This window comes from Trachurus trachurus (assembly GCF_905171665.1).
Source record: "Trachurus trachurus genome assembly, chromosome: 14".
Taxonomy (NCBI): Eukaryota; Metazoa; Chordata; class Actinopteri; order Carangiformes; family Carangidae; genus Trachurus; species Trachurus trachurus.
Genome location: NC_139903.1, coordinates 23393751 through 23517112, shown reverse-complemented (window position 1 = coordinate 23517112; position 123362 = coordinate 23393751). Strand labels below are relative to the sequence as shown.

The 123362-nt window shown below is 41.9% G+C and overlaps 5 protein-coding genes across 5 annotated transcripts; 3 read left to right on the top strand and 2 right to left on the bottom strand.

Moving 5' to 3' along the window:
- Positions 1 to 19064: 19064 nt before the first annotated feature.
- mcama (melanoma cell adhesion molecule a) lies at positions 19065 to 64026 on the top strand (the record flags this gene model as incomplete). The annotated part of the gene is made up of 15 exons (XM_083985948.1): positions 19065 to 19131; positions 49349 to 49482; positions 50197 to 50425; positions 50534 to 50604; positions 50744 to 50831; positions 51308 to 51487; positions 53182 to 53309; positions 55470 to 55614; positions 55848 to 55963; positions 56146 to 56287; positions 57105 to 57235; positions 57667 to 57808; positions 58572 to 58607; positions 62739 to 62868; positions 63885 to 64026. The coding sequence occupies 15 exons, from the start codon at positions 19065 to 19067 to the stop codon at positions 64024 to 64026; spliced, it is 1881 nt and encodes a 626-aa protein (XP_083842074.1).
- Positions 64027 to 69411: 5385 nt separating this feature from the next.
- Positions 69412 to 86737, bottom strand: LOC310997502 (E3 ubiquitin-protein ligase CBL-like). Its single transcript, XM_083987215.1, has 15 exons — positions 86181 to 86737; positions 84105 to 84352; positions 81963 to 82109; positions 81513 to 81669; positions 80880 to 81001; positions 80562 to 80699; positions 79118 to 79205; positions 78696 to 78827; positions 77645 to 77854; positions 77233 to 77349; positions 76316 to 76605; positions 76035 to 76208; positions 75199 to 75302; positions 74493 to 74678; positions 69412 to 74241 (listed from the first exon to the last, which is right to left on the bottom strand). Exons 1-15 carry the CDS (start codon positions 86322 to 86324, stop codon positions 73835 to 73837), a joined length of 2664 nt encoding a protein of 887 aa, XP_083843341.1. The 5' UTR covers positions 86325 to 86737; the 3' UTR covers positions 69412 to 73834.
- Positions 86738 to 87881: 1144 nt separating this feature from the next.
- Positions 87882 to 90509, bottom strand: alkbh4 (alkB homolog 4, lysine demthylase). Its single transcript, XM_083986236.1, has 3 exons — positions 90380 to 90509; positions 89029 to 89217; positions 87882 to 88945 (listed from the first exon to the last, which is right to left on the bottom strand). The coding sequence occupies exons 1-3, from the start codon at positions 90494 to 90496 to the stop codon at positions 88373 to 88375; spliced, it is 879 nt and encodes a 292-aa protein (XP_083842362.1). The 5' UTR covers positions 90497 to 90509; the 3' UTR covers positions 87882 to 88372.
- A 1252-nt stretch (positions 90510 to 91761) lies between these two features.
- lrwd1 (leucine-rich repeats and WD repeat domain containing 1) lies at positions 91762 to 99678 on the top strand (the record flags this gene model as incomplete). Its single annotated transcript, XM_083987292.1, has 15 exons — positions 91762 to 91841; positions 91999 to 92233; positions 93676 to 93795; positions 94044 to 94190; positions 94281 to 94373; positions 94501 to 94893; positions 95695 to 95809; positions 95976 to 96082; positions 96472 to 96682; positions 97161 to 97233; positions 97468 to 97611; positions 97711 to 97817; positions 98058 to 98219; positions 99139 to 99239; positions 99526 to 99678. The coding sequence occupies 15 exons, from the start codon at positions 91762 to 91764 to the stop codon at positions 99676 to 99678; spliced, it is 2241 nt and encodes a 746-aa protein (XP_083843418.1).
- A 2420-nt stretch (positions 99679 to 102098) lies between these two features.
- On the top strand, positions 102099 to 118373 carry bckdk (branched chain ketoacid dehydrogenase kinase). The gene is made up of 11 exons (XM_083987214.1): positions 102099 to 102452; positions 104677 to 104745; positions 104877 to 104987; positions 107402 to 107449; positions 109685 to 109804; positions 110012 to 110110; positions 110335 to 110408; positions 111527 to 111655; positions 114048 to 114137; positions 114281 to 114436; positions 116555 to 118373. The coding sequence occupies exons 1-11, from the start codon at positions 102207 to 102209 to the stop codon at positions 116697 to 116699; spliced, it is 1287 nt and encodes a 428-aa protein (XP_083843340.1). The 5' UTR covers positions 102099 to 102206; the 3' UTR covers positions 116700 to 118373.
- The last annotated feature ends 4989 nt before the right edge of the window (positions 118374 to 123362 follow it).

Here is a 123362-nt window from a genome sequence, read left to right as displayed (position 1 = left end):
GCTAAATGTTAACATAAGCAGGCTGTAAACACGCTCACAATAAAGATGTCAATACTGGGATGTGCAGCAGGTACAAGGTTTTCCATGTTCATCATTTTAGTTCAGAGCATGCTAACATTTGATTATTATAGCAGTAAACACATAGGACAGCTGAGGCTGATGGGAATTACATTAGTTACGCACCTATGTGGCTCTGCACACCAGTATTGGACAAGTGAAATCTTTGACCTCATGATGGTGCTAGAAGAAAGGTAGGAGGTTAGGATTTAGCCTTTGGGCAACATTTTCTTAGGGCAGTCATAGTTGTGGAAACATTAGTGACGCACCAGCATTGAATCTATTCAGTCATACTACAGCTATGGCCAAAAATGGATGCTTACAGTATTTTATTTGTCCATAGCATTTCATAGAACAGAAGCAATAAGTTGATGAAATGTAAAGGTTACTAAAGTATAAATGGAAATAATGAAGCTTGTAGTTCAAATTTTCCCTACTGGCCTCCTGGTTTTACAGTATTTCACATCCATGGATTAAGACATCTGTCCCTGTGCAGGATTTCTGTCCCCACAAGAATTTAGACAAAGTACTGAGGACTTTCATTTAAATTGCTTGTCTGTACATTCAGACCCACAGTCAATGTCCGTATGTGATAATGATAGCCTGTTATCTGAGTTTTAAACTACTGTATCCTGGGACATCAACAAACTGATACTGGATCTGCAACCAGCAAACAGACTGTCCTGAAACTACATTTAGGTTAATAGAAAAACTATCAGCTGTGTTTTCATTTTAGCTGGAAATGTGGGTGTTGCAACGAGGCCAGACCAGAGAGAGATGTGGTAATCTAATCGAATCTACCACCTTTACAGTAACAAATCTCTGAATGACAGCAATGATCTGATGGTGGAGATCATTTTTAGCTGAGCAAAGTATTTCTCTAGAAGTTGAAATGTGATATCACATGAAAATTCCAGGCAAACAGTTGGAAAATTGAGATTTTGGGGGGGGAAGTTTTCCACACGACTATCATTACACAGAATTCATTATGCATGTTTACTTCTTCGCTGGTGTCAAGACTATGAATCAATACTCCATGGTAAATATAGACAATTCAAAACACACTGTTTCCATATAAATCATCATTAATCATCCCACAGAGTCCTTGACCCACATATAGAAAATATTTGGCCCTCAGGTGCTAAAACGTGAACAATGAAGTAGGTCAATGGGGCCACTCCCACACACACTGTGTGTTTTTGGTAAGCCAGATGGTCAATTTGGGCTGAGCCGAGAGAAAACTGATCACAACACATTCTGTCCTCCGTCTGACTGAATACAATCAGCCTGCAAAGTGCAGGATAAACACCCTGCAGCCTCCTGCAGTGCAGAGTCAGCGTGTCAGGTGCAGCTTCATTGAACGAGGATATACACAGTGGTCCAGGGTGATTCACTGGAGGAAACACTTACTTTGTCAATGTGTTACTGTATTTTGTGATGGAGAGTGGCAATTAACTTATTACTATGTGTGTGTAGCCTATGTGTGTGTGCAAACCTTTCAATTAAAGCTTGTAACTTTGCCTCAGCCAGAAATCCAGTGTGAAATAGATGAGCTAAAAAGAAATCGTCCTGATTAAGAATGGACTCTGAGCCGGCGCAATTAGCATTTACAGGCTCAACACACGGATGAGATGCCGATGGGAGAGTCAGTTTTCCTTAGTGGAGCTTCTCAAAGTCCTTGAACTCAGTAGGAGGATGAACAAACATAGCTGTGTGAACTCATTTGGCATTTTGATGATGGTGGAATCTCCCATACGTCGTGCGTCAGTATTTTTGAGGTCACTGAAAACCTAAATTGACCCTACAGGGTGGAGGCGGCTACAGCAGCCAAACAATTTAAGAAGTGCTATAATGAGGATGGATTGGTTGCTTTCCACTGCTGCAGCGACAAATTGGAGCACAAAAGCCCCCAATGTGACAGCTTTAAAATATCACATCACTGCTTGTGTTGCCGTGTTGAAAAGCTTTTCTTTACAACATCCTGTTTATTGCCTTTGTTTCCATTTTTCAGGACAAAAAAATAAAAAGAACAAAAAGGCGTCTAAAGCCTCCGTTTGCCCCTGTTGTCATTGTTACTTTCACTAAAGCCATTGTTGGCGAACGCTGGTCACCGCTATTTCCAGTTTCCCATGGTTACCATTTCCCTTTTAAATCATCATGTGCTCCCACGCTAAGCTGAGGTGTACACAAGCAAATAAAACAAAACAAAGCTGCAATGAGAATACACACATTTAACAATGACTCTAAATGAATGCAAATGATGCTACATGTTCTTTTTACCTAGCCTACCTGCAGATGAAATGAAAACAGAAAGGAATGTTCATACAATAGCATATGAATTAAACAAAACTACAAATTACTTTTTTTAAATGCTTATTTAGTCTGTGGTTAAACTAAAACAAAAAAGAAACACGCTCAAGAAGACTTTATTTTAAACATGTGTGCACCTGATGCAACAATTCAATCAGCCAATAAAAACTCAGAACCATACTGTAGGTTCCTGTTGGGACAAGTTTAAATTACTTGGTAAAATAAAAAATATATTAAAATGACTGCAATGTGAAAAATGTCAGCAACCTGATAGTTGCTACAGTAAATAGATGCTATTAGTTTCATAGATACAGTAAGATATTTTCAAGCTATTAACTTTGGTTATGTTAGGGTGAAAACTGTCTTACTACTGTAACTGAGTTTGATATTGTGCCTTACTGATTAACAAATATAACAGAACACCATTATTTTACTGGCTGATGAAATAAAGCTGAACCATGTGTCTCTACACTGGACTACACTAACTGAATATTCTCCACTTTGAAATTACTGATCAACACTAAATATATCTCACTAACGATTGTTTTAGTTAGTAGATTGAGCACTTACACATTTTACTCATTTAAACAAGTTAATCCTGAGTGGTGTGAAACTTTTGTCTTTATGTAAGTTGTTCTGAATTGTATTTGAGCTGTTGTGTCCTGTTGAAGAATTAAGCATTAACCCCATGTTACGAAGGGTTACACATGGAGAGATAGGAGCCAGGACATACTAGAACGATTTATGTAGGCCTACCTGTTTATGCTTTCACTTTAGGTAGTAGTAAAGTTTAGTCTCATGTTTTAACCTATTGTGTCTTATATTTTTGACTAATCCATTGAGTTTAAAGACAACTGAAACTTGTAGCAAACCCCAATAGATTTATGTTGAGCTTAATTCATAATGCAATAAATACCAGTAACCTGTTTGTTCAGTCAGCGGCAAATTGAGAGCACACAGAGCCACAGTGAAAGCAAAACATCTCCAAGGCCGAAGGGAGGAGAGGATGAGAGGCCTGTGAGGCCTGCTGAATGAAGCATTGAGAGGAAGAGTTTTAATGATCTGTATTATCTGCCCTGAACCCTCAGACACCTGGGATGGAAAATTTATGTCAGAGTAGGGAGGGTTTTGTTGTGTTTCAGGTCCAGAGGTTCGTGTGCAGGGAATGGGACCAACCTGTGCCAGCCAGAGGGTACCAACGAAGGGGGGGCTAAGTCTAAACCACAGCCACTCCCCACTTGTTTTTGACCAATCAGAATTACACACACATAGTGCGAAGTATTAAGAATTAACGCCTTTGTCTTGAGCAGATGACAGAGAATTCTCGCTCTCTTGGGATGGTGATTGCAGCTAACTGCTTGCAGACTGCGATTTCTTGAAGAGGAGAGTTTTTTATTCATTTGATGATCCAATTTAATAAATAGTTAACCGGAACGTCGTTGTTTGTCTCTCTTGGAATAAACAAACACGCGTGTCAGTTTTCCTGTTTTTTCAACCTGACAGTTACATTTAGGCCTAGATAATTAAAATATAATTTGGTTGTGATCTTATAGATAAAATGAAAAACTCAGTAGGCCTAGCTGCCAGGTTTTCTCACTAAACATAGGCTACTACTGAATATTCCCTATGTACTGTAAATGTAAACTTTAGTGGCTTTAGTGTGGCTTCCAGTAATCGAATGTTCCACACTGACTGGAAAACCATTAAGATAATTGCCTATGACTTTAAAATAGCTGGTTGAATCACAGAGCCCAGTCTCAGCCGAGTCTGAGCACATCATCCCGTCTCCAACAAGAGTTTAAGAGTTTGTTTACATCCTAGAAAGATCATGAAGAAACTGTTTCCTCTGTTCTCCTGCAACTTCATTAAAATATAGGCTAATTCAAACATTGAAAGTTTAAAAAAAAGATTCACTGACCAAAAAATTTGCATTTCTTTTATCTCTTAGCACAACAGTGCAAATTTATAATTTTGTTTAAAAAAAAAACTGTTGGTCCAAATCAGACAATGACTTCAGCTTCAAACGTTTTTTATTATATAACAACCTTTTTACAGTCTATGATAACACCCCCACAGTCATGGTATAACCCTGGCATCACTGATGACATCACATCAGGAAGAGTTTAAAACAGCTAACACCTGTGAAACTATGGAGACCATAGTGTGGAGAATCAAGGTAGCTACTTGGATTTTGAACCTTAAAGAACCTCAAAATATTAACACTGATATTAGCTTCTAAGTCAAAGATTATGGTGTCAGACACTAAGCTTAATAATGTGGTGTCAAACATTAGTATAAGTAGTTTTAACATGAATAAGCAAACATTAAGCTAGCATTTGCTGCTAAAATTATTTAGCCAAAGTTTGGACAGTACAAAGCTAACATCAGATATCAGTGAGTGCACCAAGTTGAATCAGACATCATAAGGCTAGCATAAAGTTTGGTCATCAAAAGGCTAGCATTAGCTGCTTGCACAGCACAAGCTAGGCTAGGATTTACTGGTATGTTTGGACAGCATTATCCTAGCCTTAATTGCTATTTTTAAGAATAGCAGTAGCAGCTAACCTTCGATCATTTTAGGCTAGCATGAAGCTAACCCCAGTCAAGCTAATAGACTTCTCCACTTTATCAAGTGATTTGATTTTTTTTTTTTTTTACTTGCTTTGCTGATTAGATTGTTTTACTTGCTTTGCTTTTTCTGCAGCAAAACACTTTGAAAGGAGTCCTCATATGTCCAACAAGAGAGGAGCTTTCATTTAGTGCTGGAATCTGGATGTCATGACACCAGGTAGGCTAAGCCTCAGACTATTGGTTTTGCAGAAAATGAGTTAATGCACGTTAACAGTGACCTGTTGTATGTAATGGCCCCATGATTCTGATAAATTAGGGGTAAACAACAACAACATATAGCCTACCGTAGTTTAACATCATTTTTCTTGTTAAATCAAAGCAATGACACATGAATTCACCCAGCCTGTTGGTAATATGTAACCCACTGGTGGATGCAGCAATCAACAACATGGACCAGAATCTCAGAGGAAAGTTTCCAACATCTTGTGGAGTCCATGTCATGAAGGACTGGGGCTGTTTTAAGAGCAAAGTGAGGGTCTGTCCAGTATTCATGTATTAATAAAGTGCTCGGTGAGAAGGTCGTCAACTTTTATGATTGTTAGAAACAGTTCCAACTAAAAGCAGTAAAAACTGCTTAAACCTCTGTGATAATCTAATCATATAAATGACTCACATTTTTCAACTTAATGATACAACTTTACTTTTACTTAAGTACTTACTTTACTCAAGTTTTACTTTCAATGTAGGACTTTGACCTGAAACAGTAATATTACTGTAATATCGCTTTTACTTTGATATGACCTCAATACATCTTTCCACCACTCTTACCGTCAGACCAGCCAACCGTCTGCCTGAGCCTGTTGCCAGGCACAAACATCAGTATTGGATTATTCTCCAAAATCCTAAATTACATGTCAAGACCTCTTTTCTTCAACCTAAATGCCAGCCTTTTTGAATTCCCGTAATTGTGGCTTTCCACAATACCAACGCAAAATTTAAACAACAGTCCGTAGAATTAGACATTACGGCTAGGATTGCTCAGCCCCCATAAATAAACGCTAAACAAACCTAAAGTCTAATAAAACAGTAGAAACTTGAAACTGGCAGCTGCAGGATGCCTCAGACTATAAAAACCGTTCCGGACAAAGCAACCACGGGGCCACTGTGGTCTCACAGCTGTCTGTGATGCTCAGGAAGGGTAAAGAGTCAACCCTGTCTCCTAGAAATGAGGAACCGTAATTGCTGCCTGGATTATGTTCAGAGTTAACTTTCTTTAATGGGTGAAGCTGCACTGATCAATGGCAGCAGATTTGCAAGCATGTGTATAGAATATCTGCTGGCCATTAAGTCTTCCCATATATTTGCTGTATAAAAATAAAAACTGTACCAATAATAGAACAAAAGCAGCAGAAAACAATGGGCCTTGTAATAAATGTCCAGAATAACTGTTTCTTTTAGCTAACCCAATAATAAGAGGTTAAAGAGCGTGAGTGTTTTCTTACAGCAGGATGACTAATACTGAAAAAGAATGGGCTGTGTGTGATCAGGCCTGTTAAATACTGTCAGATGATCAGTGATGATAAAAAAAAAAAACCTACACATACAGTTTTAAGATGCATTTCAGGGGAAAGCTGAATAGTTAACAGCTCTGGGAATACTAAACTCTTGACTTTTTTATGTGATTGGATGATTGAATGGTTTAAGGTTAATGGTGTTAGCCACTGCACTTGGGGTTGCCACTCAAGTAACAGGGGGCCAGTTTCAAGGGGTGCAGTCTTGACCCTCTATAATGCACCATTAAATGCATAAACAAGAAACAGAATCTCACATCAGTGTGTGAGGAGGTAAAAGGTCTGTGACCGTGTCTGCTGAAGACCTTGCTTACATTTTGTAAATACACATTTTAACTGCAGGGTTTTCACCTTGTAAAAAAAAAAGGCACAGTAAAGGAGCAGTTAATCTCTTACTTCTTGTCAGTGGAGCTGTCAGCAGCTGAAAGGCTGAGGAGGGAGGGAGTCAAAAGCTGCCTTATCAGAGCTGCCTGAAGGCTCCGGCTCTATAGTTCAGACAGTTTTTTTTTTTTTTCTGAATTAAATTTCAGCAGGATTACTGAACATGTGTAAATACTCAAGAGCCCCCATCATTAAAGCTACACTGTTTGAGAAATGTCACACAAAAAAAGAACTATAACTGTCTATACTGTGTTAATGGAGGAGTTGGCTGTGGGTGCAACTCTCCCTTTATATTTATAAAGCCGAGGAAAAAAGCCTCTGGATTTACATGTTTTTTCAATGCACTTTAGAGAATTATTTGCAGTATTAACAGAAATAACCCATTGTAGCCTACACAGTTTCATCCTCTTTCAGCTTATTGTTTTCTATCCCCCATTGACTTGAACCCCTGCAGTGTAAAACCCTTCCCACAGCTCTGTCGCACTATCTTGGGGTTACACTTCATGGCCTCATTTCCACCTGGCTATTAACATGTGATCATATCTGGATATGTTATCTGGATAATGACATCTTTTAACAGGCCCTTTTCATTTGAAATTGGCATTAATAAGGTTTCCTGCTATCTGAATTGTGCAAGGATTGTGATGGTATCTGAAAACGCAAATTGAGGACACGCCAAGGCAGTCCGCAGCATGTGTAAGGCTGCTTCTCTCTAGCTCTGCTTACCAGGCTGAAGTTATTTATGCTATAAGAAATGAAGGAGATTGTACTAATTCACCATGCGATCTTCATCTCGTGCCTCAGGAGGCACAAGATTCCTGTGCCAAAGGAAGGATCTCCACCTCCAGATCTGTACACAAACCAAGATGTAAGAGAGACAACTTTGTGGTTTAGACGGGAACAGTTCTCTGCAGCCTCTCTAGCCATCATGTGGGTTGTCAGATATGGTTGGAGAGCACGGCACGGGCGTTTGGTATGTGTGTCTGTCCAGGCATGATGGTACCAGACATGACAAAACATCAGGATACACAGCCGCTGCACCTGCAGAATTAGCTCATGTCTGTGTTTGTGCACAGGTTAAGCAGCAAGTCAACACAGCAAGTTATTTAATGAGCTTTGGAAAAGTTTGTCTTTGTTTTTCTCTGGAAAGTAGGAATAAGGGGCAGATGTGATTGGCTGCTCCTTGTCAGTTGTGTAACAAAATAGAAAGGAGGGCTCAGAGAATTCTGGGTTACTTTCTCGCCTCTGCACAGCTGAGCGGTCATGGTGTGACAGGTGTGAATGAAGGATCATAGGTTTCAGAGGGTGATCGTAATGGTTTTTTGGCCAGAATGTGCTAGAGACATCCTGACTTCCCCTCAGACCTCAGGGAGGGATGGATGTTACTGTATCACAGCACAGTTGAACTCTCCCTTTAATGTGGGTTGTAATCTTTATTATTGCAAGATTGGATCCTGTTTGACGGATGGAGCATAGGACAAAATGTCTCTGCCTCATGTGGGTAGAAAATAGCACAGCCCTGATGTCTTGTTAATGCAATCAGAGAAGAATGAATGTGAAGTGTGCTGTCTGCTGGTGATTAAGAGCTGCCCTGACACAATTTTGATTCACTACATTTGGGAGCAATTGGCCACCTGGGTCCCATGGAGTGCTTTAACCAAAATGACTGTTGTGTCTATATGGAGTCGTGGCCCCGCCCCGCCCCTCCCTCCCCCTGTGCCCTCAACGAGACACTGATGTGTCTGAGCTGAGGTGTGCCAGAGTGATTCATTAGTTCATTAAGGCGTCTTGTGGCCATGGCAACAATCTTTCCGAGGGGTCAATGGTAACATGGCAGCCCCCTTCAGGGCAAACTCTGTCACAAGATCTGAACAATAGCAGGAGGTGCAATCAGTTACCCCTCCCCCCAAAAAACATCCAGAGGTCCCATAACCTATTTATGCCCTCTATCTTACAAAAACACACACTGCTGTGCACATACACACACCTCCACACAAGCACGCACAACATTACAATATAATCTAATCAGAAATTCAGGGTTGTATACCCAGTGATTGTTCCAGTAAGCCTCCGGCCCAGGAAATTTCACCACAGCTAATGTAAGGTAAAGGTACATGCTTTTATTTGTTGTGTTTTCCAGGCTCAGTTCTATACTATGTAAGACTTTTAGATTGGTCATTCTTAAAAAAAATTTAAGGAACACTGTTTTACTTCAAGAAATACATCACACATTTCATGTTCCTTCATCCGAGTTTATTTCATTATAAAGAAGTCTAAAAGAATAAAGTCAGCTGTCAGTGTTGTGATTATATCTATAGACTCTTTGCTGAGTTGCCGATTTTATACCATGAAATGTATATTTCACTCATTGCATTCTGGGATTGACTCATGTTCACACATTATGGAAAAGTGGAGGTGAAAACCCAATTTTGTCATTGACAGAACTTTGAAAAGACCCGGTTGATCCTGAGCTTGAATTCTAAACCAAACCAGATAAAAAAGAATAAGAAAAAACAAAACAAAACCTGACGTTGAATTCTTGACAACAAATACTTTGAACTTGAAACTTGGAATACTTCATAAATTCACAATACAGCCTATAGTTCCCTAAAGGGAAACTTTGGTTTTTTTCAACCTGGGCCCTGTTTTCATGTTTTTCTGTATACGTGAGTGATGGATAATACAATTATTGAGATCGCTCCAGTATTGAGCAGAGCAGGCAGCCTGCAGCCCAGCTAACGCTCTTCAACCGGGCAAGTGGACAACATACTTTAGCCCGAGGTCGCTGTTTGTTGTGATCCGTGTCCAAATCTCACCACGCTAGAAATCCCTTTCATCCACGTCGTCCACATCGGGCAAAAATTCAGCCATGACTTTTTTAAAAACCTTTTATTTAAAACTAAAGTAACAGTGTTCGGTAATCCAACAGAAAATCTCTCCGGTCGTCTCTCTTAACCCCAGTCAGGTAACAGTATTCCCCACCAGTGTTTTGCCGTGAGTTATCGCGAGATTTCTAGTGTGGTGAGATTTGGACACAGATCACAACAAACAGCGACCTCCAGCTAAAGGTAGAGACATACGTTCATTTCTCCTTTCTAGTATGTTGTCTGACACTCATTGTAACTATCTGAGCCTGTCAGTGTGAAAAAAATGCACATTTATAGGGCGAACTTTGATGGGAGCCACTTGCCCGGTTGAAGAGCGTTAGCTGGGCTGCAGGCTGCCTGCTCTGCTCAATACTGGAGTGACCTCAATAATTGTATTATCCATCACTCACGTATACAGAAAAACATATGAAAGCAGGGCCCAGGTTGAAAAAAACCAAAGTGTCCCTTTAAAGCCATGGGTTGTTGTTGCTGAATTCTTTACATTTCATAATATGTGTTGTCAAAATGTAAACGCAAATTACTTATTAATGTACACACATGTTTATTGCAGCACAAATTGAACAGTGACAGAACAACGCAATTCATGTGTAATTTCAGCCCCTCATGGACTTTCCCTTTTCTCCTCTGGCCGGTTTGCACTAGTGCTGTTCCAACAAGTAGGAGAGGATGTGGAGCAGTTGCAGCTGAAACCAACAGCTTTGCACATATGAGGTTAATTTGGAACAGTGATGAGACCACCACATCATAGGGTCTTTTCTCTTTGCCATAATCACTACAGCAGTAAACATGAATGGTGTGGTAATGCACTAATTAAAGGCCCAGCCAGGAAGATTTTAACACTTCTCTCTCCTGTTTTCTCTGGCCAAACTTTGAAAGTATTTCAGTTTGATGCACTTTGTTGCTGCACGATGAGATGCTATTTTCAGTCTGAATCGCAGCACAAGCAGTAAAAATAGTTACTGCACGCAGGAATCCTCAGTGATGTAGTGTCTGGCGCAGCAATCCTCCTCTACTCATTGAAGGCTCATTAGTGCTGATTGCTGCAATTTTCTTACAGTTATAGACATACATTTTCCTCATTCAGCACATACAAGGTTTTTAAATCAGCTTCTCCAACTGGAGAGAACACCCTTAAAGCCCCCCCTCCTTGGCATTTTATTTTGGTGAGCAGCGTCCTCTTTTGCATTCCCACCCCTTCTTCTGACAGAGTCTGCTCAAACCATCGGTCCTTGACTCCGTCTGGCACCCCCGTGGTGAAACACTCTGCCCCCAATCTGTGTGAGCAGAGCAGCCAGTGTGTGGGCTCACTCCAGGCTGCAGGGAAATGGATGATGATGATGATGAACTTGAGCAACAATCTCCTCACTACTTCAAAGACTCTTTTATGCCATTGGACAATCTTCCCTATGTTGGCCCGCACAAGTGTTCAGGTTACATTTCAATTCTACTTTGAACTCTTCAAAGACCCCACAGTTATACCTGTATGACGTCTTAGTATTCATGTGCATGACACACGTCATGTACTGTATTTAACCCTTTATTTACCATCACATCCAGTTCTGAGGAGAGACTGGTGTTAGATGTCACTCTGACATTAAGATATTGGATGATGGTAATGTTAAAGGACCTTAAAAGGCAGGCAAAAAAATGTATGATAAATACTGTATCATTGGAAATGTCAGTGCTTTTGAGTTTAAAGTCTGAATATTTCTACAGCATCAATTTCGACCATTTGACTCTTGAACCTTTTCCTGTCATACTAAACCTGTAGACTATTCCATGTATGTTTGTGTGTACCAACTTATGCGGTCTTTTGTTTCAGTTTAAGCAGAAGTTATAGTATGAAATACTTAGATTTGTTGGTACAGAGGGTTGTTATCATGTAGGAGTGAGTATCTGAAGTCATAATCCTAAAGATTTTCTGTCCTGATGTTACCAGCAGCCATGCTTTAACACCACATATTCCAAAAAGACATACAACAAAAGAACAGCAAGTGAGTTGTAAGTCAATAATTGGCCTTTCTTTTCATTATCAGTTAAAGGTTTTTGTGTGAAGTGTGGGGTTGAGCATCACTGGCAGCTGCTTTTTCTTTGTTCCATTATTTCCTGCAATATTTCAAACTGATCTGTCAAAAAATGAGGAAGTGAAAGGTCGGAGACAATGTCACTGCATTTCCTTTAGTGTCAATCTGTCAACAATAAAAACAATGAAGAACATTGAGGTAATCACAAAATGTAAATACTTTCAATGGAAATACAGTAGCATCAAAAACATGGTCTGACGTCATGATATTGGCTGATTTAAACATCAAGTTTAATGTTATCTTGTTTTGCTTCCATTGGGATGGTGTCTGTTGTTTCCAGTTAAGTTCATTGATAAGTCATGTGACTTACAAATCACCATTATTAAAACATTGTCACAACCCCAAGATTCAAGTTTCCATTAAACATTTCAGTTTACTTTTCAAAATACTAAATACCACTACTTCTATACTATACTAAACTAAATCCAACCCTCCAATAGTTGACCTTATTCATTCATTTCAAGTAAATAGTTTAAAACACACCAAACATCTGAGTGAATGTAGCTGAAAACAAAGCTGATTTGCTGATGGATCATTAAAATCCTTTGACAATAAAGTGACTGTCCCCTGACACCTGTCCCCCTTCAGGGTAGATGGACTGTGTGTACTCAACATCTGTGTGTTATAATCCAGTGTGACCATTAAATCTTCAGTTTGACACCATTATCCTATCCTCCCATGCCTTCTCTCTCCTCACAGCAGCACCAGAGATGGCCAGAATAAAGAGAACGGAGCAAAACAAAAGTGAGGGGGAGGGATATAACAAAGAGGCACTGCTGATTTAAAATACAGTAGAAGAAAGATTTGGCAGAGGGGAATCATCTTTCTTTCTGCCTCTCCTCTCCATTACAGGCGAAAAGAAATATTTCAGATGGGGTTGGGGATTACTGCCCACTTCAAAGACTTTATTCACACGAGCTTCTGACTTTCTTTCCCCTCTTATAAAACAGGCTTCGTTTCCAAAGGCCAGTGATATTCCTGTGGCCAAACCGACACATCTGTGAGCCAAGAATTAAAGAGATAAGTATCGACTTTTACTGAAGTATAACGAAACTGACAGTCAACAGTAGTCCCAAACTGGGAGGCCATCAAAACCCTACGGGAGGGATCTTCATTCTATATATCAAGTATATAATTGAACATATTTAGTTTCCTTGTCAAATTAGTTTGCATAGTTTTTGTTTCCTAGTTGCATAAATGTGAAATATTGGTGCTACACCTTCCACTAATACAATTGATTATGATCATAATTATACAACTACTTACAGTTCGACTGAATGATTTTGGTTTTATGTGAAGAAGGATGCGATAAAGGAGCAATAAAAACATTAGATCTACTGGATGGTTTGAGAAGTTGAAATCATGTCAAGAGGAAAGAAACTGATACAGTACGAGATGAATTTTTAAGAAGAGACTGACTTAAAGCCTGGGGTCTTCTGGCAAAACATTTCAAAACTGACTGAAAAAGTCCTGCCAGAGCTGACTTATGGGAGCGCCTCCACATAAAGGGGAGGGGGGGTTATTTTCTCCTGCTGAAGATCCACTCTGATGCCAGGTTAAAAGACGCGACTGGCTGTACCATCTGTCACAGGGCGCAGCTACATGCCTGTCCACACCCTCCACAGGACTGAGTTAGCAGTGAAATTACTTCAGTGGAGAGGGAATTACTGTTCTGACTGAAGAGGGGAAAAAAGATTTGAATAATGAGACAGGAGTTAGTAACAGCAGATTCTCAGTCACATGACTACAGACATACATCTGAGATACAGAGACTCTTCACCAGTTCTGGCTGCACATACATCACAAATTATATCACAATCACAACAATTAATTAGTACAAGTATTTCTGCATTCAACTGAGGCTTCTTGACAATATTAGCATTCAACCCTGCACAAAATACCCCACAGTCAGGACATGTAGTTGCCCAGTATGATGAAATCTGGGACCTAAAAGGATATCTTCAAATTCTTGGGGTTTTGGCGCAGTGCAACACGTACGGTATGTCATCATGCTAGAAAGGCTTTACTGTGCTGCCCACGTTACACCATAAGAACGATGCTTTCAAAGGCTCAGTAACAGCTGTTGTGGTCCATATTGAAATTCTTAAGTATGTTTAAAATGATAAATGAATGGTGGCATTGTTTTACAGGTCCCTAAAACTCAGTTAATATCTCCTGGAGAACTTGCTTGGAAAGAGCCATATAATTTTACACAAATAACAAGTCAGAGAGTGACTGATCAGCCCATAGCCGAGAGACTTCCAATCTTGGAGACAATAACGAGTGAATGAGTAATTGATATTCAGCTTGGTTTAAATGGAGAAACTTCTGTCATGGAAATTCATGTGGAACCAAATTAACGCAGCACCTAAACCAACCAGAGCTTTGTCTCTGTCAGTACCAGCTCCTTCCAGGAAAAATTTCCAAGACATTATATGGAAAAATTGACCTGCAAAATAAAGCCTTCACAAAGAAATCAATTAGATAGAAAGTATCTTGAGATTTTCAATAAAAATGTTGAATGGTGCAAGGCTTTATACATCAAAAGGGGCCCGAGCTTAGATTTCTTTAGGAATGTGGTATCTGGGGCATGCTTCAGGGTAAGGAGGAAAGAGCCAGAGCACTGTGAGCTACAGGCATTAACAAAGGAGAAAATGTATGGGCCAACAGTTGCATAAAAAAAAAACCTTTTCACGAGGAGCCTGCTTAGACTCATGTCTCATGAGTAAGGGCTAGATAGATTTCATATGAGAGATGGTTTCCTCCAGAGTGGAGAGAACTTGGCACAAACCCAAAACAAATATTCCCTGATATGAGGTGCAAGATAGACTTTTACACATGTGTGCAGCTGCTGCCGTCCTCTTTTCACCATGAGGCCTGTATCAGGTTTATTTTGATGTGACAAATGCTGGTTGAGTTATGATTCATATAGGTGCGAGGTTGGTCCGTCGCACAGGAATGTTCGCTAATGCTCAGGAACAGTGGTTCCCAACCTGAACTCCAGACTTCCTGCAGTGTCCTAAAATACATGGTCACATGGACCCAAAACCATTAAAGGGATTATACAGGAAAATGTAAAGTCTGTTACACAAAATTGTGTGACAAAATAATCTTAACCCAAAGGCTCTGTTATGGCTATTTCTGAGCTCTCAGCTGTGTTTCACAGTTGCTAGTAGCAAATGAGAATTAACAAAGTTTTGTGCTTTTTAAAACTTTTATCTACTATTCTGCCTTATTGTTGTGAAATAGCAGATGTTATCTACTGTTTAAGGTTGAGAGAGATTCTTTAAATGAGAATCAAAAACACATCGAGACCATGCCAGCCTGTGATAAGGGATCAGACGTAGAGATATTTCAGTTTCAGATGAGTTGATCTCTATACTGTATTACTCCACTACACCTAAAAGGGAACAAGCATTTTATTGTGTAATTTGTCATCTCACTTCATATGAATTTACCAAATAGAAGACAGACATGTTTTCAAACTCATCAACCAATGTCTATAGTGTAATTTAACGTGAAGGCATGTTTTCTTTGCCTTTACTTTCTAACCAGCAAATAGCAAAATTCTGAGAAACTTGACTCATGAAGCAACAGATCATAAATCCAGTTGTTTAGGCTTTAGACAACATAGTCATACTGAACAAGTGACAGCTGTGATGATACAATTATTTTTATTTTTGGATGCACTGTCTGGTGATGACACCAAGCACTGCTACAATATACAGCTCCATCAGGCTGTCACAACACTGCGTATGTTTGGAAGCACTCATGTTAAGCCTGTAGTGGGTTATAAGTGTTCTGTGACCACAAGATCTCCGTCTCCATGTCTAATGTCTGTGCTGTGTGCTCACGTATGACAGAGGATGGACAGCTGGCTGACCAACTCCAGGAAGCTTTTCTGCTGCAGCTGTTGGCCAAGGTGACTCCACAGTGGCACATGAAAACACCACTTTATTGGAGGAGATCCAGTGTCTCTAACCTTTGTCTCCAACCTGTATCATGTGCAACATGGCAGCTTATTTTATCCCAAATGTATTCATGAGTTGAAGGGTGTGCTAAAGTTAACATAGTCTTGATTGCTTTTGGAATGTTAATTAGAATTAGGGCTGTTTTTGTTTGTCCATACCAAACGCTTGAAAAATATTCTGATTAAATATTTTAATAATTAACAGCCCTAATGGAAATGTGTGCACATCTGGAAGTATTAGAACATTTTAAATTGAAATGGTTGGTTAAGGTGTTGGATACTGATACATCATCAATACTGGTCTTTGTTGGTGGTTTTCTGGTTAATGATTTCTAACATGGCCTTTGTGTTTCATATAATAGTAGAAGAATTTTGATTTGCATTTTAAAAGTAAATGTCACAAACTGCTTTTCAGTAGAATACAAATTGAAAGCTGTGATTAATAATTAGACATAGAAATCTAGTGAAGTGAAGTCTTTCACTGCTGCCTGAGCTACATTTCACACATGTGGAGAGCTTTAAAGTTTAGAAGTCACCGCTTCAAAGACACAGTCTCCTTTGGTTTTAAGCCTTGAGCGCATTGCAACCAAAAAGAATCAGCAGATAAGAGAGCAGCTTGTGATATACGTAGGTTCATGTCCAGCAGAAGTTGTTGCATCAGCACCAGTAAATCCACGTGGGGAGTGGTGCTGAGACTTGAACTAGTTGCTGTCTCAGCCATCAGCCCAACAAACAAACCAGCAAACAAACACCAGGCTGCTGCCTCGTTAATCACAGTCAAGTGTCAACACTGTAATCCACAAAAGTGAGGACAACTTGAGTTGTGTCTCACAGTGAAAACAGCTGGTTGTTTATGGGATATCTTGAACTTGTGCTTTATACTTGTGATGTTAATGGTGTATCAGGCAGCTCTGTGTGCGCTGGCATTATGATGTAGCTGAAGGGTAAACTTCAGAAAACGCTCTGTGCTCACCACTCTGTAAGATGTGTGGTATGAATCTTATCTAATAATAAATTATGTATGTCAAGAATCTATATTTCTTATAAAAATGTGTAGAGGTTTGGCAAAAACTTGAATAAGATATTAAAATCTATACATAAACATGCAAACATGTAGAGAAAAAGTGTAGTTGTGGAGGAAGCACTCTGAGATCTATATTTATTAAGAAAGGAGACAAATAGAAGTATGGTATTCATAATGCAGACTACCCATTTCTGAATGTTTTATTATCGCATATTGCTGTGTTATTAGAACTGATACATTTTTTTTTTTAAGTATATTTTTTGGCGCTTTTGCCTTTATTTGATAGCACAGTGAGATAGACAGGAAAGGGGGAGGCAGAGAGAGGGGGAATGACATGCAGGAAATGTCTGCCCGACGCGGGACTCGAACCTGGGACGCCTGCGTTGACGACTGAACCCTTTACATGGGGCGGCCGCCTTAACCACTGCGCCACACACCGCCCCAGAACTGATACATTTTCAATCTGTTTGTATGATTTTATAATCATGTTGTATGGTTTTACTGACTGTATGTCTCCGCATAAATCTGTAAAACATAGTGACATAATCCATATATACAGAATAAAAGAGAAGTAATCAACCTAAAAGGAATACATACTCAAAATTGTCCTTAAAAACTTTCTTGCTCAAAGTTAAATGTGGGGATCGATAGCTTTCTACTGCTGAGTCTCTATTATTGTTAGCATTAGAAGTGCTGGTACAGGTGGACTTCATTACCTTTGGACATAAAGAGCTAAGCTAACCGCCTGCTGGCTGTAGATATGAGAGTCCCATTTACAAAAGCAATAAGCATATTATTCCCCAAAATGTTGAACGATTCCTTTGAGCACAAGCCGTACAGTTTTTCCACCTCTATGAAATGAGAATACTTGTATTCCAATATCAGCGACGTAGTAGAATAATCAGGGCCCGCTACACAAGCAGCCTCAATAGGGCACCTTCCTGTTTTATACATCCATTAACTCTAAGCATTCGTATTTTGGGGGGATAATCAATATAAAGTGTTTAAGAAGAAGAAGAAGAATATTCTCTTAGTATGATATTATCACTGTGTTGTGACAGAGCCTGAATCGCACTGAGAGGATTACAGTTTTACTCACAGCTCAAGTGGAGTCATGTTTTATTTGCAGAATTATGGCGAATTGGTTTCCAACATGCACTCTCCCATTCTGTCTCAGAATAGAAGGAGCATAATAAAACTTCAAGAACTTAAAGGCATAGTTCAAATAGATACAAACTCTCTTCATACAGGGTGCAATGTTAAATAATGAATATTAAAGTTTTCTGATGATACTGGATGTTTAATTTCATTGGTTATTGCAGTAAACACAGTAGTTAACCAATTAAAGTGATGGAGCACAAAAGTGGTTTTAGATTCAAGAGAGAGTCTGTAAAATCATTTATTTAACAGTTAACACCTATTTTATAATGCTGATGGAAAAAATTACTTTCAGTGGCACTGATACAGAAGCTGTTTTAAGGGTTTTATTTCCCCAATTCTCAATGGATTGATTGGTGGATGTTTTTCTAACAAGAAACTCTAGTATAAACACTTAGCCTCCATGTATCAACAATATTGCCACACAATTTGTCCTCCACTCCCACTGGATTATGGGATATACGGTGATTTTCAGGTGAAGCAGAGTCTTAGATCTGTTATCTTACAGCTAATACAACATTTTTTTTATACCCACCAGGTGCTGAGGTGATTCTGAGGTTTTTACTTTGTTGGGGTATTTACATTTACATTGCCCCCCTCCTCCTCCTCACTATAGTACACCCCCCTTAAAATTAAATTTCTGACTCAGCCACTGTGCAGAGTGCAGATGAAGTGTCCCGGTCCTGCTGGATTCATGTGATTTAGGTTAAAAGGTGCGGAGGCCCGATAAGGTTCTTATTTAGTCATGACCTTTAGAGGGACTTTCTACCATAAGAAGTAGTGTATGCTGCGTGAGTTAGGAGAGGTTGAACACCGATAAGCTGCCACCCCACCACCACCACCACCACACACAGAAAGCCCCCCACAATAGGAGGACCCCGCCAGACTGAGGCTCTAATTGAGCTCCCTCCTCCCCCTCCCCCTCCTCTCTCCTCCTCCTCCTCCTCCTCCTCAGTCTCCTCCGGGCTGCTGCTCTAACTTCTCGTTGAAACACACACACCACTTCAGCTTCAGTTTGTTTTGGACTGGATACGACGAGCACCGAGAGACATGGCTTTCCAGCGCGGAGCATTTGTACCGCTGTTTCTTCTTCACGTCCTCCTCCTCGGCTGGAGCGGTGAGTTAACACCACATTCACCATTTTGTCTTTTTTTTTTTTTTTTTGCAGTAAAGTTTAGTAAAGGAGGAGAGCCGCTCTCAACGAGTTTGAATGACAATACAACGTGTGGCTTCTCATGGATGCTGTAATAATAATGTTTCTGACATGTTGCAATGTTTTCTCTTACTTAATTAAAACATAGTTTCCTCGAGTAAAAGTGTATTTTCCGCATTTTAGCCACTCTGCGCAATTTTAAAGAAAATGTACATAAATTAGAATAAGCGCATGATGGATTTTTTGCTTCTCTTTAACACATGTTACAGTTTTTCCTGCTTCTTTGCCTTTTTTCATGATGTTTTAAGTCGAAAGTCTCGCCGTCTGACGTTATTCAAAGGTGTAAGTAATTGCTGCGTAATTAACGCACTAATTAACAGACAAACACGCAGCAGTTAAACGGGGAGCGTCTAGAAACGCACCGGGATGTGAAGGGGGAGTTTGATTTTAAAGGGTTGTGTCAGAGAGTGTTTTGAATCTGGAGAAGTCGTTATAAGGTTTAATACGACTGCTGCCAACATCTAACAGACCGCAGCAGTTTATTTGAACCGCAGGACCAAACTTAGCAGAGTCCCACTCCTCCAGAGAGGAGGCGCGTGGTCACCTCCGAGTCCCGGTGGAGATGGTGTTCACCGGTTTACCCAGACAATGAGGACGAGGAGGCTTCTGGCATTACACACAGGACAGTACAGTGCAGTGGGGTACTGTATGTCTGTTGTGTGTGCACTGTGCACGCGCCTGAATCTCTGGCTTTTTCCCTTTTTTCTTTTTTGCAAAGGTATTTCCCCAAAATTAGGGGTTCTGCTACTGCGGATTATTTTCATTCTCAGTTAATCTGCAGATTACTTTCTCAATTAATCCACCAAATGTCAATCATAGTGTCTAAGAGTCCAAGGTCAAGCCTTCAAAGGTCTTTTGTCCAAACCTTGAAAGCGCCAGACTTGGTTTGTCTGATGTGTTTCCAACCTGCATTGTTGATATGCCGATCTTCACCCCCTTGAGATGAACCATCTTGAACTGAGAGATGCTTTGAGATGTTTATCACCCGCCGGGTAAGTTGTATGGTTAGCAGCCACACCTGTCATCATAGAGCCTGCCAGCCTGTTGGTGTTTGGGTGTGGTATCCACTTTAAAGAGATCCAACTTTGATTGAAACGTCGGCTTTTTAGGTCAATGTTGAGGCATGAAACCAGTGTGAAGAAGCACATTTTTATTCATTTATCCGTTGGCCAACCAATGGACCACAATTGGAAGATACCGGATGAGTTAAAAATGATGTAAAACTGAAAAATTCAACAAATCGTCACAGCTGAGTGACTGGAACCAGAGACTTTTTTGACGTTTTTGCTTGAAAGCCTTCTGCTAAATTATGTAGGCTAGTACTAATGTAGTTAACCATGTTAACGTTCAGAGCCATTAGTATTTAGTTAGTCATTATGACACTGTTACATAAGAACCCAGTGAACTTTACTTAATTATGCACGAGACAGTCACCTACTCAGTAGCCCACTCATGGGTCAGACCACACCTATGATCGAACTTGGCCTTCAGTTAGGCTTTCCACTGTACACCTGTGAAGCTTTATGGCTGTATATTCTTATCTAGTGAGATATAAATATATTTATTTGGTATTCTATTGTATGTACGTGCTCTGTGCAGTGACAAGAGTGACCATCCAACCTCATTGCACTTGTTTAATGACAGTAAAGGTTACTCATCTTACAGTAAATGAGCAACTGACTTAATATCGATAAAAATATTAATCATGCAGGTTATTTTTCAAGCAAGAATGTCAAACATTCAAATATTCCTAAATGACCTCAAATATTCAGTTTCTCTATCGGTTAATCTGTGGATTCTTTTAGTTACTTTAGATTTGCTGAGTGGGTAAAGCGTGTGTGTTGGGGACTCTCATCTCTCAGCGTGTGTGTTGGGGACTCTCATCAGTTGTTGCTGATCAAGCACTCTGGGTGATGCAGTTCAAAGAAATACTTGAACTTAGTCCTCCTTTGAAATACTTGAACTTAGTCTTGAAAAGCTAATTATCAAGCCAAGAGAATATACTCATCTGATTGCTGCCTTTGAAGGTGAAGTATGCCCTCTGGGTGCTGTGCTGTGCCCCACAGGTTGGTCAGATTAACATTATTGTTAATTAAATCAATTTAGAATAGTGGTAGATAAGAGTTGTCGTTTTTCTCCCACAGTAAAAGTAGACATTAGGTTAACTGATGGATTACCTGACTCAAGCAAGCTTTACTGTTTTTAAATAAATACAAACCTTCCTCCGTCTCCTTGTTGTATCTCACAACAGGACAACACTCACTCTGTCCCGACCTTATCCGTCTTTTTCGCTTAAATCCCTGTTTTTTAGTCCATCAGCCTTGTCTTAATTGGGTTACTTCTGCTTAATCCTCATCTCCCCTCTATCTCCTGCAGAGACAGAGTAAAGCTGTCTGTTTTTGGATTAGATTGTTGGCCCTTGATAGAGACCCGGCCCTCTAAAGAGCTTCTCAACCAGCCTCTGTCAAAACTGACCTCCCCCCTAATGGGCCTTGAAGGGCACTTGGCTTGAATACGATTTGTGGCTAAAAGCACTTCTGCTGTATGGAAATGGACCCATCCTGCGTATGAGAAGAAACCCAAACATGTAGCTTGGCTGATGCATTGTACACCAACCTCTATTGATTGAACAGGCTGTTCATCAGTATGATGGTCATGTTTTGTTACAGGAGCGGCCAAGTCGTCGAGCCCGTGTTGTGCAGTAAATCAGGGCAGCGGCAGGGCTTTTACGATGACATTTACAGAACACAAAGTAGACACGGAGGACAGACTTACTTGGTTCATGCCATTATGAAATACTTTTAACCAAACAAGGCTTTATCCTTCAGTGTATGTCAGCGCTCTGAGGGACCCTTAAAGCTTTTTGTTCCCTTTGCAATTTAAACAACAAAACAGGGACTTGTTAACTATGTAAACTTAAAATGACAGGGCAGCAGTTGTGAAAGTTAGGGCTGTCTGTCTATCTCTTTCCCATGATTCAGTTTCTGGATACATGGTTCATGACACGATACAGTACAGTAGTGACAGTGACAGTCACTACACATGACAGTAGTTTAATTTCAAGCACACACTTACAGGTAACATGCGCAGTGACCTTGGGCTCACTTTTTGCCAGTCTTCCCACGTTTTGTTGAAATGCTGTTAACTGACAGCAAAGGACATCATTTCATACCTTCAAAGGTTGGTGATATCCTTCATTTCCCCCTGTTAAAGTCATGAAATCCAGTGCAAAGACCCAATGTTACGTAACACTGATTCAGCTTATAAATGCTGTGTGTGCAGCCAAACTGAAAGCTCATTACTCTGCGCAATAAATCTCCACTCTCGTCGAAAAACTATTAAAAACATATCAACGAGCCACACTTTTGTACTTGGTGACGTGTGTCTTCATTATAATCATTGTGCGCTTTGTAGTTCACTGTGGTTCAATTCTGCAACTTTTAGTTGCGATTTATGGACGAGGCACCAGATGAGCCCGACACCAACACTAATAGAAATGACGGTAATTAACAATCAAACTTAAACCAAGGCTTGTATGGCATTTACCACAAATTTGTCCACTGCTTAGTCAGAATCATTAACTCTATCCTGACTCACTAGAAATGATCTTCGCTCCCTGCTGTAGAAGCCATACAAGCTAAAGTAAAACTCTACCACTACCTCTACTCAATCAATCATTGAATATCAATTAAATCAATCACTCACACAGTAAATTGGCTAATGTTACTTCCCTTGGGCTGACTGATCAGCCTGTAACGTTGTCATCAAATGCTGTGTTTTGATGGCTGTATCAATGTTCTCAAATGACAGAGATTAGTGGTGGTTTTACATATAACATGTAGCTGTATCCTGACCTTCTATTAGTGGTTAATCTTTCCACCTCCAGAGGAAATACAGTCTCCATAACCAGACATTGAGCCGACTACCTGAGGCAGTGAGTGACATAGGAACTAGGTGTGAGATGGTATAGAGCTAGATTTATGGTCTGACGTCATTTCAACACTCCTGCAACAACAAATATTTCCATTATTTAAGGACTTGAACTATTGATTTTGTTGTTTGTAGTACTTTCAGAATAAAAACCCGTCTCCTGTGTCTCTTACAGTTGTCGTATGTGACAACATCCCTGTGGTTTCTCTTAATGGACGAGCAGAAGCATTTCAGAGCCCAGGGACTTAGTGGCTAACAACTTAACCATTTTGTTCAGTGAAGCCTCTCAGTGACAACTCGTGTCCTTCTTGATGGACACACAGCTTTCTGAGTCTGACTGAAGTCATCTGAGGTTACTGGTGTCAAACATGGCGTCCAGGCTTGGTCCAGAGTAACAACATGTATAAGTTTGTTGTTGATGGAGATTTTTGATAATAGTTAGATAGATAACAGTTTAGCAGCTTGGAGGTTGTTTTTCAAAAATATGTGACTTATTGAGCAAAAAGACCAAATCGAATCTCAAATGCTCCTCTACTTTATTTCATCATATATCATCATCAGTTGAGACACAACAGACAAATCAAAAACTGGGTTCACTTCTCATTTCACACCATATTTTGACATTTGAAATTTGATTTATTCAAATGATTAATCAACTATGAAAATAAACATTGTATAAATGCTTTTTTTTTTTTTTTTTTTTTTTTTATCCCTACACTACATGGTGTGGGTGTGTTGTGTCCTTGAACACAAAGTCTTTGGGGAACCAATTAAATGTATTCATTCAATATGATTTATGTAGATTCATTGATATTCTAAAATTAAATTAAGAGCATTAAATTATAACTCAAAACTATCAATCTCATAATTGAGATATTCAAATTGTTTTTGACCACAAGGTCAAACAATAGAGAGGAAACTACATTTATTTCAGTATGTAAATAAATGTATTGACCTTCTACAATTTGCAATAAAGGTGCAGGCCAGGGTGTACATACTATTTAAATAACAGCTAAGTTACTGTCCACAACTGTCAAGCCATCAGTGTTTGATCTCATTCTCTCATTCTTTGATCAGATTATCTATCATCTGTTTTTAGGAAAAGGAAAGGAAAGTTATTGTTTGGCTGTGACATAATTTTTCATTCATTATTAGCCAGATAGAAAAAAATGTGTTTTACTTTTTGCAGCCAATAAAGTAGTAGTGAAGTATCCAGAAATGAGCCAGGAGGTATCCCAGTGAGTCAGTCTCCTCATGTAAATAATGGCTGCTGTCCCTGACCTCTTCTTCATCCGTCTGTGGCTGAACGCCTGTGAATGCCTGTGCTCCTCGGCTGCTGCTGGGCATGTCTGGATGTAGCAGGAAGTGTGCAGCTGTTGGCTGCAGTTGTTCATGTGGGATTAGTGCATTTGCCTGAGTGATAGCCCAGCATGACAGCCATATAATCTAATGTATTGGCTCATTGTTTTCATTAAAGAGAGTGCGCTGTTTGATCCCTGTGGTATTATAATAGTGCCTTGCTAAAGGCATATGTAAACTAATTCAGCTAACATGTATGTCGGCACAGTGAGCACTCAGATACCATAGATCCTATTGAATTAACTCTTTTCATTATACTCACTGAAGATTTAACCCACTTCCATGTTTCTGATGCCTGCATGCATGAAGCATCAACCAGTGTCAAGTCCCAGTGGACACAGACTTATTTTAAGACACCAGTTTTCCCTTATGATGTAGTTTGGACACCACTGAAACACCCAAAACCTGGGAAAATATTGAAAAAGCCAACACTTCAAATCTTGTGCTGTTCATTAGATGTGACTTGCTTCCCATTCTTCTTAAATTGAAAGTGATTGTTTTCCTTCTAATGCTGCAAAGTTAAATTTGCCAAGTTAGAAGTTAGCATGCTGACCAGCTAGTCCATACTTGCCACTTTCTGATACCACCTCGCTCTGGCATCCACTCTGCCCTGAGTGATGCTCAGCGGGCGTGTTATAATCTCTTGTTCTGTAAACACTATTATGGCTGTAGCACTTGGAAAGCACCTGTCCATGAAATCACATTCAACAGCAGAGAAAACATACAAAGGGCCTCTTTACCTAAACATAACTGTAAAAATACCCATCATGCTTTGGGAAAAACAAATAAAACGTTTTGCACGCACATTGTTGGCTGCAAAGTCTGCAGATTGTTTATTTTGATATAAATGCTTCTTTGTTGTAATGATAGGAAATCAACATGTATTCTTTACATATTTTTCTTCACCTTGTTGTGAAAGCCTAGTTTTTTTGTGTTTGTTGTTTTCAGTCTGTGCTTTAAAGCCTGTGCATGCTGAACATCCAAGACATGTTTTGGAAAATCAAAGCCGGAGCTGTTTAGCTGGCAGGAGCAGAGCTGACATCCACCCTTAAGCCTAAACTGAAGTGTTTTCAAGGGCCTTGTCTTGCATGTGTAGTGTATTTGCAGTCAGTGGATGCTGGATGTTTGAGTGGGATTTTTTATATCCAACAGCTGCCTCTGTAGTTTGATCTCTGGCCTTCTGGGAGGGAATTTCTCCCGTATCGACTACCTCTCCAGTGCTGAAGAACTGCCCAAAACATCCCTCACTGGGACGTTATTCAAAGCACATCATCCACCGCTGCAAAAAAATCCATACGCTGATCGGTCCACCCATAGGACCTGTTGTAGGAGCTGGAGATGGCTGAGACTCAACCGAGAGGAGGAATGTAGGAAATTACTCATGAGAGGGAGGAACATCATGGGCATTCAGGGTGTGAAGAGCCCATGAGGGAGTGGTGTCAGCCAGAGCACTAAAGTTATCACACACTGTGTCAGGAACGTGCACAATGTCTCCAGCATTTGTCGGCTGCAGTTGTTCATGTGCTCATGAGTTACATTTTTATGATATTTATTTTTCTAAAGAGCTACAGGGCTTCACACCAGAGATCTTTCTCATCATGCTGGGAAAGAGCAGAGAGGTTTGTTACTTAAAAGCCTCTTTGAATCACAAATATCGGATTGTGTTGCACCGCTAGCACCGGATTGATTATTTGTATACGGTATTGTAGGAGCAGTGTGGTGAATGTAGAGGTGTGTTTCCACCTGGTTGGATAGGTCTTAGCTTTCTGACTCGTATCCAGTTATTACAATAACACGATTCCAGTCTGTCCTGCTCAAGTGTCTCTTAAACTTTTTATTGATAGAGAAATCAATAAAACAAAATCTTTAAAATGGTTTCAGCACCAAATACTGAATATTAAAACCTTCAGAAATGCATCACTTTTGCAATGTCTACACCTGACATCAACACTAGTCCAGAGTTATAGAGCCTATAAAACACAGACTTTTGGAAACACTGCTGACCCTGTTTTGTTTTGAAAACTCTGATGACGATGATGACCCAGGCGCTCCTGATTGGCTCTTCTTAGCCACATCATATCCTTCCCTGATTTGTCGCGCTCCTATCACATGACACTTTTCCGTGTGAAAACATCTTACATTCAGTAACTTCACCCCACCTCCTCGTTGTCATCAGTTCAGAGTAGACAACCTGCTTCCTCCATAGAGGATGACTGCTCTTGTCCAGTAGTAGAGTAATCACCTGCTGTGACTGAACAAACTGCAGAAGTGCAGGAAAGAACTCCCGCAGCAGTTTGAATTATTGATATCGTCACTAAAAGCATTTAGCTGATTAATTACCACGAGGTGAAGGATGTGATCAATCAGTCATCGTCACCTCAGCTGAATCAGACAGATCCTGATGTGTCTTGTCTTCTAGTCAATTTAGTAATGAGATGATTTGTAGTGTGATATCAGAGCCTCTGCTCCGTTTCTCTGGTGATTCATGTTATAAAACCACCTCCACACACGTTCTTTTGGCTTTCAGCCGTATGTACTGATGCTGTGTTTAGTCACGATGTAAATATGTCACCACGAGGCAATATTGTTAATATGAAGACATGGTTTTTTTTTAAATCAAATTAAGAATTAGATTAGATCGTATCTTGAGCGATATGATATGGCACACCCGCAGGCTGCCTCACAATAAGTGACTTTTCGTCAGAGCAGATTAAAAGATAAATAAATGACAGGACGGAGTAGAAATGGAAGCAAAGACGCAATCTGCTGGCCCCATTATCTTTAATAAGATGAGTGTATTTATATTAAATTTGTTCCCTCTGTTGAAGCAAGAGCACTAAAAGGACATCTGTTGTCCTGCTCACTCAGGCTAAATATACTACAGTTACATGTATGCATATGTAATATCATACATGAGGATGTGTACATCTACATAGAATAAGACATGTCTGTTCTTCTCCTCCTCCCTCTGTCTTGAAATAAGAGGTTCATTTGAGTGTTTCAGTCTTTAGCAGATTTGGACGTTTTTCTCCAAACTCTACTCGGGCAAAATTGGACCATCTGTACATGACGTCCCCTTCATATTTAGAAGGCCCATCTGTGGGACACATGGCACTCTCTTGGGCCACAATCCAAGTCTTGGCATGAGTCCCATTGGTGCCAGAGGGAGAGACAAAAAAACCACCAGCATCGCCTTCATTGAGAAGCTTTTCCTTCCTCCTTTTCCCATTTCTCTCCCTCTTTGGTGTGCAAACAGAGCTTAACCAGCAGCTGCACACACCTGACGCCCCAATCCATCGGACAAGGCACATTCTGGAGAGGGGGCAACAAGCAGGGGCTCACGTTACAGAGAAATAGTACACCACAATGGACTTTGCCTACTTCCCGCTTTTTCTGAGCCTTGTCCCCCCCTCACCCCACAATCCCCTGTCTCCTCACACACCTCTCTCATGCCCCCTCCTTTGCCTTTTTGTTTTTTTTTCCTTCTCTTTTCAAGTGCAGTGGACAGAGCCTGGGAATATTTACTTTGCTCACTTCTGATTGAACACATGAAAGTGATGCATGCAGATTTAAAGGGTGAGATTAACTTAATAAATGCATGGTATGGTGCTGGAGCTCACCATCCCTAGTCTTTTTCATTTCTGACCAACTATGATCTGTGGGAGCCTGAACAAGAATCTGTGTGTTACATTTAAGTTAGTGTCACATGAGCTCTTTTGGTTGACCAAGTGCCAGCACATAAAGCTGGCACTCCATAACATACCACCCACATGGAGAGCCTATTTTTCAAGAGCAGTTTCTTAGAGGCTGGATGTGTGTAGCTCCAGACCGTCCAAGTCTGCACGGACAAAACATCCTGATGCCAAGCAAAACCAGTCTGATTTCAGGACCAGTTCAGTTTGGCTCTAAAAGCATTTCTTTTGTTTTTGGCATCATAAAGTCGGATATAACCCAGATCATTGTAGTGTGCAGCACATTTTCTTTTACCAGGGGAAACGAATGCTTAAAAACAGCTAATGACAGATGCTGCATGTTGTGTCTTGATACTGTTGATAAGAAATACTTTTGGAAAGTTTTTTTTTCTCTACGATAAATATGTAGCCACTGGCGACAGGCGTTAGCTTGCAAATAAAAACTGGAAGCAGGGGTAAAAGTTAGGCATGCTCTTTTCAAAGTTTGGCCCTTTCCTGCCATTGTGATTTTTTTACATCAATGTCTGCAGTTTGGCAATTTTCTACCCCCCTCCAGCTGAGGCCGACCTCACTTCACTGCTTTGTGCATAACACCTTGGCACATGACAAAAACACCTGAACTGCTGTTTAGTGGTAATCTCATCTGTACTTCTAGCAGCTACAACCAGCATCAAGACCCAAAGGCTAAACAACACAGCCTGCGGCACAGCACAGCAAAGTTACCCATTAATTAGAGAGGCTGTTGAGTTATAACTCGCTGTAAAAGGCTCCATAATGAGATTACTTCTGCTAGATGGAAAGCACAGATTCCCATTTAAATGCCGAGGGGTTAAGGTGTGTGTGAAATGTGACCACAGCACTATGTCAGCGGTTAGAAGTTCCACCTGTATCTTTAAGTCTTCTGTCTTGTAATGGATAGGAGATAGTGTTTCTCCTTGGAACAATGCAGAGGCCACCGACTCGTCTGCAGCATTTGCTGAAGGCATCCCCTCAGACCACGTCATTGTCTCGAGGAATGCCAAGTCCTCCTGATTCCTTTTGTTCTCAGGGTGGTAGCCTACGTCAAGCTGCCAAACCAAGCAGTGTGTATGTGTCACCCGGGGAATGCCTGAAGAGATCGAGTGTAGTGTTCAGCTCGTCACCTGGATTAAATTGCACAGTGATATCATGAGCGTGTGACGAAAGTAACAATAGCAAATACAGCAGGTAATGCCTGTTTCTCACCTGACATTTAATGGCCACAGATGCACTCCGTGGTGAAAGTGATTTATTGTGACACCGCCCAAAAATAGCATGTGTTAAGAGTTTGTGCCGTTTTCAACCAAAGACACTTGATGCAGTCTTTTAGCTTGGGATAAAAGAATTGTGAGGATTGGCCACTTTTACACTGATTCCTGGAGATTTAAAAAATAATCCGTTTTTATCCTGCATGGACTTCTTGAGTATTTTTTCCCCTAAATACAGACACAAAGCAAAACAAAAGACATATAGATAGACACAATAAAAGTGCATACAGTCCATCAGTTGATCATAATATCATATGACAGGCATTTCACCAACAGAAACAAAGTCCAACCCATTTCAGTCATGTTGTGGAATGTGCTTGCCATTGCATTATTAGACTGCACGCAGTTCTTCTCCTCCACATCCATCTAGGTGAATTGATAAAGCTCTGGGCTGTCTGGCACTGTGCCAGCCAGTTGCCTGTCACGTCACGTTGCATTCACATCTGTTGTCAAATTAAAATGAAGTCAGTTTTCAAATTCAGACCGACTTTGAGGAAAAGGCATCTCTTGTGTTTGGTGTGTACATGTGCAGATGAATATTCATGATGACCCCAGGGCTTACCAGAGCGTCTTTCATGGTGTTTGCCTCTCTCTGCTAATGGGCTGTGCCATGCCATGGATATGGCATACGTACATCTGGCACTGTTGGGTTTTTTGTCTCCCAATGAGTCAGTTCATTACAATAAACTATGCAGCCAGCTATAGGCTTAGATCTTAAATTAGCTGTCCTCAATCTAAGACTGTTTTCGAACGATGTCTAATAATTTTCTGCTCTCTAGAAATCCTTCGTACCCAGTCTTCTTTGTTTAAATGAAAAATGTGCCCATTATCTGCTTTTTAAAAATAATCTTTGTTTAAAGGAGTGGGGTTGGGGTGTCTGTGTATGATATTATGCATAGAGCAGGATTTCAGAGTCTTGTGTCAGTGCTGTCTGTAAATGTTATCCCAGCCCCCGAGGCTCAACAATCAGTGCAATGGTAGAGGGCCTGATTTAACTCACATTTCATGCTTTGTGTGGGACTTTCCCCTTCAGCTGATTCATAGTGCAGGCCTAATTATTTTTGTCTCTTTCTGTTGTTCAGTTTGTGGTTTAGGGGCAGTTGTTTGCCAAAATCCCCGGAGGGCCGATCTCTTTGTTTAAATGTCCCTCAGGAGAAGCAACAGAGGCAGAAAACGTGCTGGCAGTGGAAAACCAACAGCAACTGTTGATCGTACCGTGGAATTTGTCTGTCTTTTACTGTTCATCATTGTGGCGCAAATATTTTTCTTTTTCATTTATCTATTATTGTCACACTCCAAAACCTAAAACAGTTCAGTTTACACAAAAAATATAATATTCACATATCTGGAGCTTGCTTTAAAATCACTTCAACATTAGTTATCTATGAGTTATCAACATTTCTGTTGATTAAGATTCTGTCAATCAAAAAACCTCTAGCGTGAGTTAGTGTTTTTAGCCTCTGTCTTGTAACATACACTTTTACATTTTTTACATCTTTATATTCAAACAATATGTCCTTTCCTTAACTTTCTGTGACAAAACTATAGTTTCTCAAAGTCATCTCATCAAATTTCATGAAGAAGCTTCACTTGTGCCCTTTTTTATTACTTCAGAAGCCAACCACTCTGAAATATTACATTTGTTTGTTTGTTTTTCCGAAATAAGACAGCTTTTTACCACTGACACATTTGGCTGTTGAGGTATTATATTCATAATAAGGAGAACCTTGTATTTTCTTTTCTTTTTGCGTTTTTTCTCTCCCCATTCAACAACCAGAAATCATAGAGTAGATGAGTGGAGAAACTCTAGATAGATGCCTGGCAGTTTAAAGTGAGATGAGCTGAATTTGAATTAGAAAAGATCAAACAACTGTGTCCTTTGAAACTGTGAACGCCTTCCTCGGTTCGCAGATGGAATAACACAAGTGTTTTTAGGGGCAAGATGCTCGCTCATGATTGAGTTTGGATGGTGACATCTTATGAGCTTTATTGTGAAATGTCACAGGTCTTGACGTGGAAAGTGATAACAGGCTTTGTTCACAGATAAGAATCAAGACGCTGTGATGGGTGATGTCCAAGTCGCAGACAGGATTTATTAAGGAGCCGTGGCTCAGAGTTGACTTTTGGGGCAATTTAGTGGCTGCCAGACAGAGCCAGTGTCTTTTGAAGACGTGTCTGATGAAAGCTGAAATGTGATCCACCTCTGCAGCTCAAGTTTAGGGTCTGGAATCTGCCCCATGGGGCTTCTTCTTCTTCTACAGCTGCAATTTAAGAATAAAGAGGTGTCAAGGCTCCAAACTAAACTAATACTACCCCATGCGCTGTAGAGACTGGATTGAAGACTCTCTGAACTATCTATCTCCTGGCACTGATTCAGGATGATAACGGTAAAAGCCCGTGTTTAACTGTTGGAAAGCTGCTTCAAGTAGAATATCAAAGTCAGTTGGTGCCAGAGATGGATAACTTAATGACTGCGCTCTATTTGCTAAGTGAGATAAGATAATTTCAAAAGTTGTAATAGCGTATATAATTTATTATACGTAAGTACCAATTAACACAGTATCAAACCAACCTGGAAGTTCTCTGATGATTTAAAAAGGGGAAGTGATAAGGCTGTATTTGTGAGAGTAGATTACTTAGCTGGAAAACGCTCAACACACACAAAAAAACTTGAATCAAAACCAAAAGAAGCCATCATGCTCACTGTGATGGATTATCCAGCTCTGTGGCAGCCAGCATTGTGCTCCAACCAAATTAAAATCAGAATCTGTGTTTGTGTGTACGTGTGTGATATCACAGGCAAAAACAGTGAGTGCGACCAAAATAAACCCCAAACACATTTGGGTTTTATTGGTGTGGTCTGTGCAGGTTGGCTGGAAGAGTTAGTTGAATTCCTCCCTCTTTTGTCCGGCCATGCATTGAACAGGTTTGGATAGCGCAAGGTGTAACGAAAAAGTAATGGTTGTATTTGAGTATGAACACTTTTCCATTTTGGACACCGTCATGTCAAAGAGTCAGATTTGACATAAAGCTCTGAGTTACTGCAGCAGTATACATTTAACTACACACACACTTTGGACAATAGGAAGTTTCTTTGGGGGTTGGCTCTCATGACCTCCGACTGACGGTCTCTTACAGCCCTGCAAAACTTGTACTAAACCCATAATAGTCTTTGTGTTCTTGGAAGTGACTTTCGGCTAGATGCACTTCTCAGCTGTGACAGCAGACTGAGCAGCAGCAAAACCTCTGGGTCTCGAGGTGGAGACGAGAACACGAATCTCATCTTAGCCGCTCTCCCTCTCGGTCCTCTGACGTCATGAGTGGGTGACAGAAGCAGACCCTGGTGTCGTGGTGTCAGACTGCAGCCTGCAGGTGGTTGGGGCATCTGGCAGGGGCAACCACCCACCCCACCACCCATGGAGATGGGAGGAGGTGGATGAGGTTGCCAGGGAAACAGACGTCTGGGATGTTTTTCTAACCCTGCTGTGAAAGTGACCCTGACCAGGATAAGTGAGAATAGAACAGGCAGAGTTTATATCTCTGAGGAGCAGTGATGAAACACTGAGTGGATTTATTGAAAACTAATCTGCAACTGTTTTTGTGATGAAAGTGAATTGGACATCTGGAATATGAGTCTGTTATGTCGGTCATATATAGGCAGACATTTGATGATGTCCCCTTGTGAAAATAATTGGAAGATTAATTGCTAAAATAAATAATACTTAGCCACAGCTCAACTGAATAACCATACAATATCTTCAATATCTTCTGGCACAGCTTTCATTCAGCGCGTTTAGTCTCCTTTAAGTGACAGTTTAACACATATTTAAGAGAAACAAAGTTCTGGTCCAAAATGTGGGTTTGGTTCAACCAAATAAATATTTCGTACCTCTTCAAGTTAGATTGGCCAGATTCTAAGGTACCACTCATCGTCATATACGTCTCTCCAGCTTACTTTTCCTTGACAAGCTGCTGGAGTAAAGTGTAAAGTGGGTTCAGCTTCAAGACCCAGGTGGAGGATGGATTAGCCCTGTGTTTAAGTTGTAGCATATGTCATACTGATAGGTCATAGTTACCTAATATGCTGTCGTATTGATATAACAGACCCCATCTAGGGTCCCATTTAATAAATGATGGCTCCTGTTGTGCTCAGTCGTCAGCTACTTGAACCAGTTTCCTAAGATTCTTCACTGTGTGCAGTATGACAGCAAGCCACATAGTTCTTTTTTTTCTTCTTTTTTTTTAAAGCTCAGTAAATTCAACTATTTTTTTTTTTTAAACCTCGTCCAAAAAAATACTCAAGTGACGTTGATGAACTCCAAACCCGCTTAAGAAATCTCTGACTCTGCAAAGCCCCCCGCAGGGCTGGAGGAGTCATGACGCCATGGGCTTCCTCTGCCTCCAGCCAGCTTGGCATCTGCTGCCCAGCAGAAAGCAGGAACACTGATATCGACAGGCCTGAAAAAAAAACATGCTGGTGCCTGTTAAAGGGTACAGAACACATGGCCAGTGTTAGCGGAGAAGTATGGAAGCAAGATGGCTGATTGCGATCTATCTGTCATGTCTGTCGTGTGTAGTTTCACAACAGTTGTGTGACCATCAGTTGTGTATATCTCCACCACCCGCTGGCGTTTGTCATTTAGGTCGATAAATCTTAATGGCTAAATTTAACCACCATGCAGTGCATGTTACCCAGCGGCAAAGATGTTATGTGACAACGGCATACATCTCTTACCTCACCTCCGCACCCCCTCCTGTTAGCAGTCGGCAGATGATGATGTGCTGTGAGTGAATCCAAACAGATACTGAGTGATACATTGGAGAGGCTTTCCGTCCACTGCTAATTCTAACCCGGGGCTACAGAAAGAGCGAGCGACACAGAGATCAGCCATCAGATAAAAGAATAAAATCACATTTTAGATGACAATATGTCTCCACCTTCATTAAACCTACAAATGATCTGCAAAAACAGGATCAAATCTCTGGGGACTCAAACTTCGAACAGAACAATTAAGTTTGGCAGTCATTTATAGTTTTGTTATTGTCTGTAAACCCCATGAGAAGACTTCCTTACTCTGCCTGTGGAACTAAAAACATACATTTTAGAGTCAGGGGTCAGATACATAACGTTTCATAATTCAAACATTACTCAAACAGCAGAGAAGAGTGGATTTGCTTGGGGCTGTTTCCACCTGTGGTTTAATACACATTAGGTGCTGCAGTGATTATTTCTGGCATCAGTGTTTGTGGAACTGACTCAAAATAAACCACAGATCCCACCTGGGTGGATTTAAACTCTCTACACAGACGGCACTAGTTAGACAGCTCAGGTCATTTGGTGTTTTTACAGAATTGACCGACACTGAGCAAAATAACATTTTTTTTTTACTTTTCTATTTTCTATTTGATGTTGGTAATTCAGTGATTTTACAAGAGACAGATGAGAAACAAGAAGGATGACTCTTCTACTCTCTTGAATGTGTCAAAGCCTCTGAAACTCAAGAGCCATACAATTCCCCATAATGCCCTCCTGACTGGTCTTGCAAACTCCACTGCCCACTTTATATTGGAGGTTTTCTTTCAGACCTCTTCAAGCCTGAGGCGAGATGACACTATCAGGCTTTTTTTTCCAGCTCTCACAGAGCCACAGAAGACATTATACAACTGTTCCCACAGGTTGAGCTGCACTCTTCCATGGTGAGTCAACTGATTCTCATGTGTAAAATCACTGCAGTGCCCTGTAATAAGAGGCTGTCTCTCTGTCCACAGTGCTGACATGCTGGTGTATTGATAGATGTAACTTGGCCTCAGAAAACTACCTGCTACTGTGGAGCCTGAATTAACTTGAACCTACTTTATAACTTCTTTAAACTTTGCTGAACAAAGTCTGATTCAGCATTTTCAGGGTTATATTGCCTGCATGTTCACACCTAGCGCTTTCTTATCTAAGCAATATTCATCGTTCAGTGGACTCAATCTGCCATAAGCATTTTTATATTAGCAGTGCAACAGCTGCGTTTCACTCTGTCCTCCTTCATTATTGGTTTATACTCCAGTCTCCAATAACAGGTTGCCACAGGAGCTGTAGACACTAATATAAAAGTTATAAACTGTTCATGAAATGTTTATGTGATGGCAGTAACTCAATGCATTTAAACATGTAGACTGCTGAGTGTAGATCTGCTGAATTTCAAACCAAGCATCTTGTATTAACAGACCATAACAACAGATTGCCATTAACCTGAGTGAATTTAGCATTGGGATAATGATGGATGGATGTAAAAAAAAAAATTCAAAAAACATTTGGCATTTAGGATTGACAGGTTAAATGAACACATAGTATTTTTAAATTATTGTTTGACTATTGGGTTACAGTTTGGGGAAGAAAGGGGATAGGAGAAGGAAATCTGTTGCATGGTCTGATGAGTCTCAGTCTGAGTGCTGTAGTGGTGTGGGGGAAATTTTCTTGGCACACTTTGAACGCCTTAGTACCAAATGAGCAGGCAACAGCCGACCTAGTATTATTGCAGTGAACCATCTCCTGATGCCTGCTCCCTGCAGGGTAATGCTCCATGTCACAAAGCTCAAATCACCTCAAACTGTTTCTTAATGTGACGGTGAGTTCACTGGATTCAAAGGCCCTGCACAGTCACCAGATCTGAGTCCAGTAGAGCCTGGGCCTTTGGGATTTGGTGGAACAGGACAAATCCACAGCAACTGCATGATGCTATCGTGTCAGTATTGACCAAACCCTCTAGAGGAGTGTTTCCAGCTCCTGGTTGAATCTATGCCTTGAAGAAAAACCAACCTGAAGTGCCTATAAGTAGCTAGTGGCCCGGGAGTGTACATGCTACAAAAGCATATACATTGGACTTCAAGGGTTAACACAGCTTCATAGCAGTGCGATGAGGTGAAGAACATTAATACTGGCTCGGCTCTATCTTTGGCCTATTAGTCTTATTTTCACTGCTTTGCCTGCCTGGGCTCCAGTTCAGCAGGGCATCAGGCTCCATTTGGCTTGAAGTGAACTTTTAGTGCTTCACTCGCTGACACTGAGCTCTGAGCTCACAGCGGAGCAGCACATTCATCTCCTCTCTTCATCACAGACATAAAAAACCCTTTTCATATTTGTCTCCAAAAATCACACGAGCTGAAAAAGGACTTCACACACTGTGGGATGTGAGTGTTACATCAGAGAGACACTGCTTGGGAAAGTGTCCTAATTGAATAAGTTGAATTCAATTAGAGAAGGCTCAAGCATCCAATGAGCATTTCATCACAGAGAAAACACTGCTTTGATTTGATAAAGCAGGTCTGACCGGGGCACGAGGAACAAACATCAAAAGCCTGTTTACAGACTTTAATATAATCAGATAATGACACTCCATGTGTACCGTCCCGCGACAAAGCTGCGGTCGTCTCTGCCGTGCGAGGACTGTTTGGAGTTGTCGGGCAATTCTCTGGGTCGTCTTAGCTCACAGATCAAGGCCGCTGGGCTGGATCTTTGAACTTGACATTTCAAAAGGGAGAGGATAAAGAGATGCTTAAATATCAAATCCTTCCCCACTCCCTCAGCCCTGATATTGGATGCTGTTAAAAGATCAACCGCCTAATCAAAGAGGACTGCTCTTGCCAGAGGATTTTCCCGGTGTGCTTGTCTGTGGAAGTTAATTTATACATGTTTCAGCAAAAAAAAAAAAAGGGTTATCTAACTTCTGTCTCATTTGGATTCTTGTTAGCAGATATTGACTAAAATTGTGCCTTTTGATTTGTCTGTTTGTTTGAAGCACACTCTGCCACAGACATCAAGTAGTCAGTCATTGAGACTGAAGACAAACCCTGAGGACATTTTTTTTATTTTATCTTCCATTGTAGTCTATTTTCTGTGCCATATTTGTGCACACACTTTTTTCCCTGTGTGATACAGGGCTGAGGGCTGCAGGGACTTCAAATCAAGGTGGTAGGCCCTGAATGTGAAGGTAATCGTGTTTGCCAGTAGACTAACTAAAACAAAAATAGAAATTCCTCACTGTTCCTCACGGTATTTGAACATGGCATGAGTTGGGCGAGGGTAAGAGGAAGTGCGGGATTGTTTATAGGCTCACAGGTGTGTTAGAGAGGGAAATCAACAGGCATTTCATTGTGTGTGGTCTGGTGATAATACTCTTCTAAGTCCACCCCCCCCTCCTTCATCCCTCCACGCACACACCCTCACTTGCCCTCCTCCTCTGCTTCCCACAAATCACTCGACAAATGGGCAGCCCACAGGTGTTGTCGGGGAGAGCCCCCCCCCCCCCTCCCCTCCCCAGCCGCCCCCGTCTTCCACGGCATGGGAATGGGGGCGACGTTGCTATTGTTCACAGCTGCTTGTGTCAATGTGACATGCCCACCTCCTCCATCCTCCCCAGCACAGTGGGACACTCTGCCACCCGACGACTGGGAATCCAGTCATAACCGCAGCCCTGGCTCAAGGTCTTGGCACGCTGCGGCCAAGAGAATAAAACAAGTGGAGGATATTGTCTGCTAAGCCCTGAGAACTGGAGTCTCCCAGTCTACAGATCAAGATAAAGCTGCTCGCCGCTCTCATATCAAACAATGCAGCTGGTTATGAGTTCTCGGCACAGATATATCATTGTGTTTGACATTGTGTCTGACCGACTGCGCGGCATCGGGCTCGTGCTGGAGGAGATGGACGGTGTTTATTAGTTTCATGAGGCGAGGACCGTGTTTTGACGTGAAATACAGGGCAGGTTTGTTGTGAAAATATGAGGGTTTTAGATCTGTGAGACGTGTCAATAAGGCTACGGTGAAGGTGAACCTGGTCTGAACCTTTGACTCTCACAGACTGTTTACATGCACACAGCTACTCAGGTTGTTGGAGGGGAAAAAATCAGAAAACAAGTTTATTTGCACTTTGCCTTAGTAAGAACAGCTTAGCAGAGCTGACATGATTAGGTAACTTGTAGATAAACAGAAACGTGATAACTAATCCAAAGTCATTTATCAATGAAGACAAAGAAAAGACAAATAATTTGAAGAGATCACCGTGGACCTTCTCCAAAAGAAACAAGTACCGTCTGGAATATGTCATTGATTTTTTTTGTGAGTAGCACAAGCAGCACACTGTGTGACATCCTCTCGATTTGTTGTGGTGGCAGAATGGTGGTGGCAAAAATGCTTGGATGTCATCGTTCCAGTCCAGCGTTCAGTCTGTGTGGTTTGGCAGTGTTCACACTGATAAACAGAGCATGAAAGGAGTTCATCCTTCTCATTAACTTCACTACATGGACCCAGTTTGGTGCCTTCACGGAGGGCAACAGCAAAAATGCACCAGAATTTGAATCTGACTCAACTTTTGCAGCAGCACAGCGCAGCTTTCTATTTCCACTGTGTGTCTGGAGAGCACGGAGACAGCTGATAAAATGATTGTTGCCCTGACAACCTGTAAAACTTAGTTGTAAAATCCCGTCTTGTAGCCGTATAAACGTCAGTGCTGTGTGTCTGAATGCCTACAGTTACCCAGTAGCAGACAGCCCACATGTGCTTTGTTTGCCTCCCATCTCCACCCTCCTCCACAAGTCTCCCTCCCCCACCCTGGGATGCCTGCCACTGTCTGGGCTGCTCTCTCCTTAACCTGCAAGTAATTGTCCTTCACCCAACCAGAGAACATCTCACAGCTCAGCAAACAAACGATTGTACTGATTAACTACACAAAACACTGACATCCACCAGTCTAATCAGAGCCTGAGATCTCTTCCTTTATTTTCTGTATTGTTTCCGGTGAATCTGCTGTGATCTCTGCTGCGGTCCAGCAGCTGGAGAGGGGCTCGGTGATTTGGTTGATAAGATGCCTGTACAGGCATACATTCACCAACCCACACATACAGACCCCCTCTATCAGGGGGTTTCATCTTTCTCTTCTCTGAGAACAGCTGCAGGCATGCATGCAAGCAACTCTGAGCTCTGAGTAAAAACATGGATAAATTATCTCATTTACGACAGCAAGTCGTGATTTTTAGACATTCCTTTAATGTAGTGTTACAGACTGGCTTGATGGCAAAACATTCATGTTGACTATTTTCAGTGGTTATTTGGTTTAAATTTGTTTTAGAAGTCATGGTGTAAATGGTGTTCATGAACCAAACTGCTGTCGGCTCTTCTGTCTTCTTTCTTTTTAAATTGCCTATAACTGAGAGAGTTGGTTTTATTCACGGTTTATAAGAAAACTAGTACTTCAAACTATCAAGAATTAGTTTTAATTTAAGATCCAACTAAAACACAATAGCTGACACAGAATCCTGGCACACATGGTTAACATGGGTGTAATGTTTCTGTAACTGAGAACAAAACCCTGATTTGCACAATCCTGTGTCACCATACAGGAGGATGGAGGCCCAACACCATTCATTCATCTGCATTCTCTGCTAATTTAATCAGTTTTTTTCACCTGAATGTGATCCAGGTTCCTGTCATCCTCCTCTGGAAGCACACGCACAGTTTGTGAGGTGACTGGATCTCTGCCCATTTTCACACCTGGCCCATCACGGTGGAAACCATGCATGGTTTTAAACTGTGGGCCTCACACAAATGAGGTTATTATTTAATACTGTCCAAATAAATAACAATATGTGTGTGTGTGTGTGTGTGTGTGTGTGTGTGTGTGTGTGTGTGTGTGTGTGTGTGTGTGTGTGTGTGTGTGTGTGTGTGTGTGTGTGTGTGTGTGTGTGGGGAGCGTTGTTTGTAGGACTGGCCTGGGCACAGGGAGTAGCCTCTCCTCCTCATTAACGCAGCAGTGCACCTGTGATCACTCTGATATTCTCTTTGAGAGCATTAAGGTTCTCAGCGGGGGGTTTTGAGGGGGGGTTGGGGTTCGCCATTTTGATCCCGGTGAATTAGGTGTGGCACGCTCGCCCGACAGCTCACCTCATGTCTGGTAGACGGGATAAAAGGAGAGGGAGTGCACAAACAGGCCTTTGTTGTAGGACAGCCGCTGCTCGAATGCTAATAAACTCTGATGATACAAACAGAGAGAGACCACACAACAATGCAGAAAGTTGAGGCAAATATGAATGCGGTGCGCGCGCACACACACACAGAGCAATGGAAGTGTTGTGATTTCTCTAGGGGGTGCCTGTGTGTGATGGAGGCAGAGCTCCTAATCACCAGTGAAGCTAATTGTGGTAGATGTGTGTAAAAACCCAGCAGACTCATCAGGCAAAATGAGAGGTTGTATCACATATCGTTGATTCAGTGATTGTTCGCTGACGGCAGGAATGAACCATCACTGCTGCTGTTTTTGTAGAATTTTACACCAGCTCTCTGCTGCAGTGTCAGTGTATGGCAGGGCCTTGAATAATTTAAAACAATTGATCAATTTTTATGAAAATTTTAGCAATATTTATTGATATTGGAGACAAAACAAGACTTTTATTTTTCTTTCAAGTGGTGAGAAGTATTTTCATTAAGCATAGACCAATATAGGAATATACTGAAGCTTTACAACAGTCTTGATATTACAGCTTGCTAAAAATCATCAACCTTTTTGAGTATAGTATTAACAAAATCTCTGCTGTTTTGGGTCGCTGCTTTTTTGCTTCTTGGAACTTGTGAGTTTATTGTGCTGCATTTGTGTGTGTGCAGTGATTTTAATAAGCCATGCAAATGCTCTGCACCATACTGTTCTGGTGGTTGGTGGAAAAACAATCCTGATTGTTGGGGTCCTTTTGGAAAGACATATTGTATAACCAGTTTGATTCTGGCTACCTTTTGTTGCGTAACCGTCACTCTCCGCATGTTTCCCGTCTGCGTCCGCATTGCCAACTGTCCAAGAATGGCCAAAGTGCCAAAAGAAATAGTATTGAACAGGTCTGATGCTTCTCCCAACAATGACTGTTTTATTCAGAGTCGGTTGGTTTCTGGGAATCGAAATGGAAGCGATTACCTCGGGCCGGCCCTGTTTTCTGCTGGAGGGTTGAGGGAAAGCTGATTTAGTTGGCACCCAGTTTGCAGCTTTCAAGGATGTTCAGCACTGTGATGATGACCACAGGGCCGGGGATAAGAAGGCCTTTGTTGGAGTACAGCAGCCAGTCAGTGTGCTGTCGTCAGAGGTTTGATTGGAAAAAAGGTCTCCTATTTTTAGTGTTAGAATAACAACGGAGGCCTCATACCTGGACCCTCTTAACTTAATGTCTCGTCTTTCACACACTTTAATATGAGACAAAGAGGGAATCACCGCCGTTTCCAGATTTTATCGACCTGAAAATGTAAATTTTTGTGTTATTTTACTTGACATGTTGATGAATATGAGGTTAATCAAGCTGCATGGTTCCAACGGCGGCCGGTGTAACATGTGGGTTTCTCAATAGGTCAAGACCTTCTGCGTTCTTGTGGCTGCTGTTTTGTCCAAAGATACCACTGCATTTAGCGTAAGGAAATCCAATCATGTATCCTCGAATTCATATTTATGTTTGAAATGGAAACCAAACACACTTATATAAATCGTTTCCCCAGAGCTGCAGCTTTGTGGTCAGAGGTATTTCTGGATTGTGGCATTGCGTTTGCCCTTATTCTCAGTCCATTTTCAGCTACTGTGTTCAGGCACTGGCCCTCAGGTGACACTTGTACATCCACGAGCGTTATACTTTGGTTTAGCCCAATTTTTAGCAGCAGAACTACAAGATAATATATTTGTGTTGTATTTATGCTTTTTGCTGTGGGGTCGAGTTTCTAGTAAACTGTGTTTCCGCAGGCTTGTTCTCCAAATTTGTTTTCAATCTGCTGATACCCAAAGGAAACCTCCCCCTTGATGTAGATACAGTGTTTAGCCTGTTGACCTTTAATTAGCCGTCCTGTGGCTGTGGAGCAACCTGCGTGCCAGAGCCCAGCAGCTCTGGAGGGGGGGGCCTATTGATGAGTAGTGGATGCCGAGGAACAAGCCTCGCTCACTGCTGAACATCAGATACAAGCATAAATAAAACATTCGTACTGCTCCTTTAATGAAGTCTCACCCACTGGGTGTGATGATGAAAAATTAATGTGGCTGCTTAAGAAGTTGCTAACCAGCGGGAATGATTAGGAATTCTCTAAAAGCCAGTGTTGGAGGCCGGTTTGTAAGAGGATGGAAGATGTAGTGAAACCCACAAAACAAGTGAGAAACATTCAGCATGGCAACATGTTTGTGTAAGTCAAGTGTGTGTGTGTGCACGTTGAGACAGAGTTGAGATGCCAAAGGCGTCTCAACAGATCTCATGAGAGCATTAACTCAGATTCCATTTTGTGGACACTATAATACAAATGTTAATTTTAGAGAACTTGTTTAAAGAATACAGAGAGGAAAAGACCAAGAACCTTTCTTCAAAGTCGAGGTGTACTGTAAGCACAGCAAAGTCAAACACACAGAAATTGTGTCTTATCCTTTTCTGGCTGCAACAACAAACTGTGCACAAGAAACTCACTCGCCCTCTAATCCAACCTATTACAGATTCTTTACTACTCTTCACGCTGCACTTTGATGTGCTGCGATGGTCTCTTTAATCTCTAGATGAGAAATTGTGCAGCAATTTAAAAAGCAGCTAAAACACCACGTACATGGAAGGTGTCTTATGCTTCTGGTGGGAGGTCTCTGCCGTCGTAGCCTGACAGTCAGACTGAATTACTGTTTTCTTACACTTAATTTGTTCAACCTGGTTTGTGACAGCCGCCGCTATTTTTGAGTCTGGAGTGGTGAGTGAGTGACATTGTCCTCAGAAGCTGATGCACCGGTTGTCAGATGCAGTTAAAGTTTTTCACAGCAGTTTCATCGAAACATGGCTGGAGGTTGATCGTTTGCTCTGTTTCCTCATCCTGTCTATAATGCTTTGACCACAACACCACATTTATTCTAATCATTTGGAACCAACAGAGTGTGCGTGTCTTCTCTAACTGAAACCAAATTGCTGTTGCAAAGTGTGGTCCAAACAGCTAGAAAACTCTGGTGTGATCATGCCGCAGGGACCTGTGTGTGCACTGAGACTGCGCCGTCTCATCTGAATCATCAGTTGCATGGGGGATTGTTTGGAAGTAGAAAAATACAACACAAATGCAAAAGGTTGATTAATGTCCTGCAAGGATTTGCAAAATGCAAAATCGTGTCCACCTGGTCAATAAAAGCCCCGTACATCTGTAGTGGTCTTGACCTGGAGCTTCTATATGCTCTGCTGCATGGAAAAGGGGCGATCACTGATGCATACAGTGCCTTTGAGGAGATTTGCAGCACTTCCTTATTTCTCTATGTGAAAGAAGAAAGGCCTGGCCCTTCACTGCCACTCCCTGTCACCCAGGGAACAGGCTGCTGGGAGATTTGTGCCAGATGCTGCTTCTGAAACCATTGACACATCAGTAGGACAAGGAGCTCTCATCTCCACTGTAGAGCTGTGTGCTTTCACTATTTGAGTGTGTGTGTGTGTGTGTGTGTGTGTTTGTGTGCTCTTTGATGTCAGGCAGTACACTGTGTCCCCCAGGTGTTCGACACCACACCCGGGTCGCGTATTGAGAAATCCTCCTCCCTGTCATCCACACTTACATGCTAGCTTTTTACACCCTCCATCCTTCGAGGACCCTCAGTGTCCACACACAACTTTTCTTCAGAGTCCTGAAAAAGCTTTGAAAACCACTGATCTGTCCTTACATTTCATCACAGGCAGCTTCAAAAAGATCAGGTTTTCTTCTCCAAAATGTTCACGTGGAATAAAATGTACCACATTACATTATGCGTAATATGTCATTTCCATTCACTTGAACTGGAAAGTGGTGTCAGACTTTTGGATCCTGCTTGTAACAAAATGTCTTTGATGTACATGTTATAATATTCAAACACCAGACAGAATGTTTCATTTATTAATACCACAATCTTTTTATTGTCTTCTACCCATCTCCTTAAAATCAGCCCGACATGCTCTGATCACTTCTAACTGGACGTTTTCATGTTCTTAGAAGCATCCAGTCTCATTTCATGGTTCACCGGGCATGTGAAGGATTAGGGTAACTAAATGAGGCCCAGTTGTTGTGTCAGAGGTGATTTGGACTCTTATCAGTGGCAGAGCTGTAGATCTACTGGAGGCCTAAGCTGACAGCCTTAATCGAATGGGGAAGCCAATAATGGTGACCACTTTGGTTAGCGTCTGAGGGTATTGTCTGCGTGTTAGGCACATAATGAGCTACTGTATGCAGAAGCTGTCCTGGAGGTAGGCCCCTCATTATGTCTGTTGTTTGCCTGATTTGCATTGTGTAAGTATTGTGTGAGTCTGTCTGTATCTGTCTTTAAATGAAAGGATGTAAAAAAAACAATAAAAAAAAAACGTATTTGTGCTCCTAATTCTCAGCAACTCTCAACTGCCTCATTAAACATTACATTAATTTTACATTAGTTTAACAGCCATGCGTTTCAGCTAAATTGTGTCATGAAGGGAGATTGTTTTAACTGCTCGGACAGGTAGAGACTCTCTGAGAACAGAGTGAGCTGCAACATCCTCTGTGCTTCTCCTTGGACCGTGGTCTCTGTCCACCACTGGTATTTATGGGAAATGTGGTCTTAATTTGGAGGCAGGTTGTGTTATGTTTGGCTTTGCCTGTACTTCCTTTCCTCTGCTCACCACTGCTATACCAAGTCTCCCTCCAGGAACCAAGGCAGAGTGAGGAAAGGCAAGGAGAGAAGGAGACAGGAGAGAACAAAAATGGAGCAGATCTACCTTTATGGATACCCAGCGTATAAAATAAATCAGATAAATTGGACATACTCTATACAATAATGTATACTTATGCAATGTACATGTGCAACTATGAAAATAAATACAAATTCAAGACATTTCAGTCAAAACAGCAAACATTCGAACATCAGCAAAGTCAGATACATCCTCTGTCTGTACACACCAGTTCAATTTTACATTCAGTAGACAAGGACAGACAAGTGAACATTTTAACCAGCTACTGACAGCAAAGTTGATGTTGGAGCATCACTGAGTGGAGGAGGCTTCAAAATCCATCCAATTGTTTGTTGAGAGATATCAGTTTGTACCAGAGAAGTGAAACCTGCATCACTGATTTGTAATCTTGTTTTCTTAGTTTGGGGAATTGAATAATAATTTTAGCATATAAGTCATCAGCTCTCACAGAAAAGTATATACAACACTTAAATGGTTCAATACCCAGCAGTAGGAGGAGGTGGATGTGTTTCAGCCTGAGGCTTTCTTCAGTGGTTCTCAGACCATGTGGGTGTGACCCTTATTAAGTCGCAGCCAGAGACCCGCTGGTTTCTTCCTGCTGTTGTACATTACCCTTTATAAATTGTGACATACTTAAATGTGGTTGCTGGTGACCTTTTTGGCATTTCTTTGCTTTTTGGGTCAGCACCCATTAAACCCTGAAGACATGACGAGTTGAGCTCAGCAGTTTTTTATTGAATGATAAATTTGCCTGTTTTGTGTGTTTTTGTGTGTTTTCTGCTTGTCTTCAGACATTTACATTTATTATTTCACAGGTTTGGCTTCAAAGAAAAAGATTTTGCATAAAACATAAAAATGTATAATATTGACACTCGTATCCAAAACTTTAGATGCAGCAGCACTGAAATCAGTTTCAGGAAAGTAGAGTGCTTTACAATTTCTCAGGATTTTAGCATGGTGTTTAATTGCCTTTATCCTCTGACTTAAAGGGGAACTATGCAAGTGCTGGCTTTTCTGCTGTTTTGGTTACGCTCCTCTCGCCCATGTGCATTTGTTTACAATGAAGCCGGCGAAAGATCAATAAATGGAGCAGTGGATAACGTTACATAACATATACGATGTTACGGCGTGTGCGTTTGTGTAGTCTTAACCGTCATGAACAAAAGATTACGGGTTACGGAGTGCGTTTGTGTCGCGGAGTGCAGAGACGAGAGCTGGGACACCGGGACACATCACAATTACTCCAGAGCTTTTTAATTAAGGTAAAAATGTAGCACAGCCACGGGAGAAATCCTGCTTAGTTCCTCTTTAAGTAATGACATAATAATGACTGAATAATAGATGTGGCGCTTCGTAAAGAAATCTACAGATAGTGGAGAAGTTAATCTGCCAGTTGAAATGTAATTGTGTGTGTTGTTGAGCTGGGAAAGTCTCTGTCAGCCCCGTCTGTTGTTCATCCCTCTGACAGGTCATCTGGGGTCCTGTCCAGTCACAGGCCTGATCCTGTCAACACATTCAAATATTCTAGTGTGTGTGTGCATGTGTGTGTGTTTTTTCTGAATGAATTAGCTCTGTATCATCCAGACACAGACAGCAGACAGCCGCAAATGTATGCACACACACACACACCCACAGGCAGCAGTTTTGGTTGTCAGGGTCCATAGATCATGGGTCGTGTGTGTTTGTGCTTTAGTCCATGCAGCATAAAGTCACAACAGGAACAGATAAGACCGGTCCCAGGTTGGCTTTGGAAGCCAAATCCCCGGCAGCCCCCCAGTGCTAATCGGATTAGCTGAAAAGTTAGCAGCACGGCCCCGAAGAGACAAAACAGTTTTTGCACTGACTTCTGTGACATATTTTGTTCTCCAGTCTCTATAATCTGCTTCTTGTCTCAAAGCCGTGTCACATTATCTTGGTCATAGTAAACAACGACCTCAGTACGTGATGAACTGTTTTTAACCTGTATTGTTAGAGATTTTCATGTGAGTTACACACTTTTCTAGCTCTGGGGATGAAAAAGCATCTATTGGCTGACTGGTGGGTGGGGTATGTAGTGTGTGTGTGTGTGTGTGTGTGTGTGTGTGTGTGTGTGTGTGTGTGTGTGTGTGTGTGTGTGTGTGTGTGTGTGTGTGTGTGTGTGTGTGTGTGTGTGTGTGTGTGTGTGTGTGTGTGTGTGTGTGTGTGTGTGTGTGTGTGTGATGTGGGGTGGGGTGGGGGGGGGGTCTGGTCCACCCAGGTGGGGGAACAATGGCTCGCCGGTTGTCTTAAAAGGAATGGTTGGCTGAGCATAGGCCCAGGCGGAGGAGGGAGGGACAGCCAGAAAAAAAATGAGTTGTGAAAATGATTGGTGCTCGGTGGGCGGAGGGGGTTATGGTGATGGGGGAGCAGCCGGCTGAATGGGGGCAGCAGGGTGGCAACTGGACTCTTAAAGCTTTTTTCATGCTTGGTCTGTTTCAACCAACGCTGAAAACACACATGAGGACACTGAGGTCTGGTTCTTCCTAATTGTTTTTCTTTATTTTTGAAATCCATTAAATAGTCAAAAACAAAAACTGGAATGTCCCCGGGGCTTTTCTTTTTTGTAGTTTGTTTTTTTCTTGCCTGGAGGAATATGACAGTACTAAGTGTATATTTTCCAACATAGTAAAATTGCACAGTGTCCCAAGAGTTTGGCTTGTACTAATAACAGTAAACACAATGCTATATGGAAAAAAAAAAACTTCTGCCCTCACTTCTCTTTTTATGTTTCCCCATTGTGTTTTTATAGTACTCAAGAATCACAAAGAACTCCAAGGCACTTTCTATTACAGTAAACACGTTTTAATAGAGAGCGCCTTGGAGGTTTAACGGGATTTTTGAGTACATATACGTCCCTGTCTGAAGAGCACCTCAAACTAACACATTTATAATCCAGAAAGAACTCCTTCTTAAAGAATTTTTAATTTAGGTTTGTGGTGTTCAGGGGTGTAAAGTAACCAAGTATACTGACCTCTGTAAGAGAGCTCCATCTGTGTTTCAGTGCACCTCCAAAACACTGTTAAAACAAGCATCAGAATCAATGCAACAGAACCAGAGATTGCCTTTTTTCCTTATAAAAAAACTGGTGCACACGTTCCCAAAATGCAACACGGCTGCTTATAATTTGGACAGAGATTTGGGGATGTTTCACTAACAGCAGCTAATATAGCCTCGAGCTGCCAGCCTCAAGCAGAGATAAGGCTGATCAGATCTCTAAACTCCCATTTTTCATTTTCAGCCCCAACCAAGGTTTACACAAGTGATGTGACTGAAGGAAATTTCAGAGTTCATGCAGCTCCCTGTGGAGCCACAACTTTACACAACAGACAGATAGAGTTACGGATACAGACATGCTTCTGTATACAGACACACTTCTGTATGTTCCTTGTGAATAGAAATCTTGCAGACAAATGTGAGAAATCAAACAGTGGGGCAAACCAGCAGCTTAGGCCTCTCTAGAATGGTTATTAACAACACATGACAGATAAACCCGGCTGAACATCACACAGTGACACCTGGCAGAGTAAGGGGAGAGGAGAGGAGGGGGGGTGTCCTTGACCATCTCGCAGAACAACTCCAAACCAGATTAAATGGAGAAAAAGGACTTTTTCGTGCCATCTTGTTTCCTTTTGTCACTGCGTGAGCTGGCCCCTTTATGACGGCGGCCAAGTCCAACATGGCTAAGAAAGCTCTTGGCTGTCTGAATCAACAGCCCAGTGCTGAACTGGCTAGCCTTCCTAGGCCTGCATTCCCTCGACGATGCCTAGGGAACTGATTTTCTGGCCAAGAAGTGGTTTTGTGGTTACAGTCAGCCAGGCAGAAGGGGTTGAACATTATGCCATGTGGACAAGAAGCCTTTTCTTCTGTGTTCTGCTAACATGGCCGACTGGCTCCAGGTTTGTCTGGGGGACAAGTCATTCATCTGCCAAACACAGAGCAGTTAAGGATTGAGGGTTGAAATCAGAGTTAGGTATAAATGTAACGGAAGAACCAACGTTGGGTTCCAGCCACAGGGAAATGCCATTTTTATTTTGATGCTTGTTACTGTTTTATGGTTTTGAATGGTTCATGAATAATACGGGGACTGTGATGCAGAAGGCATGGAGCTGATTTATGTGCATGTCTGTGTGTTTTTCAGCATGGGCCAAGGTGGAGCTGACGATGCATGAGAGTGTTGAGGTGTACCTGGGTGACGCGGCTCAGATCCCCTGCCAGTACAGCTTCACTGACGCCAAGAACGAGCCCAGCTTTGTCATGATCCAGTGGTTTGTGGTGAGTAGCCCTGCTGGACCCACAGCGAAAACTGACACTGTCTGTCTGAGGCTATCCAACTGCCCATGTAGTGGGAGGGGCCACTCCCACCACCACCTCCTTAGAGTCAATACTTTGAATCATCAACCGCAGCTCATTTTCTAGTTGAGGCTCCACATTTCATCTGTCAAAACAGATGAAATAAGAGAGTAAACACTGACACCTACAAAAAAGGCAACTGCATTTGCTTTTGCACACTTGTTCTTTACATGATCGGAGACAGGTTTGTGCAGATCAGGACACACAAACATTTACATTTTTAAACCCATGATGTAGATATCACATATAAACTGTGTACCATTCATGTTTGTGTTCATGAGAGTTAAGGATAACAACAATTTCCACCCAGCACACCCAGAAAGAATATATCAGTAAACAATTGGGCAAACCAAAGAGCTCAGCTAGTTTTTGTACTCGTGTCTAATCCTGCTAGTGGTGGTGAGAGAGTTTTTCTCAACGCAACCTGAACAACAAAGAAAACAGAGGGAGCCTTATGCAACCAACCATTATGCAAATGAAATACTGCCTGATATCATAATATTGACACAGACAAGACACATCAGGATCTGTCTGATGCAGCCCATGGGACATCGGGCTTAAAGTAGTTTCAGTTGGTCAATGTCAATCACATACACAGTTTATAAGGTGAAGTGTATTTTGTTTGTTTCCTTGCAGAGAGCTGTCGGTAACAGCTCCCGGGTGAGGATCTTCTACAGCGACAGCCAACAGCAGGTGGTGGACAACAACACAGACTACAGCGGCCGCGTCCTGGTGACTTCAGATCAGCAGGGAATTCACCTAACCATCCAGGACATCCGCCTCTCTGACGAGAGGGAGTTCTTCTGCCAGGTCAGCGGACTGGCTGCTGGGAGTGCTGAGGGCAAGACCCACCTCAGAGTGTTTGGTAAGGAAGTCTGCAAAAAAAGGAAAGAAAAAGATGATTCAAGTCTTTAAGAAGTCAGAAAAATGTTACTTTGTTCCATAAAACTGAAGTGACGTGTGTTTGATTCAGCTCCTCCTGAGGCTCCAGTGATCGAGGGTGTGTCGACTGGAATATCTGTGACCAACGAGTTGCCGTCCAAGGTCGGTCCTCCTAGTCTTAGCTGCTGAGATCGACTAATATCCACAATGACTATATTACATGTAAAATCTGTTGAACACACCAAGTATTCCCCCCTCCCCCTCCTTTAAAGAGGACTTTTCAATGTGACTCTCCTTCCAGATTGCATCATGTGAGGCTCAGAACGGCTTCCCTAAACCCAACATCACCTGGTACAGAAACGGCATGCCACTGATGTCCACACCGGGACGTAAGTGCTAACAGTCATTGAACAGCTGCATCTGCCATGTAACAGTCCTGTCTTCCACATGGTTGGATTTCAGGCCATGACTTTCCCCTAGGGATGTTCTGATACCGATACCAGCTTCAGAAATGTCTCAGTCTCTCAGATCCTGCAGAAAATGTGGGATCAGGCATCTGCAAGTACACAAATCTAGGCACAGATCCAATACCATGCCCCATTATGTAGTTATGAAATTGCTGTTTACCGCCATCGGAGTCTTTGCTTGTTTAGCAAGACCATTTAATACTGTCACTGTGGAAGTTACAGACTAAAGGTATTTTATTTTTTTAAAGTCATATTTAAACAGTTTTTCAAACCAAAAGCATCTCAGATACCTGGGATGTAAAAATGTGTTTTCTTATCTGTGGCCTTTAACATTAAAATGTCAGTTCTGGCTGTGGTCCATCACTACATATTGTCATGTTGTCATGTCTGTGCTTCAGATGTAAACGTATTGATCCTGATGACAAGGGAGTCCAGTGGCTTCTACTCCGTCCAGAGCACACTGGAGTACAAGGTGGTGAAGGAGGACAAGGACGCCCATTTCTCCTGTGAGGTCAGCTTCTTTGTCCCGGGAGCCATCAGGACAGCCGAGTCCAACAGCATCAACATCACTGTTTTCTGTGAGTTTTCATATTACAGTTGAACCACTGATAATATTGGATGTCATTGATAATAATTGTCCCAGACTCCCAGTATAATCATTCTGTCATCTTTGGGAGGTCCTACCTCAGTCTGGTCAGTTCAGTGTTTCCTCTGCTGCTCAGGTTTTTAGGTACAGATTCATTTTGCTGTCTTTTCTTTTTATTCTGCTTGTCAGTCAAATTATTCCTGTGCTACCTCTGGATTAAGACAAATTGATTTTTTGCCGGTTAGATTTTTTTTTCAGCAGTCCCTCGACAAACCAGATTAAAATATACTTACTTGAGCAACCTGCTAATTGACAGTGAAGTCTGAAGGGAACCATGAAGACGTCATCATCTGAAAAATAAGAATGTTGCTCTTTCACCTTGAAATTAGCTGATTTATAGATGTTAGTTTCTAAAGTGGCTTGTTCCAGTTCCACATCCACATTTTTTTCCCTGTTCATGTTTATGTTCATGTTCTTATTTGAACATGAACATGAACAGGGAAAAAAATTATTCACCATTAGAAACCTTCAGGCTTAACACCGTACTCTGTAATTTATACGTATCTATAGATTTTTTATTTCATTAACACTTTGATCAAATTTGTAACATCTAATACTGTTATAAGCCTAATTTCTATCTCGTTCATTTATAATTCTATTGATTTCAATCAGTTTTTCTATCTTAATTCCAGCCATTGCTTTAGATTAGCTTTTTCTTTTACTTTCTTTTTTCATTTTACTTTCTCTGTATTATTTTAACATGTGCTGTGTAGAAAGCTTTGCATTGTATCCGTCCCTCAGCCTTCTGTTGCATTTCATTTGGCCAACTCACTGGATGTGAGACTGTTGTTGGAAGACGTTTGTTTTTCAGTTCCCTACAACAGATGCTAATGCATTGGTCAAACCTGCGAGCTGTTATTAGAATATTCATGAGCTGCATCAGGAACATTACAACCCACGCATCCATGAGAGTGCTAGAGATAACTTTCAAAACTCTGTGTAAAAAGCACAGCACTAGATAGACGCTCACTGTTGAGGTTATTTATTATATACAGTGTTCTTATGTATTCTGCAAATGTTCTGCCCTCCAGCGCCTGTGGCCTGTTGTTCTGGTTGTTATGAAGATGGAAAATTGTCACTCCCTCATTCCCCATGACTTGTCTCCACCTTTACAGTTTTATTGCTTTGAAATAAATTACTTAGCTGCTCCTAAACCAATTACAGAAACAGATTCAGTCATTTAAAGGGGATTTTCACCAATTTTACTCATGAAATACAAAGTCTTTTTAAGATGTGGGGGAGCTTTCTGTGGACAGAATAAAAAGATTCTTGGAGCTTGATAATAATGTCTACATGTCAGGATATCGTGGCCTTTGCTGCTCTCATTTCTTTCATTTTTAAGGAAATGCAAAGCTGAATACCTCTTCAAACCCTTTAAATAGTCACTAATGACATATTAATTTAAATTCCTATCATCCAAAAGCATTTAAGAGCTGCATTATTTCCTCTTTCCTCTGTCAGCCCATTGTTGTTTGAAACTGTTTTGTGGGGACGCCGAGGCAGGCAGAGCCAAACACAGTCTGTGCTGTCAGAGCGTTGGATATGGCCTTGTTAAAGTGACTTTAGCAGCTCACTGAATAAGCCTGCTTAATTTCATTTTGTGTGTGTGTGTGTGTGTGTGTGTAGACCCCACCACCATGGTGGAGCTGTGGAAGGAGTCGCCCCAGGGCTTGGTCAAAGAGGGGGATACTGTGGAGCTGCGTTGCCAGGGTGATGGCAACCCCCCGCCGCCCTTCATTTTCAGCAGAGAACAAGTAAGAATGGAGGGTCTTTTCTCACCCTAAAACTCCCCGAGAGAGAAAGGGTGACACACAGGAGACATGTAGGGAATGTTTTTGATATGCAGAGCTCACAGGGCCCCATGTAGACATGAGTGTGCAAGGTCTGTGGAGGCTCTGTCAGCTCTGACCCTGCAGATCCAGGCCGGGGTCTGAGACCGGAGGCCACACTGACGGGGCTCATGTGTAGGACTCATTCCCATGTCAGACACTCACCCATTGTATGTGCGGACAATGCCGACGACTCAGCTGACTGGCGTTTTAACTTTTCATAACTTGGCCGTCATGGACATTTGGTGTAGTTGTTGTAACCACTCAAGAGTTAAATGTTTGTTTTGTGTTGCGTTTCACTTTGTCAAAACTAAATTAATGCTGAGATCTGGAGACACAGTCAGTCTCTGCAAGACATCGCTTTAGTCAGCCAAAATATCTGTGGAGACTGCGAGACAACACACAGAAAACACAGTTGTTATGTGGATGAAAAGGACCATGCAATTTTGCTGTCATAAAAGCATTACTTACTAACAATTCCCTTTTTTGCATGAGATTCTGCTTTGGTTTTCAACTACAGTAGTTTAACAGATAGCTGTCACTGAGCTTGGAGAACCACCCATCCTACCTTTCCAGGCTTTTGGTGGGGGCCATAATGTCCTCACTTTGACTTAGGATCATGTTATTACACAAATGAACTGGTTTTACTGTTACAAGGTTCTCGGAGTTGACTGTGGGTGTGAACTGTGTGAACAGAGATTTTTGCATTAGCCTTTACTTTGACCTGAGAGTGGTACCATGAAAGTAATAGATCGTTCAATGGTTAATCTATTATGGGGTGAAGAGTAAAATCACTACTTGAACACTTAAGCACTCATGTTCCTGTTATGATACAGATTGTCTTATAAAAAGTGAATGGGCTCTTGTTATTCCTTGAAGAGGCCCACTGTTCTCCTCATCCTGTTTAATACTTAAAGGGTCAAGGGCAGTGTGGTTTTGTTCTTTAGGTATATTAAGGTTTTCCAGTGTATGTCTTGGGTGTCTGCCTTTGGCTCTAATTTTAAACGGGTGTGTTATCGTCCAATCTATGTTTTTTTTTTGTTCTATAAAAACATCAGCCTGACTCAGTGTTGTTTGGACAAAGTGATTTTTCTCACCACCTTTGTGTGAGTCCTGTCTGCTTATCGATCCCAAATATCTTTTGTACTTCTGTGCCTGTTTTAATGGGACTTTAACAGAATCCACGACAGGTGCATCCTCAGCCGTCATGCTACTCCAACAGTTACATTTTGAGACATTGTATATACAGTGTCAAGCTATGGGAGGTTATTGCAGTTCATGTTGTGGAGATGATGTATGACTACAGTAAGTTTCATGACAGGTCATCCTGTAACTGTCAAGATATTTCACTCTGGACCAAGGGACAGTGAAATGGATGAACCAGTCCAATTTTTACTCAAACTGTCAGTTGTTTACGGCCATGAGGCTCAGTTTTGTCCAAACATACTCAACATACTTGTACAAACTCACAGTTTTATCTTGTAATGAGCAACATCACTGACACTGTGTGCTTCATTTTTACTTTAAGTGGGTGCAGATACCAGGGTTAAATATTTAGGATTTATTCAAACACAGTCTCGGAGTCTGGCCACTTGTGGTTGTTGCCTTAATGGATTCTGATGTAAATTGTGGCTGCGTCTGTAGCTGTGTCCCCAGATCTCAGCTGTGTTACCATAATGGCCGAAACCAAGAATAGAAGAAAAAAAAAACCCTGACACCGAGATCAGCTACTGGCAATACGTTTCACATGTCAACAGCTCTTTATTTTTAAAGATGAAAGTGATGAAATCATGCGTCATTTGGGAAAAGTATGATTTTAGGCTGCCAACCAAAGCTGGATTTTCACCCTGTGTTTGATCGCTGTCTAAGAGGACTCCAAAGATTACATGATGCACCAGTGGGCGGGTTTGATACGTCAGCTGTTTTCCACCCACAAACTCTCTCTCCACAAAATTGAAGGAACTCAGTCACCTTTTCAGTGTTATGCTAACGTTATGCTAACATGGCTCACTTTTATAGTTACTTTTCTTTGCACTCATATGATCCCAGCATGAAACCAGGACACAAACTGAGCATTTGTTGCAGGACCCGGACGATGAGCTGGAGAGCAAAGGAGACGTGTTGGTGCTGACAACAGTGTCGCGGAAAGACAGCGGCATCTACCAGTGTCGCCCCCTGGATACTGACGGATACATCGACGTGAAGGGAGAAATGCAGCTGACTGTGCACTGTGAGGACCAATCACACATGACATATATCTAAAACAACTTAAAGACACTAACAACGCAGCACTTTTCCCTCCTCCTGCTGCTCCTACTACAACTACTACTCTGCTTCTCATGCAAAGCTGTGTCTCCAGCTCCATATGATCATCTGTCTCCCTCACAGAAAGAAACACAAACTATTAATCCCACACAACATTGTGACGCTGTCCTCTGTGTCTTTTCTGTTTGCCGTCTTCAGACTTGGACCCAGCTGTGGTCGTACCCAAAGACTCAGAGGTCATGCTTAAAGGAGAGGATCTGACCGCAACCTGCAACGCTCTGTCCTCCCTGAAAACATCCACCGTCTGGTACAAGGTTTGTACATTTTGGACTGGAAAATGTTTAGACTAGTTGAAAGCACACAAACAGTCTCATAGCAACACATTTCAGTGCAGCACAATATATATACTGTATTATTTATTTTTTTTCACTCTAGAGCACAGAACAGAATTAAAGATCCATTGTCTCTCTCTGTGTGTGTCTGTGTGTGTGTCTAGGATGGGCAGCAGGTGGGTAAGGGGCACACGTTGCACCTGCATGACGCCACTTATGAAACAACAGGGGAGTACATATGCGAGGTGACCGTTCCCTCCCTGCCCGCCCTGCACACCAGCGGCTCCGTTCACATCATTGTCCAAGGTCAGTTCTCCCTCTGCACCCACTCACCAACTTGTGTTGTTGACCTGCGGTGCCAAGACACTCTTTCAAGACTTTTCCATATTAAACACATAGCTGAAACCTAAATGTCTTTTTTGTTATTGAGGTTTTTTTTTTCATACTTGCAGTTCATGCATAGAAAAGAGTGGACTTGGAAGAAGTTAAGGCAGAAAAGTGAAAATACCTAAAATAGAAAGACAGAAAAGTAGAAGTTGGTAAATAAACAAAACATGTTTCTATTTTAACTTTCTCTAGTTTGTGTATTTTGGTTGTTAGACAAGTGCACATTCTTGTTGTAAGACTTTTTGAATGAGTAGCATCTGTAGCGACTCTCTAAATTGATTCTCTAAATTACCCTGAGAGCTCTGATTTGAAACACCTGTGCTAGTGGCTGTAAATGTCAGCCAGGTAGCTGCTGCTGGCCAGTGTGTTGAAACCTTAATCTTTAACACTTCTGAGTAATGAGAGGGCGGCCATCCTCCTCTTTTCCCACATTAAAAACCCATCAGGACAGAGGTGGACTGTGCCATTTTGGGCCACCAGAGGGCTTTTAATGTGAAACATCTGTGCAGGAAGTGTTGAGTTGCATTGACAGTAGCAGCTCAGTATTTCTGTTAAAACTCCGAGTCGCGCGTCATGACTCATGAGGATCATGAGGCAGAGCTGAGTTTGGAGGAACAGAGAATGAAAACAGGAGCAGATCAGAAATTGATTTGTTACTAAATTATAATGAACTGTTTGAGAGTCAGTGGCCTGCACGCTCAATATTGATCTTGTGTGTGTGTGTGTGTGTGTGTAGGTGGTCCCCAGCTGGTGGGAGTGGATCAGGAGGTGCAGATGGAGGAGGCGACAGGCAGGATGGTGAACCTGAGCTGTGAGGCTCAGGGTCATCCACTGCCAAGCATCTCCTGGAACATCATCGGCAGCCAGGTACCTGCTCCAACTCACAGCAGGCGTTTATGGAGTACAGCAGGAGATACAGTTCAATGCAAATCGTTGTAGTACACTCACCAGACCCTAGTTCTCTTTGTAGTAATGTGAACAGTGGGAAAAACAGTAGATAAGATGTTCTGTGATCTTGTTTCCCAGTACTGATGCTACCGATTGATAAAGTTTTATAAACAGCTGTGGCATGTTTCCTGTTTTGGGGGTTCTTTGTAGCTTTATTCTGGCCACAAACAACAGATGTTGTGAAACAAAGAATATAAATCTACAAAAAAAAAAAAAAAGATAATGTGGACAATAATTGTGCTTTGTCTCACAAGCTTCATTTTGCCAGCAGCAGTCGATGCCCCGTGTTGTACAGAGAGAAATGTTCACATTATCATTAACAAGGTGTGTGTGTGTGTCTGTCTTTGCAGAACTGGCATGAAGTGGTGAGCCGGGCGAACGAGCACATGGCCCACAGTGTGGTGTCAGTCAAAGTCACCTCGGACATCAGCGCTCAGTGCAACGCTTCCAATGACATGGGCACCGAGGTGAAGGCGTTCAGCATCAAAGCCAGTAAGAGCCGTTCACTAACCCTCACTGTATAAATGAATCATGATGAGCATTGATGGGATGGAGACAGAGCCACCCCAGGCGTTGAACCTTTTTTATTTATTTTTTTATTTTTTTCTGAAATGGTACAATTTTATGTATCGTTGGCCTTTAGAGCAAAAACCACCATTCTGCATTTTAACAAATTCCATACATTTTTCATCTCAGGCTTTAATCAGACTCGACAGAACTGACAGGACCACTGTGCTCACACATAATCTGATGCCTGGTGCACGGACTGATTGAATAGCTTTTATCATTGTAGAGTTTACGTACATCAAACCTGATGTTGTACTAAGCCCCAATCCCATTTCTCATTCATACCCCTTCACCTACCCCCTGCAACAGAATGATTCCTTGTGAAACCCCCACATAACATACTGTAATACTTTATCATATGCATTATAATGCAGTAATGTTTGACAAACAGTTAAAAACGTATTCACTGCTGCCTTGATTTGAAGACACAGAGTGGAGATGTAGGGCTCAGAGAGAGGGCCGAGGCGTAGAAATGGGACTGGGCCTACATCCTCAGTGTGGCCTACAATGAACTTCTAATCTCACATTGTCTGTAGACTCCATTACACATTACACAGTCAGCTCTAGAGGAACGTGGGATGGTGTGTGACTGGAATCACATTAAATATGAGACGAGTGTGTGGGTGTGTACTGTGGGTAATGTTGGTGGACAGCTGCCCACTCTAAGTGTTGTTTTACTTGTTCACAGTTCCCAGGGTCACCACCTCTGCTCCCTTCTCTCCTGGTAAGATTGTCGCCCTAACGTCTCATCTTCATGTCGGGAACTTTCCCTCTTTCAAGGTCTCTTCTGTCTCAGTGTTCACACTTTAGACTGAGTTCTGTCTGTGACAATGAAGGGTTGGAGGACTGCATCCATTATTTATGACTTGCATGCACAGACTCAGTAACAGGACTGTCTTTGGTTTGCTGGCAGATCTTTGGGATGGCCTGTGGGCGTATTAAATATTCTGCTTGATATAGTGAAAAATCATAACAGCAGCAAATTCAAGCACCAACACTTACTATAAGACTTGGGCCAAATGCTCTGCAGTGGTAAGAAAAAAACCCACTATTTGTACATTTTGTCGTTTTTTTTTTTTTAAACGAACTCAACACATTAGACACACAGCCGTGACTCATGTTCACTGACTTCTCCAGACAGTCTCGTGTTTTATGGTGGATTTTTACATACCAGGAAAAAATGCAGTTAAGTATGTACTGTAGAGGGGCATTATTATGAGGCTATTTTCTGACTATGTCTGTGCCGTCACTTCATTCCATTAAAATCTTCACTAGCCTGTGGGGAACACAATGGGCACCCGTAAAAAAAAACAACAACAAGAACGTCAAGTACATCTAGAGCAGAGTGTTCTTCTCAGGAAATAAATATTTGCTTGCTTCTCTAATAATTCACTGAGAATCTCTTTTTGGAGTCACACATTCTGTTTGACTGGACTGAAATCACGTCTGCAGTCCCTCAGAGCAGAGGGTTTCTACACACACACACAACAAGAGGTGGCAGGGCTACTTCAGTTTTAAATTACATCACTGTTTTATGACACTGGGAACCAGAGAATGAATCACACTGTCTCAGTCTGGTTCTCACTTTTTCTATATTCAGCGTTTCCAAAGGCTGATCTGGCCCATTCCGAATACAGACACTTAAAAAGCCTAAAATGATTTTGCCCCAAACTGATGGTAAATGGTAAATTTATGAGTAAATGTGTATGTTAAATAGAATCAACTGGAAGCAGCATCGTCCACCCAGAAATTCAAGAATAAATTAAAAGATGATAAAAGCTTAAAAGCAGAGTTAAAGCTCCTCCTTGTCTCTGTTTCACTCCAGCTGTACATTTAGTCCAGACACAGGGAGTCACATGTTTTTAGATCTGAACAGAAAAGCAATTTCTTTACTTTATTTACATGAAAGATCCACAGGACACACAAATAAATCAGCCCATAAAGCACCTCTGTCAGGTTTGGAGAAATCCTGGATGATCATCTTGTAACATTATGATCAGAAACCCATTTACATCATTTAATTATAACGTCCTAAAAAACAAGAGGCTGTCTGAATGTGACATGTCACAGAAAGAAAAGCACATTTAGGCCTATATAAATACATGAAATGACTGATGGCTGAGCGGCTCATGTGACTGGTGAACTGAACGGAGCCGTCGTTAATGTTATTCGTAACACGTGAGTTTGTTCCTTCCGTGACCAGTGAAGAGCTGCTGTGAAAAAAAAAGCCAATTAACACAAAATGTATATTTGTGCAGTACCAGTGGATGGTGTGTACATACTGTATGTTGTGCAGGAGAAGCACCGTTTTTCTTCTGTCCCACCTCTGTGTGACCTGGCTCTGTTTCCTCATTAAATGTAAATGCTGAGGTAGCTCACCTGGTGGAGTGTGCACCATTAATAAGTCTATTCTGTAGTGGTCCAGGTCGAACTCAAGCCCAGACATACGTACTCTCTCTTTCTCTCTCCTAACCTTCCTGTTTCTCAATGGGACAGCACCTATCAAAACATTTAGGGCAAGTCGGCCTAAAACTGGGGCACCAGAGTGATCCACCTGGTACAGTAGGCTACATACCCTTAGGGTTTTGTCCTAACCCCAGTGGTCTGGGTTTGAATCCAACCTGCCTCCCTCTGCTGCATGTTATCCCTAACTCTCTTTCTTCCACTTCACTGTCTCTCTCACACAAATGAAGGTATAAAAAGGCCAAAAATAACTTTAATTCAAAACAACGTGTACATGATCACACTATGGAGAGGCTGGGACAGTGTGAACTTCAGCTGTTGAATGGAAGCAGTGTGTGGGTGTCACTTCATGTTTTTGTGGTGGTAGTAGAAGTAGAGCACTGACTTTCTCCTCATTCAATCATCATCTTCTTCATCATCATCATCATTATCGCCGTCGTCGTCACCGTCATCACGAACACACTGTTTTGTCATCTGGAAACACTAACACTAATCTAACAGCAGTGACCCGTGGTGGTCCAGTGTGTTGTTTGCTTTGTTGTTTACAATAACTTCTCCTGTTTGCAGTGTCAGTTGCTGCTGTGTTAGTTGTGGTCGTCTTGATGTGGCAGTGTCATGAGCACAGTTGTGTATTATTACAAACAAATGGCAAATAAATCTCTCCCTGTGTATTTTGAGAAGCTCTGGGACAGGATGCTCAGATTGAGCTGGTGAAATAAAACCTCTAAGGAATGCAGTTTTTTTGCACAATTGTAGGCACCAGCGGACATTTTGTTTGTTTGTTTTAATCTGAAAGGATATATAAAACAGAACAGAAGTAGACAGACAACACCATCTTAAACTTTCTTTTGTTTGTGCTTTTTTCCACTTTGTAAGTCACTTAGTCAACCAGAGTGAACTTTTTCTTAATTTTCTAAGTGTGTGTTTGAGTTAATATGTAAATTTCCACATCATTGCCTCCTTGATTAATTGTGGTACTTTTTTCAGAAAGGAGAAGAGTTAAATGTTTTATTAATACCAACAGTTTTAACAGCTCTACAGAGGAGCTTATTGACAATCGAGAGAAGAAGGCATGAGTTTGGTGGATGATGGACTCAGCCCCCCTCAGGCAGTAGGTAGAGTAAATATCCTGAAAGCAGGGGAGATCTGCACCAGTGATCTTATTGGTGGTGCTTGGTAGTCAGGTTAGCCAACCACACTCTGCTGCATCAGTGCAGTGATACGATTTCAGCAGTGTCTCCGTTTCCTGCCTGAAGCTCCTCAGCCTCCTCAGACAGGAGCTGGGTTTACTTAGATTAGATTTCATGAGGATGCAGCTCAAGCCAGAAGTTAGAATATAGTGAGTTTCACTCATCACAACCACTGTTTGTGTTTTTGTATGATTTAAGAAGTAACTGCATGTTAACATTTAAAAAGAGGCTAATTTTTCTTTTTGCTGTAGGGCTTCTTACTTTGGGAATTAAAAAAACATGTAATTTGCAACTACAACCGATAAAGATGAATCGCCTGAAACAGAAAAATATCATTAGTAATCATAGGAATATTTTATTGATATTAGATGTTAGATGAATACAAGGGAATAAAACATGGTGGACAGCAGAGTAATTAAACTAAACTGAACTGTGAGAGTACAATGATCAATTGAATGAACCCCCTGCAGATGCTCTGTTTTTCTTTTGAATTGTTACTTGTTAATATTCTTTGTGTGCCGATAACAAACGTATCCAGCACATTATAAAGTTAGAGCGAAGCTTCTGGATGGATAATTTGATCTAAATCAGGTCAGTTATTAAGGCTTAAGGTCGCAGACATAGAGAAAAAATAAATCATTCTTTTCCGCACTGCAGCATCCCCTGTCACTTTAATAACACTGAAATATAACGTACATAATTTCACGCTCGGCTAATTATTTCTTATCCATGAAGAAATGGACTTTGTCAAATAAGCCGCTTAAAAGACAATGTAGTAGAAGTGTTGTAATTTGAAGGTGAAGAATCGACCTTTTCATTATTTTAAAAAGGGCACTTCAGCAATTTAGTCGCGCTACTCTCTAAAGTTGGGAGACGTGCCAGCCAGGGACGGACTCAGAGGTCGGAAAAGTGTGTGTGAAGGGACAAAGACAGCGGCTGCTACACAAACTCCACATCTCTGGTTTATATGTTCACTGTATGTTTCCTTCCTTCTGTTTTCCTTTACCGTCACCATGACTGGCTGTCCAACAGGCCAGTGGCTCTACCCACTCTGTCACTATCACCCGTGGTTGCCCAATCAGCTCTGAGCATCACTGCGGTCACTGTGTATCTAAGATGAGCAGTATCGCCGTATTGTTGGACTGACACTGACGTTGTTGTCTCTCTGTCTCTGTTATGTCTCTGTCTCTGTGTGTGTGTAGCTGAGGGCAGCGGAGTGATCATAGTGGTGATCATCCTGTGTCTGCTGCTGCTGGGCATCCTCGGCAGCGTCCTCTACTTCCTCCACAAGAAGGGAAAGATCCCATGTGGACGCTCGGGGAAGCAGGAGATGTGAGTACTGTGTGTCTGTCTGTAGTGTCTACACAACCACACAACACTTATTTAAAATGGTGGTGATACTCTATACTGTTCACACTGTCAGCCAAACCAACCATGAAATGATCCTTGGAACAAGTGTCCCCTGTGTGGTCAGAGCCTGATAGATCTTGTTTCTCTGCACTGAACCACGTCGTAGCTGATTTGCATTCTGCCCGGTATCAGCTGCTTTCAGCCCGTCGTCTCTTTCAATGCAGCTGAATTCACCATGAAGCTGCTCTCATCTACATTTTGTCCTGTTTCTGTTATCAAACGACAGAACAAATTTAAAAGTAACTGAAAAGCAGCCCGTTGACACCACACAGTCCCCGGCAGCCTTTTCAACTGTGCTGTTGAAATCCTGGTTTGACAGAATCACCGTGCACGAGTCAAAGACAATGGCTGTGAGAAAATTAGGACCTCTTTCACGTCGGCTGCAGTGTGTTCAATACACACGTGTCCATGCAGGATGAACAGAACTAGAACAGGAAGCTCCTCTTTAGAAAGTCGCTCAGGTTTTTCCAAAAGCTGCTGGATGATCTGATAAAGGATTTTTCTCTTGAAAAGAAGTCACTGAACAGTCAGTGAGGTGACCCTGTTCATTAACACAGGTTGCTCACCACGCTCAGTGTGCATCAGTATCACATGTAGAGGTACAACACTGTGGGATTTATCTGAAAAGGATATTTGCATCAACATGGGAACAAACTAACAGAACAAAAACACTGGCGCCAAGTCGTATTTCCCAACATCCCTTAGTCCACTCTGTAACAGACTGACTGGAGATTATGTTTTAATCTGTTTAATATCTGTGCGTCAAATTTGAAAAACTGTCATTTCTAATAATGTAGACCCCTGTCTTTCCTTGCATCGGCTTCAGTTCTTATCACAGTCAGACCAGGCTCTGACTCACCTGACTACCTGAGGAGAACCTCAGGGTGGGTCCGGTCCCTGTGAAGTCCACCAGTAGTAACTCTTGTTTGTGTGGACAGAACCAAAGAGAAGACCACCAAAGATGACATCGTTGTGGAGATGAAGAGCAACACAAAGAACGAGGAAGCTGTCCTCCTGAAGGCTGTCAACGGAGACAAAAAGGGCCCCAACCACAAGGTAACTATTGTGGTGGATGAATAGGAAATCATTATTTTCACAATGTAGAAAAACACAGCGCTCAAAGACACTGAAGACCTGCTAGTGTCCTCTAGAGGCTTCCGTATCCACTGCCTCCCACAACAACCGTCATACACACAATGATAGTCTTCTTCTCCTGGTTGTGAGGCCACAGTGTAAAAAGTTTGACTCAGTTAAAGCAGATATCAGTGGAATGTTTTTGTTAATATAAGTCCTAAATAGTCCTATTTTCCGTCAGCAATCACTTACATGAAGTATTTCAGCCTAAACACGAGTCTCTCCGTCACTCTGCTCTGCTGTAACCCGAGGAGAAAATTTTCCTTGTGGGATACAAGTGTTATCCAATGAGGAGAGAGAACGGCATGAAGGGCTGTGTGTGCAGCCAAGGGATGCGCGTGAATGTGGTGACGTAGCACGAGGACCAATTGATGCCTGACAAGGGTTGCTAACTCATGGTGCGTTCAAAGAAACTCGTACTTTGTGTTTTTCCTTCCTGTGAAGTCATACCAGTTCGATCTGGTACGAGTTCACGGGTCGGAAGTAACGAGTGGCCGTTATAGGGAACTTTCACAGACAACAGGACGGTAAAAACACGAGCTACGGGTTACCTGGAACGCTACCAAGTCGTAGTTGTGACTTGAAGCTGTAACTTACGGTTTCAAAAGCCTGCCTTGAACGCAGCATTAGCCGAAACGGCCGTGAAGCTGATATCTGCTTTAAATGGTCGACAGCCTGCTCATCATTACTGCAAAGAGTTCAATACATGGCGTAGTATTTGTTAATATTAATAATTAAAAAGGGATTTTTTCCAATGAATTTTTTAATAGGCATAAATAAGAATCCAGCAAGTGCCAGCATGCAGAAAATAAACTGTTGACCTCAGCATGTCTGGACACGACTTACATTCAAATGAGTGTTTGAGTCAAGCAGAAACGGTTGTAAATGCAGCTCACAGGTCATGTGAAGCTAAAATGATCATCAGTTTGCATCACTCTCATGTCCTCCTCTGTTTGTCCACCTCCTCTGTCCTCCTCTGTCTCCCTCAGTAAGGTCCCGGAGCCGTGACGTTGTGCAGCCAGCGGCAGGACACATGAAGCCAGTGGTCAGTGTGTGTGTGTGTGTGTGTGTTGGAGCGGAGGGAGGCTCCCACTGATCTGTGACCTGCAGGGTAACACCAGCCCACAGTCTGGTCATTCCCCCATCATGCTTTGTTCTCAGCAGTATTCAGTAGATTTACACAGCAACACACTACCACCACATCCATGCTCACCTTACACACACACACACACACACACACACACACACACACACACACACACACACACACACACCAGACTCAGTATGTATGTACAGATGTGCATTTTCTTTCAGATGGATGTTCGCCTCCTGAAACATTCAGTTCCTCCATTTGTTTTGTACTATTTCCTCAAACTGCGTTCACCTCTTGGCTGTTGTTCAGTGTGTGTACGGCGACGTCTCGAGCGCGTCGTCATTTTTTTTGTTTTTTATGAAAGTGTATATATTATATATATTTTGTTATTTAAGATATTTTGGCACTCAGATTTCCATTTCGTGGTAGCGTCTGGGTCATGTGCATGTTGATCCGTGTTCATGAGTCCAGGTGAGTTTCAGGACGGGACATGACGTCAGAGACCAAACACTGAGCTGCGTGTGTGCAGCAGCTTCCAGTCACACTGAGGGAAGGCTTGTCAGTGTGTTTGCTTCAGTTTCACTGTAGATTGACTCCAAATATCCATGTTGAAATCTGAGAAATGACCTGGAGGATCAGTTTTTTTTGTTGATATCATCAGGAGACACTAAAGCTTGAAAGGCAGGAAAACCACATCAGTAGTAAAATCTCTAAACGCTGTCAATCACACACTGGCTGCCTTCTTTTGCAAACTACTGTCAAGCCCTTGTACTGTTTGTAAATACGCGTAGTGTACAGACCTACTAGTGGTGGCCTTGGACTGTTACTGAAGGTGAAAACGTCAAAGGTTAGTTATCTGCTGTGCCTGTTTTGAGAATGCATCATACACTGAATTTGTTTTTTTTGTTTCTTTGGTTTGCTCTGTGTGTTTTCTTTGTGTTTCCACTGAGAGCTCGTCGGGCCTGAGGACACGTTTCAGTGTTGTTCACCACGTTTGAGCCTTTTACTCCACAAAACCATCAGACAGCCTGTGGTTTTTTCTGTTTGCAGCTTGATAATCAACAAGCTGATGCTTGAAACTTGCTCGACTTAGAGAATCCACCCCAGAGTTACAGTAACTGTTCAATTACAATATTAAACCAGAAGGACCAGAAGCATCTGCTCTGCATTACCATGAATCTCTATCATGACACACTCATGGACCAGTGACAGTGACTCTCATGTCAACAGCTCTAATCAATGTTAGTTATCACAGAATCTGAGTAAAGGAGCAGTTATTATGTCATTAGGTATTTTAAGTTTTACAAAATCATAATTTCTTGATGTTTTTCTTCCAATTTTGTACAAATTTCTTGACTAAAGGAGCTGCATCATTGAACGTGCATTCAAAATCTTATAATTTGCAGCATGTTTTGGAATGACAGGCTTTTAAAAGATTGTCAGAGATTTATGTTTCTTTAAAAACAGTTCAATGACTCAACAAATGGATGAAACTGGTGCTTAACTACAGAACCATTAAAATACGATTCGTCCTGATTCATAGTGAATCGGCTCAAACGTGCGTGAACGCTGTCGTGTCACTTCAGGCCCGTGTTGTGTATATGACGTACTGATGGCTCACTGTTTAGGTTATTGTGAAAAGACTTTTCGTTGCCGAGCGCCACATCGCCCTGATGACTTGCAACATTAACAAAGTAGTGACATGTTTCCTGTTAATCTTTATTTGTTTTCTTTTTTTTTACTCCACTGAGTTGAGATGTATACGTTGTAGAAATATCCAGGTAGAGGACATCCTCAGGCTGAAGTGTCCTCCTGTGAGGTGAGACGCTGTCATTGTGGTTGTAGAGACGCTGCACGAAGCCATAACACCATGTGCAGGACCAGATTTCTGAATCTGCACCTCGTCTTTTCAGTTTCACTTCAGATACGATTCTTTGTTTGTTGCTCTGGATTTTTCATCAGTGGGAAAAAAAAAAGTTTGAAAGTAAACATTGCAGTTGTGTTTTTTTTTCTAAATGTGTGTAAATTAAGTACTGTACATGTGATCCTTTGATGCTTGCGTTTTTTTTATATTTTTTGCAAGAAAATAATGCCAAATAAAAACGTTTCATTTAAGGAAATCCTGTTTTTTCCTGTAATTTATTTAGCAGAGGTATGAGAGAGCAGTGGCGATATAACCACTGTTGGGCTCCTCTTGTGCCCGAGGGCTCTCTGTGAACCAGAACAACAGCCACTTCAGAGTGTCCCACAGTGAGGAGACAGGAAGGAGCGCTGCCTCCAAACCGCTGTCAGCACGAGCTGGAAATGACTCCAGCAGTAGCTCAGATTTCCAGCTGGAACGTGGAGGAGGAAGGACAGAAAACACAGCTCACATCTGCAACAAATTCAGGCCCCGCACAGCTCCGAGCTGCCCGTCTCACTGCAAAACAAATCAGCCATTCCCCCGCTCATTTAGCATGAAGAGCACAACTCCAGGTGAAGACAGGCTCAGCCTCTGGAGTAAATGGAGAACAGGCTAGAAGACTTGGTATATTTATACTGGAAATGGCAGACAATTAAACCTGTCAACCTTAACTGATGAAGCTGAGCTGCACCTTTGTTTATTTTAACCTCCTGTAAGTATCAAACACTGCACACGTGTGACGAGGACTCTACTCTTTGATTTAGATGTGAATAATGATGCACTGAGACCGAGCACTGGAAACACACTAACACACCATCACTTGCAGCAGTCGGTGCGTGGTCCACTGCATCACATCACGGTTTAATTAAAGTTTAAAGACTAAACATTTACAACAAGATATCTAAAACATGGAGGTGATAATATTTACTTCCATTGTTGTTTAGATCTAAGGACTCTTTCAGACTTCACAGATGCACTGATCCATTTTTTCTCAGTTCTGATCCCAGTCTCATACAGACACTGATTCAGATATACATGTACAGTCGTGTGAAAAAATTAGGACACCATATGAAAGCCTGTGTGTTTTTTAACATATTAGGACACATGGACATTTAATATACATTTTAACAATACTGGGAGATTCAAGTAATATAACTCAACAATTTAAACTGATGAAAAGACTATTTTCTTTTTCTTTCTCTGTAAAATGTAATTCTAAAAAACAAAATGCAATTTTTGGCGAGGAATAAGTAAGGACACCCCCACATTTATTCCCACTTAAAATGGCTAAAACCACACAGGTGAAGCACATCAGGTGCACATGATCTAAACTAATGGGAGTGAGATAGTAAGATTGAAAGAGCTGTCTGAGGCCCTCAGAAAGACGATTGTAACAGCTTATAAGTCTGGTATGGTATTTAAAAAGATCTCAAAACTATTCGAAATCAGCTGTTCCACTGTCCAGAAAATAGTCTACAAATGGAGGACATTCAAAACAACTGCCAACATGCCCAGGTCTGGCCGTCCGAGCAAGTTCACCCTGAGAGCAGACTGCAAGATGCTAAAAGAAGTCTCCAAAAACCCTAAAATGTCATCACGGACCTAGAGCAGGCTCCTGCTACTGCTGATGTGAAAGTACATGCCTGAGCAACTACTTTAACTTGCATGGGAGATGTGCAAGGAGGAATCTCTGAAAGAGCTCTACTGAAGTTTGCCAGAGAGAACGTAGACAAAGTCTTCTTGAACAATGTTCTTTGGACCGATGAGTCGGAGAATTTAATTATTTGTGCACCAGAAGAGAGGATATGTTTGGCATAAACCAAATGCGGTGTCCTAATGTTTTCACATGAATATATGTTTTTAGTTATCATTATTGTGATTATTATTATAATTGGCACTGATGGTATTATGTTTTAAGGTTACACAAAGCTGCAGTGCTACTTAAGCAAAAAAAAAAAAAAGCAAAATAAATAAATAAATACATTAAAACTAAATGTAGTCCGAGGCCTTTGTGTGGCCTCCTGAAGGTTAGAGAGCTTCACTCTGTTTGCTGCTTCATGTTTTTTGGCTGTTTGCAGGAGCTACAGAGTGGGATCTGGGTTGGTGATGTGGATCTGGGCCGTCATAAATAAATTACACCAAATTTGGATTTGATACTGATATTGATCAGTTCGGTTCCACCTCTATTTAAGACAAGTGTTGAGTGAATTTCATTAGAATACAGACGACGACTGGAGAGCCGAGTCACGTCAGACAAACCACATAGAACATCAAATGTTAAAGAAAATACTGTTTAATTAAAAATCTTAATGGCTTAGGCATGAAAACATGGCAACACAATGAATGCTGAGGATATTAAAAAGACAATAAATAAAATCATATTTACACAGGCAATAACAAAGCCATGAAGACAACTTTTTAGTAGGCAAGTTCTTGTTGAAAGGCTAGTTAACATGATTATACCACATAAAATCATTAACCAGTGACTCTGAGGGGGAGTGTGTATGTGTGTGTGTGTGTGTGTGTGTGTTGTGAGAGCCAGCAGAGCCTCTGGCAGTGTTGTCAGCCTCAAGTCCTCACACAGCGGCACTTTGATGGTCAAGAGTTAGTCCCTGTTAGTGTTCAAACGCTGAGATCAAGAGAGCACGAAGCCAAAGGACTGACGATACACATCCTCTGGATATCACAACGAGCTGAGGAGGCAACATGAAGGGGCAGCTCGCTGCTTTGAAATGCTTTTGGTCCGGGGCAATTAAAGCTGTAAGATTTGTTATGGACTCACAGCGAGACAGACCCAGAGACCTCAGTCTGCAGGGACCAGATCAATCTGCACTTTACAGTTCCAACACGGCCCGTCAGGACTTTTTCTTTCTGCTTCACATCAATGTATCTATCGTACGTTTGTTTTCTGTTATCAAGAGCATGGAGGCGTCTATTTAAAACAACATATTTCAATTTCAAACCTGTATTACAAACAGCCTGACAAGTAGGTTGCACAGTAAGTGACGGAGACTGCAGCACAGAGAAACCCAATTAAAGTAGCACATTCATTAAATGCAAAAAAATGGATTTGTTATTATGAAAGCGTATATATTAGAATTAGTGAATAGTACCTCATAATTGCAAGAAAACTAAATCATTCTTTTATCTTTCCCCTTCGATGGATTGACTGTGCTGCCCTGTGCTGTTATTCTACTATGTGTCCACTAGGGGGCTCTAAATAACAGGTTTATTTTTCAGTTGAAAACGTTGCGCCACAAATTTTTGAAAACCAAATTTTAAGGGCAACTTCCGTAATAACTTTATATATATTTAATTGTCTGAAATGAATTGTTTGGACTGTAATCAGCAGTTTTGATACCTCCAGTGATTTTGTCAAATGACCTCGTGTTAAGAACCAACTCCAAACTTTGTCACTGAATGAAACAAACAAACAAAAAAAGTCAGAAAACACCTCCAGTAATAAAAAACAAAAAAAACAAAGCTGTGTAGATTTCCACTTCATTTAAGCAGTAAATGTGGAGTGTTTTGGTTTCTCTGCTGTCATGTGCAGGTTGGGATTGACAGAAGGCACATTTACTGAGTGTGTTACTGCAGAAATCATGTGACCACTAAGGGTCTATTCTGGACAAGAACAAAAAGGAGAAATTGCACTCATAGTGAAACAGGAAACTGGAGAGGCCGTTTTTCCTGTTAGTGTGTGAAAGTGGAAACGAGGAGCTCGGCCTCGTCTGGCGTCTGGCAGTGTGTCTAACTGTGCACGTTACTGAGGGACTCCGCTCACAGGGATGTACTGTACATCTGTATTCTGCACTGATGGAGCGCTGCACTCAGATCAGATCAATGAGAGTCCCTGCTTTGATGACTCTGACGTCTTTTCATCTTTGCTCTAAATGTGTGGTTAGCTTAATAAACGAGACCTGGTGTGGACGACATCAAAGCCTCTGATAGGCCGATGCATCGTCAAGGTAAAGGTGTGGTGCCTGGGAGGGACAGCTGCTCATTCTTGGTCCACTGGAGACAAATGTCTCAACACCTGAGTGAAGTCCACAGCTTCAGAACCGACCACAGCCCCGGTAGTTTACTGTTCGCTGACAGGTTCTGGACACATGGTCCACATGAAGACTTTGAATTAAGGACTGGACCAGTCCTGATCCGACTGCAGCATCGACAGTCAGTCACTCAGCAGATCATCAAACTGTTCACACAAAGACTGACCATGATCAAGTCTCACAAGGTGGTTCACAATCTTCTTGGCAAATAATGAGACTCAAGAGGTAACAGCCACGCTGGCTAGTGTGCCTTGAGCTAAATGCTAACGTCACTGTGCTAACACGCTCGCAAGGACAGGACTAAAGCTTCACAGGTATGATTTTTTTTAAAAACAGTAAACACAAAGTGCAGCTGGGACTGATGGGAGCGCCATCCATCCGTCTGCAGGAATTTGACCATAAACCAAAATGTGAGACAAACTTCAGCTGAAGGTGGAACAAAAGGAACAATCACAATTCATCCTCTGGAGACCATGAAGGTTTGCAGCTAATTCCAAGCAGTTCATCGAATAGTTTCTGCGACATTTCAGTCTGGAGCGACTGATGGTCTATAAAAATATAATATAAAGTGTCTAAATATGCCTGTAAAGCCTGAGCTGATGTCCGACCAACACTCCAAACCCAAGACTGTTCATTCACTGTCGCCAAAGGCAAATAAAAGAGCAAACTGGAAGCTGAGAATATTTCTCTTAAATAATGAATCAATTATTAAAACAGCTGCAGATTACTTTTCTATTGATTAACAAACTAATTATATCATTTTAAATTAAACATAAGGTTGCACACTGAGTATTTTTGACACTTCAATGAGATGCTGAGTAACTGACATGTCCAGGCTCAGTCAGACGGCTGTAGTCTGTGATTATTATTGGCACCACTTTACAATTAGACTATCCTGAATCCAAAACACAAATAAACAACTATAAACAAGCTATAACAGTTTTCATACATTGATGCGGGCTCACTATTTGGCAAAATCTAATTAATGTTGGAGCTTATCATTGAATTACTTATTTATATGTTGTTAAATGAGTCTTATTGTGAAGTGTTTATTAATTAATTAATTCATGAGTCATTATGAGGCTCCTTTTACCATTTGAAAACAGTAGTAACCATTAACTTGATCTTGCCAAATAGTGAGGCTGCATTAGTGTAGGAAAACTGTGTGATAACTTGTTTATAATTTTTAATTTGTAATTTATACAGTGTAAACAAACAAATAAAAAATCTAGTATTGATCATTTATAAATCATTTATAAATGATCTTATGGTGGTGCAGATAATCATTGAGTTTGAAATGAGAAGAAGTCAGTGTTGGGGTCTAATACTGAGATAATAAAAAAAAAAGATAAAAAAAAAAAGAAGTGGAGCAGGTTCTGTGGTGAATCTGATGCGAGTCAGGAAACGAAAAGCAAGAAATTTCAATCAGTGGAATGTCTCTGTACGAACGTGTCATGAGTCCACAACACCGCCGACATTATCACATCATCCCTGCGTGTCCTTTCAGCATCTGTTCATTCATTCATCAGTACGTACGACCCCCCCGGAGTACCTGAGTCCACACCACATCACACCACCTTCAGTCTTTTGCTTCAGAGCTCAGTGTAAATCCCTTCAATTTCGATTTTTCACGACACCCAGCCAAGCTGCTCTGGGTGGAGATGTGGTACATAAATACATGAGAGAGGAAATCTACCAGTTCGTGTTAAAGTCTTTTCACTTTTAGTAAGAAACTATACGAGTATACATAAGCTTTTGACTAAATACATGAGCCTTCAGTGAGACGCCGCCTCGCGAAACCAGGAGTTAAATGACAGAACGCACTTCTCGGAAAATTCAGCCATTATTAGTACCACACACAGCACGACACGTTATGAGAGTACTTAAACATTAAACTTGTTATTTTCATTAGAGAACCATCATTGATCCGGGAGCTGCGAGGAGATATGGAGTCATGTTCAACTTGTCAAAGAACCATCGAAAAACGGAGCGAGCCACAGTGACGCGTACGACGTGAAGCCCTGCGATACTGCACTGCAACTCAACATTCACTTTCTTCAGCATGAGCACACACACACACGCACGCACACTCACTCACACGCCACGGGGGTTATTCACTACATTTCCGACCGAACTCATGTCGCTACATATTCGTACGCCACAATTTATTTATTTTTTGCCAGTAAGCCTGTAAAAGCACCAAACTGAGCGGCCGAGTCAAAAACACAGCGATCCACGACGATGCCTCCACTGATCAACAACACGTAGCTTAATGAGAGAGGGGGGGGGGGGGGGGTGCACTGCCACTGCAAGAGTCGACCTCAGCCAAGTAGAGCGGGGGTCAACGCTTCACTACAGAGAGCTCACCTTCGACGCTGCGTTCAGGTCCTATCAGATCTGAGCCTGAGCTGCTCCTTCAAACAAACTCTGAGAATCTGAGCAGCGTGACAATAGTCCAGGTTATACAAGATGAAGTATTTCACCCCCTAATTCCTCTTGTTGTGTGTATTTCAAGGGTAAAAACGTTGAAGCGGCTGCTGTGATCTTCATCATCCTCTGATACGACCTGAACGCAGCGCTGCTCCACACAGTGAAGCCTTTTGGCCCTGCGGGAAAAGTGCTTGGTAAATGCTATCCAATGATAATGGCACAGAGTGGAGACAGAGACGAAGACGAGAGGACGACCTGCCGCCGCCGCCGCGGCGACTATGTGGCGATGTGCGCCGTGGAGGGGATGGAGACGAACTCGCGCAGGATGTTCTTGGCCGTCTCCAGGTTGTTCTGGGCGATCATCAGGGCCTTCTGGATGTCCTGGATGGAGTAGCCCTGAGACATCAGGCATTCGATCTCCCCGTTGAGGGCCAGGCTGCCGGGGCCCGCCGCCGCCGCAGAAGATGAAGAAGGTGAGGATGAGGAGGAGGAAGGAGGAGGAGGAGGAGGAGGAGGAGGAGGTGTGGGAGGAGGGGAAGAGGCAGCGGAGGTACCGGGAAGCTCCGGCAGCGGAGCAGAATATTCACGGTTGACGGGACGAGGCCGTCGGTCGGAGTTGGCTCGCCGGGGGAGGGGCTTGGGGGGGCGGGAGACGGGGGGGTCGACAACTGGTGCGAACATACCTGGAAACACACAGGGGAGTCGATGTGAGAACGATGTTAAACAGAGGAGGGAACAGAAGTAGTTCACACTCACACGGTGGATTTAGGTTTTGTGGCAACACCAAGTGTGGATGAGAATATCAAGAGTAGCAGGTTGTCATAGCGATGGTTGGTTACTGGCATTTCACAAAATTAAAATACAAATTTGGTGCTTTTTGCCTCTGTGCCCATGGCTACACATGTCTATGCATCTAAATTAACCCTCCACATACTTGTCTCCACGGCAGCGTCCAGGCTGAGGGTGCTGAAGGCGGCAGAGGGAGCGCTCATGTCAGACAGGGTTCGTCTGGCGGGGGCCTGAGGGACGACGGGTCTGGGACAGTCGTACTCGTAGATGTCCTCCTCACTGGTCTCCTCCGTCTTGTCCTGGGAGTCCACAGCTGCTCGCTGAGGGAGGTCTGAAAAATAAACACACAGTGAGTGATGAGGAGACAAAGGAAACAGGATATAAAATAGCTGTAGCATCACGGTATCAGGTCTAAGGGCAGAGGATGTTGTTATGATGCTACGTAAAGCCCTTTGAGACAAACTGTTTGTAAAAACGGGCTATATAAATAAAATTGCCTTGCCTTATTTCAAATGTTCAGTTCATGTTGAGGCTAAATGTTGAGGCTGTACTTTAACCACCACTTCGTTAGCCACATTTCCTCCTACTCACATTTTTCTAAATCAAGTTTATTCTTTTTTTATACATTGTTATTCAGATTTATGAGGCTCATAAAAATTATTCGACAGTAAATAATGATAATTACTTTAGTATACAACTAACTACCCAGTAATTATAACAACTGTATTGAGTCAGGCTCAGAGCCAATATAATACTGGTACAAGAAAAAATAAATTTAAATTGGTAAAAAGGTAAATATTCTCCTTTATTTTGTCCATTGACTGTTACTGTACATGTTGGTGTGTTGTTACCCAGATCTGAGGTCTGTGCCGTCTCAGACGAACCGGCCTGGGCCTGGATGTTACACATGGACTCGTAGACTTGAGGATCCTCGGAGTCACTCTCAGCTCCCTCACTGCAGAGAAAACAAAATCATTAAGCAGTGCCACTATTAGTCAGATATTAACTAGTTATCGCTCTAGTCCTGTCTGGAAATGAAAGTTTAATCTGGATCTACAGACAACTGGCTGCTCTGGAATTAGGACTAGAAGCTAAATCATTTATTCTGATTCTATTATGAGGTTAAAACTCTTGAGTTTGCGCTATGACAAAATACCAGCAACACTTCTTCACATCATTTATTGACACAACTCGAGAAGTTTTCACATTTTCAGCTCGTAGCCCATCATACAGCTCACACCACCACGAGTGATTCTGTTCATTCCTGCTGTGGTGTGTGGATTCTGGTCTTGATTTTACACTCTGTCATCATTTCATCAAAGAGAAATTTTTCTCCAGCACAGCTTCTGCTTCGTCTCCTTTGAAACATTTACTCAAGGGGGAGAAAAACCGCAAGGAAGTGAGAGGGGAGGAGGTGTTTGTGGGTTTGAGGGGTGGGCATCGCTGGACAAACGAAACTGAGGCTCCAGAGCTCCCTGGTGGACATAAAAATTACTGCTCCTGATACATGATTGCAGCATTTACTGCAGCACCCTGACACCATCATCCATACACACTAACACTGCATGTAATCCATTATTAACACCTATAAACCAGCGTATTCATGCAGTTATCACCAGGATCTCCAGTGAATCAGCTTCTGGGATGTGAGTAGCAGCATGATAGTGCGGCTGACAGATTTGTTTACCTGGTGTCGTTGTGTTGGTTGGTCTGGGCCGGAGGTGGAGGTGGAGGCACCAAGGAGCCCGTTACGACCCAGGGAGCACCAGTGGCTGGGAGCGAGGTGGGACTCATGTACTCGTTCTCCTCGCCGTCAGACGACGACCTCTCCCCACTCGGCACCGCTGACGCCGTCAGAGACCTGATCACATGACGACAACACAGAGCATGGTGGGATTGTCTCTCTCTTTTTTTTGCTTTTGTAGTTTGTTAAAATCAAATGTATTGATCAGCGGCAGAGCTCCACACCTCGCAGCCAGACAGTAGACGGCGTTGGTGGCCGACTGGGGTTTGCTGCCCTCTCCGTTGGCTTCCAGGCTCTGAGCGGGGGAGGACAGAGCCGACGGGGCCTTGGTTGCAGGGCGTGGGACCATGTAGTTGGAAGCCCAGGCGGCCTGGTCGGGGGTGGAGGGTAGGGGTCTCCTCTGCAGCCGGGAGTCCTGGCCGACCAAGGAGGGGCGCTCTGGAGGGGGAGGAGGGGGCAGCTCTCTCAGGGCAGGAGGCAGAGGTAGAGGCTTGTCTCTGTGAGTGGCTGAAATCTGGAGAGAAGGTGGGAGTGGGTGGTGAATATTGATAGTTATTGACACACACACACACATCCTTGGCTTCTATACTTCTATACTGAGGACCTCTCGCTTATCTCTATGTTACATGCACACAGTTGATGGTTACACTGGAACATGACTTCTAGATTCATGCACGTGTGATATCTAGTACTTAAAGGGGAACTATGCAAGTCTGGCCACTTTTCCGCTGTGTTGCTAACCCTCGTCCTGGCAGTATGCATTTGTTTACAACGAAGCCAGCGAGAAATAAATCAATAGAGGAGTAGATAACGTTATATATCATATGTTACGACGTGTATATTTGTGTAGTTTAATCTGTCATAAAGAAGAGATTACAGGTTATGGGGCACGTTTGTGTCACAGTGAGCAGGGGCGGCGGCACCGATCTTGTAAGGTTGGTTTTCATGCAAAAGACGCAATAGGTGACACGCAGTGGAAGACAGAGAGCCTCCATTCTCCATCGTAACAGGTCAGGCCATTTATTTAACCATCACAATTACCCCAAAGCTGTTTAATTATAGTAAAAATGGAGAATAGTTAAGATACAAATCCTGTATAGTTCCTCTTTAATAGGAGAGCGTTTTCAACACACACATTTACCTTGGCTGTGGCTCCCTGGCCCAGTGCACTATGGGAGGTGGAGGGTCTCTGCTGCAAGAGGTCGAGGCGGGGGGGCACCGGAGGCAGCTGAGACACTGGAGATGGTGGACGCTCAACCTACACACACACACACACACACACACAAGATGTTGAATGGAACCAGCAGTGAGCTTTAAATGTAACTATGATAATCTAATCTAGTCAGTCGTGACTAAAACGGTCCTAAATGGAACCAGGTGAGTTGTCGGTCCACTTGGTGTGTGTGTGTGTGTGTGTGTGTGTGTGTGTGTGTGTGTGTGTGTGTGTGTGTGTGTGTGTGTGTGTGTGTGTGTGTGTGTGTGTGTGTGTGTGTGTGTGTGTGTGTGTGTGTGTGTGTGTGTGTGTGTACCTGAGGCGTCCTGACATATCTTACCTTGGTGCAGGCCAGCCTGCTCATGACGAGGTGCTGGTCCTCCAGACGCTCATCTTCTTCCTCATCGTTCGCAGCTGCTTCTGCTCTGCTGGACCCCTGGAAGCCGGCGAAGGAAGCCCCGCTGGCCTTCGGGTGGAAGGGGTCCACCACGATGGGCTCCGTGCCTTTTATCTCACAGCGGCAAAACGGGCAGCCCTGACCCTCGGATTCCTGAGGGAGCACGTTTCACATTGTAAAATAGCAGGGAATAGGAGTAAGAACAAGACCTTTGGTATGAAATTCTTCACTCCTGCTCACCTGCAAGCATCTGTCTAACAGTGTGAGAGCTCAAATGGACACACAGGTTACTTCCATCACCAAAACAGCATATGTTTTCATGTTAGACATAAATCTTCTTTTCTTTTTTCTTTTTTTTTGCAAAGTCCATGATGCAATATCTGCATCTGATAAATTCATCGTGCATGTGCTTCAGATGAAAAACCTCTGTGGATCACTTGCCTTTGGCTTCAGGCTTTTATTGTGAAACATTAACGCAAGAAGTTTTGAGTGTTTTATTGACGGTAACTTAAAAATGGCAAATAGGAAGCAATTTCAAAATAATTATTGACTAAATTCAGCATTTCGGAGGCCATATACAGCTCATACTAAAGGAACCAGTGCTGTTGAAATACAGAATATGTTTCTTCTGTATTTATCAAGACAACAAGCAAACACTGGAGGAAGTGTTGAGTTTCCGTTGACAACAAATGGCAAATTTAAATATGAGATACAATCAAAGAACTGGCACTTCTTAGTAAGATATGAGGAAGTATAAAAGAGAGGATATTTTAAGATAAGATCTGCAAGATTAACTGGTCCTCTCTGCAGCAGAGGAAACTGAACGCCACCATTTGAGAATTAAAGGTAAACACACAAAAACAGTTGGTCCAATATTAATCAGTAAACATGAATATTTGCAGCAAGCAAAATTGAGTTTTAAGGCTGAGCAGCAAACAGAAGACAAACTTCCTCCCCCGAGACAAACCAGTGTGTTGAAACTTTGCAGCCTCACCTGCCAGGCAGTCAGACAGGAAGTGCACATCAGGTGCCTGCAGGGCTCGATCTTCACGTCCTTGTCGTTCTCTGCACAGATCTTACAAAGCTGGAAGGTGGAGCCCATCTCACAGTACAGCTCATACTGCTCCTGTAGGGACACAAGTGGAGGAGAGACAGGCGTGTTTATATGGAAGAGAGAAGTTGTGTTTTATCCATTCATTCATTGTTATAACTGGTGTTTTTCTAATGTCTTCTACTTCAATGTTTTTGTCTGTTTACTTCTACCAGGCAGTAACATGGTCAATTTGTATTGTCTTCTTTTTTAGTTTTTTTTGTGACAAATACACATGTTTGTCCTACATCAGGTTTCCTGACAAACAAGAAAATGGCTGACCGGCTTTCAGATTTCAAAACAAAAATACACAAATGAGGTCAAACCTGAGTAACTTTGATGTGGTCTTGTGGTGAAGGTTCACACAACCCGGTCAGGTCTGGGTTCTGTGCACGGCCATCTGGGAACAAATAGCTACAGACAGACCACATATGTTAAACACACACAGCTGAGTATCATACAAGTCTTCTTAACTTTGCTGAGTTAAAAGTCACTGAAATGCTCATAAACATCTTTTTTCCCTACTGTTTATCTAAAAATATTAAGCAGAGCTGCTTTAAGATCACAAACCTCTCACCTGCCTCAGCTGAATGGTACACATATTTTAACTGTAGTAGTAGTAGTAGTAGTAGTAGTAGTAGTATCTCATGCCCACTGAAAGTTGCTTACAAATGTTCATACTTGGCCTTATTCTGTTGTCACACTATATATTTAGTGAGTTGAGTTAACAATACATTTGCAACACGCTGATCTACAGCAGTGAGGAGGTTTCTTCTGCAGTTATTTCTAGAGGCTCCGATACGTTTGGTCATTGTAGCTGTTCTGAGTCCAAACTAGAAACAGCTGCTGTTCTCCACCAAGCAGCGAGCCACAACCTCGCGTACAGCCACCTTTCATGGCCGCAGGAATGTTTCGTACTTTAAAGCTGTGTTTAAGGCGGAGCGTTCCTGGCATGCTGCACACCAGAGGGGGGCAGCCAGGGGACACTAGGGGGTCCTCAGCAAAGTGAAAGGAAAATAAGAGAAGATTCAGTAAAAAAAAAAAGGTGTGTGCATTATGATAAAGTGTATTTAATATAATTTAGAAATCTTTTTTGCATTGCATTGCTCTTTTTTATTGCCTGTTTGTTTGTTTTTTTCCATTTGCGTATTCGTGTCTAGGGGGTTTGCAATAGGGTCCATGATTGTAGCTTATGCTTTGGCGTGGAAAGCTTTGGGAAGCCCTGCCCATGAATGTAAGAAGAAAATGAAGTCATTGACAAAACGCTACTCCGTCCGTGCTGATGACGTCTGTTGTTGTATGTGACTCTGCTGGGTGCTTCAGACGCCTCTTTAGTACAGTGGTGCGTACAGTGGAGTCACACTGCAGGGCTGCAGTGATGCGTGCTCTGTTTATAATGAACACGACAGACATAAACAATGTCGTAACTGTTCCACGTGGATTTCTTAGTCACACATTCGAAGGCTGGGCTCAGCAAACACTTAGCTAATGTGTGAGAGCAACAGATTGCAGCTGTGTCTCTGACCTTCTATCCTCTCTGTAGCTAGTTATCAGAGCTTCACTGACCTCCAGTCCCCCCCCACACACACACACACATCATGAGCACAGTCAAAAACAAAGATATTCCTTCATTGTGCCGACTAAACATTCTGAAGTCATGACGGTAATCTCTCATATCTTTTCCGACCCATTCATATGGTTAGAAAATACTACACGCCAAAATATATACAGTAAATTGGTGCTTTGACACTGTGCTGCAGTGGGACTTACAATCCCTCTCTGTATCCATCAATGAGGGCTTGGAAAAGTGGTTTGTTATGGGGGATGGTCTGCAGGATGTTCCCATCAGCTGTCACGTAGCCGATGGCCCACTGGCCGAGGCGGGTGCAGCTCAGCCTGAAGATGTAACTGGAGGACAGACAACAGTGATCACAGTCAGCTCAGTAGCAACGGCATGTGCAAGGCAGTTGGCAGCCTGTTGGGATCTGGAGTTTAGGTGCTGGTGTTCAGTGTAGTTTTATGCGTTTCTACACCAGCCGTGTTCACGGTGAGAGAATGCATTTTGCGATTCTTGGCTCTGTGTCTCACCTGCCAGGTTTGTGGATGAACCTGTGCAGTCGCGCCTTGACCTCGTCGTACGTCAGGAAGGCCATGTAACCCGGGTGTGTGACTGCCAGACTGTTCCAGTTCCTTAAAAGAGATGACCAAGGCTGCAAAACACAAAACACAGAACGTTCATGATCGAGATCTCACCTGTTTGTTTTTTTTATAGCCACTAGAGCTACAGAAGGACACTTTTTATAAGTGTGTCTCCGCTCCTGACAAACATTGTCGTGGATGCACACACGTGACACATTACACACTCTCTTTCCAATATTCCACATTGTTCCACTGATTAACAAGAAAGTGAAGCGAGCCAAGAAATGCAGCAAAGTGTCGACAAAGACTGTGGAGAGGAGAGTCAAACCAGTGTCTGTCAAATCTGAGACGTGAGGCCACAGCTAAAATGCTGATGCTTTTCCTCTTCACACTTTAACATCTTCATTCTCTAAAAGCAGAAGTTGGCTTGTCGTGTCTGTGGTTCCTAGCAGCTCTCATTTTACAGAGTAGAAATGTGCATAAACAAACTTGACTCACACTGTATTACAACATGGACTTGCAGAAACCATGAAGACATTTACTGTGACATCCTCAAAACACTCGGCTGTCGTTGAACCTTACCTGGAAGAGCCTGGTGAAGATGTCGAACTCAAAGACGGAGATGTAGTCGTTGCAGGTGAGGTCGATGGTGGATTTCAGGGCCATGGCCTCCAGGCCTGAGCTGATGGGGTGAAACTCATGGAGAGCCTGACGAAACGTCCTCCACGGCACGATGGTCCTTTTGGTGGTGGGAGGGGGTAAACAGAAGTAACAGGTTTTATATGAAGCCAACCAGTACACCATGCTCACAGTCTGTAAAACCTGAAGCTCAGACGTTATAAAAAGGACAACAGACAGAATCAAAACTGCAAGCTCGCAAAAAAAATGTACACATCAAAAAACATCCGATTTATACATTTCAGAAAGACGTTCACAAGCACAGATAAACAACAGGAACCTATGCCCTGTTTCAAAATACCAAACTAAACTTAGATCTTCTAGTTCTTCTTTAGACGAAGAGTAGAAACTTACTTATCCCCAAATGACCTTCTCCAAAATTCAGCAGCATCAGCTTTGGTGATCCTGAAGTTGTCTCCCTGAAACAGGCCGTTGGGGAAGATGGCTTTTAGCTCGGCCAGCATGTGACTGAAGATCAGAGACAGCTTGGTGAGGTTTCGTCTGAGTGGGAGAGAGAGAGAGCGAAAGAATCAAATACAAGTTAGTACAGGACATTATCAGATTAAGGTCTAAGCACTTGTCAGAAAGATTACAGTTATGTAACAAATATGCATGTATGTGCTTATCCTTTATTAAACAAGGCAAATTGCACTTGTATTTACAGTGCGGATCTTAATAATTCCTTAAAATTCTTTCTGGTCAACCACAGCCTTCAACACAGAGACACTGCTATTAAACCGTTATAAGAATGGTGTACAAGTGTTGCCCCCCCCCCCCCCCCCCCCCCTTGCCTTTTCACTTTTTAATAGTTTTTATGATTTATAAAGATTAAACAAAACATAGATTAAAAATAAACAGCTGCTCTTCTCTGATTTTCTATCACTGGAAATTTCATATCTTTGGGTTTTAGGCTGTAGGTCAGTATTTTTACAGACAAAAAGTTAAAATGTTGATTATTGATTGACAGGGATCAGTCCTTTACAGCATTTTCTTTTGACCTTTGATGCAACTGGCCTCACTTTAGTAGCTTCTGGTCTCAGACTTCCACATACACTCCTCTGCTATAGGAAGTCAGGACTTTTCTATTTCTAAAATATCTTACAAAAGCTTTACAACAATGATCAAACAAGCGTACAGATAAGAATACAATAAGTTTATGTGGAAAGGCTTGATAAAAATCGGAGTGAATCACAGGAAGGATGAATTTTCGCTTAGTAATGGATTTCTGTGAAACAGAGGAAGTGGATGTGATTGAGCCAGTTTAATCACGCCTTTAGAATACAGTAGAGTTATTTGGCGTCAAATCGCGAGGCAGGTCTAATTCAACCAAATGTCATGAGTTATGTTTTATGACCACCATCATGGAAAGTACAAAAAACAGAGCGTGGAAAAACTTTATTGCAACTTTATATAGACATGTGGGGTGTCACAAGGAAACGTTGAAAAGGAAATGTCTTTCAGTTTCTTTCTGTAGTTGTGCTGCTTAAAGCCTCAAACATGCACTATAATTATACCAATAGGTCACTGCCAACTTAATGTTAGCCTAATAGAATAACTGCTGTTCAAAAAGTAGGCCACTGCAATCTAAATGAGTTACTATGACACATATCTAAATTATGTTTCTCATAGTCTCGTGGAAATAAAACAGTAACTCACACTAAATGAACAGAAGACTCTGACGCTCTGAGACGACTTAAAGTTTAGTTTGGTTTAGTTTAATTCTTCCTTGTTAGTTGAACAGATGTAAGTTTTCACTCAGTATTTAGATGAAACCACTTGTTCTGAATCAACAAATGCTATGTGCTATTCTGTCCTGTATAGAGATAGTGAATTAATATTAAAGGGATAGTTCAACATTTTGGCAAATTGGCCCATTGCCATAATCCCTATAGTTTTAGGAGTAGGTTCATTACCTTTAATTGTTGGTGCAAGGTATTTTTAGAACGGCAGCGCAGAGCCGTGAGCTGCTCAGAGCTACGCCAGGGAGGGTCATGGGATTTCTTGGTTTCCCTCATCAAACTCATCAAATACACAATCCAACAACTCTAAAACGTTCTTGTGGACAAGTTGTGACCTGCACATTCACCACGCTATGAGATAACAACGGAACGTTACGAGACAGAGTTGTTTTAGAGGCAAATGCAGAGACTGCTTGCCGAAAAACTGCCTCCGACGGGAACACGCATCGGTGGTTTAGCATGAATTTACCTTGAAAACAACTCTGTCCATTCCATGAGCCTCCGTAGTGTAGCTCTGAGCAGCTCTCGGCTCTGCCCCGCCGTTCTACAAATAGTTTGCACCGACAATTAAAGGTAACGAACCTACTCCTAAGACTATAGGGGACTATCCCTTTAATGTAGTGAGCAGCAGCCAACTGTGGTTAAATCATATAATACATACTTTTGATACCTCTGCTTCACTGCATCCTGATGTAAAAATGTACTACCACACCCTTCAAGGATGAGTGACATTTCATCGGGGCATAAACCAACCAACCTGGGCTGGGAGTTCTCCTCGTACATCCTCTCCTTGGCCTCTTTAAACAGGCTCATCGTCTGTTTCGTCTTGTTAGTCAAATTCTCCATGACCACACGAAAGTACTCGTTTTCACCAAGGATCTCCATTTTGCCCTCGTACCGGGACAGGATGGTGCGTAGGTGCTGGTAGGTGTCCGGAAGCAGGTCCAGGATGTAGGGTGGGCTGTTCTTCAATGCCACCTTGGGGTTCTGGCACAGACGGACCACCTGGATAGGAGACACAGTCGTGGCCATGTGGGACTCTTGACATTCAAACAACATGACAACAACATCCTGTGAGGATGCAGCCACTGGTCTGGAGTGATGCGAGAATTCTTGGTTTTGATCAATACTTTAAAATACCGGTACTTTAAATGTAGTATTGATTCCTATGACCTCAAATGACACTCACTAAAGTAGAGATCTCCTGTGATCTGGGGACAAAGCGAGAAGGGAAGGCCGTAAATCAAAGCAGGAACATGAACTAGGTCGGTAAACTGTGATGGATGTTTACAATACACAATCCAAGTCATAACTGCTTATGATCCATGACATTGTTATAAATACTACTGTGCTGATAAGGCAATAATAACACTTTAATATACGTGTATTGTGAGTATCTAGGCTTTACTGACTGTAACTTTAATCACAACGTACTGGCATTTAAAATACCAAAATTTAAATTCTGTCTACCTTGAGGCTAACTTCTCTAAAACATCATGTCAACAACTTGAGTGTTTCACACCTGCTATATTTAGTTAAGTTCACTGAAGAGTGAGAATGCAACATTTTCTCTCGGTATTTTACTTTTTACGTGGCAAAGTAAAAAAACAGGAACAATGATGGTTTGTGGGCCTTTTTTTATAGCTCGGTGCAATAGGTGTTATAAATAAATTGTAACAGCAACAGACTGCGAAGTTACAGTGTTTGCTTTCGTTTATAACATGACACTTTCTAACAGGTTTATTGGGCCCAGTTTGGAGATATGTCGAAACAACGAGATGGGGATTGTGAGAATATTTCTGATATCAAGACCGTAGGGAAAAAGTATGCAAATAAGTGACCATTTGCTCCACTCACATCAGACCAAACACAGACAAAACTCTAGTATAACCCTGCAATCACCATACGGACCCGCTGTAAGGCAATAAACACTAATACCACATTTCCACCCAGCGCAAAGAGGGAGCAGCAGGAAAGTTCAACCCAGGTATAAGAAGTTTAAAAACCTCAGCAGCAGAAGGGATCAGTCCTAAGCATGTGACACAGTGACACATCACGCTGTAGGTGAAAATGAGGCAGCACAGACACGTCTTTGCACAGCACAGACATGTAATGTTATATTCCTCTGTCTTTATCTGGTGCCGTCTCTCTCTCTATAATCCTGCTCTCCTGAATTCATCTCCTGTGAACGCTCATCTCTTCATCTCTCTCTCTCTCTAGTTTCTCCTCCTCTGTCTGGCAGTTAGGATCGTGTTAAAGATAAACGAGAGTGACAGTCAGCAAGAAGTATACTGTACAATAGCAACCCTTTATCCCCCACACAGCACACACACATAGATGTTTTTTATATAGGACTAATTATAGGGTGTTCTCCGGGGATATTTGGGCTCTTGGTGTTTCTGCAAAGTCCATGGCAATAGATCAACAGATTACTGTCCCTGTGACCTAATTCTTTCTAATTTATCCCAATGAGATAATGTATCAGGGACACTATTATACTTTGGTGCTTGTATTGGCCTTTCAGTTTGTTTGGGATTCAGTTTTCTCACTTGAGATAGCAGACAGCTCCTCAACTCATTTAGCCAAATTAAATACCTAAATACCTTTCTGTGTGGATGAGTCCAGGTAAATCTCAAGACATGTCAGCTTCCCAGTAGGTTAAATGTATGTATTACCAATATAAAAGTCAAGGTCTCAGATGTGCATGTTCAATTTTGACGGTAATGGTCATGAAAAAGAGGGACGTGGCACTGAATGCCCACAATTTCGGTCCCGTGAGTGTGTTATATGATCATAAGGGTTTATATTTTTACTCTAATAACATTGTCAGTACCTTGTCCATGAGCTTCCAACATTTCTCCACCATTTTCTTATCGACCACGGCAGGTTGGTGAGGCTGCAGAGGCTGCTGGTGGGGCTGAAAGGCATCCTTCATCAAGCCGATGAGACCGGCGCCCCTCCTCGGATTTCCGGCCATTAAATCGGTCGGCGACCGGGGGTTAGCCCCGGGACTGGAGGCTGACAACCAGGTATTATTCCCCTCACACGTTTCTCGGCTAAAACGACCGCTATGTCTGCGCCCTCTCTGTACTCAACATTGGAAATAAATTGTCATGCAGAGGCTGTCCAGGAGCGGAACAAAAAAGGATGTGTGTACACTGTACGCGGCGCTGCTAAGCTAACGAGCTACATGTGAAAAGCCTCAGTGTGTGACTCCGTCTCCAGATGACAAAGCTCAGGACACGGTCGTTATGTTGTTATGTCTGCTGTCGGACAGGTCGCTGCCTCTCCCTGGCGAAGGCAAGTTAAACACCTCCCTGAGATATCAACCCGGCTTATTATAGACTCGGGGTGTTAATAAGCCACACAGAGCGATCAACAAACAGGTTGAGCTGCAGCTCCAGCCAACGACGAGCCAGCAGCCAGAGTAAACACGGATGTCCGGCTGCGACCTTCAAAATAAAGGCACGGTCAGTGAGCTGGAAAATGCGACAAATGAGACGTGTCTGTGCAGGGGAGTAGGGGGGTAAACATGTCCTCACTTTATCTTTAGTGCGTTTTAAATTTTAAAATACACGCACTTTACCGACAGATGTTTACCAATGTTGCTGTTTTTACACACTTTTTAGCCTACTTCAGTATTTGTTTTATGATTGTTATTTAACTTTTTATGTATTCTTCATGTTTTTGTTGGTTTAGTGTTGTTCTATTTCTTGACTTTAAAAAAAAAAGAAAGAAATGCATAGTGTTTCTGTTTCCTGACACTTTCAGCTACATCAGTGTATCCTAAATTAAAATAAAGGTTGAATCAATGAAGGTGCAAATTTTTCTTTTACTAAACTAAAAACAACAACAAAAAAGAGATATCATATAGACTTACAGTAAATAAGTATCACCATCAAGTATTTTAAAAGTAAGTAGTAAAATAATATGTATTAACAAAGATTATGAATTATAGTGTGTTACTATAATTGTATAAGCAGCATTTTAATGCATTGCTAGATTAAGTGAAGCTTATTTTACATGGAAAGAAATTAATCCTCATTGCTCTCAGAAAATATTGACCAGAAAACTATTTCTTAATACTTGAATTTGTATTTATTACTTGTTCATTTAACTGCTGAATAATAACATCCATATAAAGGAACAAAATTCAGACCAAATATATGATTTTGCAGACAAGGTGAACTGGGGACTCAAATCTGAGTGAGTGGAGTTATCTGGTAAAATCAGTGGAAAGCAGCTGCATCCTGAGAGGTACATTCACAGCCATAAAACAATATTACAGCCACTGAAAAGCAGCGAGTCGTAAATGATGCATGATGAGTAGAAAATGCCCAAATCACATAGCAGAAACTCGGTGGTATGGTCCTTTAAAGGTGTCTATGACAACATGCGAGCTGCAGCAGCACAGCAGAGAGATGACGTTCACATCAACAACCACTTAATTACTATGATGAATTTCAGTGGCTGCGGTGGCTGAGCAGCTCGGACTCAGTCCAGCTGGAGCCCGCAGTGCTTCTGGGTGGCCATTTCCTCACATTACAGCTGAACAGGTCACAGCCAAGCATGTACGCACTGCGATGAAATCTGTGACACCTCTGTTCCCAACACAACTGCAATAAATATAATGGCACTTTCTGAAAAATCAAAAAAAAAAGACAAAGTGGAGTAAATTGTGTAGCGCTGAAAATATTTTTTATTAAAAATCCAAAGATGGAAAAGCTTGAGGTCTGCTGAAAATACCAGCTCTGAGATGGGCTTGAGTCTTTGGTGTTTCTGGTCACAGGCATCAGATTGTGGCTTGTAACCACTAATCCATATCAGCCTAATTTAAAGGAAAGAGCGACAACTCCAGCAGAACAACAACAAAACAACAAGTTTTGTTTCTTTTCGATTTCCCTGCATTACAGAGCAGTGTAAATTATTGGTAGCCAGTATATTGTATGTAACCAATAATAGTTTCTTATAATTTTCTGCACTAAAGGCAGCAAAGATGTGTAGTCCAAATCATGTCTAAGTAGTCTAGACTCCCAGCTCTGGTAGTACCGTGTTCCTCTGCATCTTTAGATTTGTCTCTATTGAAGTTCCTTGAAAGCTCAAAGAAATGTTCAACAGCTGAGCTCCCAGCTCTGCTTGCTGCCCCCCAGGTAAGAACTCTGCAGACAGCTCTCTGTAAGTGCTGCAAACTCTGCGCCCCTGAACGTCCTCCCTGTGAATTGCATGTTTCCATCTGTGCCGTGCCTCACCGTATAACACTATTAAAGATTTGCGAGGAAGATGCACAGCTACACGGACTTCCTCTCCTAGTCCCAACTCTGGCAGACCCTCTTCACACGACATGGTGAGTGTAGTGTCTGATAACATGTTGATGGTGACGAGGCGCTCCCCCCACAGCCAGGAGTCATCCAGGTGTGGGTCGATGGCAGAGCCTCGCTGAGGGTGGTAATCCAGGTTGCACTGCTCCACTGGTTGGAAGTCTGCTAAACTTGGCTCTCGCTGCATCCTCAGCACTAGTTTTTGGCTTAAAGGAGGGAGTCCATTGAAGCCGCCCCTGCGCACTTTCCTTTTCTTGAAATTTACTTTTGGACCAAAGTCCTGCAACAATACGAGAAAAAACTTTAGTTGACTAATCCAACAAAATATGTGCAAACATCTGTATGTGTGTGTTGTTTCAATACCTGTTTCATTCGACCCGACTGGGACTGATTCCACTCATCCTGGTCCATTGTGCTGATCAGCTCCGTCTCCTCCTCTTCTGATATGAAGTTATCCAACAGGAAGACGCCAGGAAAAGGGAAGGATGCAGCATCAGCATCTTTGCAAACAGCGAGCCTCGTCTCGGGATTGTAGCGGAAATGATGCACAACCTCCACACAAAAGAAATAAAATGTAAAGAATGAAAAAATATAAATTATTATTATGTCTCAGACATAGACTTCTTGATATAGGGATTTCTTTTGATGAACCACAATTGGCTTTCTGCACAGCTCCACTACTTCCTGATCTTAAGCCAGCTCCTTTATTTCCTGTCTTACATTATTGGACAAACAGACTAATCCAGGTGTGTCTGACCTCACAACAATGGTCAGACACACCTGGATTAATCAGTTTGTCCAATAATGTAATATTGTTAAAGTTCAGGAAGAAGTGGAGCTGTGCATAATGACTTTCTTAAAAAAGGTGCATGACTTTAGCCACTGCCTTTCAAGGAAGTGTAATGTCAAGGAATTAAGCAGCATTAATGCTTCTTACACCAGTACAGTATACTGATTTAAAAAAAGTATACTGGAAAAAAAGATACAAAGATACCTTATGGCAGTGGTGTAATGTAGGAATGACATTTGTTCAAGAAATTCATGCTGAATTATTAAAATTATATTATAATAGATTCTATGACGCCACAAACTCAAATCTGAGAATTTCTGAATTAAACTAAAACTAAAACAAGATATATACGTTTTTTAGGTGTTGCTTTGGACTCTGAATAGTTGTGTTCTGCTTTTCTCAACATTTCTGAGTTCAATCAAGCTCATTAGTTTCAGTTCTACCTATTAGGCTCCAGCTGCAACAGTAAGATAATGTTTGCACCTTCATGCATCAGTGATACTCAAATTATATAAAGTATACAAGTACAATAATCAGTGCTTTGGAAATTTCCTGGTTATACTTAGATCTGAAGGGCTTTTACTTTTAAAGTACAGTGTACATTAAGAGACCGATTTAATACTACATTTACATCGACTTTCTAATGGCACACGATTAAATGTGAAAATATAAAAGTAGATAACTAACTTATTTCAAAAGTTTGCCAGTGTATTTTGTTTTAACAAGAATTGCTGGTAGTTCACGAACAGCAAGTCAGCAAATATGTTTGTTTCAGAAGTTACGACCATATGACTTTTTGAGGGAGTCTGGTTTGTCCTGTGAGGGCTACCGTAGCAAGTTGCGAAAAGTGCTAGCAGTAGCTATGTCCATTTCCAGCTGCTAAAGACACTGTAAAATGTCACGTTTTCAATCAGAAATGTTTACCTCGGCTTCACTCGCCTCCACCTGTCCCTTTCCCTTTAACTTCTCACATACAAGACACCGCCGAATGCCTTTACAACCACACGGAGCGACACCGTCAGTGCTGTCAGGTGCCATCATGCTGCAGCTTCTTCTGTTGTGGGCTCATCTGCTAAAACAGAACAACGTCGCCACCTAGCGGAGGCCGCGCATCCATTCACCACCAATTTATGAATGTTTTCCAACACTTTAGACTAGAACATTTTTTCATTTAAATTAAGTGTTATATAAAATAATATACAGAAACGATAAATATTTAAGGAGTTACTTGTAGCAAACGACAATTTGGGTGGTTCTGGCTAGCACTGGCATACACTTTAATGTATATGGTGATCTAATTATATTATGTGTAGACCGATCATGGATTTTTTTTATACTGTATTGTGTTTTTTTTTAACGATTTTGTACAATGTATCCTTCCTGGCAGACTCAGCTCAGGGTTTTAAAAACGTGAAACTTAAACCACGCCCACCGGAAGTACATAGAGTTTCCCCGGGAAAGCTCGGATTTTACCAGAGGCAGTCCAGTTCACTGAAGTAGCAGAAGAATTGGTAAGTACTTTAATCCCTGAGTATTAAAAACAGTAATGAACTTAATGTTTTCTGGTGGGAGCTAAACTTTGGGGTGTTTACTACAGGTCCAGAAGAAGTGGTTTCTTGTTCGTCATGTTGCCTAGAGACACAAAAAATGGATGTCGGTGCTTCCAGCGTGGCGAGCTGAGCCCTGTTGTTGTTAAAAGAAACATGCACACGGACAAATACATCCCAGCAGTTTAGCAAAGAGTTTATAGCTGTAACTGAAGAGATATTGATCAAGGTATAAAGACTGCAACTGTGACAGATGTTTAGTTATTGTCTTGGTATGTGTTGATCCTACTTTCTGTGTGTGATATAGTGGAGATTTGCTCTTATATGAAGGCAAACAAAGTAAAAAAAAAAAAAAAAAAAACATCAGATGTAATGTAGTGTCTTATTCACTACAATTTGTCGGTACATGTTGTCTGGCAGGAGCCTCATGCATGTCCTTGTTTAGATACAGAGGTGTCCCTGTGTGCACACTGTAGAGCACATGATACCAACCAAACGGAAACCTGCTCATCAAAACATTGCTGGGCGCCATTAGAGGTCAGATACTCCACACAGAGGCCTTTAATATTCCTACTATTAAAGGGCAAATGACCACAAATAAGTTTTCTGCCTTCTAAATTGAGTTCTTTCAAGTGTAATCAAGGTGTGGTCAGTGGACCCTGATCACCTAAACCCCCTTTCCCACTAACAATCATCACACCCACACTCTCTCTTATGCTCCTACATGTTTTGACTTGAGCTCCTCCCTACAGATAATCAATGGAGAAAATAACTGAGAAGCTGCTACTGGAGAAAGGCTCTCCAAAAAGCAACAAACTGGAGCAAATCAAGACACTGAAGTAAGCATGCTTTCTCAGCCCATGGCCCTTTTAAATTGTGTTGTGTATATGATTGCTGTGGGCATCAAGAAAGTGTGAGAATGAAGCCTGTGTGTGTGTTTGTGTTTGTAATTGACTTCATTCTGTGTGTAAACATTAACTTGACTCTGCTCTTCAGTCTGTCTAAGCTGGGGCTGAAGCTTCAGGATTTGCCGGCCAAGCTGCTGTCCCGTCTCCAGTCCCTCGAGCGCTGGGATCTGTCCGGGAACAGACTGCAGGAGTTGCCCAAGAACCTGGAGCTGCCTGCACTTCACCACCTGGACCTCAGCGACAACCAAATAGAGGATGTTACAACGCTGGAGTCTCTCAGCAGTTTGGAAGAGCTGAAGATGGAGGACAACCTTTATATCACTGTGAGGACCAGGAATAATTGTGCAGCAGAAATGTTGTGCTCACACACTTGTCTTGTCATTTAAATACATTGAAGAAAACAAATAGCATGCACTGCAGAAAGAGACAAAAACCCAAATTGGTTTAAAATGAAAATACACAAATAACCCAAATTAATGCATTCAAAAAAAATATAAGAAAACTAAGCAATAATGACAATATGATCAAAATAAGAGCATAAAATGGAAGAATATGAAGTTTATGAGTAACTTCATGATACATAGTAATAATACATGTCAGTATTAACAAACCATACATACATGGACTGTTAAAGAAGAGAATAGAATAAAACTTTATTGTGTCCCCGAGGGGGAAATTCACGGTGTCAAAACAGTAATAAAATGTAGGTTGGTTTAATGGTCTTTAAAATATTTTTTGTAACATTTAATAGGGGAATAGTTATTTGCATTATGGAGGAACCCATTCTGTCATTTGATAAAACCCAAATCCTATTGAACATTGATCTCACCATGTGAGAATAATTTAAAAAAGAAACCAAAAACCCACTGTGTTGGCACACTCACTATAAATACCTTATACAGCACAGTGGGTAAGTGTTTGTTGGCAGCGTTGCCTCCCAGCAGGAAGTTTCAGTGTCTCCACCAGCTGACCTGAACTTTTATGCCACATTTGCATTGTTCCCACTGTGTCTGTGCAGGTTTCCCTGCACAGTCCTAAGACGTGCAAATGCTGAACTGGATCTTCCAGATTGCTTGTAGCTGTGAGAGTGTGAATGGTCGTCTGTCTTTTATGTCAGCTCTGGCACTATTCGTACCTGGCATTAACATGTGTCTCGGATCAGGAATGGACTTTCACTTCACACCTGATGTTAAAATGCATCTGGAGTGGCCACTTGTGTTTGGATCTCACCTTCCTGCTCCATATGCAAATAAACATGTAAAACGTTTCCCCTGGGCAAAGGCCAATTGTAGAACTTTAAAGGGGAACTATGCAGGTCCGGTCGCTTTTCCGCTGTTTTGGTAACCCTCCTGTGGACCATGTGCATTTGTTTACAACGAAGCCGGAGAGAAATCAATCAATAGAGCGGTACATAACATTATATCATCATCATATCATACAATGTTGCGATTGTGTATATTTGTGTAGTCTTATCTGTCATAAACAAGAGATTACGGGGTGCATTTTTGTCACGGTGCTGCAGAGACGAGAGCTGGGACACGGGGGCTTGCAAGGTTGGTTTTCAGCCAAGAGACGCTACGTGGAAGGCAGGGAGCCTCCATTCTTCCTGTAACAAGTTACACGTCATTTATTAAACCATCACAATTTCTAAAGCTGTTTAATTAAGGTAAAAAAGAAATTAGCATAGTTAAGCTAAAAATCCTGCATAGTTCTTCTTTAAAAATAAAAAATTAAAGAAACAGTTGATGTTGCTTTTCCTCCTCAGGTGAGTGATAACTACAAGCTGATGATGTTGTTGCCCAAGCTGAGGATTTACAATGGTAAAGACGTCAGTGCCAATGCCCACCACCTGCGCGGTGCCTACAGTGAAGTCCTCAGAACCAGGGTAAGACATGAGTGGCTTATTTTTTGTCAAGAATGTTTTATTGATTGAAGTAAAAAAGGATGTAGAACAGGAGATACAGTTTTATTAGAAAAAAGAGAATAAATAAGGAAAAAATACTGATTGTGATTGTGTTATGTCAGTAGTCTAGTTGTATACTATGTGTTTGAAAGTGAATTATAAATATATAGAAGTGCAAACTGCATTCTCTCCCCTCTATCACTGTACAAACTGTGTGTGGGTGTTTCCAGATAACTGCACTTTGGGAGAAGAGCTTCCATCTCCCGGATCCCATCACAGCAGAGAAAGTGTCCAAGCAGGAGACAAACTTTATCAACACGGCTCGTCAGCAGATTAAATTTGGACCCAGTTCAGTCACAGATTTCACCAAATGGAGGGTAAAGTTCATGATGTTACTGATATTGTGAGAGATATTTTCTTTTTTGTTACCTTCTGTCGTTTTAACCGACTGTCTCCTTTGGTTTTAGGTGGAGATTCTTGCTAAGGAGTACCTGCGCTCTCTGACGGAGCCAAAGGAAGAACCGGAGACCAGCGAGGCCTTAGATAAAGAAGAGAACTGTGTAAGACTTTCAACAATGAACTGTTTTAACATGATGTCTGCAAACCAGACAGCACTTTTACTGGGAACCTGTCATTGAGAAATCCTGGAGTTGCTTTTCAATTCATACAGTATGTTATTCTTTTCAGGAAATTTCAACTCCTACCAAGAGGAAGAAGACCACGTCCGAATCAGACGCCAACCTCAGACTGACCCCTCGCAAAAAGCTGCGTGCAGACCTCCAGGACCCCCCGGCTGAAGACAGCCCTCGCAAATCCAGCCTCCGCCTCAAACCTCTGACCCAGGCCAACGCCGTCAGGATGAGCCCCCGCAAGGCGAGCCAGCCTCCGTCTACCCAGCCTCCGTCCACCCCCACCAGAGGGCAGGCAAGGGCCGAGACGCCCAGGAGAGCCTCCAGAGCGCCGCAGAGCAAAGAGGACGGAACTACGGTTAAAGAGAGGGAGGACAACAACAGGAAAGCCACAAAGCTGCAGAGAGACACTGACATGCTGTCGACATTAAAGAGCTGCAGCAAGACACAGGTGACGGAAACACGGTTCCTGAATACTCATCCCTGCAGCCCCCAACAACACTGTTAAAAGTTTATCACGCAAAAACAAGAGGTCTATTTTTAGAGCTCCAATAAATTAATCTTTTAAATTTATATGATTTAATAAATGTTCAACAAAAGGAGCGCTTCGTGGGCTCCTCACTCAAAACTACTTGGAGAGGGATCCAGGGGATGTGAGAAGCAAAGAAAAACTCCAAGGCACTCTCTTGAGTAAAAATGCCTGTAATTAATCTGGCATTGTCACAATGACATGTTTAAAATGACTACACAACGCGTTTCGGCATCAAGCCTTCATCAGGGAGTCATAATTCAGAAACACCTAGTTCTAGATTATGTTGGACTCCCTGATGAAGGTTTGATGCCGAAACACATCGTGTAGTCATTTTAAACATGTCATTGTGACAATGCCAGATTAATTAAGGGCATTTTATTTTTCAAAAATAGACACTGAGGGTTCTTCATAAAGTTGCACACTGTCCATACAAGGATCAATCAAGTCCATAATCTGCAAGTTATTTTGTCAATCATTCTTTTATAAACCTGACTACTGATGTTTAGTTCAAAGCAACACTCACATAGTCATGAATTCAGCTTTGAACTGATTTTCATTGTTCACTCAGCTTTGTCCCTGTGCAGCAGCAGCAGCAGCAGCAGCACTGAAAGCCCGGTTATTCACAACATCACAACATCATGTCATTAAACTCCTTTTCCTCCCGTCTGTTATCTCCCTCTCTCCACCTTCCTGTTTGTCCACGTTTCCTCCCCTCTGCAGCCGCTGTGTCTGAAGCCTCTCCACGTGCTCCAGTGCCACAGCAAACAGGACAGCTCGGAGGATTTCTCCACCCAGCTGTGGGCCTGCGCTTTCCAGCCGCTGCCAGATTCCACCGGTACAGTACAAACACATCCAGACAAACAGTTCACCCACTCGCTTTTATCAAGGCTGCCAGCAAGGCCTCAAAAATGAAAGTAAATAACACATTTATAAATAAGTTCCCAAGGTTTTTCACCGGAGGAAAACAGAACTAATCTCTTGTTCTGCTCCGGTATTGACAGGCGGAGCTGGAGGAAGCCGCTTGGCTGCAACCTGTGGTGGAGACTCTGTCTGTGTGATCGACTGTGAAACAGGGATGGTGATGAAGAAGTACAAAGTTCATGGGGAGGTCAGCTCCATTTGTTCTCTGATTAAGTGCAGTTTCTTTGTGTTAAACATTAAAGACTTGTCTTTGTATGTGAAGAAAAACACAAGACATCATCGTCTTCAGTCATATTCTCTGTCTGTATGAGCAAAATCTGAAAGCTGTGTCTTGTGTTTCAACTATTGCATAGGTTCTAATGACTGCAAAATATATATAATTTCATATTATCACAGGAAACTGTACGAATTTTGCAGACATTAGCTCACATAACGTATTAATATACCGTAGGTTTCAGATTTTCTCATTATCAGTATTTAGTCTATAGCGGGTGTGAAAAATTGACATTTCACGTCATAGAATAAGTTTGAGATGTTTGTCTGATGTTGTTTGTGTCTGTGTTTCCTTCGCCGCAGGAGTTCTTCTCTCTGGCCTGGTCCACGGTGTTGATGTCCAGAGGGGGCGGGGCCTCGGCCCAGCACTGCAGCGTCCTGGCGGCAGGTGGAAAGAGAGGACTGGTCAAACTGATGCACCCGAGGAACAACGTGGCCTACGGGGAGTTCAGAGCCAGTCGCAAGGCGCTGTCTGTCCTCCGCTTCAACCACCAGCAGGGAAACCTCCTCTTCAGTGAGTCCCACTTACCTCTAACCCTAGAGATGGACAGTTGTTAGGGTTAGGGTTATGTCCAACATCAGATGAATGAAAAGATAATTGTACTTAAATATAACTTGGTGAGTTTAATTTAATTATTACTGATAGACAAAATATGACAAGACTTAAGTGTATTAGTTAGTCTAGTCTAACTAATCTAGTTAGTCTAGTCTAACTAATCCACAGTCTAGTGTTAATTTATTTGGAAGAGAAAACAAAAGTGAGTGGACAATGATTGCTGATTTCAGATCAGCTTACTGATTTACCTTTGACCTGCTGCACTCACAGTCTGTAATGGACAGAAAGAAGATTATTTCTGCCCAAAAAATCTAAATAAATAGATTTTGGATATAAAAACACAGCTGGATACAGTATGGCTGATAGCCTATCACCATCTCCATGCTTTGCTATCAGTGTAGAAACTCAGCATTTGTTCATTGTTTTTCCCTCACAGCTGGATCGTACGATAACAAGATAGTGCTGTGGGACATCGGAGGAGTGGACAGCCGTTACAACTTCAAAGTTGTGTGAGTATTTTCTGCTTCTTAGCTGTGTCATTAGAAAAACGTTTGATCCGGAATGTAGCATTGCTTCTTTTAAAATTGTGTATTTAATGTTACTAGATGTCTTGTTTGTCATCCCACTGGTGCACATTCAGTTTCATGACAAACTCGGATCCTGCTAGAATGAAAAACAGTGTTATCTAGAGGTTCAGGCTGTGACATTGAGTATATTTCTGCTCCGTGTCTGTGACCCTACAGTCAGCTTCTGGTGCTGGAGGTCGGTGCCACCCCTCTGCACATCTGCCTCCCTCCCACCTCCCCCAGCACTCACCTGCTGACTGCCTGTGAGGACGGGCTGCACTGCTTCAACACACAACTCGGAACCAACAACACCTCAAAGAGGTAAAGGCCCACATTTTGCGTTTTTAATTTAAGATGGTGAGAGTGTATAAACTATAAGAGATGATATATGATGGTGTTTTCTTTTTTTTTCCTCCTCAGTCGGTCCAAGGAGATGGAAATAACTTTCCCTATTTATAAGAAGGAGGACAAAGACCATGACTACCACACTATAGATGGCCTGAGTTTTCTTACTGATGACATAGTGGGTAAGTGATGGTGCAGTTCCTTTTTTTATTAGAGTTTCCATCATAAAACATAAAAAAAACAAAACATGGAAAAAAAAACAAGCACAACTATAACAACAACAATAAGAGAATCAAAAAACAAAACAAACCCCAAAAAAACAAAAAACAGAGCAAAACACAAAACAAAACAGACATGGTGCAGTTCCTTGTTTATATTCCTGCTTTTTGTTAACTTCCTCTCTCTTCTGCTGCTCATCACAGCCTCTAAGAACTACATGCATGGCTCCATTTACCTGTGGAGCTGGAGCAGGACCAAGGCTCAGCGCCCTGACAAGAAGAGCATGACGGTGTGTGCTGTGGTTCTGGCTGAGCTGCAGTGGGCCAACACCGAGATCCCCTACCTGGCGCTCAACACCTGTCCCGGTACGTCCACGTCGTCGAAATCTCAGATCACCTGTTGTTGTACACCGAGATGGGAAAAGGCTTTTGCTCACCAAGACACAACATCGGAAAATCACATAAAGCAGATAAATAGTAGTAAAACATTGTAAAAACATATATAAGGTGTAAAAGTGAGAGGTGAAAATATTTAATTAGAACTTAAAATATTAGAGAATAAAATCTTTAGAGGGGTCATAGCACTTGGAGTAGAAAGGGGGCGCCACAGGCAGCAGGATGCAGTTTCATTATTCTGTTCAGATTAAATTACCTTCAGTTATAATGGGAAAATAGTCTGTGCTGAACACGGAGGCAGTTGGTGTCTCTTGAATGAGGGTGTGTAGCAGTAGGTCACATGGTTGGTAAATGATGAGATAGAGGAATTTGACAGCAGATGTCTTTTCATTGACATTTGTCAGTGAGTGTTAACAGTTGAGTTAATTCTTACATCTGATGACTGGGCTAGAAGTGTTACAAATATTTATAGAGGTGTTCGGTGTAAGTGTGAGTTGCTGCACAATGTGAAAAACCCTCAATAGATACAGAGTAGTCCTCGTACAAGTCGTTCAGTTTACTTTTTATATTATCTGATGCAGTTTGGTTGCGGTGTGACGCTGATAAAGAATATAAGATTATAGCTCTGTCACAATGAGCACGTTATTGGACGCTGACCAATGTCTGTGGATTCTGATTGGTTCCCACCGGTTCACTCCCCGGTGCAACGCCGCCTTCAGACGTCAGCAGAGGCACATTAGTGCTCTTCAAGCTTTGTTACACTGTTCTGCTACAGTTCAGTCACACATCAGTGTCTCAGTTCAAAGCTTGAACCAGTGTAGAGAAACAAACCTGCCCCAACTCAGTCTGATGATTTACTGTGTGTGTGTGTTCACTGTCCTCTCCTTAGGCCAAGCCTACATAGTGTGTGGTGACGACAAAGGCCAACTATGGACATACCACGTCACCAAAAACAGCTTCCAGATGGGGAAGCCCATTCTGCCCACTGAGGTATCCTTCTCCTCTAAATGTCCTCTAACTCTATAACTCTGTTTCCTTTAAATAGTGTTGGGAACATCATGTTAAGAACAGTTTGTTTGTATGTTGGTTATGATAATAGCCACTAAGTTATGTGCTAATATCTGTTTACACGTTGACAAAACTAAATAGCTGTGAGAGAGGATTTAAACAAATCTACAAGAAGCAAAGCAAACAATAAAACATACGGTGTATTTGCTACACCAAATCTCTATGGTAAACATCCGCTACAGTTTACATTGTTTTGTTGTTTCTGCAGGTGTTGGAGTGGCCGTCGCCAATAAGGAAGGGACTCGGCCAGGTAGAGGGCCCCTCCATCAACAGCGTAGCAATGGACCCTGAGCTACGCTACCTGGTGGCCCTCAGTGACAAGAACATGGTGATAGTGTGGAAAAGAGAGGAGTCGTCCTGAGCAGCACAGCAAAGTGACTGTTCAGAGAGGATGAAGCGGTGGAGTGTACGTACGGCGTGCTGGTATTTGTGTGGGAGTACTTCAGGTGAAGTACTGAAAATGTGATGGAACATTACAGGACGTTTCCTGAGGACATCAACCTGCCACACATCCTCCCTGGATGTTTCTCTCTGATCATTTTCTTCAGTTTTTGTGAGGAGAGTGATTTTTTTATTCTTTTTTTATGATGATGCTGCAGTAGATCTGTCAGAGTGAATAACAGCCAGATATGTTGAAGACACACTTTATTTTCAATATGAAAATATGTTAAGTTCTGCAAAAACAGCAAACTTTTAATTTGCAAAATTGTATAACCATTGAGCCACCACTGTAGGTGATATGGTGGTATGAAGGAAAGAGAGTTTGTCAATCATTGTTTTATGTATTTTGAAAGTTTATAAACTTCCAGCACAGATACAGAATTCAAACCACAAAATATGGTTCATGAATAATAATCATTCCACTTCATTCAACTCATTTATATGTATATATACTGTATATGTACAGATAAGACCATCAGCATTGTCAACCTGGATTCAAATAACCAAGCTAGAATGAAAGTATGAGGCTATTTACAGCACTCATAAGGTGTTTGTAGTGATTTAAAAGCTACATTTTAGCTTTTTTGTGCAATTTTATGTATTACTAATATTTTTATTTTATATTTTTTTAATGGCTATGTGAACAAGCCTCATCTGCAGTTTTAAAGACAAAATGCAGACCTTTCTGTAAAATGCTACTTTATAATGTACTGACTACATTAAGGAATAGAAACGCAGCAGTAATTGATTTTCTGTGAGGACTTAAGAGGCAGAGTGGAAATTGACTGAGGAAATGGATGCAGTACATTATATTCCTTCCTGCCGTCTAATTATATTGATCTGACCAGCATACGTGGCATCTATATCCCACAATGACTCTGCTGCGCTGCAACTTAACATGTTTTCATGGGTTGTGAAGCTGCATGTGAACTATTTTCATTTCATTAAAAAAAAAGACTGACTCATTTCAATGTAATTTACAAATTTCAATTGAATTCTTCTGCAAGCTGCTCGCTACTCCCTGCATCTTGTGTAATATTGGATTGACGCATCACAAGTCAGGACAATGAGTCTGTGTCATTGTGTCCAATTGTGCTTAACCTCTGTAAGTAAGACAACCAACTGCTGGCAGCTCCTGAGCAAAGATACCACTCCAGAGCTGCTGAATAATTGAAGGGCTGAGACCAGTTAGAATAGCATCCATTTTTAATGCCAAGAATGGCAAAATGTTTATAAAGCCAAGAGAGTGACAGGACTGCACAGAAGTTTGAAGTAAGGACTTCACTGGCAATTAAATTTAATTGGAGTAGATTATTATAAAATATGTTGTGGGTCTTCTCTTCAAATGTATTGTGAGACTCACCTGTCCAGGGTTTGTTTGGTGTCATCAGGTTAGTTTTTAACTATTTATGTTAAAGATAAGACTAGATTAGCATTATTTTATTCCATTCAAGATGGGTAACGAATAGAAATTTAGTGGGAATGTTTAAAAAATAAATATTGTTATCCACCAATTAAGCAAAGTACACAACCTAGGTAAAATGTGTGACTGGCTGCTTTATCTCTTATAGACATATTGGTACACAAGACATTTTTAAAGAACTGTTTCCATGAACAGATCTTCTCTTGTCTCGGTATCCAGACCACCTGCTGCAGGACTAATTCTTCATGTCTGTGAAGATAGTTCCTTATGACTCTGGCTGCCTGTTTGGAGCTGTTAAATGAAAGTGGGGCTGATAAGATCTGAGATAAAAGTCTAAATCCAAACATGTTAAGTGCCTGAAATCTTTCAGTCATGTGTAAGTGCAGGTCAGGCAGGGCTCCCTGACAGGTTGGCCCTGCAACGTGATGGTTAACATATGCCAACCTGGAGCATGAAAACGTCAGCAGTGTAAAGCAGTTGTGCGTGGATCCATTACTTTAAAGTGTTATATGATCTCACATACTGAAGTAGTAGTAGTAGTAGTATAATGACGTAGCAGGTTGCAATATTGATTTATGGAGATAAACACAGGGACCGCCTGAAGGAAAACAAACCTGTACCTACAAACATACATGTGTACCTGCAAACACTGCATCATGCACTGTCCCCTCGAGCCACATGTTGACAAAAAGCACTAAATTGTCCTTTAACCAATTCTGCAGCAGCCCCAGAGACTGGCAGTAGGAGTACAGTAGGGGAGATGGGGTGGTGATGGGGGTGTTGATGCTGCGTGGCTCCGCCTCTGGATGACTGATTGGCCCAGCTGTCATGTCGTCGCCCCTTCTCTCTCCCCCACTGGCCAATGCGTACAAAGCCCTTTCTGTACCCTCTCTCTACTGTATTCAGATCCCGTGCCTTTGTGCACCATTACGACTCGACCCTAATGGCCTCGTAGCAGCCATATCACTCAGTGCTTGAACGGGAACAGGGCAGCCCCTGTTCACACACACACAGCTGGTCTCCAAATGCGTCCTGGACTGGCGGGTATCGCGGTGGAGATGCTGAGCGGTGCAACCTGCAGGGCCAGGCCGAGGCTCGGCAGCCTCTTCCTGGCCCCCGTCACCAAAACAGTATCGCCGATGTCAAGCACGGAGAGCCACCGCTTTCGGTCCACGTCCTCGATGCAGGGGTTTTCAGAGCTGGCGAGAGAGCGGTCGAAGACTGTCACGTCGTTTTACAACCAGTCAGCCATTGACGTCTCCGCAGAGAAGGTAGGAGTGAGACCTGAACGCTGTTTGTCTCCGCTGACACCGCTGGTCCTCCAGCCTGGGCAGCGAGGAGAGAGCTAGCTGTAGCTGGGAGTAACGTTAGCTGCTAGCAGGTTTAGGTTAGTGGTGCGTTCAGGGACACGAAAAAGGCAGTACTTACGAGAGGTATCACTTAGGTCCATATTTGTCAGTGTTTAAAACCAACTTAAATCTGAATTGTAAAATACCATTTAGATACGAGACAGTGGATTAACCTTGACCTCCCACTTCACCTGTCACCAACAAAAAGTATTCTTGATTTGAATGTAATTCATGGAAATTAATCATAGACGTGTTCACACCGAGTCAAAGCACAATTATACTTTTTAATTAGACTATTTGGTGTGTTACATGATTTGAAATTGTGCTTATGTTCGACTATAAATAATTTTATCAAGTCAATGACACCTTATGATAGCTCTGACCTCTATTTGACTGAGTTTCTCTGGAGCGCCTGAATGCACCATCACGGTTTTTCAGGAGGACGTAATGTTTAGCGGTTTGTGTCTGACACTTTGACAGAGCAGTGTCGAAAATAACAACAAACCGACGAGTTGTTGTCGCTGCTGTCGAAATAAAAGTTTTCAATACAAAGCTGTCATTTTAACTGTGTGGTTAACAACAAGGGAGTTGATGGTGTTAAGTTTCAGCGACGGAGGAGGAGAAGTCGACCCAATGAGAAGTCAGTATGGCGGTCTCGCTGTTTGTCCACTTTCTAAAATAATCTGTTGTTAAAAAAAAAAAAAAAAAAAAAAAAAGATGAAACATAAATTGCCCAAGTCTGTTCTCGCGGCTCTAGCTCTGTCATCTTCTTCTTTACACTATAAAGCAAACGCCCAGTCAATAAAATGAAATGGAGATGTACACCACTCTAGTGTGAAGGAAAACATGTTGACAATCATGGATCCCTCTTCTTCCCCCCTCTCACTTTTCTGTTGTTAGAAACTCCTCCCTGTTTTTTTCATCCAGTCCAAGGTTTTTTTTAATTCTTGACAAGAACATGGATGCCTCAGCAGTTTTTCAAAACAGAGCAACATTAATGTTTCTTCACAGTAAAATGGGGAAGGAAACTGCAGCTGTGTGTATGATCAAATACTAAGACACATCCCTATCAGCAGTGTCAGAATTGAATGAAAAAGTAGTAGAGGTTGTGATGAACGTGCTGTGGATGTTCATGATTGTATAAATCTTTATATTTTTGCTGACCTTGTGATCCCATTTCATAATCAGGTCAACTTTTCCACTTGTTCCTCATGTGCCACTCCTCGTGTGTTCATTCCTGCTCTGCAGAGTTGCACGCTCCTGCCTCTCTTGCACTTGAACTAGGCCTAACCTTTTAACGCTGCCACGGCAGGGTAAACACAGTCTGTAAAATTAATAGTTGTTTGCCTTAGGGGCACTGTGTTTGCACTGGGGTTATTAAACCTGAAATCTAACTCCATGATAAAGTTTCACCCGTGATATTAACATGAAATCTGACTCCAGTCAGGGCAGACCAGATGTGGTCTGGAGGAATTTTATTGACACTTTATATACACAATTACACATTCGCTGTCTGTGCAGGTTCACAGTCAACTGGGTCAGAGAAGTCATTAAGGTGCTAAAGTTGAAGACTCAACAAGTCAGCAAAGACACGTGAGAAAGAACAGATTGTCATCCTGTATGAGGCAGGTTTGTCTCAGAAACTTGGACCAGTTTTGATCTGTGTACATGCCAGACCCAACAACACCCTGAGACAAAAACTAAGTTGTCCAGTGCGCTCAGACAGGGATACTGAACTCAGTGTTAAATCTGCATCTTAGGAGAAGAAGGGATGCTCATGTCCACATTTTGGACAGAGAGAATAAATAGTTGTAGAGAGGAGTAAAGGAGGTCATCTATGTCCTGTCTCGATCAACCATAAACAGAGGTGGTGGCCTTGACGTTTAACCCCCAATCACACTTGTCAGTTTCACCCTAAAGACTCACATGAGGGCAGGGTGGGGCAACAACTCATCAACAGGTCGCACCTTGACCCAGGTGACCGTAACGACCCACATGATGGGCAGGTTAATACGGCTCAGGACCAACACCACCAAAGGTTTAATACCTGGGACTCCCACATTGGAAATATAAAGTAGAAAGTTGTGCGCTGTGTAAGCTGCATGTCTGACTGACTGTACCTGATTGTGTGTCGATGTCTCCTCAGCCCTCGGTGCGTCTGACCTTAGCGACCCTGCTGTATTCTGGGAAGTCTCCGGATGGACACCACATCTTGGTAAATATTTAATTCGCACCAAGAGTAACTGCCAAGTGTACCTGTAATGAGGAGCTCTTTGTTTTCTCAGACTCTCCGCTCACTCGTTCTCTGCTGCTTCCTCTTCTGTGTGTGTGTGTCTGTGCTTGTAGAGCAGTGCCAAGTACCTTCACAAGGAGCTGCCTGTGCGAATCGCTCATCGCATCAAGGGCTTCAGGAGTTTGCCCTTCATCATCGGGTGCAATCCCACCATCCTGCAAGTGGTAAGAGCACACATCTCTCCCTCGTAGCTCCAGTGTGGAGCTTTGCATGAAGCCAGGCTGCATCCGTCCTGCAGCAGATACTATAATAAGAAAGTGACAACTGGGACAACGCACAGTGGAGACTTGACTGAACAAAAGGAGTGAAGTGACACCATTGAACCCAGAAGGGTCAGGCGGGTGTGGCCCAACTCTAATCACAGGGTTGGTGGTTTGAATCCCAAATGGCATCAAGCCAAACTAAAGAAATGCAGCAGCAAAACTTCTGTTTCAGTTCTTGTAAGTGTATACAGACATTTTTGACCTAGATATTGTCCTTTATCCTCTTCAGAAAAAAAGTTCAAATACTGTTTATGGATAAAATCAGGACACAGATGTCTGTTTTTGTGTAACCGAGCTAATTGCATGTGGTGAATGAATAAATTCTTCTCCACAAGCCTTAGCTTGTGTCTTGCTCTGCTGGCCAATGATAATGTTAATCATTTGCTTTAGTTAGTAAAAAGTACAACCTGTTCTATTAAACAATGTGATGGATATCAAAGACATGTTATTAATAGGACATGTCATGCATGTTGAACAGTGGCAGCTGACTGTCTGAAAGCCCTTGTATAGATATTAATAACATGACGTGTAGAGCACTTTTTGAATTAGTGTTACAAAGCGTTTTCCAGACAATAGAACAATAGCATCCAAGACAAAAAAAAACAAATCCTTACATATACAATTACTGGAACACCTCTCTATGAAAGAGTTATAAGAAGCCACTTAAAACCTGGCAACCTGACACAAACTGAAATGGCACAGTCCCCTTTAGGGAAAAAAAAAGTGTTGTTTTGTTTTTTTATACACACAGCACATTTTTAAGGTGCAGGGCAATACAAAAATGCCAGAACAAAGAAAAAGCAGAGTGTATGTCCACACTTTTCTAGCTGTGCAGGTTGTGTTGTGTGTTTAATTAGCTGAGGTTTGGGGATAAGTGTGTGTACACGAGAAGAGGAGTGTGAGGCCTCCATGCAAGGGGGCTTAGAGGAATTTTGTTTGTCCAAAATGGCATTTGAAAAACTCAACAGCAATGTGTCTTTCCAGGAAAACTGCCTCACAGTGACAGGGATGATGGACCTCTAGTAAAAGGGACAGACCTGAGGGCTTGGGTGTTTAGCTCAGTTGGTAGAGCACCCGCCCCATGTGTTGATTTCCTGTCTCTCTCAACTGTCCTATCAAATAAAGGCATGAAAAGCCAAAAAAAAAAAAGGGACAGACTTGTTCATATGAGTGCAAACCAGAAGGCCAAACACTCCCACACATGATCCAGATAATGCTGCAGCTCTGCACCAAGTCACATCTCAACACCATAAATCTGTCTCATTTATTCTCATCTCATTTCCAGTGAATGACTGTGAATGGTGTCTTTGCACTGGGGACAGACAATCCTGGTTTGCGCTCGCATGAACAAGTCTGTCCCTTTTACCAGTGGTCCATCATCCCTGTCACTGTGAGGCAGTTTTCCTGGAAAGACACATTGCTGTTGAGTTTTTCAAATGCCATTTTGGACAAACAAAATTCCTCTAAGCCCCCTTGCATGATGGAGGCCTCACACTCCTCTTCTCATGCACACACACTTATCCCCAAACCACAGCTAATTAAAAAACACACAACACAACCTGCAGAGCTAGAAAAGTCAAACATGACCCAGAAGACGTAACATAGCCGTTAGATTTTATGACATGCAGACACAAGCAGCTAAATGAAACCAGAGTCGGACCAACGTGCCAGGTTTTTTTTTTTCCTTTCTTTTTTTTCCTTCAGTCAGAGATTTTCATTTTGTCTTTAGGATCTTGTTGTGGGAACAGTGCGTTCTCTCTGTTTTGCCAGGCGGGCTCTTCAAAAACCAATTCGGCGCCTCTGCATGTCTTGTAGCTGATGAACTTTCACCTAGATTCCTTCGTCTCTGGCATCACGGAGCTCCTCTGTGCCGATTGCATAAAGCGCAGCTCCACTTGAATGCCCCCAGTTGTAATGTAGGTCAACGTGCTTAAACTCCGCTCAGCAGCAGCTCCTTTATCGCAGAGAAGACAACGGTGGGAGCCGGTTTGGGAGTTTCATCCGATACATGAAGTGAAACTTGATATCATCCAGTGGATTGAGACTGAGATGTAATTGAGGAACAAAGCTTATTTTGTGAGGTGTTATTATTCGGTTTTGTCAAAAACACACAGAACGACATCACATCAAAGCATTATGAGGTGTTTTGTAAATGTAAACCACGTGTGGAGTCACCAGTTGTGCTGGTGGGGCCCAGTCAGGGGCCGCTGCTGCTGCTGCTGCTGCTGCTGCTGCTGTGATGGTTTCTGGTTGGATGAACGATCACAGAGAATCAGTCTAACTTCAGCCTCCATCTCCCCTCTGCTTTCTTACAGCATGAACTGTATATCAGAGCCTACCACATGCTGATTGACTTTCCCCTGGTGAGTGTCCCACCTGCACACACCCAGACACACATCTACACACACAGCTCAAGTTTTTTTTACAGTGCTGATTTCTTCACGGCCATAAACAGGAAGTGTGAACATTTTCTGTCAAGACCTTTGCGTGTCTCATATTTTTTGACTCTGTGATTGGCTGATCTCTTCAGCACTGAGCCAATCTGGACTGTGTTGCCAAGTTAAAGCTGAAACTTAACCAAACCCTAACCACTAGTGCACTCCTCGTCACGTGCAACGTTCAAAACCCAAACAACCCAGAGTCATCCCAAGACTCCAACATTTGCACCAGGAGCTACAGCCACCATAGATTTTTCTTGTTTGTATTTTTGTTTGTTTTTCTTGTTTTCTTTTCATCGCTCAAATGATTGATCGATTATCAAAATTGTCTTTAACTAATTTGGAAGTAAAAGTGTTTCCCTGTGCAAAGTGACAAATATTCACACCCAGGGTTTCTGCAGCACTGCTGACCTGCTGCTGTGTTAATAAACAATTAGATCAGTTACTTAAGAAAAACAGCCCAGGGTAATAAATAACATAGTTACTTTAAAAACATACAAAGTAACAAGAGATACAAAACATTTAGTATGGAGATAATTAATGGAAATGTATTGTACTGTGTGAAACATGTTTCGAGTTTTCAGTTGAGCTGAGGAGAGAGTGCAATAAAAGATCTGTGTTGGCATGTAGACAAGGTGCCTATAGCAGAGTGGAGGCTATAGAAACACACCCATCTATAAGGAAGCAACACAAATCTGTGTCACAAGTGATGCATAGCTTTTTCTATTCTGTGTTTGAACGCCTGACAGACGATACTGTCAATGGCTCCTGACCAAAATGTAATTTATCACACTGCTCAAGTGTGAATCGTGCAGATGAAACATATTTTCATACAATGGGTTGTGATGACTCAGCATTTTTAGTTGACAAAAGCTACGGCCGGTGAAACAGATCTCTATGGATTCAGTTACAGAACATATGTACAGTGTGGAATGTGGGTCAGTCGTCTCTGGTTATGTCATGATTGGCTTTAACGGTGAGCGCCGGGCCCTCGGCCTCTTACCTCACTGTTTAGTCTCTGTAGAGACGTTGGCAAAGAGCACAAATGTCAGCGTGCCCGCTGTCTCTACATGTAAGAGCGCAAATAATGACAGACCTGCTGAGCACGTTCTCTGACCTGCTTTATATTTATCACTATCATCTCGACTGTGCCCGTGCTGATGGGGGAAGTTGCCCTCTGGCTGTCTGTGCCTGTTGAAACCTGACTCAGCAGATGCAAAGGAACATATAGACATGTATTTATATATTTACACCCTCCTGGCTACGGATGAGTGACTGTGTATGTGTGTCAGACTTCCTTTGAGTCAGCGCCCACTGTTCTCAGATCAGTCTTGACACTGTACACATTACTACACTGGACATGTGCACAGCTGTTTGTGGAAACTGTACTTGAGCATTAGAGAGTTACCTCAGCAGTCTTCTCTTTCTCAAACCAACTATATTTGTATAGTGAATTTAAATTTGAATAACCTGCTTTTTAAATGGTACAGGATATTATGCCATTTAACATCCTTGGAAAATAGATTGTTAATCTCAATGGATCCTTCCTGGATAAATAAAGGTTAAAAAAAACATAAGAAATAAGAACCAGTGAGACAATGCATTTCTGCAGTGCAACACATTTACAAAGTGTACACATACATACAACAGTTCATATACAAACGTGTTTACACATCTGTTGCAAAGATGCACATGCATACAGATGCTTTAGGCCACTCTTGCTAGATAAGACAGAGACGGCTGCCACGGAGACAGAGAGAGTACCGGTATCTAATCCTCTCCAGATGTAACAGATGAGTGACCAAGCCTTAAAAGACGGCACATCTTCAGTTTCCCACAGTTGAAAATATCTCTGCGGGCTTTTCTTTCTGAACGCTAAGAGGCGGCTGCAGCAAGTAAATACAGATCTGAGATGAGAAATCTCCGGATAAGTGGCTCAATGATCATCTCATGAACATGTGATGGTGAGGAGTTTGGCGTCTGTTTTTTACACGGAATGTTTTCGCAGTCATTAAAAAAACAGGAAAGCAAATGAAGGCTCGTCTCTAGTATCATTTGAGAATTTATTACACATGACAAAGTGTAAAGTTAAAGGTCAAAGTGACTTTTCCTGAGGCCTACGACATGTGTGATGTGTAAAGTGTGGCGTTTTGTTGACAGATCAAAGATCAGGACGTGGAGGCTCGTTTCTGTAAGCTGGTGCAGCAGCTGCTGGACGACCACAAAGACGTGGTCACCATGCTCGCCCAGGGCTTCAGGGAGTGTCGCAGGCACATCCAGGTAAGAACGGCCCCGGGACTCTCAGAACATTCAGAGCCAGCGTGTAACCTGAGGAAGGACCTTTTGTTAGAAAACAACCCACCCAGTGAAGATTTTGATCCTACAAAAGCCCTTCAACTCATTCTCTGCAGACAATAGTGACCCTAAAGCTGCGTTCCCAGAGTTTTATTTCCGTTTTTATCGCTTTTTGTTTTTCACTCTCCTCAGGACGAGACACTCATCCGCAGCTTCCTGGACACAACGCTCTGCTCTCGTCTGGGGATCAGGATGTTGGCCACGCACCACCTCGCCCTCAACGAAGATAACGTACGTCTGACTATTTCTATGGCTCAAATGATTCGTAAACCTTTGTACTGTGGTGTTTGCTCAGTAGCAAGCCTGGGAGTGATGGTGTTTGCCATCCCATTAAATTACATAAAAGTTCCTCAGTGTATAACAGGAGGCAAGTCACAGTCAGTTACTGTAAAAGTATTTCAAAATAAGACGAGTAGACTCTCTAAAATGTAAAATGTTTGTGTTTTGTGTTTCAGCCCGATTTTGTGGGGATCATTTGCAGACGTCTCTCCCCCAAAAAGATCATAGAGAAATGGGTGGACTTTGCCAGGTGGGTGTCTCGCCGCACTGCTTTTGTTTATTTATCACCTTTAGATGACTTTCTGCCGCTTCCGTCCCAGCGCTCTGTTGACTGAAGGAAGTCAGAGTTCATCTGATAGACTCTCAGGTTTTAGCACCTGGAGCTGTGACTGAGATATGAGCTATCATCCTTGTTTACCTTTTGTAATCTTATCAAACGACCTCTGTGGAGGCACTGACTTTTACTTTCACGAGTGAACTTAGAGCCAGCGAACAGCTTAGAAATAGTACTTTGATTGATCTGTTGTTATTGATTGAAGCTGCAAAATCAGTAAAGTTTAATTCTAATAAAGTTTATCTCACACCATCATCAGTTCAGATTTTTAAAGGGGTTAGCTATACGTTTAATTCCTCCCGGCCAGTAAGTGTTGCACTCGCACTCACCCGCTCTCGCTCCAACCTTCAATTGTACTGGTTGCCAGGTAAGTAGCTAAAGCTAAGCTAACACTAACCGTATTTAATGAGCAGCAGCTCCAGTGTTGACAGCGGACTAAAAAAACATCTGAATCATTTAACACTATCACTATCATATCACGCCTGCACCGGAACCGTTACAGTACCGGCTGACCGTTAGTTAGCATTAGCATTAGCACGATGCCATTTCTCCACAGAGCTATCAGAATCTGCCCCCCCTGAGCTCCGCCTCACATGACATCAACGTACTAATGCTGTTGGCGCAGAGATCATTTCATGTCGACGTTGCCAACATAACCAGATGTAAATATTTATATATTTTGGACCCGCATAAATTTTTAAAACTATTATTTATATACAATAAAAAAATTATACTTTTATTCTGCACCCCTCTAGACGTTCTTGGATGTATATTTTTGAAAAATTAATCGTTTGATGAAAAAGTTGTAGCTATAACCTTTAACTAATGACATTCCCATCCGCCTTTGTTATTGTTTGTTACCAGCATCTGCGCTGCTGTAATTAGTCATTTACACCAAGGTAGGAAGGACAGGCCTGAGATCAGATGTATAGAGGAAGTGTACAACAACATCAACACCTGTAAAATGTACAGTATACAATTCAGTAAACACAACCTCATGTTCTGTTTCCGTGCATTTCCCCTTTGTCTACCAGACGTCTATGTGAACACCAGTACGGCAACTCGCCCAGAGTGAGGATCAACGGACACGTGGCAGCTCGCTTCCCCTTCATCCCCCTGCCTCTGGATTACATCCTGCCCGAGCTCCTCAAGAACGCCATGAGGTGACCTGACCGGCCGTTACTCATCTCCAGCCTGACACTCTGACGCTCCCGTTGTCTGAGCGAGTAACTTGACACCTCGCTGAAAGTGTTACCTCTGCTGACCTCCAGTGGTTTAACTACAGAGAGAGAGAGAGAGAGAGAGAGAGAGAGAGAGAGTGCACAAGGGGCTGGTCAAATAGAAACGTCAAACGCTGCTCCAGACTGGTGTCAAGTTAATCTTCAAGGGCAGAGATGGAAATCACAAGATTCTGGGATAGGAATATCTGAACCTGCTTAGAGTAACATCTTCCACCAGTGCTGTTTTTATTGAGACTACAAACCACAATTTAATCCTCTGCACATTTAAAAAGTGTGGTAGAGAAACCTTTTTTTAATGCAAGCTATGTCACATGTTGGACAACTGTTAAATCAGTGTGGTGTACTCAGGCCTGTGCCAGCATTTCCAGGTGTTTCCTGTTGTTAGTAGCCTGATACGTTCGGCATCAGTGCAGGTCATAGTGACCTGGCTCTCACTCTCCTACACCATAAAAGAGAGGGTGGAACTGTAGCCTAACTAAAATAACCTTGGTTGAAATCCATGAGTCATTCCAGGGCTGAAACACTATGCAGAAGCTACATAATCACACAGTCTGCAGCACACGCAGACTGGTCCCATGTGATGAACTTTTATCATATGAAACGCAGCAATTCAAGATAGATATTTTTTACGTATTCATGTATGAACTCATTATTAAGCCTTGTTATCAATTTGAAGTGTTAGTTCTGTCTGTATCTTCCTTGTTATGACTCCACACCAGCAACACAGAACACCATATCTCAGTATCACTGAGAGGGAACTTCAACATATTCACTTATTCACTTAGACTCAAGGATGAACTGATTTAGATTTTGGTGGTTAAAGGTCAAAGGGCACAGTGAACCCAGTTTTAGCCCTGTGAATATGATTTCCTAGTAAATGTCCCTTCCGATTCAGTTTAAACGTTCATTATGTTTCAAGAAAGAATTGTTTGTATTTTGGTGGTTAAAGGTCAAAGGTCAAGGTCACAGCAATGGTAATTGTTTGTAGCCTTGTTCCGATTGGTTCATTTGCAACCGTGTTATGACGCTAATTGATTGATCCGTAGCTGTATTGTAATCCGGCTCATCAGAAAGTGGCTACAAATCAACCAATCAGCATAAACCTGTAGTTTCTGGTGTTGATCATTGTGGGGGCAAAAATATTGCCCTCTGCCGAGGAATAAGAAACACCAAAGACCCACTAAGGTTTTGAGGATTTATTACAACCCTTTGTCTAACCAAAGGGAACAACCAGTAAATAATCAACAATGAGTCATAATATTCGGCCGAATAGGCTGCAGCCGCTCTCAACCACAAAGGTCTCAAGAGTCTGGACACCCACTGTCAGAATGACTGAGCCTTGAATACACAACAGTTAAAAATAAACAAACAGTTCAAAGTACATAAATGCCATTCATTGTCTAAAAAGACAGTCCGAAGTGACCAACGACATCAGCTACAACTCAGAGTAGCAGCTGACCCTTATTGATTAAACAGTCATTCCTTTGTTTCTAAGACGATTAAACAGACTAAAACCAACATTTTCTCTTACAATCATAACAAGTTACAGTTTTTTTTTCAGCATCAGATTCAGATTGTCTTAGTTTATAGACAAAGCAAAAATGAATATGACAAAATCATAACAAGTGATGCGTTTTATTGGTTGTTCTAGTACATCATGTGCAAAAACAAAACTGAACAATAGGAATCAGTAAAGTATCTTAATGTGCGTGTCACGTGTCGGGTATCCCTCATCACTGCCTCCTCCTCGTGGCCTTCACGGAACATCTGGAAGCAAGTCGACCTTTAAAAACGCAACAGAAAAATCCAGTCTCCATTTAAAAACAGTGGTGTTTTTATATCTAAGCACTTGTGTATTGTATTGTCTTTTGTATTGTTTACTGTTTTGAGTGAGTCCTCGGCTCAGAGCAGGGTGAGTGGGTTTTGGCTGCAGCTGCTGGCTGCGTGTTGGCTGAAGTCCCATCATTCATCTTGGTTTGCAGTTTAGAGGACAGAAGAAGAAGCAGCAGCAAGGTCTTTTTCAGGCTCCTGTGATTTAGATCATAATTAGTTTAGAGAGTGCTGATGATTGCAGTTCGTACACAGAGGTACCGTCCATGTCGGCCTCACAAGGCCTTTTTGTTTAGTCAGAACTGAGGGTTCATTCATCAACTCCAACCAGTCACACTGTCTGCAATGTGACTGGGTAGAGTCAACAATCATACTAAAACACAACAGACCATAATTCAAAGGTTGGACTTGTGTTTTGAATTTTCTTTTTCTGTCGAGGAGAACACTTTTTCCCACACTGACATCCATCGCTTTGTCTCCTCAGGGCCACCATGGAAAGCCATCTGGACACCCCATACAATGTGCCTGATGTGGTCGTCACCATTGCCAATAATGACATTGATTTTGTCATCAGGTGAGTGGATCAATGTCAGTTTCACCACAGTTGGTTTGATCAACAGCTTCAAATTTGAGTCTGTTTTAATTTTAGATTTTCACCGGTTGTGCTCAAAGCTTCTTTTACTTTATTACATCTCTTTTCTTTTCTTTACTTTTTAGGATCTCTGACCGCGGTGGCGGTATTCCTCACAACACCATAGACAAGGTGATGGACTACCACTTCAGCACTGCTGAGGAGAGTGCACAGGATCCTCGCATGAGCAACCTCTTCAACAACATTACCAACAGCGGGAACCAGTCCAGCCCCATGCATGGGTAAGAAGAGGGAACAGTGTGTTCTGTTATCATCAGTGAAGTGGTTTTTATCGAAACATTGCTTTAGATTTTGGAATAACATCAGCTTCTGGTGCAAGACCTGATTCTGTTTCTACCCCTCAAGCCCTCTCTCTTAATCCTACCGCTCTGTTTAGCACGTTCACATCAGGCAGTGGTAGCAGGGCTAAGGAGGAGGGTGACACAGCCCTTTAGGTACCTCATGCCACTCTGTTGCAGTGCGTAATAGCAGTCTAAGGGCTCTGAATGAGAAATTAGACCTGGCCTTAGTCCCTTATTATAAAACTTTTACCACTTTCAGTATGGCTGAATAATGACAATGAAAAGATAAAGCTAAAAACCACAGGAAATCCACAGTGTTAGACAGTGCATTCCACCTCTGTCATCAAAACACTAAATGGACAAATAGCAGAGACACTGACACTTATCCACAGACTCAAACTTCCCTTTGTCACTGATTTGCATGCGCCAGGATTTGTTTAGTGAAGTCATGAAAGTCAGACAGTCGGGCCTCGGGCCTTTTTAATTGTCTACTTGTTATTTCAACCATCTGGATACGATCATAGATGTGACTCAATAATACACCTGCAATTATACTTGTCCACACACGAGTCTGTTTTCCTGGGCTACGTGCAGAGATTCAGGTCAGAGTGACACAGTCAGTGCGTTTACATGACAGTTGAAAAAATTATTGCCTTAATCCGACTATAACTGGACAACTGATATGCATGTAAACGACTGATACTGGACTTCTCTGACTGAAACACCCAGATAATGCAAATGGAAACCGGTTTTCTTCTGCATGTATACGCCTTAATCTGTCTGAAACTGGACAATGCCTGTGTGCATATTCACAACAGTAGAGACGGCACAAAGTTTGGCATAGAAGCCGGCCCGAACCTGCCTGTGCTGATGCGTCAGTGCAGATTCAGTGCATTTCAGCGAGAAGATGCGTTTAAAAAAAGGAAAAAAATAGGAGGCCCGAGGTCCAACCTGACCCGCGTCCTTTGTATAGCCTATATTTTCAGCTCGACAACTGTATTTGAGAACTCTAACTTATTTTTTCCAGTTATTTACTAGGTGACAGAAAAGTCCATTGGACAGGGGTCAGTATTAACCCGCTGAAATGACGCTTATTGCCACCTAGTATGTTGAGGAGGCGGACACTGTCAATTATTTGAATTTCCCTGTTGCATGTAAACTGGGACAAGGACAGAACTATGACAACATGCTCAAATCGACTTAGCTGTGCATGTAAACATACTGAGTGACGGTTAGGGTGGTGGTGATTGTTATGGCCCCAGCTTGTGTTGGCCCTAAGGAACGTAACAATGGTCCACCAATGACCCCCAAAATACCCAAAAAGCAAACAGTTTATTCAACATGAATGTGAAATAATCAAGACAGAGGACACTAAACTGAAACATAGAACAAACAAAAGCTGAGTGGCAAGCAATCCCAGGGACCGGAAGTGAGCAACTCTCCATTGACCCCCATGTTAAAATAGCCGACTTTACAGCTTTAAAAAACATATTTACAGCCTGGTAGCTACATTTTATTTTTTTAGTCTCTACCGATAGTTTCCACCTCCATGAACACTGTCGGGGGGGGGTGAATTTTTTTGTACCACAACCGTTTTAGTATTGTTTAGACTTCAAATTCGTACATAAATGGGGGCGTGGTTACGTTGAGTGACAGGTTCGCAGACAGTTACCGGACGTTAATTGGTTGCTTCGAGTTCAGTGGGCGGGTTCTCGGCCGGCAAACCGACGCACCTCTCCAAATATGGAAAGTAGACTCCCATTAAAATCCAAGATGGCGCAGTTCAAATGTCCGTAGTAGGAGCACAAAACAGACTCCCCCAAACCAATGGGTGATGTCACGGGTGCTACGTCCATTCTTTTTACAGTCTATGATTGTGACCTATGATATATCCCATGACCACCCGTATTTACCCACAGTCCTGCACAGAACTTCATCTCCACTTGTGTTCATTGTGTTTTGCTGACAACAGATGATGCTCAGCCACGCGTGCAGCACAGATACACACCGATTTACCTCGGTGTCATCTTAAACCATCTCTGTCTCCCCGTCCTGCAGGTTTGGGTTCGGCCTGCCCACCTCCAGGGCCTACGCCGAGTACCTGGGCGGCTCTCTGTCCATACAGTCTATGCAAGGCATCGGCACCGACGTCTACCTGCGTCTGCGCCACATCGACGGCAAAGGAGAGAGCTTCAGAGTGTAACCCCCCACCACCAACACCAACACCACCACCACCACCGGTCACCCTTGTAGATCCCAGTCTAGGAATCAGGCCATGTAGGAGTGCAGACAGCCCCCTCCCCCCCCACCAGGAAGGCTGGCATGGACTACAGGACTTTGGTCCACAGAGTGAGAGCCTACACAGTATGTTGTCAGAAAGCTCCCAATGTCACCAACCCACTACTTGTTTCTTTTTGTTTCGTTTTGCCTTAGACTGATTATAAGCTATGTTAGCTGTCAAGTTGATGATTTTCTGTTGTTTTCCTATGTGTTTTGTTTTGTACCCTGTGGCTTGTCGTCTAGAAGTTCTAAAGGGGTCGTTGAACCCCTGAATGTTTAGGTTAATGGGACAAACTGTGCATGATAGAGGACATTGATTTTTAATAAGAGAGGAGGAAGAAAAAAAGAGCTTCAGTTTTAAAGAAGCTCACTTTGAAGTTACATAGCCTCAAAACAGGAGCAGGACATTTTGATGGATAAATGTTAAAAAGAGAAAAAAAAAAAGAATCTTCTGAGACACTCCAGCGACCCTGTCACGACCTCCACCAAGCTGCTCACATGTCCATCAGTACAACCGTAGTCGGAGCGAGTAGATCCTATCAGTATGTTATTACAGTTACAAAACTGCCAAAACACCAAATGCTCATTAACATTATCGTAACACTTCTATCTCCTCTAGTTGTGCGTACACACGACGAGATGAACGTCTCTGTTTGGCCGTAAGATCTGCGCAGCTTTCAGCCGGGGGGGAAAGCCAAAACAAAAAAACAAAAAAACGAGATGTTCAGTTGCCTTACCTTCGACTGCATGCTGACTTTTTACTCTTTTACTCTTGTTTCCCCTTTGGTTGCCTTCAACGGTTCACACAGATGCACACCATGTCAGTCAGAGTTATTAGTTTGATGTCAGATGTTTGTTTCTTTTCTTTCTTTTTTTTAGACTTCCTGTTGTAACGCTCAGCATTTGCACCGATCATATAGCAGTTTTTGACTTTATTGTACCAACTTTCAAAGTAACAATATACCAGAGAAGTATTAATATCTAATACTGTCTTGATACTTTTTTTCTTTTCTATTCTATTTTATCTGACATTAGATTTTGTTCAGAAAAGTGTCGGTCATATTTCAAGTTTTATGAAACAAGTTTTGTACCAGGTTTCAGGACGGGTCAGCGACAGGGTTTCTGCACTGTTATCTATGGGAGCTCAGTTAGGCTAACGTTGCTAATCCTTTTTTAGCTCCGTTATCTCCAGATCACAACCTGATTATGCTTTTATCTGATGTTTTATACGGTATGTTGTTTTCAGGCCTTTTCCTTCCTGTGTAGGAAAAAAACCTCTAAAGGCGTAGATGTGTTTGGAGGTGTTGTCCAGCCCCATCTAAAGGCAAAAGGGCTCCCACGTGTTCCAGATGGCCTCATTTGAAGATAGTGCCTGCCACTGATACCTCTCTCTGGCCACCTCTGATCTCCATCTCCAACTATTCTGTCTTTTGTACATCTCTGTAACCCCATAATCCAAGTTGTGATCTCGCCCCAAAAAGTTATTAGCAACTGTGGCCGCTCTGAGTTTTCACCTCAAGGTAAATGAATCAAATAACGCAGAGCAGAAAACAAAACAAAAACAATCTGAAGGCAACTTATGAGGTTCAGAAATGTTCACCCTCATAAAACAGAGTCACCTGAAACACTCCTCATGTATTGTTGAACATTCCCTCATTGGCGCCAACAGATCAACCTGAGGGAGTATATATGTATGTTGTTATATTAGCTTATACTGATTTTTTTTTTTTCTAATCCAAGAGATCAATGGAAATATTGATCTCTTATTGACAGGATTGGAAAATCTATGAACAACAAAGCTGATCTTATTTTTCCAGAAGTTGTTCATTTTGATTCTAAAGTTGTATCTCCAAATCTTTAGACTCACACACATTGAATAGGTGAAATAATGATAAAATTATACTGTTTAAAATTATATAAGATTCTGAAACATTTTATATCTAACAAATTAAGATACTGGTTCTTTTTGGATCTGCACTTTTTTATTCCTTTTTTTTCTCCCACTGAGTTTACAGACAAATGTAAAATTGAGATTCTGGCTTAGGAGACACTGTGAAAAAGAAAAAAACATTATAAGTGAACCAGTTATTTCGGTTGTAAAATATCAAGACAAACCCTGATTTAATCTGTGAAAGGCTCCTATTTATTTTTGCCATTGTATGAAAAGAAAAGAAAAGAAAAGCCCTGTATAATTCACAGTTCCTGAATTAACAGAGAACGGCCCGGATGATCTGTATCTCTGTTCTCATCCAGGCCGTGTATATGAATTCATGTGTTTTTTATTGTGGCGTTGAAGGTTGTGAAGATAGTAGTGTATATGTAGCTCATGCATGTGAAGCAGGGGAGGGGAGGGGAGGGTTAACACCGCGCAGCTGCCAGATGGTTTAAGGACTTTGTGCTTTTTGAGGAACATAGACAGATCATTCAGCATCATTCTGACATTTTGTCTTATTCTGAAATGTTGCAGGTGAAAATGGAAAAATAAGAAGTGGATTTGTAAATTTTACATTTGGCAGCCAGACACATGAGCTCTGGTCACCCTCTGCTGGCCGAAGAAGAAAAGTGCAGATGGAATGAAAAAAATGAAAAAAACATTATAGCAACATATAAAACTTTATTTCCATTTTACAGTTTTGAAAAGAATAAATAGTTTTGAATGTCACCTCCAGTATGAAGCCAAATATTGGAGTCATGTTACTGACGAGATGTGCTGCCATGGAGTGTTTGTCTCTTAGACTGAAATGAGTTTCTCCCACATGTTTCCTGTTCTGCTGAGGACACGTCTTTAGACATTAAATTTTATTTGGTAGGAACTCTGAGTGATCTTCTTTTCTTCTTCTTTTTTTCCTTCAAGCACCAACTCAGGAGATTTGACAGTAAAGTCAGGGTGGAGACACTGTGCTCGGTGTATCATCAACATTGGCCTGCCCTCTGATTGGATTCATGTAAACAAGGGGGCAAAAATATGTTGTTTGTCCCCATCATTTAATGACAGGGACTGAAACATGAATACCTCTGGGTATTTCTTCCAGTTTGGTGTGGAGGAGTTTAACTGCTCTGCACCTTTGGGATTAACTGGAATTTTTTTTTTTTAATACATTTAATTTCATTTTCCCTCATAAATAGCATCATACAGCTTTGTCTGAATCACCAGGTATAGAAGTCTTGTAGACAAATAGCAGATGATCTCCTTTTTTTCTTTTATGGCTCTTATCGGGGAGAATATTTGACCTTCACTCCACTCTATTTCTTTATTTAAATGCGTTTTTTCTTTTTTTGCAGGTTAATATTGCAAATAAGCTAAATACATAGGCTACTGTAAAAATCAATAGCCTATTCATTCAACATGGAAAATAGGCTATGGTTGTAGATTTAAGTCATGAATATGTCAGGACACATCTTATCTTCATCATTCAGTTCATTCAGTTTTAAAAAAATGTGATTAAACATTTTTATTCTGCATATTTGTTTTTTGATTTATGTTTTTTTGTGTTGGGGGAAACCAGAGCACCTGGAGAAAACCCACGTCACATGAGAGAGACTTTTTTTGTGTTGCACCTGGAAAAAAACCCAAGACATAGGAGAGTTGTGTCCCTGTGTGCCACTACAGGATGCCCCAGATGAGGCAGACTGCAGCGACGGGCAAGACTTCCCAGATGTGCTGCCTCCATCCAGACCTCTTGTTCTTCTGCTTCTTGTGAGCAGACCCAACACAGTGCTGGGTGATGCAGGCCTGCAGACATCTCACAATGGCCTCCTCCTCCTTGGGCTGCTCTGAGAGGATGGCAGATCTCAGTTTGCGTCTCCCACCGTACGTCCTCTGCAGCTCATTGAGGACAGTCTTGCAGACCTTGTGGATGTCCTTAGTGTCTGGTTTGTAGTCCTGTTCTACACTGAGTCCCTGCATGGTGAGCTGGAGCAGCCTGTCAGTGTAGGTGACCACATCCTGCCTCCTCCAGATGTCTGCAGCGCCGCTCCTGGCCAGCAGAGTGGCAACGGCACTACTGACACACATCTGGATCTCCTCTGGGGTGTCACATCTGGAGGTCTTGGCTCCTGAGTATGATTTAGATTTAACATTTATATCTAACATCCATTTTAAATTTAGCTATATCTAAAGTAAGGCTAAAAATAGCATTTGGCCTAGATGTGAATTTCAAAAAAATTCACACCACTTTTTAAAACATTGTTCGAAGCTAAATGTGACAAAATGTTGTTGTTATTTTCAGCATTGGGAGCTCTTTCCAAACAGCACAGTCTCATACCTGAGTCTCTGGTGGCCTCAGTAGATTCAGCCTCGGGGTCTTCCAGGTCCAGGACCAAACCCTGCTGGTTCTTGTCCCTGACCTGGATGCAGACTGCACCGTGGGGAAATGAGGTCCATCCACGGGGACACTGGTCCAAGGCAGCAGGTGTGTCTCCTGGACTCAGGGGTTGAGAAAACATGGCGGCTTCAACAAAACAAAGCTCTTCAATCGTCCACGATATGAAGTGTGTTCAGATCAGTCTCTGGTCTGACGCTCGGTGAACTGTTTCACAGCTCAACACTCTGATTCAGACAGAGAGAGGGAACACTCGTCACAATTAGTCTTCTGATGTCACAGTTCCTGCTTGTTTTTCTACTAAATTGTTTTGTTGCTGGGAGACATGGAACTTTTTAAATCAAATCAAACTTTCAGTAGCTAAAAGTTCAGTGTTTGTTTACAAACTTTTCCCATCATTTAATGCACTGGGACTGAAACATGAATGCCTCTGGGTATTTTTTCCAGTTTGGGGTGGAGGAGTTTAACTGCACATTTGGGATTAACTGAAATTTATCTCCAGCCCTAAAAAATAGTGACCTGATCAGTTACACTTCATTTCATTTCCCACATAAACAGCATCGTACAGCTTTGTCTGAACCACCAGCTACAGAAGTCTTGTAGACAATCAGCAGATCTTATCAGGGAGGTGAAGGTGTAGCTGTCAGTGAATCTGATAAGGAAAGGAACATTTACAGATGTGTGTTCACCTGAGCAGTGCAGAGAGGAGACGTCTCGGTTTAGAGAGGTGGTGTTGGACTGGGACAAAAACATCCACACTCATGTACCCGCTCCCCACAAGGCCTTAACACCAGGAAGAAGTTTGTGTTGTGTTTTTTTGTTTTTTTTTTGCTTTTCACTTAGTAACTACCAACACTATGGAAACACAAAAAAACAAAAGACGGAGAAGAGAAAAACTGGTGTTTAGGAAGGAAGAATAATGGGCTACTATAAATACTAGAGAAGCCAAGAAAAAAGGAGAATAGAGGCAGATAATAAGAAGTTAGGTCCAAGTGTTTGTGGCCTCAGGGCGTCAACAACTAAACAAACAACAAGAGAAACGTTGAGCTCCTGAGCTCGTCAGCTGAGCTGGTCGGGTCCAACCGAGTGAAGCAGAGTGTTGAGTAGCCTACATGTTCATCATGTGACAACATCCATGGCTGCTGGAGACTCACCTGTAAAAACACCCAAAACACATCATGGCCTGAGTCTCATTATTGAAACCGTCTGTCTGCAGCAACCAAAGCTTTAACAGTAGGTTTACTTCTTCTCTGGATCTGGGGAGACAGTTGTTTCTGTTACAACAATTCACTGTCAAATGCTGAGTGCTTCAAAAGATGCATGATGTTCGCATAACTGTGGAGTGAAGGCAGGTTAGCTGCTGCTGCTCGGTCTCCCTCTAAGTGGAGCTCTCATTCCTGGAGCTGATGAACTGCTTGTTATTAGTCTCTATAATAATAACAATGATAAAACACACATATATTTGTATGTACTGTATTAACCACTGCAGACTGGGAACACCCAACAAGAGCTGCTGCTCTGAACCAGTGGTTTTAGCAGCACTAAATGTTCAGTGACAGATGCTGTTATAACAAGGTAATCAATATTATTCTCTCATCTTGTCAGCAGTCCTTATGTTATGGTTGACTGGTAATATATATATTTTTAATATATATATATATATATATATATATATATATATATACACAGTATATATATATATATATATATATATATATATATATATATATATATATATATATATATATATATATATATATATATATATATATATATATATATATATATATATATATATACACAGTATATATATATATCATTATTATCATATACAGACTAATAATAACCCACATTAATCAATATATATACTATATATAACTTGCTTTAAATCAAAAATACTTAAATCATAAGATCAATAATTTATGTAATAATATAGACACTGTGACATTGTCAGTCTGTCTTTGCTTTATGCTTGGATTTTTTCAGTTAAACAATAACCCAATGATTCAGACACCATGTACAGTACTAAAAGCCTGACACTGTTGCCAGATGTTCTGAGCTGATCTGAGGTCAGGACAGATAATATTGGAGGAGTATTTAGTGGTTTTTCCACTGAACACACTGTAATTTGATGCTGTTATTATAAGAATACTGGTTATAGCTCCTTTAAGGAGTCACCACAGTTGTCATGCAGAGGGGAATGTGAGTCTCTGTACCAAGTTTCATGTGATTATTGAGACATTTCACCACAGATGTTTAACTTA

Excerpts from the sequence above, each read along its gene's own strand:
- bckdk (XM_083987214.1), top strand. The coding sequence starts at position 102,207 with ATGCGTCCTGGACTGGCGGGTATCGCGGTGGAGATGCTGAGCGGTGCA. Across the intron at positions 102,453-104,676 it reads TTGACGTCTCCGCAGAGAAG|CCCTCGGTGCGTCTGACCTT; the intron begins GTAGGAGTGAGA and ends ATGTCTCCTCAG. Across the intron at positions 110,111-110,334 it reads TCGCCCTCAACGAAGATAAC|CCCGATTTTGTGGGGATCAT; the intron begins GTACGTCTGACT and ends TTTGTGTTTCAG.
- alkbh4 (XM_083986236.1), bottom strand. The coding sequence starts at position 90,496 with ATGATGGCACCTGACAGCACTGACGGTGTCGCTCCGTGTGGTTGTAAA. Across the intron at positions 89,218-90,379 it reads TGGAGGCGAGTGAAGCCGAG|GTTGTGCATCATTTCCGCTA; the intron begins GTAAACATTTCT and ends TTTTGTGTGGAG. Across the intron at positions 88,946-89,028 it reads AGTCGGGTCGAATGAAACAG|GACTTTGGTCCAAAAGTAAA; the intron begins GTATTGAAACAA and ends GTATTGTTGCAG.
- LOC310997502 (XM_083987215.1), bottom strand. The coding sequence starts at position 86,324 with ATGGCCGGAAATCCGAGGAGGGGCGCCGGTCTCATCGGCTTGATGAAG. Across the intron at positions 81,002-81,512 it reads TCTTCACCAGGCTCTTCCAG|CCTTGGTCATCTCTTTTAAG; the intron begins GTAAGGTTCAAC and ends TGTGTTTTGCAG. Across the intron at positions 77,855-78,695 it reads CCTGTCTGACTGCCTGGCAG|GAATCCGAGGGTCAGGGCTG; the intron begins GTGAGGCTGCAA and ends GTGCTCCCTCAG.